The sequence below is a fragment of the Antennarius striatus genome, chromosome 5 (assembly GCF_040054535.1).
Source record: "Antennarius striatus isolate MH-2024 chromosome 5, ASM4005453v1, whole genome shotgun sequence".
NCBI classification, from domain to species: Eukaryota; Metazoa; Chordata; class Actinopteri; order Lophiiformes; family Antennariidae; genus Antennarius; species Antennarius striatus.
In genome coordinates, this window is record NC_090780.1 from 22741791 (window position 1) to 22848669 (window position 106879).

Here is a 106879-nt window from a genome sequence, read left to right on the forward strand (position 1 = left end):
TTCAGTATCAGATGCAACTGCTCCATGAAATAAAATCGGTGCATTCATTAGTCGCAAACAGCTACATTCAGTTCAACATGAGGCTGTTCGATGAATCTAGTCATTACAAACAGCAGTGTTCCAGGTCTGTCGCCCTCAACTGAGAAAGATGTGCTGATCAGAATGTTCAAAACACAATTTCTGTGACTGTCCATTGAAATTTCTTCCATGAAATATTTTGCATGAGTTTTGTTACCCCGTTGACCTACCAGGTAGAGTACGAAGAGATTTATGTTGGAGTGGGTCACCAAGGCAACAGTGGGCAATGAATGGTTTGGGATAGTGGACATACAAGTTGTAAAGTGGGTGCATCATTTATTCTTATTATTGTTATGATGATTATTATTATTATTGTTACTATTATTATTGTTACTATTATTGTTACTATTATTATTATTGTTACTATTATTATTATTATTACTATTGTTATTATTATTACTATTATTATTACTATTATTGTGGTTACACATTAATGCCCCAGCATTATATATTCCTTTCAGTTGATCCCAATTCCTCTCACATTCAAACGTTATGTAAGTCTGTTCAGTCCATAACTCTATAATACCCATAGTTCTGAAGGTGAGCATGAAAGGTTGTTTGTGCCTTTATGTGTTAGCCCTTGATGAACTGTCCAGCATGAACCACCTATCCCAGTATCTCTTGGGATAGGAGCCAGCCTCCTGAAAAACACTGCAAAGGATAAGCCTATACTGAAAATGGATGGATGTCCCTTCGATTAGCGCAAGTCCTGTTTGGCTGTCCGCCCCGTGTCATTGAACATTGGAGGATGGATTTCGTTGGACAAGTGCAGCACATTAACCAAACATGTTATCTTCTGCCAAGCTAATTTAGTTCAAGATGTGATTCTGCACCTCTTGCACAAAGACATCTGTTTCCTCTTGGAGCAAGCTTTTGAAATAAATCTATTCTGGACTGTTTTGTTCCACAACATTTGGACTTTGAACAAAGCCTGAATTAGCAGAGCAACAAAAATAAAGAATTTAACGAAAGTCAAACTTCAAGGCAAAATAAATCAAATTAAATGTGTAATTGTTTCTGCATAAAACTTAGTAGCAACCGACTTGTGATTTTGTGAAAGCATTTCATGTATTTGTATATGTACTGTATTTCTATTCAGGGTGATGGTAGCCTTACCACACTGTGATGTGCAGAATAACCTTGTTTCATAGAAAACGTGAATATTGGTGAAACTTTCTGATTATTATTTTTTAATTTAATTTACGGAGAGAAGCTTCTATTTAGAGGTGGACGCCATTAAGGAATTTGACTCAAGTGAACCTGATAATAATGCTGATGTCTGACACAATGCACCATTATGCAAATAAACCACTTGTGTCTTCAGTGACTGTAACGACCCATAATAGTGCTTTTGACTGAACATGTGACTTAATGACTGTCATTGTGTTCCCGACCTCAGAGGCGTTTAAAGTCTTCCCAGTACCTCCCCCCAAGGAGCAGATGTGTCTAAAATGAAATGTGTTCAAACCTTAAACACAAGTTCAGCTGCTTCAGAGTCAATGATTACCCGGACCAGGAGAAATGAAATGACATTCTTAATTTTATTGTATTTTTTGAAATTATTATTACAATAATTTTATTATTACTATGTTATTATTACTAGTATTAGTAGTATTAGTAGTAGAACTGCTGATGAAAGCATCTTTCTGGTTCTCATACTGTAGCAGTGAGAAGGAATGTATTGAAGATAGCCACTCGCCCTTTCTTCAGCATTGTTTTCTGCACACCAACAGCACTCTGAAATGAATTACATGTGTGTGGAAGTATCTCTGCACTCTTACAGTTACAGTGTCAGCTTGGTTTCATTTCCCTTTTGTCTCACTTGCATCGACTTCTTAAGTGTTTTGAAAGGTGTCATTGCAAATGAATAGGTGAGATGAATATACAGTATGTAATTGTTGCAACATTATAGGCGTTTCAGACAATTCCTTCAAACCTTTAGAAGTGTCCATGTTAACAAAGCTCAGTTGGATATGATTGCACATCCACAACGCTTATCAACCTATCATTTCCCTTGAATCACACGAATAAATATGTAACCTCGGCTATAAGCAAGAGCAAGTTTGTGAAGTTCTCAGTGGTGTGTTATCTTCAGCTGCCAGGGTGCCTTATCTGGTCGAGATGAAGCGGGTGACGGACACCAATGACCGACTTTGACACTGTAAAAACAGCTTTTAACAAAGTGGAAGGATAGAACTTACAAGTGTAACTAAAGTTCTATGAGTGCACGCCTTTAACAGGATGTTTAGCCCTACAAGACTCCTCTGAAGTCGTGGAATACAAGGCGATGTAGCAGACAAAACTGGATTTAGCATACTCTGTTCCAGACCTGGTGCTTTCTTAATTCTCAGAAGCCTTTACAAGACTTTAACATATAAATCTGCTCTCCAGTTGCTAGGTGCAGACTCATACTTTTGACGTACATTGTGAGAGCTCTCCATACGACTCGCGGAGATAAAAGGACTGTTTTCCCTAGGTGGGGAGACAGGAGACAGAGCTGGAAGGCAGAGAATCCTAATTTAATAAGAATATGGCCTGCAGTTTCAAGTGTTGCTTTGTGTTTTTCAGCAGCTTTGTTCCACCATTCCTCTCTGTTTTCAAATGTGCTTCTGCTGAATCATAGCAGGGGCAGAACACAAGTTGTTCTGTACCTATCAGCAATTGCAAAAATTACATAAATAGGCGTGATTTTGGAAAGGACCTTGACGCACATGCCTCAGCTGTTCATATATAGTTTCCCCCAGGTGACATTACATTAATGCTGTTTCCTAGAGATGCACTGCAAGAAACAACAACATAGAAAGATTTCTTTTGTCTCTTTTCTGCGACGTGTTCTATTGTATGTTTCCTCCGACTTGCTGGCAAACTGGATTAATACCTTAGTTGGCACTATAGAAAAATTATTTGAAGTGCACATTTCACTAATGCATCTTTATGAGGATGTATGCATGAGTACACACGTGCAGAATTTTACTTTTGTGATGCACACAGAAAGCCAAGTGTGTATTTGCAGTTCACTCAATTACTTCAGAAAGACAGCAATAGCTAGAAAACATAAAGGAGAAACAAAAGCGCGAGTCTGCAAACCCATCCAAATACAGTCCAAGCTCATTGAGGTCAAAACTCCATTCAAAAACCAACTTAGAACAAACGTTGTGTACGACACCCAATGTCCTCCCATCCTTATTGTCAGAAATCATCAAATGTCGTAAGCATGTGATTGTAGAGCCAGTCTGGCAGTGCTGCAGAGTGACAAGCTGAGTCATTCGTCATGAAGGTTGAGTCAGGCTCCACTGTTGCTGTCAAAAGATATCATCCGGCAAAAAAAAAAACGTCTGTGGATTCATAGCACACACAGTTTATAACACAGTTCATCCTGTTAGCATAGCCAAAGAATGACGGGTAACTTTCTTGAAAAATCCATCCGACTATAGACACATAGGAACAAACCAGTCGGCGATAGCACATGCTAGCACATTTATCAGTGATTTTATGAGCCAATAGGATTTTTAGCCAAATGCATCGGGTAACCAGTGGGTAACAGTACAGATGGTGTTGAATGATCATAGGAATATTATATGAATGCAGAAAGTGGTATCTATGATCATTTTGTGCCTCCTGGACTACGCGTTGCTATTTGCTCCAACATACAATCGAGTATTTATAGAGAATATTGTAGATCCAAGACGAGTCTGACAGAACGGCGGAGCTGAAAGAAAAAGAGCAATTATAAATCTGTCTGCTACTTCACCAGGGACATTTATTAAGCTACTGATATTTCAGAGCCTTACTCGGGGCCATAGATTCCAACTTGAACAGTCGGATAAAGGATCAATGAATCAGGCAGACAAGACTAACTAACTGAACATCCTCTCTTCCCTTGCTATTCCTTTGTTACTCAAGAGTGGAATGGGAGGTGGCAGGATAACAAGAAGCATGTATTAGTAATTTTACTGAAAAGGAGAATGGCATCGCCCCACCCAACCACCCCTGAATTACCCTCTGCTCTCATGTCTTTTTAGTTTTTTTAGCTTTGTCCCCATTTATTTTGTTCCACAGTAGTTAAAATTATACTTAATTGTATCACTGCTTCTATGGTCTCGATTGACGTCTTTTTTTACTTCTTTTTTTCCCCACACATCTAAATGAATATTAAACCAAGAAGCTGAAGGAAAATGAAAACAAAATAGCCCAAGGTTTAAAGTATAAAACAAAATGTTTTAAAGAAAAAAACAACAACGCTTCAAATCCTGCAGTGCACCATATCACGATAATGAATGTGTCAAAATTACCACCATGCATGTGAGAAGTGGAGTGAAAAATAATCTTAATTATTTCCTTCTTACCTGGAAGATTATACCACATCTCCATGAGGACTGACAGATTGTTGTTTTTTTAACTTGGGTTTTGAAAAAAAAAAATTATTCATCACATCTGTAATCACCGTCTTTCAGCTTATTAGGTGTTACTCAATTCTAAAAGGCTGAGAGCTGTTACCTTCCTGCCACTCAACAAACTTTCGATACAAACTCTGGTGAGATAAAGTCTCTGTCGAGTTTTTTTTTTTTTTTTTTTTTTAAAGAAGAAGTATCAAATTGATGTGAAATTCTTCTAGATGTTTCAACATTTTTCATGTTTTGGCTTTGCACTTTTTTGGGGGGGGGCATAAAAGTGAGGCTTGAAGCAAGAAACACGCCACAGTGCAAAAAACTTATAGCGGCGGATTCGCTTTCATACTGACTTAAAAGTCACTGTCCCTAGAGCTGCTGGAGACGAGGAATGAATGTATATGAAATATTTTGTGTTTGTGCGCCCTTCATCCACCCGCCCCTAAAACTTGTACTTCTAACTCGTGGAGCAACACCCTGCACTTTGGATTACATTATGAATATGGGAATTAAAAGACTTTACAGTTGTCACAGGCTTATAATTATCACAATGATGGCTCCAGCTTGTTACTGATACTAACACGTTGCTCTTTGGTGTACCCTGCTGTTTCCTTATGTTACCCGCCTTGTAGATTGAGCATGCTGAGCAAGAAACAACAAAGATTTGATTTTTAAAAGTGCTACTATGGCTGTACTCATTTCACCTGTTTTCTTTTTATACAGGCTGGGAAACCAGAAAAGGTGCAAATTGGATTCTATACATTTGTGATTGGATGTGAGACTACTTCGACCCTACAAAATTGAAGATGGTGTTGCTATGGAAACTGCTGCTGCTGCAGTCACTTATGGGGTGCCTTGCAGGTAAAGCATCTTATTAAGAACTTTTGATGCATGCCAAAGCTGTCTTTGTGAAGTCTGAGTCCTTATTCATATGTATTTGGGGCAGGTGACAGTATGAAAGGCATAGTTTCCAAAGGAACTACATCAAGTTGATTAGCCATAGGAAAAACATTTTTTTCTCTCGCAGATATAAAAAAGTAAGAATGTAGGATCCATTCAACAAAAAAGTCATTGTTAAAGTAAGCTGTTGTCTGCTAAAGACTTACGATCAGAGGCCATATCGCTTTTTGGCTTTCTCAGAGAAGGTTGCTAATATCATCCTGAATGTGAATGAGGATTGTGTAACCTATCAAAGTGAGGATAAAAATATTTCATACCACTTACTTTGACAGATCACAAATATGCCTGGAGTTCATCAGGAGAGGAAACTGCCTTCAGTAGACACATAGTAATGGTTTAAGGCAAACATAGCCTGGGTTGAACCATTGCTAGTTAGACAATAGGAGTGGGTTGGAAGCTCCATTGATCATTAGTCAGTACAAGCTCTTACTATGCACATTCTACAAAGCCTTCCCATTGCTTTTCCTTGTAAAAGGAAGCATAAATAGGGTGGTGCACACTGCAAACCAAGTGTAAGGTATGGTTAAACTTAATCTGAGCTCATTCATTCTATTTTAAGTAACACAAGATTATATAATTTTTTGCTCAAAGAAAATAGCCAGGTACTCTTTGAAATAATAATTGAAATCCAAAGCATATTAAAAAAAAATCAGTAAAAATTACAGCTATAGTAAAAGTTCAATTGCAGGTAATTTCTCAAACTGATGTACAATAGAGGCGACAAATGTACAGGAAATCCTTTTTGGTCATTTCAAATGTCCATCATTCTTTTACTGTGCAGTAAAGTTGAATTATATCTTCATTATTCCTTGGTGCCCATTTCAGCCAGAGGCTCCCTGACATTGATCGCATTTTGATGGAGAACTTTAATTTGTCTCCTTTACAAATAGGAGGGGTCACCGTGGAGCATTGGTTAAATTACTCAGTGTTTAATCAACAAGTATTATACGAATCAAGATGAAGAAAAGACTATTGATGAGGGCTGTCTTGTGGTGAAACCCTCCATCTCATTACTCAACACACATTAAGCCTGCAGTGAACCCCTTGCCTTCCTCTGTCCATTACCTTAGCTTTAGCTTTATTGCCTAATCCTCATGGATACGTTTCTCACTTTGCAATAAAGAACAAGTATGTAGGGCAGAATGGAAAAGTTTTGTAGTTTAATGCTTGCATTAAATTGGCTATTTCTTAAAGACCTTTTGCTATATGTCCTGTTTTCAGTCTTGAATAACTGATACAAAGCAGCCAATTTTGCCATAGCAACAGGTTCTTGACGATGAACCTTCAGTCGTCTTTTGTCCAAAAAGGACCTGCTGATTGTTGCTCGCAATGGAAAAACCAATTATCTCTCTCTTGTTATAAATGCAAGCTATTTTAGTCGTGACTAAGTGTCTTAGTATGATGATTTTTTTTTTTTTAACCTAATAGCAGGAGCAGATGTACAGAATGGGAAATGTGAGTTAAATGACGACATCCTAAAAAGAAATACAATTTAAATATCGATTCATGTCGTACTGTTTAGCCAAGGTGTTTGCTATTTAAAAAGCGATTAACAAATGTAGCAGTTACAGAAATTATATCTATATTATTTATAATAAATGATTCGAAGTGTCAGACTCTTTAATATTTAACATCTAATCGTAACTGCCTTCATATCAGCTTCCTGCTGATATGAATACGTATGCTAATTTAACAGCACCTCTGTGCTATACATCAATTATTTACTTGCATTTTAATTTATTTACTTGAATATTCATGTCAGAGGATCATATGGGGATCACAGGGGGTTGCAAGTCTCTGAACTTTATTCATTTGAGTAATGTTTGCTGAACACACCTTTTTTTCTTTCTGTTGCATGATTTATACCCAAACTCATATTATCTCCTGGGAACAGGCCAGTTTAATCACATTGGTTTGTGCTGTTTTCCATTAAGATGCACCAACACTGAAAAGTAGTTTCCTTGTTAAAAAAAGAGCATGTAAACAAGTCCAGAAATGTGTATTTGTGATATAGAAGCACTCCCTTAGGCATGAATAATAGATATCGTGCACAACATGCTTATATAGTATTCAACCAAACAAGAAAACAAGCAAATGAATGAATATATATATAGTATTGTATGATGAGGTTTTACATCTCAAACAGGCTGTTGAATAAAGTTAATAGTATACATTCTATATTTTTTGTAAATATATTAACAGTATGTCTCTACAAAAAGTGAAACTAAAGATTATTTTGTAAATAACATAACTTTTATTTGATTTCATATATATATATACACATGTGTATACACACATATATATATATATATATATATATATATATACATACAGTACATACACACAATATATGTAATTACATGCAATAATACAGTTAATCTGTTTTACAATTGTCATTAGCATGTCTATACTGTATTTGATATCCATATTTGATGTCTATATTTATTTTTTGGCATAGCTATAAATATATTACCAGTTGAAACCTTTGACATTGGACAGAATTTTGTTTATTGTGACCTGTTTTTCAAGTGTAGACAGAAATCTTTGCGGAAGATACGGTAAAAACCTTGGCAGGCAACGTACAAATCAAAAATGGTCCCTGAAGTTTTATTTTATCAATTCTCGTCTACGTTTGGGAACAGAACTTTGAATTACTGCATATCGTGTTCTCCATTGAGGCTGTTGACAATATTTATTTTCTAAGGAGATGTTCAAACAACAAACAGCTCCTTATATTGTTCAGTTTTATATAAGTTGTCCTTACAGATAAGCAGAGCTATGAGTGCTTTGCACAGTTTTGTGTTGTTTTTCTTTCAACTGCGAGATCATAAATTGATTGAAGTGTTTTCATTTTGTTGCATTTGTTGGAGAAAGCACATTGAAATCATTGCTGGTACTGTGTTGGTGTGCATCTCAATGTCAAGAAAAAAAACACACATCCTACCATAGATTACTGTATATGTTTCTAGGGAAATCGACACATCTATTGTAAGTCTTTTTGCAAAAGATTTGAGGAACAACACAAAGTAAGCTTCTTCCCAATAATAACAATTTACAAATGAATACATATAATGAATTAAATTTAATTAGAAGTGAATGCTTGAGTGTCAGAATAAAAACTGTGAAGTTTAATATGAGGGATTTTATGGTAGCTAATTATTGTGCTGAAAAAGAGTAGGTCAGGGAGACTGAGGGGAAAAAAGTTTAGAAAGATAATTTGTTGTTTAGGCAATGTCTGCTGATGCATAAACTCCACAGTTAGAAAAGTAATGTCTTTATTGAATCAAATTTTGGCATAGATTATAGAGAAAAGGGTAAAAATGACATTGGTTGCCCCTACCAGCTTATCGCTAATTAGGCTTAAAATGGAAAATTTCTCTGGTAACAGAGAGCAAATACTTCTGACTAAAAGCTGACAAAACAACTAATGTATTTGTTTTAAATTATTTAATTTGGAATTTGCTTTCCATTTTTTCTGCTCTTGCAAAACCAGTGAGTGTGAAATAGAGCTTCGCTGTTAAAACAATATTTCACGTCGGCGTCCTTCCTATAGGTAATAATGTATTCCCAGCCCGGTGTCACGCTTATATGCTGTGATACAATTGCTGTATCCATACTAATATTTAAAGAGCCTCAAAGATGTGTGTTGTGATACATTCTGTTATCCGTCTCCACTGATCTTCTTTTCCTGTCCTTGTGGGCTCAGATGTTCAGCATGGAGACAGTATGTTCCCTTATGCTCACGTGACACTTCTGCATCTGTTCCACATTGTGTATTATCTCAAACAATTACATAGGGAAAATGTCTGGTGTGTTACACATGGACGCAAAAAAAAAAAAAAAAAAAGAATATCAACACAATTTTATCTTCGTCCTCTGTGGATCCTCCACGTTGTTTCTGAGGGGCAGTTTATTATATGAGAGTAATGAGAGTATGTCAGAGAGTAAATGAAAACCATATTTCACAAAAAAAACTTACTTAGGTGCTCCTCAAACCATTATTTTTTTTGTATTCTGAACCGTATATGATATCTATTGCAAAACAAGAATTTGTTTTCTTTTTCCAAACTGTCACATCAGGAAAAAATGCTCCTTTACAGACCAAAGCAGCTCCACTGTAAGCGCTAGCTTGAGAGTGGGAGCATAGAGATGAAAAGAAAGCTGATATCCTCTCATTTATAACCCTTTCCTGACAGTTTAAGCATATTTTGGATTACTGTGTACATTTATTTTTGGATGAAAAAAACAGACCTGATTTAACTTTGTACCTCATTGTAAAATGAAATCCAGAAACAACTCTGGATATCTACATATTCATGAATCATGAGCAGCATGGACCTGATATTAATTATCAATGTATTTATTCGATCAAGAGCGTGACTGGTGTCGCTTGTAAACAGTGTAACTCTGACTCTGGTGAAAATGTGCAGCCATAACAAAACGCAAAACGATGAGCATCGTTGTCATTGTGATGATCGTCATTATGATAAAGATTGATGTGGTTATCATTGTTGTTCGCAGATCATCGCTTTCAAAACACACTTATCATTTACACAATCATCAGAAGCATGATTAGGGCTAGGAGATTAACACAAAGACAACCAGCCGGATTTGATGAACATTTGTGAGCACAATGAGCAATTTGATATCACAATAGAATCAGCGTGTGTGTGTGTGTGTGCGTGTGTGTGTGTGTGTGTGTGTGTGTGTGTGTGTGTGTGTGTGTGTGTGTGTGTGTGTGTGTGTGTGTGTGTGTGTGTGTGTGTGTGTGTGTGTTATACAGACTGGCCTTAAATCAAGTTTTCATTGCTAAACAAAGACCCCAAACTTCTTTTAAGTACTTTTTACAGTACGGTCAGCATTTATTGCCCCTCTTAGGTCGAGGCTTACCTAAGTTGGTTTGAATGGACCCAAGATTCAATATTAGACAGGAGAAACATGTCCAAACTTGACATCCAGTTATCATTTTACTCTTCTAGTTATTTGTGTTCCAAATTTGTCAGCTGCATTTTGCTATTTGACAACAATTTCCAAATCCGTGACAGAAATGCAGCCAATGCAAATATTCACCCAAACTGCTCAGTTAGCAGCTTAGCAGCTCTAGTCAGTGGCTGCCAAAGTACTAATGCTGAGACAGACACATAGCTGGGGGTGCTGTTCAGCCATTTAGCCATGTGTCACCCCAAGACTAGATTCACAGAGTGAGTCATAGCCCGCCCAGAGCGGGACGCGGTTTGTGTTTGACCACTGCAAGATTGTTGTCATCACAAATCGGGAAAATAGGACAAAGTGCTGAAGTCAGGGCAAAGAGCTGCAGATGCTGACATTCAAAAAAAACTGCAAGGTTAAATCAATGTTAGGTTATTTCATTGTTGTCATGCAACAGCCTTGCATTATAGAAAGACCAAACAACATCTAGATCCTGGAATTCACATCTCCTCACTAATGTATTTTTATTCATTGTTCCTAACTCAAAGTTCAAATCGTATAAAATTATAGAGCAATATACATGTTACAGGATGCAATTAGTACTACTAGCAAACACTGTGGTCAAACACAGTCATTCATTTATAGATGCATATTCCCTTAAATGCACACACATCTCTCTTCAACCTTGTCCCTTGTGATCATTCACGCAGCCTCAAAATAATTATGCGGCTATATTTAGATTTCATACTTCCCGACAAAAGCACAAGCTGCTTTAGCATAGTGGAAAAATACTTTTCGCATACACGTAGCATTGGATAAAAGCCAGCGGAGTTAAACTGCTTCCTTATCGGACGTGGCTATCAGTGCAGAAATAAAATAAGCTCAAACAGTGTAGTCAAATAAGGCAGTCAGAACTTGAGGGAAATAAACCCCCAAAAATAGAAATAATCATTTGGAACTCCTTCTTTTCACTGCTATATGGTTTAAGGCCCTCAGGTCAGGAGTACACTTATGCATTATGCATTATCCAATTGCAAATTACATCATGCAATAATTTTCATCCACGGATTTCTATTTGTGCTAATGGATAAAAATTACATATTGAATTGGAATAGATTGATTGATGACCTATGTAGGTCTGAAGATTGTATTTCATGAGCGAGAAGACCATGGGGGGGGGGGTGTGAAAACGTTAATTCAGGCGTGAATCAAGACAGCCACTCTGGTGTATTATGGAGCGGACGTACATTTCATAAAAATCCAAGGGGCTGATGCGTCACAGCGTGTTTTCTTGCCTCTTGTTGTGCTCCCTAATAGATGACGGCTATCTCATGTGATATCAAACAGGTGAAAGCAAGAGTTCAGCAGCAGCTTCCTGTTTGTGATGGCGAAGGGTTTATGAGCAAGAGGAGGATCAGTACCTGTGCTTCAAAATATACTTTGAACGTAATGAAATCAGATGCCTGAATCTACTCGGTACATTAAGTTATTGCCGGCAACAGATGGATCTCTTTAGCATATCAAAGAGTTCCTCCCCCCGCCGGTTTGCTCACTTATTACTTGTGTTTGTATGGGCCATGCATGCTATATTTTGCAGAGATGTAATCTAAGTTGAATCTATGTTTCTTCAGTAAAATGTTTTGTCCGATAAACACAAAACTAAAGTAATAAACCGACTAAAAACAAACTTGCCCGTCTCATGATAAACATTCAGACATGGACAAACATAAAAATAATGAATGATGAACACCAATAATGACTGCAATCCGTCCGACTGTGATGCCTAAACTAAACAGAGCTGTTGTTAATGCAACCAGACTTATCAACAAGAAAATAAAATGGGTCTGCATTAATCTTTTTTTAGACATGTTCAGAGGTACAAGTGACTGCTAAGTCAGCCAATACCAAATCTGCTTCATTTAGCCATGTGGCACTATCCCCTTGTTTCCTCAGCCAGTGGTCTAACAGGATAATCCCCTCTTGATGAAAGACTTAGTAACTGTCTTCTTGCTTCTAGCGATGGCCCACACTGAGGGATAAATAAAGCAAAACGAGGTGATGAAGAAAAGTATAGCGACGATAATATCAAAAAATGTCACTGCAGGGTATCCTGTAGAATTTTGGACGATTTAAGTCTCTAAAAACTACATAAACTCGCTACATATACCATCTGACAGAGAGTTAACACTTTCTAAGCATCGATATCTGAGCTAATCCTTTGTTGATGAATAATAGCTAGAAGAATTAGCCGACTTCGTGATCATGTGATGTAAGGAAAGAACTCGCTTTGCATTTACTTTTTATGTTACCGATAGTTTCCTTCTGCTGACTGTAACTAAAAGAAGGTCAAATTTAGTTGGTAGTCAGAATGTCAAATAGTTGATCCGTCAGAATGAATGGCGCCAGCTATTCTTCATATGTGATTGTTGTTTTGCGGTGATGCTCTTTGCAAATCGTCTATATTTATTGCATTACCATAGAGACACAATGAAAGTGTGACAGCAATAGAAAGTGGCAAATTGTTTACTGTGATGGATTATACGTCACGGGAAAGAAAAGATGTTGCAGCTCAAAGATATGTGGTGAAATAACGGAAAAACAATTACATTTTGAAAGACAGGAAGAACATTTCACGACTATTAAACTCTACAATGTCCTTTGTGCACCTTCAATTTTAAGTTGTACATCTTAAAAATTTCAAAAATTTATCCCTCATAATCCAGCAGTTCAAAATAGAATAAATAACCCAAATCCAAATAAACTGTTGCTAAACCCTCTTGTAGCGCCAAACCTCAATTTGCATAAACATGCATTGAGTCCTTTTAAAGACCGCGACTACAGGTTCTCACTGATTACTATATTTCCTTCCATCAATTCTGTGCTTAATTACGGTTGACTAACTAAAGGACATGTAGCATCTGTCATAGCAGCATTAGCACTACTGGATGATGCAATGACTGCCATCTAGCATGATGCACTCCTGATGTGTCTCCATAATCATGCTCATTGCCCATGAAGGGCTATTTTTTTTTACGTTGACATGGATGTCAGATGGCCTTATATGTCAAGGTCTTCCCTCCTAGCACTGCCCCTCATCCCTTCAGGCCGTTTTGCAGTGACAGGATGAGCGCTGACCTCTGTCATTCCACTGGGTGAGCAGTCTGCAACGAGCCTGACGGCGCCAGGACAGCTGAACCACGCTGCTGGGCAGACTCCGTGGCCTTTTGCCCCTGGGTCTGCTTCTGTGCACACCTCCAAACAGGCCCAGCTGTCCCCACTTCATTATGGGCTGATTAGAAGTAAATTACTTGGCGAAGTGGGTTTCATCCAATAATCCGAAAGCCCGCTTAAAGAATACTGGTAATGTGTTGGAAAATATGACCTCAGAACTGACTATCTGAGGTTTTTGTCATTCTCAACAATGTTTCCTCACCCATTGAAGGTTCAATTAGAGCGGACATGTGCTTGATGATAATATTAGTGAGAACGCCACTGTAGCCCATCAAACTGAAGAGCATGTCTAGCTAAACATGGTGCAGATGTCTCTACTTTTACTCACCTGCTCTTCCTCAAGGGGAGTAATAAAGTCAATATGAAGAAAAGGGGCCGTCCCCAGACGTGCCTGTGTGCAAAGCCCTTGCTAATTGCTGTTGTTAGGGCCCAAGAATGGGTTCAAGGGAAACCAGCATCCCTTTTTCTTTTCACAACCCCAACATCTTTGTTGTGCTTTGTCAAGTCTTGCCTTTTTGATATGCATATTGTCAATGTTTTATTCAAGACCTTCTGTGGGCACAAGTAGCGTTCACCTTGTGAATGTGTAGGACCAAGTTGCCGTTTCAAAATCGGGTTTTGAGACACTACCTGACTCTCATGCAACCTGAAAAAAATTAATGATTCATGTGACTGTCACACTGAGGGCGCAGAACAACCAAGACTCTATATCACACACCATTCTTTCATTTTTCCGACAGCTTGTAGGGTTTTTTTTTTTTGAGTGAGACAGAGATGCTAATTGAGGGGCTGGAAGAAAACACTAATGAGATGTTTCTGGCACAGGCGGGGTAGGACAGCAGAGGAGAGGCTCAGCTACAGGGGCTTAATACCCAAATCCCGATGGACACAGATGTGATACCTGTTTCACCGGATCAGAGGCTTCATGATCATCATAATGCTATAAATCTGAAATTTATTTTTTTTTCCATTGTGACCATGTTAGTGTTTATTCAATCTCAGGACATGTCCGCATATCCGTGAAATCAGTGACTTTTGCAGTATAGTACAAAATGCAAACTGGCATTGAATTTGTCCTCTGAGTGGACTTTATGGTTTGCATAATCTGTTAACAGGCTCTTGCCTCAGCTATAAAAAGTTATAGCGCTTCAGCATCAATAATGACTTCACTGCAAAAAAGGAAACAGAAAATTTGTGGTCAATTTTTTCAGAAGTTCAGTTCAGTTTTCGTCCCTTTGGTACAGTGATACGTAATGGTGTTGGAAGGCACGGACAAAGTAATTCCGCTGACAGAAACACGGCTTGCTGTGGAGGGCAGGAACTATTATGATTTTGTGGTTTAATTTGAAGTACTTGTTGTAGAGATGAGAGCTCCTCTTTGTTGTTTCATACCAGGTGTTGCTGCCTGGATGCTTTGCAGGTGTTACATCATATGTGCTCACGCTTGTATACTCATTTGTCATTTCTCGAGGGAATTCAGTCACCCTAGTGAGAGCTGTAACTACGTTCTGTTTGGAAAAAAACATCAGCCCAATTATGATGTTCAATTACATTAGAAATCGAGGATGACGGTATTAGAAAATAGTATTTATTTCAATCTCAGTCTTCTTACGCAGTATGTTGGTGCAGTGTTTACTCCTGCCTGTGCAGAAGGACTTTAAGAAAATCCAGATTGGAGTGCCATACCTTTCACTAACCATGCACAATAAATTTGCACCATACCTAATAGTGTTGGCTAGTGAGAAAACCAAACAAGTCCAAGCACAAACCATAATTATTGGGACTGATTGTATTCCTACAGAAATGAAATACCGCAGTCATCTTTTTCTTGAAATGCTATCAAATTTTATGAAAAAAGTTCTGCTTTGAAGCTGATGCTTTACCTTATGCAAACAATAACCATACATATAAATGATGACCTCATATTGCGCATCATGAAATTAAACACGTCCTGAAATGCCCCCTACTTAAAATAGTTATCACCTCATCTCTGTAGGGGCTCTATTGTGAATCCAGTGGGGGGAAAAAATCTTTCCAAACAGGTCAGGCTGAAAGCATAAATACAGTTCAGGATGGCCAAGTCAGAACCATTTTCAGACCGTTAATCCTCTCCTTTATAGCTAGATTAAGTGGAAGAGAGCACAGTCTGTCCAAAAATATCTCCCATCCAGTTTTTAGAGGATCAATGCTGATACCATCTGAATAGCTGTTTGATTGTAGTATTGTTAGATGACGTTAAAACCCACCAGACCTTGTTGGATTAGTTTCAGAGACCTGGTATACCCAAGGCTTCACAAGACAAAGCAAGTAATCTACTGGTGCTCCGTGAGTAGAGGGCTGGTTGTTTTGCAGGGGCCATATTTGTGACTGCATACAGTAATAGTTAGTATGCTTTTACTGGGCTTTTATAAATTCTTTGAAAACATGAACATTATTCTGTTCAGAACCTCCAACAGTGCAAAACAGTCCTATAAGTCTGTTTAGGTCTTGTGACCTACACCCAATCCCTCCATTTTCTTGGAACTTTATAGGGGGGAAAGGGGTTGTTGCATAATTTGAGAATTTAATGGGGTCTATCCTAGCCCGAGACCCAATCTTACACCAAATTTCAAGGAATTCCATTCAGTACTTGTTGCACAATTGTGCTGACAAACCAACCATCAACCATGAAAAAGCACAACCTCCTAGGCGGAGTTAAATAAAATACTGTATGGCATGTCTGAAGTATAAATTTCTCTGAAAGTATATCTTTATTTATTTTAATTCTTTACAGTTCATTTCCCTTCAGTTATTATGATTTGCAATGTGTTCGCAGCTGATAAACGTTGAAGTATTCACATCAAAAACTAATTAGAGAATTTCATCCCAACGTCAGAGTTTTGTCACTCATTTTGGGTCACAGTTAATAAGGCAATCATTTTTTTAATACGTGTTGTAGAATTCAATCTGATTACTTGATTAAACTTTGTTATGTGACACTAAATATATTAAATTAAAGCATAGACGCCTCAGGATTTGTAATGTTTATCTCCTGATCATTCACATGAATTGAAATACAGCGATGACCACAGGTGACTCATCTATAAATGGAAACCAGGCAGAACCTGTTTTTTTCTTTTGTTCATATTTACTCAAATGATGTCGGGTATTAAAGTGATATTTATTTTTGTATACCTTGGTTGAGATAAACATTTAATGATACCTGAGATGATAGAAACTTAATAGAATAGGCAAATATATACCAAGTATAATAAAAGAATACAGCATGTAAAAAAGTTATGAATAAAAAAGCCTGTGATCTCAAGATCAAGAGCGCCCTGTAAATGTTTAAAGTACCCAAATAAATGCAGGCGTCGACTACAATCCATCCAGATGAGAGACAGAATTGTCAGGTTGTCACAAAGAAAAGTGAGGGGTGTAAAGATCAAAGATGTTTCCTACACCTGTGCATATTTTTCTTCCAATTTAGAATTCAAAAATCCTTGAATGCCACCATAACAGAGATAACCAATTTCCAGAGGACTGGTTGTATTCTCTGTGGCAGTAACCTGGAGCTTTGGGACGACATGTTTCTCCCACAGTTGAATAAAGATGATTCAGTTTGAAATAGTGAGAAGAGAAACATTGCAGGTGTGTGAGGCCTACAGGGAGTCAGGGAAAGGGTATCTGAGCATTAGAGAAACAGAGGATTTTAATGATGACCTACTTTCCCTGTATTCAGCACAACTCCACTGCATGGGGACATGTTATACAGCCTCCTCTGAACTGGGTAAGAGGAAAGTTTACGGCTGATACCTCTCGCAAATCTGAGTTTATCCTCGGTTAAATCAAAAGCCATGAATAAAAGGAAAAGTAAGAATCACATTGTAGAAATAAGATTACAATATTGGGAACATAGCTAATAACTTTTGCGGTTAGAACCTGGCAAGGGGTAGATCACTACTAGGAACCGTCCGACAAATTCAACGCTTCAGGTATGAAGGAGATTTCCCTATACATATCAGTCATGCTAAAATACTTGATACCAGCTGAGTCGAGTCCAACAGAGTCTGTGCCACATATTAGAAATGCAGCTTGGATTGTAATAAATACCATACAAGAGAAATGTAAATACTGATGCTGAGATGAAATACTGGAATACCAGATTACTTGAAATGGATAAAGAGCCATAAAAATGAAAGGGAAAAGGTATAACTGCAAGGATGATGATAAGCGGAGATGCGGCAAAATTAGCACTCACTGAGTGACGGGGAAAATGACAATTTATGCAACGGAAATATGCATGATAGAGCATTAATATCTGGGAAAAGAATATGGGGGAAAATCCATGGGAAGCCATACTTAACAGTCATGAAGGGGATTCGACCATGAATAAGATAAGCGGAACCGACTACATCAATGCAAGGAAAGTAACTATGGCGGAGCTACAATGTTTGACTCAACATATACAGAGGCAGAGGTAAATAATGCAGAAGAAGGTAATGCTGAAGCAGGAATGATGGGAAACTCTGCAGAGAGAATGAGTGAAGAGGTTAAAAAAAAAGTGTTGCAGGATTAAAAGAATGTCTGATTTTTATAACTTTAAGCATGGATTTCAAAGGATGCAATGATTTATAATGGACAGGCACTCGGCTTTCAAGTGTTGATGGGACATAAAGCGGCAAGGGTGGAGATTAAGACCACAAAATGAGATAACTCTAGAAGGATAAATGAATTTTAATGGGGAGCAAATTCACTGATCTGCAGAACCAACAGGAGAGCCTGAAGAGTCAGGGATTGTGGAACTGACCAGAGTGGCCTCTCTGTTGTAGGAGATGACAAAATGAAGGGTGAATCTAAGAGAACCATCAGCTGCTACAATTGGAGGTTGGAGTAATGCCTTGGGCCTTTAACTGAGAAACCAACAGCTCCTTTTCTCTTTGAGCTTAAGTCCATTTGGTGAAAACAATGTGCACACAGTTGAATCATAGGAAACTGTGCTGCCTCTAGAAGAAGCTTACCACTCAGTTTTTAATGATCTGACATTGGTGGGTAGGAAGAGGATGACAGCACTAAACATATAGGTTTTGCAAAGCCCTGCCTTTCTGCAATGACAGCTGAATGACAGCAGAGAGAGAAAGTGTGTGTGTGTGTGTGTGTGTGTGTGTGTGTGTGTGTGTGTGTGTGTGTGTGTGTGTGTGTGTGTGTTTAAAGTTTGACAGCTTACAAATGATTGGCCTAGAAGGCAAATGAGTGAGTGAATCCTAAAGATAGGAAGAAACCGCAACATTTTCCTGACTGTAATTTATAAGCTTCACTGGTTGTGTGCTATAATGTTTGGGTTTTTTTGTTTTGTGTCACTCGATTGACAAAATTCAGATCACTTCTTCTCAACTCAGTCATGCTGAAAACAGCAAAGATGTCATAAGCCAGGATGTTATTCGTGCAGTAAACCCCGAGTTCTGTTTTGCATGTCGTCTGCAGACGGTAGTCTGAGGTGCTGACAGGGTTGTTGGATGGAGCATTGGGGCTACACCCCTTCACTTTTTCAACAATTGTGAAAAAAACATAGGAGGTTTTTCTTGCTCTTGAGAGGCTACTGCATTTATTATCTGACACGCTGTGACCTATACTGTTCATTTACTGCCAAATTGACAACTTACTGCCAACCTTTGCCTATTCCCTGCTCAAATTCCCTGTCAATTTTCTCTCTCTCTACCTTGCTCAAACACTTAACGCAAACTCTCTACACGCACACAATGGAGCCCATTGAATATTTTGTGTTATTTCTTTTGGTGTGGGGTGTTTTGTAGGCCTCCGACAAGGAGAAGAGCTTTCGGAAAATGTTACAGGCAAAAAGAAAAAAAGAGACAGGAGAGTTTGAGCGAAAAATAACAATCATTCTTTTAATATCAGCTTAGTTTGCTTGGAAACTATACAAAAGCAATTGAAAGGAACCAGCACCAAATGGACAAACATCCCATCTCAAACCTTGGAATTGCTATTCCTCCGGATCCACGCCCACCTTTCACAAATTAATGGACTGAAATATTTCAGAATTTCCATGAATTTTTTTTTGCTCATTCAAATGAATCCACATGCTGATCAGGGAACAGATGTTCACATGTAAAACTATCTAATTTCATATGACAACCATCACTTCCCTCAGCTAGCTCTTCACTGCTGGAAAGTATAAATAGTAACACTGAAATGCTGTTAAGGAAAATGTCACATATTGCACGTAGTGCACTTTTAGCCTCACAGGAAAAGATGTGTCAACTGTCAAATTAAGTCCAGTGTTAACTGAAAGGAGTGCAAAACAGAAAAAAGGATTCATTACTTCCATTTTTACATCATGAACAGATTTCACAACAGCACATTCAGCAGTCCGCTCTCTCAGTGTCAAAATTTAGGCCTTAGGCTTTATAATAAAGGTTCAGAGTACAGCACACGTCTGATTAAAATATGTTCATTAGACTGATTGGCTAATGTTTGTAGTGTCCTTCATCCCTTCTTCATTTTTGAAACTCTTAATAATTCAGCTACTTACAACATCCAGCTGTTTCTTTATTTAAAGTTGATTTAAAACCAAAAAAAAAAAGCAATTCAGGATCAGCTTTTCTACATCCAGGGTGCTGATGTAGTTTCTTCACAAACGACACCATGACTGACTTGTAGACATAATGTGGATTCACAATTCAGCCGATTGTTATTTTAGAAAATTCTCTCTTACTAGCGGTAGTTTTCTCCATCATGTAACTTTGAACAAAACTACCAAAACAAAATTGCATTTTTGGACAGGTGGTTTGATAAAACCACAAATGGTGGGTTGATGAAAGATTTCTCCAAAATCACAAAATCACCATAAGCCTGGTATACTTTAACAATCTTGATCACCAGATTCTCAGTATAATTTGGATCTGACTTTGCCGTGTGGAGCAATCAGTTTTCTTTATTTTTTCACATGTTTTGGTCTTTTTTTGTGACTTCATTCACATTGGAAGCATTGGAAGAAAAACTTGTGTTTTTGTCTGTTTCCAGCACGCCTAAAGAATTCTTTATAAAGAAAACATCTTGTACCTGGAGCCATCATAATTCTCTCGAAACCTTTCAATCAATCTGTTCTGAAGTTCTGTCTGTCCTGTTTACAGCTTACTGCCGTTTTCTTCAGTTACTGAAGTGGCAATATAAAGCTCTCTGAAGTAAAAAGCTCGCTCATGTTTATTTCCTGCTTTGGTTTAGATTAAATGTTGAGGTCAGACAACGTCTCTGACAGATGTGTGCCGTCCTTTAAATCATCATTTTATGTGAAGGAAGTTTTCTTACACATATATTTTGACACAGGAGACTGAAGTGCAGTGGATGGTATAAAATACCATTTTTCTGATTGGACTCAAAGGTCAGCACCGTCAAAATATCTTGCTATTTTCACTAAAACGAAACCTATGAAACAAATTTCATTGCCTTCTTTCAATTTGATGAGTGGCTCCACAGACAAATATCCCAGGGTTCTGTGTTTCTAAAACCTTTGCTGTTGCTGTTTAGAACGGATAAACGTTCATAAATCAATTCAAACAAAATTATTTTAACAAAATTAACATTATCTTGAATTGTCACTGTAGTTCAAGGAGAAACCTTGATAAGCCAAACATGGATGACATCCCACAATATAAATGTACCAAAAATGTACAGAAGAGCCACGGAAGTGCAGAACTGTGTAATGAGTGTAATGCTTGATAACTGCTCCCCGGATTTAAACAGATTATGGTTGCAGATTAAAGCATCACTTATTTCGCTGTGATACTTTTTGCCTCCTTCTCCGATGTGGAAGCCTTGAGACATTCCTAATGAGTGAGCCTCTTTTTAAACCAGCACCATTTCATTTGGACCTCTTTCCATAATAGGACTAAATGACTATTTAAAGCTCTTATTGTCCAGTAACAACCTCCTTACCTTAATTTAAGCATTTTCGTTGATCCTATAGTACTTTATGCTGTTTATCTCAAGCTGCTGTAATCCAGAGCAACTCTTGCTATGCATTTATATAGATAAATGTATTATAGACACGTAAACTAGGAGTTCACGCACACAGAGACCATAGCGGATACTCGCCTGCTTTGTATGATGCCTTCAATCCCTCGTTTTGCAAGTGAAGAATTGCACCCCATCAACAGTAAGTGAAAGAGATTATATTTGTGCGGTGACTAGATTAAGATGAATTTGCTTCACGATTGGAAACGTCCACATTTCTATTACATTTGCTAATGGTGATTTAGACCGTGATATATTAAATTCGGCATATGACCAATAAACTGGTCATATCTGGAGATGATATCACAGATATTTACATGCAGTTCCAACAGAATATAGCTCTGATGATTCATGAGGAGTAAAATATTAATCTTCACTGAATACAAAACCGAATGTAGGAGAATTCATGTCAATTTATCAACTGACACAGACCGTTGTGTGTTGTTTTTGGTAGTTTTTTTATGTTTGTTTGTTTTTTGACAGGTGTGAATTAATGGCATCGTTTTAGCCCGCAGGGACCATTTGGGTTGGGGTTTTTTTATTCCACAGCTGCTATTTTTTTTTAATCCTCTTTGGTCATTTCTGAATCATTCTCATGAGGTCATATAATATACAGGCGTATCTTTAACATGTCTACCTTTGGAATAAGGTTAAAATGATTTTTGTCATTGAGGCTGATAGCTGATACATAACAAGGGTTTTAATTGCTATGCTGTTTGGAAGCTATTGACTCACACCACTTTCACAGTCATAAAAGGCCTATAAAAATGCGACCGTGCCATCTCTTGTGGGATGATCAGTATTCCCTCTCTTTTGTTTCAAATGGAGCATCGTTAGTAATAAACACGGCTGGTCTTTTTTTTTTTTTTTTTGCCCAAGAATTTAAGAGGTTGCATTGAGCATAGGACACAGATTGTACACAAAATATTAAAGATATACCGATTTATTGTGACCTTGAACCACACGGAGGATTGGAGGTTGAATCCTAAAAAAAAAACTCCCACATACTGTGAATGAATGGAAGATAAAGGATGAGCAAGCATGTCGCACTGTTGTTTAAAATTCTCTCTGTTGTGTTTGAGAAAGGAATTCTTAAGGACAACTGAGCAGCCCTCTGCTCAAAAACAGCTGTCATCAGTTCCGAATATAAATCTAATCTGTTGAGAAATGAAATCATCTTTTGTGCGATTCATTTATTTTCAGCCGGGCATTTTATTTTAATCCTACAGCATCGATGACAGCTTCAATGTCAAAATGTACTTATAGAGACAATTCATTCATTCTTTCTTTCTTTTTTTTTTTACCATAAACTTTTTTCTTTTCTTTTCTTTTTTTTTATTCTACAGACTTATGCAGATTTGGTGTTTGTCAGAGGTGATACACCGTGTTCAGTTTTGCATAAAAAAAGAATAGCTTACCGCAGGCTAAAATTAGTATGAGGTTTGAATGCGTCTGGGAGATTGGACGCATATACTCTCATGCTGTAAAAATGTGCGGTGTGAGGAAAACATTTTCTTGAATTAGATTGCCTATTGAGGAATTCTTTGAATTATGCATCACCCGCTTCGTGTCAGCAATGCACAGATCGGCCCCTACTTTTTCAATGTAATATTGGCACTCCCTGTTGCTTAAAAGTTCCTGTAATTTGAAAACATAATGAATGATTCTGATCCAACATAGTGAAAGCAATATACCCAAACTGCATTTGTTTCACCACTGATTGTGTTTGACTGTAATTCTGGGTTAAACAGAATCAACCAATTTGTAAAGCTTCTTTGTGACCTGATAGAGGTGATACAGAAGAGAAAACCCTATATTTTATAAAGAATAACATAAAATAAAGGGTCATCAATTTTGTAAATTTAGTATAGAAGTTTTATGTAACAAATGCTTTTAATATTGATATACTCTATTGATTTGCATTTAAAGTACCAGTACATATATACACCGATATAAATGTGTTCTAACCAACTCAGTGTATTTGATATACTACCTTGCTTCTAAACACTTGCTTCTTCTTTTTATTCTTCTGCGGATTTTAGATTTGGCAAAGTAAAATTCATGATCTAATCCAGTTGTTTTAATTGGATAAAAGTTTCATTCCCAAAAGATCCCATTAAGAAAACCGACTGATATTAGATTCTACTTAGTCTATAATTGCTCTTATCCTTTAAAGTTGGGTCGGGCACAATCTGTAAGAATTAATCTTTAAGAATTAAGAGCATTAAAACCAAGTGTGTTTGCTTGTCTTTGGTGCAGTAAGGCTTCCACAGCCTTGCATAAGAAGCATACTGTGTTAATAGAGTAACTAAGACCTCTCCTACGTCATTCACAACAAAGAGCCTTAACTGCAGATAAACACCCGATGTTACCCCGGACACATCATCCTAACATCACTAGGCAGGTAAATATATAAATAAGAAAGTAAAAGCACGTTGACCGAAGTTAATGAAGGCATTTTTCCAGATAATTGCTCAACATAAATCAGGCTCTCTATTCTATTACCACCTAAATGGCTGCTGAAGACACGACTCGCTTCAAATCATTCTTCTCTGTGCCGCGGACTTGTGACAGGTGGTTCAAATTAATATGTTTTGTCTGCTTGTGGTTTTGCCCTTCTGAACACTTTGAGCAGCGTCAACGGGCTTCTGTCGCTGACTAATTGGCTGTTTTACAAACAGGCTGTTGTCTGAGTTTATTCTGTTGTCTTTCCTTGTTGTCTTACAGAAAGCAGTGTCCTGCAGAGTCCTGTTTTTACCAAGCAGCCTGGCAGCATTGTGTATCCTGTGGAGACTCTGGAAAGGAACAGGGAGGTGGTGTTCAGCTGTGAGGCCCAGGGAAGCCCACCTCCTCTGTACCGGTGAGTTTCCTTGCCTCATCCCCATCCAAGTTTCTTACTTTTATACCCACGACATCAACATTCTTTGGTTATAGACAAAGGATTATAAACAAACCTTCATTTTGTCTTGAACAATCCTTTGGACGGTGAGATCAGTTGACTAAAAGTCAGGATAGTGTGATATTAAAATAAAAACACAACACTTTTCTGTTTTTATTGAAAACCTAATGAATGATTCTGATCCAACATAGTGAAAGCAATATACCCTTTTCATTAAATAGGTAGACAACATCACAACTTAAATCACAGAGGATGTCAGGTTTTTTTTTAGTATTTTGAGACTCACATTGGGTACGGTAACCCTCTGGGGTCAAAAATGGTATAAACCATCTACAATTCCCTACGAAGAAAAAGTCCTATAATCAGTTTGCTCTTTTAGTAATTATGTTTTCTTATAATATTATAGCAAAGTAACTAAAGTCATCATGTATACTGAGCTCAATTAGTTTTAAAGCCGTTTTGGGGGGTTTTCAGCACTACATAAACATTCTATAGATTAAAATATTGCCCTAACAGTAAACCAATCCTTAATTTAAAATACATGTTTGGATGATGGTGATGTTTAAAGTTTGTCCCCATCGCTACATTTTGACAGGTACTTACTGGTACCCCCTTTTATCATTCTCACAGAAGCATAGAAATAGATTCAATTTTTGATCATTATAGTACAGTAATGCTTGCAATCGTGCTTAGATTTGTTGGTCCATTGTGTGATTCAGACCGTCATAAACTACAGCTCTGCAGCGATCAAGTCATGTTGTTTTGATCTCAGTTTAAACCAGACGCTCTGTAGGACTCAAAACTAGAATCCAGAAAGTTTCTTATCAGCCGAAGCCTGAAGCTGTCCCCACTGACAGCACTTAAGTCTTTCCCTGGACTTAAAAAAAGAAAAAAGTCTTGGAGCTTGTGTGTTTTCAACGTAACTTCTCCTTCACTTCATTGTAGTCTTGTGGAAAAGAAAAGTCTTCATATATCCTGTTATAATGTGCAGAGTATTGTCCTTGTGTCATCATATTCAGCCTTCCCGTTCACCCTGAATGAAACTGCTCCAGGATTTGTCTCTTGATGCAGCAACAAGAGAGTCCCGCTCTATTGTTCACCCTCGCAAATCAAACCTGAGCGAATCAGGATCATAGGAGACGTATTGAATTCTTGTCCGTGGTGGATTTTCCATTTGAACCTCCTGCTGGAAACTTGTCTTGTCTGCCTGTAGACCATCAATACATTTTAAGCCTCGCAACCTTCTCAAACATCTTCTTTTTTTTTTTACCCTGCTACATCTGAGTTCAAAGAGCAGCATTTTGTCCCCCTCTTTACTTCCTCCTTGCGTCAACCATTAGTCTGCTGAGTTGTTGGATTGTGTCGAGTTGTGTTGTCTGCACAGTAAGAGTTCAAATCAAACATATTTGCTCTCTGAAATTGGGCCGGGGTGGGCGGGGATTGTGTGAACATACTAGGGATTGTGCCAGTTTAGAGGATGACCTAATCAGCAGTTAACAGCGAAGGTCACTGTTCCTGTCAGAGCAGCCGCCACGTTCAAAAGATATGTTGTAGTGAGCAGACAACAAGTTAAATCATGTTCAAAGTCCATTAATTGAGTGTCACACTGTAGTAAACTGTGACAGTTTGAGCTACCGTGTTTACATTAAATGTCACGAGAAAAGATATGTGTTCAGCTCCGTCTGCACTAAACCACAATAAAGGGAAGCAAAAGATATTCTCCTTTTTCAACGCTTTCCTTACGTCCAAAATACGTCCCCAAACAGTTAATAGGAAAGAAATTTTGGCCACTGATATGTCAACAGATTTTTATGATCTTTGTATTTCAAACATTTCAGTAAACTTCAAAATGCGAAAAAACTAACAAACCACAAAACCATCAAAAAATTTGTGATCGAAAAATATTATTCAAGAACTTTTCTGAATATTTAATTGGCACCAAAATCAAACTGCGTGAAGAAAAATTTAAAAAATATATTCGTAAACATAACCTCCTGTTAGAGAGTGAACCGTCAGTTTCACTGCGACTGAGCCGGGTAGCCTTTTGAAATGAGAATGCAGCACAAATATTATACTTTTAATGAGAATCAGTATCAATATCCATAGTTGTAATGATGTAAAAATTCTCAGTTTTGGCCACAGCCTTCTGTGATACTGTTGCCTCCTTACACATACACACACACATATCTTTGTCAAATACAGCGCTTCCCTCTCGTCTCCTCTCTGACATCTTTTTATTCTTACTTGCTTCCTGCCTCAGTTTATAAAATATCTTAGGCCAAGTTACTTGGAGAACTTTGCTTTTACTGCAGCGGTGCATTCGTCGGTTACAACTTGAACTCTTGCTGCCTCTACAAGTTAGATTTCCTTCCAACCCATTGGTTCCTTCAGGCCTCGTTAAAATATCTCAACTCATCCGTGCTTTAATTGTAATGCGATGTTTATTTCCATGTTGGCTCACTGGTATTGTCCTTGTTTATGTCAATAAAACACCCAGTTTCGTAGTTCATCAGTTCATTTAAAACGGAAAATAAAACCACAATAAATATCAAACACACCCTGATCACACACTCTCTCTTATTTACTGAATAGTCAAAGAAAAGTACTTTTTTTTATTTATACAACTGGCCTAATACTTAATTCTCAATAAAATACACAAGTCAATAGTAGCTTACAAAGGTTTAAATTCACATTGATGACAGATACGGATTTATACCAAGCTGCCACATGCAAACACACACAAAGACACACACACACACACACACACACACACACACACACACACACACACACACACACACACACACACACACACACACACACACACACACACACACACACACACACACACAAGAGAGAGACTTATGTAGCTAAAATAGTGTCAAAATTTTGAATAAATAATTGAAATGCCATTGTCGATCACCCTATGCTAATTTCAAAAATAAAAGTAATTTCTTGTTTAAGCATCTCCCTCTTCCAGGGTAAGCTCCACCCCTTCAGATTACTCTCAGAGATAGACTGTACTCAGGTAAATGTACAAATGGAACCAGCTAGCCAACTGCTCGATGGCTGTATCATTATTCACAGCTTACATTAGACTGGAAGCAAAAAAAAATCACAAAGGGGGGGTGGATTTATTCTATTTATTTTTTTGCTATCACATCATAATAAGCTGAACTATTCAAGCTATTCTGTGATCAGGATGAAATGAGGAGACAAATCTAACAAATTTACCTCCTTAGTCACAAATAGTACATTTAACTTTAAAAAAATGAACCATTCCAAAATCATATTAATGCAACACAGCGTACTTCCAATGTGATTGAAGTCTGATTGATTATTTTGTATTTTGCGATCGATGAACCACAATGCATCCTCCCATGTAAAATCACCCTTTGTGGCCTGTGACTGAGGTTGTGGTTGCAGTAAGCCTCTCAGCAGCGAGGTGTTTATGGCTATGCCTCTATAACTCACCAAATGGAGTCACTGCCATGCTGGGCTGCCAGATAGTTACAGGACGTCGGTTAAACAGGGCTCACAGTGCAGATAGCATAGCGGCGCCCAGATATCCCTCCTTCAGTTTGGGCTTCATGTTACCAGAGTCACAGTTCACAAATGAATGGGAGGATTTGGGGGACGTGCTGTAAATGCTATTCCATCATGAGGTAGTTTGAAATCAAAGTGCGCAGCATTTGCAGTAATAATAGTGCAGTGTAGTCTTTGTTTATTTTATTCTGTTCTTAAAAACGTTAAAGCGCCAGACTAAAGAAAAGAAAAAGACCATCTAACGTTCACAGCTGCATGAGCCAGATGGTGTGGTATTATTCCACTGTGTATGTACACGGCCTGTTGTTACATGATTACATAAAAAGCATGTGTCTAACAAATTGAGCTGCCATTGTGGCCTATTTTCCAGGATAAATCATCGTAAATAAAATTATTAGATAATCTGTTTTCAATGTGTTTGATTAAATCTGTGCATCCCGTGGAGGAAGACATGTCGTGACTCATTTCTGACGTTTTGGTCTGTCTCTTTTTTGTGCTTGGGTTGCACAAAAATGAAACTACATGTGTCTCAACCTGCTTTGTAGTTGTTATCTAATTGGTTTGAATCAAGGAACACTCCTGACACTTTGACAAGTCATGGCAGAAAACACAAGTTTATTATCGATTGCTTAATTTAACTTAGGAAACATCCTGATTCTCACCATCTCTGGTACAAGAACGCTACCATAGTTACAGGTACACTTTAAAAAAAAGTCTACCTGTGGTTTTCCTGTAACGTCTGCTGTGCAACCAGTTAGTTATCTTCCACCACCGCGGTGTTTAATGACCATGCACATGCACAACGTCGCACTTTTGGGGATTGAAATTGTCTTTCTCCAACTGAGAAAAACTCGTTTTCGACACGGCAATGCCATTGACCCGACAAAAAAATAAAATAAAATAAAATTCTGAGCTTAATTATTAGCAACTGAGGAAGAGCCATAAAAATGATTTCATCCAGCCTTCACCTGATTCAACCGTTTCACTTCTGTATGGATCCAATATAGAGTCTCTATCTGCGAGTCCAGCTGTGAAAAGTCTCCTCCTCATAATCCATGGATCCCTTTTCCCTCCATTTTTTTTTTCTGTCTAATCCAAGTTACTTGGCTGTAAAATATATGTGGTTTAATTGTTGTTGTTTTGTTGTTGTTGTTATTGTTGTTGTTCCACTTCAGCTGCAAATGAATCGCTGCCGTAGTCCTGCGAGAACCCCACCCCTACACCCCAGGCCTTTTCTATTGTGTGTTGTAATCAGTCTCTGGAGAGCTTGCACTTACTTTTAACTGAAGCGGAGAATGGCCATGAAAGACCATTTTGCTTCACATCTTGTCAATTAAAAGAAGAAAAAAAAAGACTGTAGAGGTGGTTTTGAGTGCTACAGTGGATAGCCCACAAATATTTTGCTATATATGGAACACTTCACTTCAAGACAAGTGGGGTGCCAGTCCACTCAGGTGGACATTGTGTTTTTCATGTAATCAGCATACTTGTTTGTTACTGTATATGATTAAGGGACAATACTGGTCTCTGCCTCAAAAGGAACTGATTATACTTTTCAGGGTTTGTTATACTAGAAAGGTTAAATAAAAAATGCAACAAAGGTAATAGAAGGCTGCTGTTTGTGGTTTGGGTTGGAAAGATTCTTATTCATCAAAGATAATAAAATGGGGATAACTTGGAGATTTAAGACATTGGTACAAAAAAAACCAGCTTTCCACAACTTCTGTCTATTGTACAAAAGTGCTTTAGTGAAGTTCTGTTTTTTACACATCAGAGCTGCTTTCTTTTCCCAAAAAAAAAAAGGAACAATGCAACGTTTTTACCAGCTTGACCTGAAATCGTTTGCAGAAAATCATAAAATCAAAGAAGGTGGAAACAGAGAAATTCTTCACAATTAAATAATCTGCCACCTAGTTCACTTTTGGATTGCGATCAAAATCGCCATCATCCATTTTCCAATAAGGCATAAAACGCTCTTTCATCCTCGCTAATTCGTGCAAAACATTTTATAGATTAGATGGTTATACATCGTTGATAAGAAATCATAATGTCTCTGGGGTTTTTTTTGTTTGTTTGTTTGTTTTTTGCCCTGTCTGAATTAAGGCTGTAAATTCTTTCTAAAATGACTGATCTTCCTCCCACCTGTATTTTTTCTGATAATGTGTATCCTCACTAGCATCTGTTGTCATTTTAGATGATTTTTTGCTCTCCGTTGATCACCCTTAACACCCGTGACTAGTGCGGAATACACAAGCATGAAGCGATGCAGAGGGTATTTGTTTTAATTGTCACAGCATCATGATTAAGCAGCATTTTTATGTAGTTTGACTGTGGTCTGGCAAGATGGATGGGCTGCAAGGCTATCTATTCTCAGGAAGTCAAGTCCTTGGCACCACAATGGCTCACTGCTGTTTAGATTAACTCTGGGCTGGGGGGCTTGATTTCTGGACTCTCTACATCTTTTATTTCAATCCTCTTAAAACACAACCAAACATGGAGGTCACATTCTCTTTGCTGAGGCGTTCATTGGTCGTCTTCCATCTCACCATTCTACACCGAACAAGTTAATCTATTTAGTTCAGAAATTTATTTTCTTGATTGTTTTTTTGTTTTTTTCTCTTTTTCCAGTTGGAAACTAAACGGCACAGAAATCAGTCCCAAATCTGGATCTCACTACAGCTTGTCTGGAGGCAACCTCCGCATCAACCATCTGAACAAAGACCAAGATGCTGGAACGTATCAGTGCCTCGCCTCCAACTCCTTTGGGACCATCGTCAGCCGAGAGGCCAGTCTAACCTTTGCATGTAAGTATTTATTTATATTCCGTCCCTCTCCGGGCTCACTTTTTTTGGTTTGTGAGCTTGCGATAAACAGAGAGATGCAGACACTTTGGGGTAACAAAGAGAGTCTCTGTTTGATAACATGACGAAGATGAAAACACATCTCTGGGGAACTATTAAGTCCCTACGACTGCTGACTAGAGTCTAGTCTGAATCATCACGGCAGATGAAACGCAATCTTGAAAAAAAGTGTAAGGGAACTCAAAACAAGGCTTCTTGGTGGTAAATAATATAACTGCTAGAAGTGCTGTTCTCTATTATTAAAGAGGCGGTGCAAGAAAAATCTCCCGTTAATGGTGATTCTGTAATAATGTTTTCAAGTGACAATGAAAGTAATATGAAAGCGGAGATGATCCTACGAGGATCATCGCCAGAATCTGCAGCTCCGCTTTGCTTCCCAGAGCTGTGCAAAGAATTTTAACACACTCTTCAACCGTTTGACCATAACTTTAATATTTTGGTTCACTTTTGTCACCAACTGGGCATTCTGAGACAGAGAGCAAACAAACATCAGAGTTAATGCTTGTAGTCTTACATTGATAGCTGTAATTTTCCTATCTCCCCATAGATTTTATGGTAATCCTGATCATCAACTGAATCCAGAATTTGTATAAAGGGAATAGTTATAAGATTTTTACAAGATCAATGTGATTTGCAAGTCTTTATTTGGGTCTTCACAATCATATTATCCTCGTTTGTTACACACTATTGCAACAACACCATAAGCTATACCTATAGCTGTCAATAGAATGTGTTGTAATTAAAAATACATACTGTTTTGCTGATATGTTGAGCTGTGGAGTTACGAAAGATTGAAGCAAACATTTTTCCAGTTATATATATTTATCAAGTTGATATATTGATATGAATCCACTATAGCCTCTGGTAACTTATCCTGTTGACTAGTTGAACCGCAATATACCAAGTCAACCCAAAGTTTATCATTTCAGACCACCTTGAAAAGATTTAATAAACAACACAGAACACCTAACTCCGTAATGCCAAGTCAGCACCATCATTCTGGTAGATTAATGGTATGTAATGTACAATGATTCTTTTTTTTTTTTTACTGATTTCTGACCATCGAGATGATAGATGGCTCGACACATCTTGATGAGTCTAAAAGCCTCTGGACTTCATATTCCTGAAGCAGCAGGAAATCAATATTTGCCTACTGTACGTGTCAGTTATCAGACAGGAATAATGATGACATGAACAGCAAGTGAGTGATCACACGCTCAAATTAGATTTTGAGGTTTAGCGTTTGGGGACAAGGCCACCAATATGTCTTCGGCTATTTGTTTGGTCCCCCGGTCTGGTGAAAAGTCAATCTACGGTCTGATCTTGCTGGTGGATTTCCGCTATGATAGGATGACAGTTCCATCAATTGCTGGACTCTGACCTTACCAGCCTTCAGTTATTGTCACAAAGTCAGGATGGACTGTACATGTATGACCGGCTGCCATCTATCTTCTTTATTACTCATGGTGTAGCTTAATTAACTCCAGAGCATGATTGATGCGTGGGGATTCAAGTGGATTTAAAGGTCAACTTGTGTTACTTGAAGGTGTCATGTGAGTCTCATAGAAATGTAAGGCAAACAGAGTATGTAGAGGTTTTCTCATACACAAAAGTCAGCCACAGATACACAAAGTTCAAACTATGCGTTCTTTAGATGCAAGCGGCCTTGCAGGTGATCCTTATTTCCTTCCATTTAAGACTAAATGTTTCGTATGCTTCTCTTGACAAATCAAATGCTAAAGTTTGTCTGATATTTGATCTACTTTTGCACAGTCTTGTGATTCTTACTTCCTGCAATCGGTGTGTCCCCCATTTAATGAGACTATCGACAGAACAATGCAGGGAGGCAACGTCTAAAAGTGAGCAATTGTGAAATATGTGGAGGTCCCGCTCAGTCGAGGCTTGGATTTTGATTTATACCATCCCGTGGGTTTTTTTTCTTCATAATGAACAAGCCCATTGTGGGTTATTATAAGTCGATCCAACCACTGCTGCGAGCATCCTTTAGATGTTGGATGTGTTGGCTTGCTCGAGCGGTCAAGACGGCGTTCGAAAAGGAGTAGAGTTGAGTTCTTGGCATGTTTTCAGCAAGATGAAGCTTTCTTTTTATTTTATCAAGCACAGTGAATGCAGGTCAATACTAGCAGCAACGTCAACAGTCAAGACTGACTGCTTTATAAAGTCTGCTCAGCGACCGACGGGCATGTGCTTCTTATACAGGTTATAACTGCACACACCAGTATTCACATGATTCCATTATCAAATAATATTATATATTATGGTATGTGGAAAAAATCATCTATATTAATGATGTATAATCAGAATTATTAATCCAAAAGAAAGTAAAAGCTTTTCGTTACGGTTGTTTTATTGCAGAACATACGTAAAAAGTAAGATTGAGAATAGAATATAGAATTAAGAAAGAAAAAAACAAGATTACAGATAAATAAGAAAGAATAGATTGAATAATGTGTGAAAATATATACAGATACACACATTTGCTGCCACTTCATTCCTACTCATCACTACATGTCAAACTGAGGAGTTATATCGAATTCCAAATCAATACGTGTTTGTTTACAGGTGTGAAGTCCAGGGTTTCAGTCCAAAACACACAACTATAAATAATCACAAAAAAATCTATTAAGAAACAACAGGAAGTTCATCAGTAGCTGAGAGGTTTTCTGCTCCTGGAGAGCCTCTTAATGCTTCCCTGCTCCAGTTTCAAGTGTTGATGCCAGTCTGCGTTCCTGAAAAGCATTTTGGTCACACTCCACCTCCCCTGACGTACACAACACACCGTTCTCCTGTCATGCTCACTGCGTGTTCTGTGGTCACAGTGGAAAAGACCAAACAAAGTGTTGATATTTAAAATGTCTGACATTTAAAATTAACAAATGTCCAAGATATCATTCTGCACCGTCAATATAATGAACGATGCATTTCTTGCCTCATTAGGCAAGTGGATAAACTTGTTTATTTATCGAGGTTACATGTGATATTCAAGCGGTCGGCCTCTGATTTTACATGCCAGAACAACATATCAAAGGTCTTGCAGCCGTGCATACATTAATGTTTCATTAGCTCATCCATTAATTTGAACCTGATAGATGCTGTTATCATTTGTTGCCCTAATTATTTCTGTACCATCTGACCATTACATGTGCATTCAGAAGACGAATGTGGTTGAAATGCTGTTTGCAAGAAGTTAATAAGAATTTCAACGAGTCTCTCACACATCATCGTGAGCTGGTGATTAAGAACTGAAACAAACTTTTTTTAAGTTTTAAGTTTTTGGTGTTTTAAGTTGATTGAAATCCAGATAGTCAGTCACAGGGAGCGCAAGCCCTTTTTCAGTGAGCATGCTCTGCCTCCTAATTTATCCATTTAGCCCTGATTGTGAATGATTTCTGCCTTTTGTTTGATTAAAGAGGCATCGGTGTCTTGATCGTGCTCCTGAGGAGTAATCTATCCCTGTATTATTTGTCTCATTGAAGCTACAATGAATAATCGCAGCAGAATAATGGAGTTCAGTTTAGACCTGCAAGGAAGTCAAAATTAAACTGAATAATTACATTTTAATTAAACTTTGTGGGACAGTAATCCTTCGTTACTTGCGATTAATGAGTTCCAGTACCACCCGCAAAAAACAAACTTCCGCAATATAGCGACAAACTATTTATTTTATTATTTACAGTGATTTAAACGTCAATGAAACCTACCCATACTGATATTAAACCAACCTTCTAATATTTGTTGACTGATTACTTAAAGATCCAGTTTGTTGGATTTTTGTAGCATCCACAGGTTTGAAAATCGTCAGGTTTGAGGTATGTCCTTTACGGGCCGCCGTAGAAACCGGTGTAGGTGTGATTTCTGTGAATATTATCTGTAAACCTTCACACTGGACCTTTCCTCTAAATGCGCAGCATGTGCCATTAATATTTGTGTGGTCAAAAAATACTTTGAATTCACTGTGAATTCACTGTATCGTTTAAAGAGCTTTTAAGTAAGTCTTGGAATGCAGCACACTTCCGGATGCCGTCAGCCAATAGAATGCGCGTACGGTATCACGTGACTACCTACTAAAAATCTGCAATGAAGTGAAGCCGGACATCTTGAGGCGCAAATACGCGAGGGATTACGGTATTCCTTTTTGTCTTACTAGGCCTAACTATAGATAAGTTGTGCACAAGTATCCTGACTCTTCATCTTCTACTTATACATTGTGCAAACAAACACTTAAGACTCAGTTCGACTGCAAAACGATATTGCTGGCTGAGCACTTATTTGTCTATATGCTCCAAGTTGCCTCCAAGGTTATTCTTTGGAGTTGGCGTGACTCCAAATCCTTCAGCGTTCCTGTCCATGTCACAAACTTTTGATGGATGATGCTACTCCTTACAAGGGTTGTGGCTGTCTACCCCCCCCCACCCCTGAGGCAAGGATAACTGATGGGCAGTGGGCGCTCCCACTCAATACTCACTGCCCTTGATTAGTATGTCTATTGATTCTATATCAGTGATTATATAAAAGATGTAGAGTCGTAATTCATACTGATGAATAGGTTTAATAGTCGATATGTGGAATACAACGAGGGGGCCTCCGACGTGGGTGCTGCTTAGAATGCAGTGACAAATTTATTCAGTGTTAAAGTTTCCACGGTGTCATTTCATGACCTGCGATGTCTAAAAAGGACCATTTCTCAAGACTTTTTTTTTTTTTTTTTTTTTAATATATACGCTCGCCTGGAAGCATTTCCTGCATTGTGTAGGAGTTGATAAGAAGTTACAGCTCCTCATCGATGTGAGACAAGCTCATGGTTTGTCAAGCATGGAGTTGGAATCATTTGAGATGTCATTGTAGGCTTCAGAGCCTTGAAGGGAAACATGAATACTTCATTTAAATGCAAATAAATCTTCCCTTGGTTGTGATACCAGGGAGTGAGTATATTGACTTAGTTAATGAGCTGTAAACAGCTAATGGGTGTATCCAGGCTTTACTATTTATCTGCAATACACCATCGAGATGTAATTCTCTGCAATATGGTTGCAGAGAATCCTTGAAGCTTCCAGAAGTAAGGAACGGTTCGGAACTATCTTAAATGAAAGAGATTTTGAGATTTGTAATGTCTACACATGCAAAACTTTAGTTTAGACAGTCTGTTAAAGCTTTTATGGAGGTTATTTCAGTCTTTATGGAGTACAAAGTAAACATGAGCAAAACAAATGTGAGGTATCCGTTTCCTAGATGAGAAGAGTATTTGTACATCTTTGTTTGCTTGAATGATCCAGAGAAGATTGTCTGATGTGATGCTCCCAGTGCACAGACAGCATCATTTTATTGATGTGTCAGGATTGGTCGAAGGAGAGATGATGGTGTAGTTTTCAAAAACAAGTCTTGTTAAGTGAAGTAACTCAACTCTCCCCAGGCGATGTCCTTCCTTAGCACGGACAATTCAGATCCAGCAGAACAAGCAAACTCCATGCAGTCCCAGTTGGATTTGGACTCAGGACTGTCTTCCTGGGAATCAACAAGGCCCAATCAAAGTACAGTAATTCTTACTTTCAGGTGTTTATTCTCCTGAAATGTAATTATGAAATTTATCATGCATTTATTGGCTTAAATCTTACGCAGTGGGCTTTAAAATTAGCACAGTTAGTTAAGTTTGTTAAGACACCAAATAAAAGTAAATGGAGCCGTGCTCCCTGTCTGCCGTTTTAATAGCCCCAAGTTACACAGCAAAAGTAGGACACTAGCACCGACTGAGTTCTCCCAATCCAACACTACTGGTCAACTATGGCTTTACCAATCTCATTTTAACACTGCTTGTGTTTTGGGAAAATGTCTGCCAATATTTTCAGTTATTATATGACACCTCTGTGTCGTAACATACTCCTGGAGACATGAATAAAACAATTTGAATTGAAGTGAATAAAATAATCTATGCACACGTCCTGGATAAATTCATGTTTTGTTTTTGTTTTTTAAACTGCATTTAAATTTTACTCTCTAAACTAGGAACCCTTAGTTTCCCTGGTTTATCTATGCCAAGCCAAAGATAATGCAGCTCAATAAAACAGGGAAAGAAATGCACCCTTCATTATGGCTTTAATAGAAAATGAATATAAAGTTTGGATTTAAACTGATTGGGATTGCTTAGGATCATTTTAGGCTGTCATTTAGTCTGTGTTGCTGTTGTTGAATTGCATCGTGTTGGAGAGTTTATTTCAGGGGAGTTAAACCAAATCCTGACCCTAGTTGAACCGACACCTCTCTGAAGTAATAAATACATATAAAACAAGGTCTCACATATATGTATTCTCTAACACAATGCAAAAACAGACACACACACACACACACGGATGAATCACACGGTCATGGTTGGACGGGCTTGTTGAAGTATGATAAGTCACGCTGGCATTTGGAAAGCTCCAATGTCTGGGATGTGATCATCAGCCTAATCTGGATCATTGTTTGTAATGCCAGCTCAAGTTTGCAATAATTTATGCTAATGGATCTAGATGGGATGTCACGTTTGCTTCTTCTGAGGCGATTAATCATTGTTAGCCGCTTCCCTTTTGATTTTGATTGCAACCACGCTTTTTTATGAGGGACAATTACTTGCGCCACGGCTTCCCCAGTCGTTCCTTTATGTGACAAATTTAATGGATACGTGATTTGACGTGAACTTCGCGGTGCTTTTTCATGCTTTTTTTTTTCTTTCACCTCAAAGTGAACATGTGCACAGCTGCGCGCACTCTGGAAAGCGTGCCTTTGGTCAACACCCCCCACCCACCCACCGGGATGTCCGCCCCTGCATCTAAAGCAAACGTTCATATCACGTTGTGAGTTATGTTTGCGCCGTTGTCCGGGGTCTCTTTTGACAACAATGCTTCTTTTGGTCTCTCTTTTTTTTTTTTTTTTGTACTGTTGAGAGGGATTTTGGACAGGGAGGTGTTTGGGTTGTTGGATTTTTTTTTTCCCTACTATCCCTGCACGCTTTCAGCACGGGTGAGGCCACGTCTGTGCAGCATTGCACCAACCAGCAGCATTGCCACTTCACAAATCACACCAGCTTTGATCTCAGGTAAAACAAAAATAGAGCCCCCCTCCAAAATGAAAAAAAAAAAATCTTTTGGAATGAATTCAGTACCTTAGATGTCTCTTGCTCCCTTCCTCTTTGTTCTACAGGCTCAAATTTTGGGGAGGTTTGGGTGCTTTAATCTAACCTTCTATCAGCCCCTTTAGATGAAAGTAAGTGGCAGGCCTGCTCATGAAAAGCTTCTGTCACCAAGGCTGAAAAAAAACCACAACCATTTGTCCACCAAATCAAGCTGTTTTATTTGCTTTTATTGCACATCCAAAAATGGAAACGTCACTGATGTACAGCCAAAAGAACTCATGTAACTTAATGGCACAGCGGTGAATAAATCGCTAGACAGGTATTTCAGCTTCAAGCTCCCATCAGTGATCTCTCATGTGCAACACAGACCGTAGATAAAGTGACACCAGAGCGAGTCAATTAGCCGTGGTGCAACACTAATCACCTCTGATGGACGGTTAATAGATAACCACACAGACAGATTTACTTAAAATGCCACTGAAAAGTAACTAACTGTAGAAAAAATGTCCGAATTCAAGCACAAGGGGGAGGATTGAATTCTACACATCATAAACCTGTTAAAAAAAACAAAAAAACATCTTAAATCTTTTTACATTCGTGCCATGTTTGTCCTTTTTTGTTGCCATCATGAGTCAATCTCCAAAACTGTTTTATTTATTGATATCTAGAATTTTTGCTGACCTCAATATTGCAATAAGAAAATGAAAAAAGAAATTTTTCTTAGCCGTCATGATGTTGTATATCATCATCGTCATCGTCATCGTCATCGTCATCGTCATCGTCATCATCATCATCAGTTATTGAGTCCAGCAAAAATTAACGTGACATATCTGCCCACAGGTGGAATTACTTAGTTCAGATGATGCAATAAAGTTTTATGGTAGCGTATATTTTAATTCTTCAGGTTGTAGCCTTTGAATAAAACATTATGGATCCTTTCAAATACTTAATGTGTACAACAGTGTAGCTCATGGTTTATTCTAGGACGCTGGATTTGTGGTCTAGATGAATTATATGAGGTCATTTTAATTGTACTCTAGCAGTTGTTCCTTTTCACTGACTAATGTTCTTTTAAATAATTTATATTTAGAATAATTGCATGTTCTGAATCCAAACTGGACCTTCTTTTCAGTCCAGGGGTAAAGACCAAGAGGGCTATCAATATTCCCCATAATAAAGGAGGAAATGGAACCTATATAGTGACTGTGAGTCCATTCGCTAAGCTAATGAGCGTTAACCAACACCGTCCACTGGCTAATAATCCAGTATATGCATGTGAAACTAATACTCAATGTATTTGTTTTAATTGAATATTCTATTTATTCTGCATTTGATCTCGAAATACATTTTGTAACCATAGCCTAGCTTCACCTTAAAATGTCATCCCAGTGTGTGATTTTTTTTTTCTAACGTGGTTCCATCTTTTGTTTCAGGCGTGCTTGAGCCGCCCCAAAAAGGATCTAAGACCAGCTCACAAACTCTGTCCTACTTTTATTGAGTCTGCTGCTACAGATAATAATTTCCTCACCAGGTGGGGGGGGATTACACTCTTCCTCATAGAGTTTGCTGCCCTTCACTGTCACACACCCCCGCTCCCTCTTGCACAAACACAGAAAATCATTTGATGAAACCCTCTGCAGTTTCGGCGACACATCCTCTCTTGCAGCCGTCGGGTAACTGGACAATAAGGAGAGGCCGTCAGAATCAGATACAGGTTGGGATCGCCTCCCTTTCTCTGTCAGTGAATCATCAAATATGGTTTTATTCTTTCAGAAAAATATCCCAAGCTGCTGTTTTAATAGAACATAAGAATCTCAGACGGCTATTAGTTAAACTCTGCTCGTGGGTTAGAAAAAGATTTATGTTTAAAGAAATAATAATAGGCAGGTATTTAATTGATTGGCCTGGAGCCAATATGACCTGCATTAACTGACCTTATAGTCTTATTCATAAATCAGTGAGCCCAATAATTTTACATTTAGATCACTCGGAGCTGAACTAATCAGTAATCTCATGTGAAAGTGAATTGGTTGCACTTTTGCAGCAAGCAGGTCTACAAACCGAGCGTTCGCGTCGCACCGCTGCTCAAGAACTGAACAGGGTTACACTAAAGGGTAATTAAACCAATTTGGAGAATATGTCTGAATAATTTGAGTCCCTGTATATCACACAATCTGAATGTAATATCTAGATACTAATAGATGAAATCAATATACTGATGGATTCAAATATTGACTGTGTCGCGTTGTCGAGACAAATGGAATAACTGAATGTTTGTGATTGTTTGCCAAGATTAGTAGTAACAGAAAGCCTGCAGTGATTGATTTATGATTTCCTGCTGCTTTTCGTGCGGATGTTCCAATATTATTTACAATATGTATTTATAATCAGTCCAATCCTTCATTTGGATGTGAGTCTTGGAAGTTCTAACGCTCAACCAAACCACCTCCTCTGTGTTTTTCAGCCGTTAAAGAAAACTGTGGTGACCAGCATGAAAACAAAAGAAAGGTTTTTGCTTCTGTGCGGAGAGAGGACTGATTATCAAGCCTGTTTAATGCACTGCCTTGGCACTATTTTGGGATGTAGGCCTTCTTTATTAGACACTCTGGAACTTGTGACAACCTGCTATTGTTTGAATCAATTTTCAAATGAACATGGGTTTAGTTAAACATTGTTTTTGCTGTTTAAACCACACCAGGAATAGCTTTGTGATGTTCGGCAGTGGTGGGTGTGATGAATGAAGGGTAACCTGATTACCACCAGAGCTATTAAATTCCCTCATGTGTGACCAGACACAGGAACCCTCTCTGCTTAGCAGCAAGGCTGCGGATTGTTGTTTGGCTTTTATTAGTGGGTGTGTGTCACTATTGATTTCAACTCTTTTTTTTTCCATTATGCACTTATCTCAAGCAAGACTTCCATTCATTATCTCCAAATATAAAAACTACAGCGGGGTTACAGTTAAGTCGGGGTTCTTTTCATTTTCTCGCTCTCTTGCTTAAAGGTGAAGCTATCGTTTGACAACGTGCACTAAATTTGACTTTTAAAACCAGGAGAAATATTAAAGCACGCAAGAGATATTTCAAAAGAAGAAGTAGGCACCGCTCCGTTTCAACAGCAAAGCAAACAAAGGAGGTGATCCCGCTGCACGGAGAGGAAACTGGGAAGAGGGAATCTATGCACGGTTTTGAATGTGCACTTATGATGAAATCCTGAGTGAGAACGCTGGAGCTTGAGATTGAAAGAAAAAAACAAAAAACAACTATTATTCCAAAAAGTTTTCGTGCTTTTCTGAGATGGAAAATTAGTGCATCAATAAAACCTAAATTTGACAAAATGCAGTGGAAACAGACGTAGTGAATAAATCATGATGCACATGAAGAACGTGACCCATTTGTCAGTGGAGGTTCCATGGAAACCCGTCGCGGTTATAAAGACTCTGAGCTGGTGGAGCAGCAAAGAGGTGACATAGAACAAAATGTACAGAATGTTTTTGCATCACATTTTACATGTTGTTTTGGTCACGTGAGATGTGGTTGGACAACAAAAACAACAATAACATTAAAAATCGTCTTTTTTTTTATTGCATCTTGCAAAAAGCAGCTCACATGTTTTATTCAAACAGATGGAAAGAATATTAAAACAGGAACTGGAGACAATTCCAATGAAGTTTGAGTAATATTTTTTTTATTATTTCCTATTATGAGTTATCCCATGAAAGAAGTGGGGAGGGGGTACATAGGAATGGGTTGCATCCCATCTGCCGGTTGGTCATGTTTCATGTCTGAAGAAAAGCTGAAATCTGTTTAATTTTTTCTGAGCAGTGAATTGGTTCATTTTACTATTTCGGAACATTTAACGTTTGTGTTTTTGAAATTCTGTGCTTACAAGTTGATTTTTGTCGCAGTCTGTTTTTTTAATGAAAATTTATGTGCACAAATCCCCGTGTTTTGATGTTTTCATATTTTGTTTTTATCTATTTAATTTCATTTGTAACTTTGAAATCTGAACCTTTTTTTCTCAGATATGCAATTAAACAGGATCCCACATGTTTGGATGAAAAGCACCTGTGGCAGGAAAATTCCAACCCACGTTTCTACTGTAGGATTGATGCAGCATAGAGAGATATTTTCAAGGTGTTGTTTTGATTCAGCAGCAAAAAAACAAGCATAAGCCTTCAATATTTATTTAGGGATGAAGATAAGAGAGGTTCGTAATTTTCATCATAGGTACACATCAAGTGTGAGAGACAAAATGTAAAAAAATAAAAAATAAAAAAATAAAAATCCAGGAAATCACGATGTGTGATTTTTTTAACAATTGTGAAAATGGGTGGCCAATAAGTCTTGGGCAGCCAACAAAAGTTACTTTTAAAACTCCGTAATGTAGCCTTGGTTGGCAAAGACAGAGGTCAAAGAGTTCCTGAAGTTCCTGACCAGTTCTACACACATAATAAAAAAAAATTTCATGATGTTTTGCCTTGTTTCCTTCTATAAAACTAAACTTTTTAAGCAAACATTGCTGTCTTCATTCAAAAGAAGTTCCCATCGGGACCCTTTAGTCACTCGTCTCTGATATTTGTGGCACCGTTACAGTGATGCTTGGATATCCACATACTGAGGTGCACACAGGGAGGGGGTGATTTGGCCAGAGGCAAAGCCAAAGGCTGTTTACTACCCAAAGAATTTTCCCTCTTGAAAGTGTTCTTAAACTAGGATGGATACACACAGGTTGAAATTGCTGCGTTTGTATGTAATTTGTTTTTGCTGGTTACTCTGTTGCGCGGTGTGGGTTTGAACCTTGGCCTGTGGAGTTTACAGGAGCTGAATTTGTCAGGGTTAAACTTCAGATTCCTCCAGCAGTCTGATGAAATATAGGCCAAGGAGTGTCTGGAGCTGTGTGTTGGAGTGTGTGTTGTGTTTATCTGTGTGAGCCCTATAATAAACCACCAGCCTGTTGTGTTTCACCACCTGCTGCTTGTTGCTTCCTTTAGGCTCCATAGGATGTGACCTTGAATAAAAGTAAGAAAAGATATTGAGGCAAACATTTTTTTTCTCCATGACAATGCTTTCAGGTGTTCAAAGATCAGATGCACCAGATGTATTTTCTGTCTAATTTTTATTTATTTTTTTTTACATGTGTTTGCTTTTAGACTTGGAAAACTTCAAGACTCATAGAAGAAGCTCCGTTTCAGTCCGTGAAGGCCAAGGAGTCGTTCTGCTGTGCGGCCCGCCCCCACATTCTGGAGGTAAAGCGATATGTTGGAATTTTTAATTACTGTTTGGTTCAAACAGAATGAGATTGTTAGATTCGAAACATTTTTTTCAGATAAACTTTTGCAGTTTGGAAGATTTTCATGTTCATTTGAGCTAGTACCGGCATGGTTTCTTGGTAATCAATACCTTCCACCTGACGCTATGGGAGACTGCAAAAAAAAAAAAAAAATTCAAAGTGGTTCTAGCAATACTTGAGTGAAGAGGTGTGATCAGTCTTGATTGGAGCTTTTTTTTTTTCCATTATGATTTCAAAGTCGTGATTATTTGTTTTCCATGCTGAAGGCAAAGTATGCCTTAGATTTATTAGAATAATAATTTACAAAGGATATGCAAATGCATTTTCTTGCCTACAGTCAGATGACTAACCTCCAAGCTGCACAGTAATAACACACACCAAGGATTAACCTGATGTAACACAGACAGTAAAGTGGACAGCTGGCCCGGCTCTGTCTGCAGTTAGAGGTCACTAACAGATGTTAATATGAGATAAAGTCATGCAATGTGAGATAATCTTGAATCAAACGAAATACATGTATGTAGGAGTAAATTCCAGTTTGCAGCACAGAGAGAGGTTTCTTTTTTTTAACCTGACAGTGGGATAGTCCAAACCATAATAAAGTTCTTCTCGATTTTTGATTTCTATCCAAATCTTTCCCAGAACTGCTTTAAGTATCATTCAAATTCAAATGGAGGTATTATTTTTTTTACGACTCTACGGAGGTAGATGTGTGCAAACATTTTTTCTCCATCAGCTGCTGCACATAACACTTAATTGATGAAGTGGATGGGACGACCATGCTGCTTGGATGGAGTTAAATTTATTCAAAAAGATTTATGCTTCCACAGCCTCTCTCCTCCTCTAACTTGAACTTCTTAAATCAGCAGCTGCTGGGATGGCAATCACCCAACTGTCAGCCCATTAACAAATATCACCAGTCCATGCGCTGGGCTGCTGTGGTAAGAAATGTTACTTACTTAGAATTGATTGGAATCATTTAATCCATTTGGGAGTTTTTTGTTGTTTTTTCCCACTGAAATTTTAGAAGCCTTTTCAGTCCTTTTGATGAGCCTGTATTTGTTTCTCAAACAGTCGCTTCGCTGACTCTTTCTATATCTTCCAATTTATGCAGAAGTAATACAATTAAGGGTTTTGGCTTTGAGAGTCATTGGGGAAATAATTCCAATATGTCAGGAATCTTTCCGCACATGAAAAGACCCCTAAAGACACTTGTCTCCTTGCTAATATAAAGAACCAATACAGCCTGTCAATTAGAAGTCCATTTTAGTGATTTGTACCTCTCAGCTGTAATAGATGCTCCTATCACTGTGCCATTCAGATAAATTAAATAAGTTGTCACTCGGTCCTTCTTGCATATAACAGATTCTATAAACACAGCATTGGGTGTGTCTTTGGTTTTTTCTGGTTCGCCATATCTCCGCTGTGTCCTAAATAAAACATATATAAATGACTTCTGTGGTCCAGAAAGTTCTGTCATCATTCAATGGTTTATGAAGTTACATTTGAATTAATTTCAGCAGCTTTTGCTTTTTATTTTTCATGCATTTATCTCCTGAAAACACTTTAATAAATGAAAATATCCATTCTGTGAGACACCAGATGTGCATTAATTTGACTTATAGTCGACAATAAATGTAATATTTCAGCCTGTTTGAATTAAGCTCTATTAAAAAAACCAACCCCAGCTGTTTTAAGTCATTACTGAACTGAGAAAAACCGAATCAGTGCTGATTTGTTCTTTTCGTGGGGATTCGTTGAGAAACGTGTAACAGAAATTTTCTACATTTGGTTATGTATTTTTTTTGATATATGTCTCTTGCTTAGTCATTTTTTCCACTTCATTACCATAGAATATGAACATTAACTATCTGGTATTTCAAATGTTTTTTTAAACCATGGCTGCCTTTGCATTCACATGGTTTTTCTGCAGATTCAGGTCCCTAACAATATTTTTATTGGCAGATTCTGCTAATACCCTAGGCCTTCCCTGGCATGACATGACGTATACATGACTCTAATATATGATTAGAACTTGCAGAATGACTGATTCAGTACAGTACTTTGAAACGCTCTTTTTCCAAATGTGCGTTGTTGTTGAATTTCTCTGGTTTTATGATGAGAAGCAGTTTAATGCCATTTGACAGTAGGATTTGTTGCCTTGGAGAATTGTTTTTTTCATGCTGCACCAGAGGCAAGAATTCAGAAAGCAGCACAGTCATGAATCTTAGCTGTGCTTTTATTTTTTTGTTTGGCTTTCGAGAAAAAAAAATATGCAGTGTTGTATATTTTCACACAAATACAAGCATAACACTGTGACATGGGAGGATGTAACACAGATTTTGATGAATAATGAAAATGGAGCCGCCTAAAAGAGAGCGATGAAGGTAAATCCTGAAACGTGTTGTTCTGTTTGACCTGCTGAGACCACTTTCCTGCGATGACAATTTCCAGCTCATCAAAGTACGTTGTACAGGTTGTGCTGTTGCGCTGTGTTTGTGTAGGTGACACCATCACAATATGGCCTGACAGCCATTACAAGATTCTATTCATGAGCCGGTTGCCCTTGCTTTCTGAATAAAAGGGAAACTTTCAGCAGATATAATGAAGCCTTGTAACACTGCCCCAAACTCTGAATACTTAACAATGAACAAGAAAGTAGGCCATGAAAAAAACATGAGGATACATATTCAGCACTTATAGCACAGGAAGTTGTTGGAAGTGAACAACCTTTCCCGTACTCATTCATCTGTGGTTGGTATTTTATGACGTCCCGTAGACACGGAGATGGATCTCAATCTGTCATCAGCAGCCTGACATCCAATAACAAGACAATAATGACTATCAGACCACCTCAACAGGACCTCATTCCGTTTTAATCAAATTCTGCATGTGGGTGGCACATCTCTATTCAAGACCATATGTCTCCACTCCGCTCCACAGTGGATGGACTCTTGTTTGTCGTATGCTGGAAGCTCCGATGGATTTCCACCTGCTGGTGGGGGAGATGGTTACGGGAATAGCAATCTCATGGGGATATGGAAGTATGGGAGTGTGTTAGTGTGCTGCTGTAACCAGGATTCACTTATCGTATGGCGTGGGTCAATTATCTGTCCATACACCTGGTAATAATAATAATAATAATAATAATTGTATTGTTATTATTATTATTATTATTTTAATTGTTATTGTTGGTGTTGGTGTGATTGTTATAATAAACCCCGTAGGGGAAATTATTTTTCCAGTCAAGTTAGTGCATCACACAAGTATGTACACACACACACAGGGGGTCTGTTGACATTATTAGAGGTAAAGCAGTGGGCATCTCCCTCGTGAGACACCCCAATGAGCAACTTGTAAGTGGACGGTGCCTTGCTCAAGGGTACCTCGCTGGTGCTCAGGAGGTGAACTAGCACCTTTCACTGCCAGTTCACACTCCAAACGTATGTAGAAATGAATTTAAATTTAGGAAAATAACAAACCAACCATTTGGTGGTCATACCTGTATTCAAGATGCGTTTGAGCAGTCAGCTGCATTGATAGGAAATGAAACAGGAACTTTTCCGTTACGCGGTCAGCGCATATGCTTCTGCTTTCATAAGCATAGTCATGATAATCATCGTCAGGATAACACTTCATAAAATAGGATATCCTTATTTCACGATTACATGGCGAGTGTTTGTCCTCTGATTTCTGTCAGCAGCTGTAGATAAATATTTGTTTCTCATGAATACAGCATATGGTTGGCAGCATTTACCCTCTAGTTACATCCCTCTGAGGGAATGTCAAGTTTTCTCTTTTCGCGTCATTTTGTAGGTGCACGCTAAAAATTGTAATCGAGTTAATCACAATAACAGACTGTGATTGATTGTGGTTAATCACAAGTTTAGAAAGAATGATTACATGGATCAGAAAGTTTTTATTTAATAACGCCTCAGCTTAAATTTCATTATTTCTTTATTATACTCCGAACATTTTCATTAAAAAGTGACAAAGTGACTTATATTAATTGCATTTGTCAGGCATTATGGATATAAATGTACCTGCGTGGCTCCAGCAGTGTCTCTAGAACTTTGTCAGTTTGTCGTATTCAGCTGACATTAGCACGGCTATGTTGTGCTTCTTTGGTTGGCTGAGCCACGAATTACAACACTTGGGTTCATCCTGAGTGATTGACTCGTCTTCTTGACGACGATTTGGCTTATATACATGTAAAACTCTCTTGGCAGATTTAAAAAGTCAGCAAATTGCAAGCTTGCTTTCATTTATTGACTCAAACGAGACCGGCCGTCCAACGCACACCGCAGCACTTCAACTAAAACCAACTCTTATGGTGAGGAAAACAGCTCACAATATGTCCATGACAGGATTTGAGACGTATATAGCCTGCAGTATTAAGCAGAAACAGAAGGTTTGTCTCGACTGTCTGAGCCATTAACGCACAAGGCACAGCAGCTACCTTAATTGGTTAAATGCAATTGATGTGTAAGCACTTACATTTGTCATGCTTTGCACTTGATGTAAGAAAGAGGCCTATTCATTTGCTTACAAACATAATTTTGATCAAAAAAACCCCAATCGTTATTGGGAAATATTTTTTTGGCTTACATTAGCACTACTTTCCAAATTAAATCACTTCCTGTTCACTTTGAAGTCAAATGTAAAATATTAGAATAAAAAAAGAGATGATAGTAACATCACAGCTTCCTTTTTACACCATGATGGACATGTTTATGATACAATTTTTTTTTTTCCACCCGGGATTATCTTTCTCTTAATCTGATTAGTAGACAACACATTTTCAGAATCTCCATTAGTAATCTGCTTTCACAATCCCACATTCGGTCATAGCTCCCCTCTTTATCTGTCTGGGAACTTCAGCTCTCTGATATAATATCACGTCTCACCATCCATGCATATCTCGCAGCACCTTCGTTTAAAAAAAACAAAAAAACGTATGGCTTTGACATGACGCATCTCAGTTACCTGACAAATATGAGAGCAGCGTGAAATGGGATAGAGTCGTGACACTCAGAGTTGTTTGGAGTTTCTAATCACGTTTGAAAAGGTCAAAGAGGAGTCTGAGCAGCGTGCTCGCATTTCCCATAAGACACATGTGACTGACTTGTTTCTGAAATCTCCATCTAAGCTTCTTAGAGTTTACAGACACACATCGCTGTTTTTGTTTCCTCTGATGTTTGTGCGATGGTGAGAGCCGAGGAAGAAGGACAGCACAGGACGCGTCTCGCATGTATCCCACTCACCTGACTGCGTGTATGCGCTCAATACGTGCGCACAACTAAATTCAGACATCGTCCTTCATTTTCCTTTATGTTTGTGTTCCAGTAGCTCAATCCGTGCTGCCGGGCTGCAGTCACAAGTCATGTCCTCAGACTCCCCCAACGCTGCTGTACAAACACAAATCTCTCTCCGCCCCTGAGGATTTCATCCCTGAAGAAATACGCTGTCACCTGCTGTGCAAGGGGAAAATAACAATTGTCGAAAACATGACAGCACCGTCCAACAGCACCACGCTTGCTTAGCAGAGCACTGGACCAGAGTTTTCAGTTGAAACCTTGAACAGGTAGCAGGTTAGGATTTACAGCTTGTTTGCTATTTTCAGATTGTGTGGACTGAACAAGGTTGGTTTAATCTCACATGATAGCAGCTTAGATCACACATGTGTCGGTTACTGACTGCTTATTTCCCACCTGTATACAGTAGCTACGACAATGTGAATAAATGTTAGTTTTAATGCATCGCATCAAACCATAAATATTAGACCACTACATATTGTTACATAACTCTTCTGATAATAGCATTTTGAGAAATGCCAAAAATTGCAGCTGATAAGTGGATATAATATTAAATATAATTGATTTCACTGGTTTAACAACACAGTATCTATGCACTTCCAAACAGGAAGAGGTGCATGCTTGGTTTGAAGTTGGTTGTGATCTGTAAGGAAAGAAGAAGAAGACAAAAAGATTCCAAATTTTTTTTCGTAAATTTGTTAGGTAAAAACGAGTGTGAGGTTCACAGAGTTTTTGGCACCTTTTTGCTCGACAGGGTGAATAGCTGGTGTGGCGGTGTCGCCCAGAATGTTCTTGGCTTTAGGGATGCGGTGCGTGTAGTAAATGTCTGTGTGATGGATGGAAGAGAGTACCAGAGGATTGCCTCAGCTGTCTCCACCAGAATGGGGGTCCTTCGATCCACGACGGGATGGGTCCCAAACCGGACGGACAGTAATTTGCCTTTAAGAAGCTGAGACTGATCTTCTGACAACATCGTGACATCATATTCTCTTACCATCCCTACTGTTTATACCTAGTAATGCTGGAGATTGCTTTTTGTATTGCGGTTATTATTTCCTCCTCGATAAAGCAGTATTTTTTGGGTTGACCTGCGGCAGAGAGGTGGCTGTATTCCTGTCTATTCCTGCATCCTGTCTCACGAGTGCAGGACCACTGAGAGCCGACGCCGTCCCACGACGCTCAGTTTTACCTGTCGAAAGAATGATGCAACCCGGAGCCTGTGCCAAAGCTGCATCAGGTATAGCATGTTGCAATCTCGCCTCACTTCTTCTGGGAAATCATAGTCATAACAATTTCTGAGAGGTGCATGTCTCTATTGTGTCATATTTCACCGTAAGTTAAAGTTGGACTTTGAAGGTTAAAATGTCTCTGGCGGTTTGCAGCGGGCTGGAACTTGTTTATTTCAAACATTTGGATTACGTTATTTGAATACGTTAAATATACTTTATCATGATTTTTTTTGAATGGAATTATTAATTTTTGTTAACTAATATTAATTTTAGTGCATTTCAGGGCATTTTGATTCAGTTACAGCCAGTTACACTCGTGCACCAAAATGCATCCTCTATGAATGAATGAATAACCGTGCTCTTCCGTGCATCAGCGTAACTGGCTGTGACTAAATCAAAATGACCTAAATTGCTCCAAATAATATATTTAATTTTCACATTTCATACTGATCACCAAAAAGATTTTTCTTTTCTGAATATACTATTTTCCATTTATTTTCAGTAATTTATCTTCATAGCCACTTCTTCCTCTTTTCGCAGATCGTGGGGCTTTCTGAAGCCTATCCCAGCGCACTTACAGGCGAGAGTCGGGGGACACTTCAGGCGTGTCACCGGTGCACCACTGTCCACGTATTTTTATTTTCTGTTATTCAAACAGAAGGCTCTTTAGTAGATTTATCCCTTACTTGTCAATTTGGTGATTGTTTTGGAGAGATATTAATTTCTCTTTGGACTTCTGGTTTAATTTAACACACAATACTTGTCGCTGTTTTAGCAGCAGCATCCTCCCATACGTCTGCTCAAGCTATCTGCGTCTTCAGAGGTTTTTACCTGCGAATATAGTTGATGGCAGCGGTACGATCACAGTCATGATGCAACCGCAGCCAATCTGTATCCGAACGTAAGTGCGGAGTGGGATCTTCCTCCATTCTGGATCCACACGCTCACGCCATCACACAGGCCGGTGTCGGAACACGCCGTAAATACAGGGTAACAGCTATCCGCTGAGTCCAAGAAAAGGAGACTGTTTTAACGGTGATGTAAAATATGTTCCTCCCAAAAGTGCGACCCGGTTGACCCCCTGTGTTTCACTGTGGAGGCATCAGGGGGCCACTTGCTGTCTTCTTCAAAACAAAACATTAATCGCCTGCCAGTATGTCCGAGCAGCTCTCTTTGTGCTAAGTGATTACTGTGTTTAGTCATGGACTTAATGCCCATGACCTCTATTTTCTAGTGGGGAGAGTTCTTTAAGATGCACTCAAGAATAAAATCACTTTTGTGAGCATCTGTGTGTAGGTGTGTGTTCGTTTTGCATCTGTTGTTGCTCCCACCCGAGGCTTTTGAAAACACAGAGCATGTGCATCCTGTCTGGTCCTGTAAAGGAAACAGTGGAGCAGAGGATTCCTGAAGCCGGGAGCAGATATTGGAGCGCTTGCATTCAGGAACACAATGTGACGAGACAGTAGTTTAAGTGAGGATTTTTTTTTTTTTTTCAAGCATTCTTTATTTATTTGTTTACTTTTGTGGAAAGAGGCTGACAACAAAGAATTTGTGGATTCTAATAGGATCAAATTGCAAATTTGTTTCCCTTGCTCACTTCGGGACTGTGTCGTTTGGCTGCTTCACGACTTTGCATGATTCTGGAAGCGTTTAAGAAACAGAAGCACATGTACCAGATGGGCAGAAAACCCCATGCCTGTAAATCTCAGGGTTTTGTTGGGGTTGTTTTTTTTAACCTGGGATGAATGGATGTGCATCAGTTTGTAATTGGGTAATTAAAAATGCATATTGTTGTCATATTGTGCTTACATGTATTATAAATACCAAATAATGGAGCAGCTGATGCTAATTTATTATGATGCCAACGCATCCTGGTGCAGCAGTAAAAACCAAAAGTATATATACATAGATGATTGTCCTGGGTATTGCCTTTGGCATTAGGGACAGACCCCGTTTGGGATTGTGTTGTCAGTGCTGGCTTAGTTTTTAACGCTGCAGCAGGAGGAAGAGGAAGCAGGCCAGCTTTGTACTGTGGAGAAATTAATCACATTATGGGGGGAAAAACCGTGGCTGCTTTTTCAACTGCCTTCTGATATCGCTGACGTAACGGATACAGTGGAAAGCAGCCACAGTTACTGATGGTTGCTCCATTTTACTGTCGTCATCTGCTGCATCATTTTCATCTACCTGGAGGAAGATACGCTTCTCATACGCTCCGTTTATAGAGCAGGAGGATGAAATAGAGAAATAGCAAGAAATTCTAGCGGATGATGTCTTCATATTATTTTTGCCCAAGTTAAATCCATCTACACAGTAACACACAGTGTGTACAAAAATCAGTGTTGCAAAAATTGATATTTGATGGTTTTTGGTTCAATAATTTTGTTTTATGTTGCCAAAAATTGCAAAACTAAACTCCAAAAACCAAGTAATCACATGTGATTTTTGTTTTGTTTTTTTTTTACTGGAGGGATTTTAGTGCATAGGAGCTGTGAGGAGAAGAAGGATGAGGAAGAGGAGGTGATGCAATATATGTACCTGTGATCAGGCTATTAGTAGTAATGCAAGACCGTGAGAATAGAAGTCTTTTATACCAAGGAGTGCCTGCATGGATCGACTACTTCAGGGTAGTAGATTCACCTCTCTTTCTCTCTCTCCCTCATACGTGAGTGAGGAGCAATGTTTGAATGAGCAAACTGCACTAATGCATATCTCAAATAACTTTATGCTCAATCCAGTTGCTAAGAATAATTCGATTAGCTCGCCATCATGATGTAACCCCAACCTCGGAATGCGATGTTATTGTTGCTCGATGGAAAAAAAAAGCCCTGTTGTCCACATTTTCTCATCACACACATGCCTGATTTCAGTGTTCATTGTTACTCACATCTTTCATTTTCATGATGTCAGAGATTGTTTCTATTTCATGAATAACAATTTCAAGTGTTTCCCTGAATAGCACCCTCTCCCTTGGCTGCATCATTTCCATCCTGTTTTTTTTCTAATGTTCCTTCAAATATAAGCCGATGCTCAATTTTGAAAGATGCATTAATGCATTTAGACCTCACTAAATCACCTGCTCACATTGTACATATAGACACATGTACATTCAAGTAGACGGAGTGTTTTCCCTCTCTAGGTTATCATAAAAGATGATTGATCTACTTGTGGATAACAGCCCATCCAGCTTTGTCTTCCTGCTCCATCTTCACACCATCACACATCAGCCTGGCCATGATCTTAAAAGTGTAAGGAGACGACACCACATGTTGCACTTGCTGTCTTTGAATGTTCACTCTTTGGGTGTTCAGAGAGGCCTGTTCTTTGATGCTGCTCTTTGTGAGTGAAAGAGCTTTTTTTTTCTTTTTCATTAAGCCCTATGCAAAATTATCTTTAACCTCGAGAGAAACCATAAAATACACTTTCTAGACATTGAAATCCATCTTCCAGTGGCTCGTGTTTTGGAATATTTTTGAAGAAACCAAAGGAAGCCATGGCGTTTTCATTCTGGCAGTTGAGTCCAATGTAAAATTGATATTAGTGTGATTATTAACAAAAATGTCATTCCACAAGTCTTGTGACCAATTCAAATATGTAGTGGTGATGGTGGCTGATGACTTTGCTGAGGCTCTGCAGGGAAATAGATGGTTGGACATCGCAGTGGTTTTAATTTCACTAGAGGTATGGGGAAAATCATGCTTTAAAAAATTAAACGGCAAGATGTGAACTTAACAACGAGGGTGTGTCAGTGTGCCGCTGGATTGATGCCATCAGCTGATGAGAACAGCTGACATGTTAATTAACAGCCCCAGGTAATGACAATAGGGAATTAAGCAGGTGTGTGTGAGTGATGTGAGTGACACGATGGATGGAGAAATAAATACTGCAGGTTCCATTGGGGGAAATTGCTGCTTAGATCCAAACAGGTCTTCCAAACCTTTAGAACTGTCTCTACAGTTCTGTCCTTGTCCTCTATGTCCAGATGTGTGAGATATTTCATTATATTTTTTGGCCATTGGCGGCATTCTGCAGCCCATGTAGCGCCATGTAGTTTTAAATGTAGAAAAAGAGCAGGTGCAGCCGCGGCCCAAAACCATCAGAGAGGAAACAAACGCAAACAACATGCCTTATTCTGCCTTGGAGTACCTTTTGTCCCCCCGTGGGTGTCTGCTGTGCCATCGCTCCACGTGCTCAGCAGCTAAGACCCTGAGCTCCAAACGGGGCTGGGACCTCTGCTGCCTCCCGTACAATGGAAACGCCTTCCGCCTTTAGCGCCAGGAGTTGAGGGATCATGCTGAGATAAATGGCTCAGCAGCAGAGACAAAAAGGGAGGCTTCCTCCAAGACTGTTTTGTTTATTTGCTCTTCCGCTAACAAGCAGTAGAGTTTGATTAAAAGCAGCAGGGAAAATAGCGCGTGGCTGTCAGTTAAAGCTCCAGAGGAACCACGTCATTCACATCAATAATGCGAAGAACTCATCCAGGGGGTGTGATGGAGGACTGTCACTGACATATTGTAAGGATTCATTCACTGCAGGTGTGAGTTGTAAAAAATATGATGTAATAAACCGATAGTATTTCTCTTACTTCAGGTATGTGCTGTATTATTCATTCATATTGTGAGAGAGTAGGTCGTAAAATGTGTTTGGGTTTTTTATTTCTAGGAAACCAGAGATGCAGCAATTTTCAAAGTGGGCTCCAAACATTTCATATTAATTGTGTTTTGTCATTAAAAGCTTAATTGTTCCATTTGTTTCTGATGGGGATTTTGCTTCAATCTGACCAGATTTAATTAAATCACTGATCAAGTAAAGCCTTGGTAAATACCCATTGATTTTTTTTTTCCCTCTTTAAAGCATGATGTCACACTGGAATTCAAATGAATCAGACAGACAGAAAGCATCTCTAGATGCTCTCAGAATGAGTTTTGTTCATTTTGAATTTCTCCAAAACAATTACGTGGCATTGCGTTTGACAAATTCAAGTTTATTGATCCTAGCAGCCCCACGAGGTTCCTTGGTAGCATAACAGTCAATTCTCTGGTAGCGATCGGTCATTACCTTTGACTAGTTCCTCTGAATATCTTGGCTATTCTGTAGTTGCACTATAACTACAGATCTGAACACCTGAAAGTTGTTGTTTTTTTATGCTTCTGTGCTGGCAAAAGATAAGAAAAGAGGCATTTTCAGTTCAGGTTCAAGGATGACCTGATTAGAATTCATTGCTCAAATGTCAGGGTCACTGTGACTTTACAAAAAGAAGAATTGGATGAATGCATTTAAGATGAATTAAAACCAGACATAAGAATCTGGGCTCCTTCATCTCATTTCTTTTCTGAAATTTCCATGCTCATCTGTTGTGTTTCTATAAAAGATAAACCTAGTGTGTTGGTCTTTTTTTCTTTTTTTTCATAAAATAAAAATCTGGTATTTTCAAGCCATCGCCAAGAAAAGTTTGTGGCTTGTGAAATTATCGCTGCCACATCAACCTGTCAGTGATTTGTAGCATAAATATCAATGCATTTCAAGTCATAACCTAAGGGGCAGCAAACATATGGTTGGGGTATGTTATACTAAATAGTATGGAGGAGACTGATTAGATCACAGCTGGACACTGCAGGTTCAAACTCAACCAACTACGAAGGAACAAATTAGAAACGGGAATCTGAAAAAAAAAAATGAAAAAAAAGAAGGAGGGTCATAAATCAAACAAGGATAATTTAGTTGAAATCTTGCTTCTGGATATCATCTTTTTTTTACGATCATGTTTCTGATGATTAATTGCTCATTGAGTTTTATATAACAACTAACATAACTAATTATTTCTAAGTCTTCTGCTAAATGGCACATAACCAATAAAAGTGTCATAGTGGATATATTTCCTTGCTTTTAGTAAAGTGGTTCATCATACCGAGGTGTGAGGAGGGGGCACATTGTTCCATGTTGACTCCCTTTGCAATCCTATACTTAATAGAAGAAAAAAAAAAGTTTTTACATGTGGGTAATTTTTATTCAAAGGACACCATGTCTCTACAAAAGTCTATCACTGTTTCTGATTATAAGTCTCTGTGTTTGGAACTGTAATTAGTAGCAACAAGCAGCTCGGTATGTCACCAACCCCTTTGAGTATGCCGAACACATCCACATGAAAAATGGCCATTTGAAGTGCGTCCAGATAATTACATTTGTTTTTGACCTCTCAGATCCTGTCATCAATTTTCACCTCCACCGTGATTATTTATTTTGTCACCCTCGGGAGGTCTGAAACAGAATCCAAAAAATGTCATCTATGTTTTATGGTGCCCTCCAAAAAAATATAATGAAAACAACAAAGTTATTTATTTCTCATTTGAAGTGAGAATTCTTCTCTTTTCTCCCTCTTTTTCTTCTCAGATCTGGTATTCTCCTGGATTTTTAACGAGTACCCGACGTTTGTGAAGCAGGACACGCGCCGCTTCATCTCACAGGAGACGGGGAATCTCTATATCGCCAAAGTGGAGCCGTCGGATGTCGGCAACTACACCTGTGTGGTGACCAACACCGTCACAAAGACCCGAGTGCAAGGTCCACCCACTCCACTCGTGCTCCGTAGTGATGGTGAGCCCTTCTAAGATGTTATATTTGTGTAGAACATACGTTAACTTAAATAGAGGTCAGTCTTCTATAAGCGATATAACCTTGTATGAAGAAGAAATACATAAAGAAAGGCCATTTATACGTAATAAAATGGGAGGAGAGGGCATCCCGTGTCAGCGGTTTGAGGATCACACGGTTCACCATTCCTGTCATAAGAAAATGAAAAGCCAACCACGCTTTGTTGGTGCCTGAAAGGAGAGCAAGCGCTTATATATGAAGTACAGGATATTCAAAGGTTAATTATCTCTTTCTTTGCTAATTTCAGCGTGTCCTTTAATATCTGGATCTCATGCTTTAGGCTGGCCTTATCAAGGCACTCCAGCATAAAGGTCATTGTCAAATAATCTTATTGTAGGCTTCTTTTCCACTCCTTACCATATCTAATGTAATTCAGTAATGCAGTACAGGAAATATTAAAATAAATACATGTCTCCAGTGACATTATTTGGATCTATAACTTCCAGTTAAGTACAGATGATGGGATGCAATGGAATAAAACACTCTCGTCAAATTCAGGTTAAATCTGATAGATTTCCGTTTACGTGTAACAGTAGTTAAACATCATTAGCATCGGCAGTACCTTAACGCTTTATATAACTTTGTTGCTTAGTTGTAATTAGAATTAAAAATGATATTCAACTTTTTATTTATTTAAGTCATAAATAGAGGACTAAATAATGTGCTTATTATGAAAGTTTTACCCTAATTCATAATAATTACTTTTCATTTGCTACTTTAGGAGTCAGAAGTTAAGTTTGAAATATTTTCGCATATTTGTAACATATAATGGCATTTTTGTGGTATGAAAGACTCTTAAATCTCCTCCTATTTTCTTTTTTGGCAAAAAATGGCTTGAGTTTGAGTGATTGCTTTATCACGCTTCCCTCACTTCTTTTCCATTATACGTTTATTTCTCCCAGATAGCGGATCTGGCAGTAAAATGTTAGTCCTGCCTGCCTATCGCACGGGGCCTGGGTATAGGGAAGCGCAGGCGTGCACATTTAAACACGTGTCCCCCTACAAAAGGTTATGGTATGAGACAATTACCCGTCCACTTCCACCTGTCTGCTTAAAATGGGTGATAGCGCTGTGGTTACGTTCCAGTATGAGACAGTTGTGATAAGGATCTGAATTAGCTTTCACAGTCACTCAGGGAGCCATCCTGATAACACAGCCTCACCAAATCAACCAGATGAAATTGGTCTGTTTCCTCCATCTCTAGAGCTATTTGTGCAACACGGCTGTGAATTACAGCAATGTGGAATTGTTTTGCAGTGCGGGGGGAGGGGGTTTAAGAAGGACTTAAAATATCATGTTGTGCATTCAGAATCTGAGACAGCTAGAAGTGAAGGTTCATCCATTTGCTAATTCATTAATATAATTTACCTTGGCATCATTTAAGGTGGAGAAAACAACTCATATGAGGTTTTCAGCTATGTTAAACGCTTAGAATAAGTCTCTCCAAAAATACCCCAAAAACCTCACATTCCCATCTGTTTCTTTATTTGGTCATTTTTAGCATGCACGACAGCAGCGTTATAATCTACATGAGCCGCTGCAGCAACAGTGAATGGGATGCTTTGTAGACGCAGTAGCGGTACCCAGGGGGATTTTACGGACCTTTTTTTTTTTTTTCTGTTTTTTTTTGGGGGGGAGTTCATAGCGGTTAGCGCCACAACAAAATGAAACTCATCAGGCTACAAAAGCACAAACCCTCTATGAATCCTAAAAGTTGTTTTCGTTCCATCCCATTCAAATATCAGTGTGTTTGCATGTCCAGTTGAAAGCTGTGGTTTATTTTTCTCGTTTTATGTACAACGCTGAGAGCAGAACGTGTTCCCGCGGCTCGGATGGGGCGATGTCGAGAGTCAAACCCAAAAAAAAAAGTATTTCATCTCAAAAAAAAAAAAAGAGGCCTTTGCTTGAAAAGTGTTTTCATTGACTGTGCTGCGACAGCAGACATTGCCATGCCATTTGGGTTTTTATTTTGTTTTTTTGCGAGGTTTTTTTGACTGAGATGCATCAACTTTCCATTCCTTTTTTTTTTTTTTTTTTGCTGCACTTCAGCTTATTTCCATTTCTGTTTAAGGTGTCATGGGCGAATACGAGCCAAAGATTGAAGTTCAGTTTCCGGAGGTCGTTCAAGTCGCCAAGGGATCCACCGTGAAGCTGGAATGCTTCGCTCTTGGAAAGTAAGCCATGCTCACCAACAGAGAAGCAAAATAATATTAGCAAAAGACTGCTGGGATGGTTTGTTTTTCCTTTTATTTTACCTCTTTGTTGTGATTTCCATGTGTTTCAAGCTAGGCTGCCCATCAAGTCACAAATGAGAGGACGCATTTCGTGTTAATAATCATCAGTTACAGTATCAGGCTCTGCACACAAAGTACCGAAGCCCAGTGTGGGAGAGACGGCATGAAATTGATTGATTGGGAGTGTAAAACAGCTCAATGAGATTCTGAAAGGACCAAAGTAAATTCCTGAATATTGCACTCCTCTGCCCAGTCTTTCTACTGTAATTAATCAGGGTTGTAAGAAGAGTTTTAAATACATTAATTAAAATTCCTTTGCACATACTGTTACCGATTTGGCAAAGGGCCACTGTCCTTTGAGATGATAAGATCAAATTCGTGCTAGTTAATAAGATTTTAGGTGAAAATAGATAGGTAGGTAGGTAGGTAGAGCGATAGAGAGATAAAGATATAGACAGCAATATGGAGAGATATAGAAGAGAGAGAGAGAGAGAGAGAGAGAGAGAGAGAGAGAGAGAGAGAGAGAGAGATAGATAGATAGATAGATAGATAGATAGGTAGAGATGGATATATAGATAGAGATGGATATATATATAGAGATGGATATATATATACAGTATTAGATAAATATGGATATATAGATACAGATGTTTCAACAAGACATGCCACTAAATTTAAAAAAAAGGGTTGAGTGGTTTTCACTGCACCAAAAAGAAAAATAACATCCTTTCTTGTCTGTGTCATGGCTTTAAGTAAACTTTTAAAAGCCCAGGATCTGTACAGGAGCAATAGGTCATTCTCTGAAATCGAAAGTTGCGGTCAAACCCTGTCTCCTCTCGCAGCCCGGCACCATCCATAAACTGGAGGAGAGTGGATGGCGTACCTTTCCCCAGGAAAGTGGACATGAGGAAAGCCAGCGGCGTCTTGGAAATCCCATATTTCCAGCAGGAGGATGCCGGAACGTACGAATGTGTTGCCGAGAACTCCAGGGGAATGAACACAGTGAAAGGAAAGCTCTCTTTCTACGGTAGGTGATCCCTCTGAGCATGAATATTTGACCAGCATGCATCACATCTGTCAGACCCGCTCAGGCTAAGAGGCAGCCAAAGCAGACACAACCAGTCTCATCGAGCAGACGGGCGACGATAAGCAGAGGCTCACGCCGCGTACACGAGGAGGGAGGCTCGTTTTAACAGCACATCAGAATGATTAAAGCCTGTCAGCCATGATGCCTTTAATATTTTGATCCAGATTAAAGGAATGATGCGGATGAAGCTGAGCCCTTGGATGCGACCTTGCTGGTGAGCCTTGTATTGGGTTCCACCAGATGGCATCGTGATTGACATCCAACTTGACTGGAGATCAAAAGCCGTTAAAAGTGCTATACATAGACCAACGGCACATATGTCAGGGACAAAATCTGCACAGAGGCATCTGGAAACATGGGATCGGCGTTAGTGGATTCACTCATTGTCGCTAATTCACACCTTTAGAGTGCAGACACTGGAAATACTGGTGACTTCAGTCACTTCCTCCCAGTACCCTCCATCAGAAAAATAATCTGCTTTTAGAATATGATAGATCGTGCACACATGGTTTCAAAGGAATATTCTGTTTAAAAATCTTTATCTGAAACGATTATCCATCTTAATTGCTTGTTTTCTGTTAGATTCCATCATATTTTTTATCCTTTATACTGTCGCAACATTTTATAAATAAAATATCTTCATTTTGAGAGGAATATTTGAAAGAAATTTGTTTTCCTTGAGCCAAGAAATGAAAGCATGTTGGTTTTTTGAGCATACCGGCTGATGTTCTTACAGTCAAGACTGTAATGTTGATATTTTTGTGGCTCTAAATTTATCACAGATATGACTGGTGTTAACATTTAAGTTGATTTTATTGTTTCTTTGTATGATGTTACTAAGGTTACACAAGTCCTGTTTTCTTCTGTTCCCTGATCGCTTGACTCACTCCACCCACTCTAATAATATATTACTTCCAGTCGTCTCTGTATTTACATGTTATTTCTTTATTTTGTGTTTGATGTAGAATTGTTTACAATCATACAGAAGCTAAATGGGTCTTTAATATCTATAATACGGAGTAGAAGACACCGTTTACTGACGTTTGAATGGAGCTTTATCTTTTGAGATCTAATATATCTGGAAAATAATCCACAAAAAAAAACTAAATCAAAGATAAACTTGTGACATTAAAATAAAACAAGTGAAGGAAATGACAATTTAGATTTTTGTTATTATTGTGTAACTTAAATACTAGGAAGGTAATCACTAAATTCCTTCTAGCTAACCAAGAAAACAATATATTGATATACAATATATAGAAAACAATATATATCGCTTTGTTTATCTATACTTTATAAAACAAAAATACAAAATTAAGTTTTGAAGCCTCTCATGATTGAATGCACAAAACTATTCCATTCCACTAACATTTTAATTTCATTTTGAAGAGGACCTTTCCTTTCAGGTTCCAGGCAGTTAAGTTGCTCTTTAAACACCGGATGGATTTTCCTCTCGTCTCGGCTGCTCCCCTATTTTTCCTCCCTCTGACTGTCTTCCCCTTCAAGTCGGGCTGTGTCAGCCGTCAAAAAATAACTCATTTTGGGTTTTAAACAATTCACCATTATTTACAACAGCCCTGGAAGCTCTCAGCCTCGGTATAACAACCCAGCAGCGCAGTGTGAAACACCCGGGCTTAATTTGTCCTTTTGAGCTGCGGCTCCTTTCTCATTTTTTGATGTGTTTTTGTCAATCCCTCTCTCTATTTATCTCCCCTGCCGTTCTGCAGGCAGGTAATAAAAATCAGTAATCTTATTTTGAACTCCCTTTGAATTAAACCTTTGAGACATTCGTCAGCGGTGTAAGCCGATTGGGGAATCGATCAGGCCATCTTTTGTGCTTCCAACCGGGCCACGCTGAAACGAAGAGCAGAAATAAGGCGTTTAATTTTGGTGTCACTATGATGATATGGCATTAAAACGTTTGTAATGTCAATGTCAGCGTGCAGAGATGCAAAAAGGTATTCTTATATCGCAAAAGATTAAATAAGAATAAAGAGAAGGGGTTTTAATTTTTTGTTTTTCCACTAATTTCATTTTGTCTTGATGAACATGAAATTCATTAAACTGCACCGAAGCTTTAGAGGCTCTCTTTTGATTTTAAGCTTGAGGTGATTTTTAAATTAATTACTTCTCTTTAGTTTAGGTGCAGTTGCTCCCGGTCTTTCTTTTGAAATACTTTCAAACTGTAGTTTGGGCTAAAGTGGGGGGTCAGTCATGTTGTTTAATCTTCCTCGCCGAATGAAAAGCTCGGAAGAAAAAAAAAGGCATTCTGGATATTACCTGGAAGGGGAAGCGAATGCAAAGCTCTGACAGGTTAGTTTACTCCCTTTGTATTCACATTTGTGTTCCTGTAGACTCACCATTACAGAGTGATTTTCGTTTCTGTGGTAAATTCCCATCTCTTCTCCGGCTGCGGACGCTTGGCGTTTGCTCTGATTGTGTGCTCGTTTTGGCCCCGTCGTGGGCCAGAGATGGGCTGCCGGCTTTCATTTGGAAGGCGTTGACTGAGAGTCGATACGTTCTCTACGGGTGTGGCGCAGAGAAAAGGACCCTGACGGAGAAGACAACAGCGACGCGGGCCTGAAAAGATGCAGTGGGTGCGGCTCGGCAGGAATCTGATGGAGGATGGCGATAATCTGAACGGATGTGACGGCGGAGTCTTGCGAAAAAGCATTTTTTTATAACGTAGTGACGTAAATATTTGTTGTCCAGAGTTGAGCTAATGATAAAAAAGTGCTTCTCAAGAAAGGTCAAATGCACCAAAAGTGAAAAAAAAGACACGTTCTCTGACATATTATGGGTTAGAACACAGCTTCTATGTGAAGGTTTCACAAAATTGATGCTTAAATATATTGGAATTGTGTTGTATTGATTATAAATCAGTATTTCTCTCCTCTAAAGGGATAAACAGCATCTTCAAGTCGACGTTCAAGTAGCGCAGCCCCCACAAGTTAAACGCTATTGACCTCAGTTAACCCCCCAATGCCGCCATTTCACCTGAGACCATGTTGTGATGTATGATCCACACATACGTAGATTTTTTTTCTTTGATTACCGGGTAGTTTGTTTTAATGTATGGAGCTCTACTGGATTGGTCTCTGAACGCCCACGTAGAAAACACCCATTGCTGCATTCAGAAGTTGTAATTCACGCGGTTACATATACATGTATTGAGTTTCTGTTTGTGCTATCCTGTTTTATTCGGCGGTAAATGCTATCTGGCAGAGGCCAATTAGAGCAGGATTTGAACTGGCACTGGAAAAGCCTCCTCAAAGGTCAGGTCCTTGAAAGTGGCGTCGGGGTCGGGTCTACGCGATGGAAAAAGAGTGCAGTCAGCCATTACTCTTGTCCCGCCGCTGGCCTTGTGTGATATAGGATGATAGCGGCTCAACCTACACGTCATCCAGAATGTGCAGAGCATTATACCAGGAGTTCTGCAGCTCTGGTTTTAAAGTACAATTTTATTTTATTTTTTGGCTCGATCATTAAACTGGACGTGAATTACTTGGCATGTCAATCCCCCCCAAACGCCCCACCCTGTGTAATTAAACCATCATTTACCTAGATTGTATCAAATGGGTTTCCTTTTTTTCTGGCACCAGCAGCCACCCCTAATATGTATGGATTTGATTTCATTACTTTAGTTCTACTAAACGCTCACCAGGAACCTGAAAGAAGTCTTGAAAAGGAGGACATCAGCCATGATTCACCGTTAAATAAAAGAAATTAAGTGCAGGGTTCGACGCCCCCGTCGTTAAATTTCAAGGTAGAGACGTTGCAGGCTGCTCTCGCTCCTGACTGACTGGTCTTTTTAGTCAAGAGGCACTTAGAAACTGTCCCTCAAATCACAACCAGCGAAAGTGACAGCAGTATGAGATCATGAGAGGTATTGCGTTTAATGTTAATAAAATATACGGAGGTTTTCTCGATAACACATCTTATACTTCACAATAAATAATTTATAATTTGATATAAAATTGTCCCGCATCTTTATCTGCATTTCTTTGATTGATTTTAACTGAAGATGTAAAAACTAAATATATTTCACCCCTCAGTTGTACCAGTCGTCTTATTCATGGCCGTGCACAGTCACACATACCGTTTTTTTATAGAATTTAATTGCTCTGAACTCGTGGTGATAATTCAAGCCAACTTAGGTGAATACATAAATGGATTTAAACCTGAATTGTAGCTGATAGACATTCAAAGTTGGGCAGTCAATTTAGAGTCAGTAAATTAGACTGAAACTGGGAACTCTAAATTGGTTTTAGCAGATTGGACAATCGAAGAGTGGAAATGGCTTTGCTAATTTGTCAATCCCTTACATCCCTTGGTTTAACAACTCTCCCGTTTTCAATATTCCCAGCCCCTCCTCACCTCATCGAGAAACCTCAAGATGCCCAGAAGCTCATCGATGACTCTTTGGTGTGGGAATGCAAAGCCACGGGGAAGCCGAAGCCTTCTTACAGGTGGATGAAAAATGGAGACAACCTGGAGTCTGCAGAGGTGAGACGATCGGAGAGCCATCGCTCTCCTCAGAACGGAAGATTAATCTTTGATTTCCAAGGTTACAAACTTTGACAAAGGTGTTTCTTGCATAGCGCCGCATTGAAAAACGAGAACAATGATTTGCTGTACTTTCAGTCTTATTGTGTTGTTTGTTCCAACTTAAGTGACTAATTACTTTGCAATACTTCTTCATTACAAGTGCAGAGCCTCCTTTTATTATTCATTTCTGCAAAACAGCATTTAGTTTGAGAAAATTACGGTTTCTGCAGTTTTTCGTGTGAGACCGAGTATTTCATGCTCGTCTAGAAAGTACAGCGATGTCAAAGCTACTCTAATCTCCTGTTAAATCGCTCCCCGCCGAGTGCCGTTATTAATCCTGTGCCACCAAAGACGAAAAAAAGGGAGATTGCTCTATATAAACACTGTATATCCTACTTTCATTTTAGCTCTCTGCCCTTTCTCGAGTCCCATTAGGGACACAATGATGGAGAGATGAGCCAATGGCGTCGTCCAAACGGGCTTCACTTCATCATATCTGATTATTATACCTGATCCTTTAGTCGTGTTGTTTGGAAAAGATTGATTGGCTGCTGGAGCACAGCTTGCACCTGATAAATAAATAGACATTATGCTAATTTGCTTCATTATGCGGAAAAAAAAAGGCGATTAACACACCAGAGGATATCGATCAGTCGTTGAACGTTACACGTTTTTTTTTGGAGTGAACGCAGTCTGCTGTTATTTTACTTCAGGCGACTCTCTGAACGGCTTAGCCTTTTCCTCACATGCACAGATTTGGCTCGCTATCGGGGTAGAATAATCAACAATCTGTTTAGCCAATGGCTAACATTTTTATCAAATTCCTCTACGAGGTAACAGCAATGTGTGTGTTTGTGTTAGAAAAAAACAAGACAACCCCATCTGTTTTTATGTCGGGAAACAAAAAAACATATTTGTTTATTTATAAGGTAGTTTCTTAAAAATAGGTTTGGGGGCAATTTCTGCATTATCTTTTTTTTTCTCCCCATTTCAGTATTTGGATCTTTCTCCCTCTCCTGAACCTAAAACATTTCACTGAAAACACAGCTGTTTTTGTTTTGTTTTGTTTTTTTTCAGAAGAACCCCTTAAATTGGGGGGAGGAAACTACACAAAGCAATGACTGCATAATTCAAGATTACAGTTATTGTGTGTGGCTTTGTATTTTCCCCCACACAGACGTAATAAATGAATATATTCCTTATGCGTGGGTGAATGGATTAATCAGCAAAGGTGTTGCATTGTTTGAAATGCCACCATTAACCACAGTAGCTTAATGAGTGGAAGAAGGAAAGGTCAATGATGTAAGGAGCGCCGGAGAGAGGATGCACCATTTGTTGTTATTTATTGTAGAGAATCAATTGAGACCTTTCTGATCCTATAGTTCACCGCAACTTATTTTCCGCTGACGGTTGTCTCACGCGGAGCAAACGAAGTGGAACACTAATTCGGAATGTAAACACAAAGAACGTGTACGTCGTGGGTCGTATCTGTAAAGGAATACTGACTGTACGACGCACCGGATTGCTAAGGGATCATGATTTATTTAGTTGAGTATACACGCTTTCAATTATTCAGTGTCAGAATAGTCAAGGAATCCAACTGTTTCTAGTGTTTTGCTCTAATAATAGTCCCACTCCAACCGGCTCCACAAGTATTGGGCTTTTTGTTTGGCAGACAGTTTCTCTGTTGCTTCAGTTTCAGATCAGACTCGTGGTAGTTTTGTTACTTGTTGGGTTCTTATACCTCTTGATCATTGTTTACTGGAATTTCTCTTTTCCTTGTTTTCGTCTGAACAACTAAGAGAATGTGTTATTTGAAAGAAAAATCCAATTTGAACCTAGACTTAGTCCCACTTGCAGCCGTTTGGAGTGTGTCACCACCATACAAATGGCTTAGGGTGGCGTATTTGAGTTGAGGTTATTCCTTTCACTTCTACGGCGTCAACTCAGCCCCCCACCCCCCCACCCTTGCACCTGTTTCGGATGGGAAAATCATTGTTTTTCCTCCTTTTGCTGTTCTCTCAAGGCTGAATTGGAAACTACAAGCTGTGCTCAGAGCTTTTGTTCTCGCTTTTGCAAAGACACCGTTGAGCTTAGTTCACGTCTAATCTTAGTTCTTTCTCACTCAGGCATGTAGAGTCGATTAATCCAATATTTGTGAATGGAATGAGCAGGAGTTCTTTGTTCTACACTGGCGAACAATAATAATTTTCTTGTTGTTATGACCTGTGGTGGAACTGCCCCTTCCTTTCCCACCCCCCACCCCACCCCCAAAACTTGTCAGATCTAAATTTGTTTCATGCAACTGAAGGGGAAAAAAATAAGGAATATTTTTAATTTTCTCCTGATGACATTGACTTGATGAGACGTAGCGTGTTTAAAATTTACAGCTGCGATGTCATTGTAAATTTACATTGGTGCCCCAAAAGGCTTCCCATAGATAATAATTTTGATTAATCATACCCAGCTCACTATTTTTAATCTATAATAATAATTTCTTTATACCATGCTTTTTTTTTTTTATACCTATCTGGGGCTTTACATCACCTGAACCCCATGTTGTTGGCAAATGACATTGCCAATCACTTTCCTCCACCATAAGGCATACAGATGGTCCTCCCAGGTCCCCCGCATGAAAAACTGCTGATTTCATAGGAACATCACGCTTAATTAATAGCAGGCCATAAACAGGAGCGCTTCCCATGCACAGACTGATATACGCCACCATTGGCTTCCAGGGATATTCGCCCCTTATGCGTCCAGAGTCACGGAACATTATGGAAATTAAGGCACAACCTGCCTCAAACGTTGGATTAGTTTGTGATCTTGCAATAAGGACAGTCTCTCGTTTCATGTGGCAGTACCTTAATCTTCCTGCAACCGGAGTTCAGGCTTGCTCAGGCAACCCCTATGGAAATGGGTTCTAATGACATTAAGGATGAGCCTAAGGAAAACACAAGGAGATGAAGGGCACGAGGAAAGAGGAAGAGCCTGACACGACGGCGTAGAGATGTACAAAAAAGAAAAACTGCTTGGGGGATTTATCGTGGTGAGAACGGAGCAGAGTGAGAACCCGTGTTCACAGAGATAAAGCTATATTGAGAATTAAATGTCCAAACCGACGCACTCGTCCAGTTTGGGAGTTTGTGAGTTCATCGGACCCAGCCGTCCCGAAGGTTGATCTTCATTTGATGGCTCAGTGAAGAGCAAAGGTTTCTCCTTCAGGAATGTGTGAAAAAATGATGAAGACGAAGCGTAGCTTGACCGTGTAAACAGCACTTAGTATGTATGCGGCATTTTGCTATCAGAAAAGCCATTTTCACAATGCATCCATACCTCAGATGTTCTGATATTCCTTTCCCTTCCTATCCCCCACCCTTCCCACCCCTTCCACCTGCTGAAGGGGAAACAGGCCCTGTGGTGCAGTCAAGAGATATAAATAGGGCATGGTTTTATTTCACTCTCATAAACATGCAGATTGATTAGGGTCATTTTCTGCTAGCCTGCCTCCATCCACCCAAGCCTTTCCCTCCATTAGTGATGAAAACCTAGATTTATTGCCACGTCTGTCACTTCCAGACTATAATTCACTGCCCCACTGGCTGGCTGGCTGTTTTATGTAGATGAGCTCTGGGACTAAGTCATATTAAAGGCATGTGTCTCTATGTCCATAGGAGCGCATTCAGGTGGCCAATGGGGCGCTGTCAATCAGTCGTCTGACCTTGTCCGACACGGGAATGTACCAATGTGTGGCCGGGAATAAGCACGGCGAAGTCTACTCCAATGCGGAGCTCAGAGTTATAGGTAAGGTGTGTGTGTGTGTGTGTGTGTGTGTGTGTGTGTGTGTGTGTGTGTGTGTGTGTGTGTGTGTGTGTGTGTGTGTGTGTGTGTGTGTGTGTGTGTGTGTGTGTGTGTGTTTGTGTGTGTGGCGGGTCACTAAATTCAGCGACGTAAGTGTCGGCATCAAATTGGTTCTCAAATTTTGCCTCATCGTCTTCCTCTACCCGTTGCCGCCAAATCGACCCATGACCCCTCTCTTATTGGCCGCTAATTGAAAGGCATTAATTATCAGATGAATGCATCTGGCTGACAGTGATGTATGCCAGAGCCGCTCTGTTCGCTAGCCTCGCCCACCTTGCCCTGTCAAGACTGTCACTCTCCACTTCCCCCGGCTGGCGGGCCAGCGCTCATTCACTATTCATTCCCCCAACGCGTCTCATCCCCGATCGTGTTCCCGATAAGAATCAGGGCTCAACAGGAGTCGAGTGTGCTGGTCAAACTCAAGGTGGAGATTTCAGAAAGAGACGAGGAGTGTTCCAGACAGTTTCTGAAAAAGGCACATATTTTTTTTTAAGTGGTTTACAGTCAGGGGAGGGTTATTCCGTCGAATGGAATGAGACACTTCTGTCTGTACTGGTGAGCCGTGATCAAGTTGTACCAAGAATAATAATAAAGTTAACACTAACCTCCTCGACGACATCAACTGTGGTCGGTTTCTTTTTTATCCTATTCATAAGTAGCGTAATCTGGAATTATCTATGGTAATGATGCAATGTATTTATTAGAAGTCATTCAGCAAAAGTATCAGATAAACATTAAGAGGTCATTTGGAGGAAAATGTATGCGATGTGTTATGAAGTCTTGATTTTTCATATTCTACTCATGTCCCAGCTGTTGCCCCAGATTTCTCTCACAACCAACTGAGGAGCCAGACGCTGGTGAAGGTAGGGGGAGACGCCCTCATCGAGTGCAAACCCAAGATGTCTCCCTGGGGCGTGGTCTCTTGGAGGAAGGGCAGCGAACCGCTCCATGAAAGTAACAGGTGACATTTTTATTCAGATTTTTTTTCTCTCCCCCCCCCCCCCATTGTTAGGGGCCGGTGAAAAAATCTTATTGCATGTGTTCTCATTATTTTCAGCCTGCTACGGTTCCCTGGAGGCCTTGTTAATACTCAAACCATTTAATGCTCAACAGCACGCGCTGCTTCTCAGTTCTAACGCCTTTTGTGCAAAATTTTAGATGAAGTCATCACCCATGCGATGTGGTCCATGTGGTCCCGGTTTGCAGATATGATGTGAAAAATGTTATTAATTAGTGTCTTTCATATTCAGCGTTTCAGTTTCGAATCAATCTATGTCAGATCTCGCTGTCATCGGATAGCTAAAATTCTCCTAAGAGCCATTTACGCAAAAAAAAAAAAAAAAAGGCATTCACCGAAATGGCAAATTTGCATTTTGGCCAATCATTTTACACGACAAATGTGTTTTTTTTGGGGGGGGGTCTATCAAGGTTACAGCATAATTTGCATTTGCAGACAAAAAGTATAGACAAAAAAAGAACAAAAAAAATTTCTTTTCTTTATACTGCTGTCTATGTTGAGTTTATGAACTATCCTCTAATGTAAATTTGCTGATCCACTACAACACTGTGTTGTTGATTTTTGAAAAGCTGTTCTGTTTTAACTGCACAATTTTTTTGCAAATCCATTTGGACAAGGATCATTTCCAAAAACCTTGTCGTGTAGACATGGAGCTTTATTGTAAAATGCAAATAGAAAAAAAAAACATCTTTTTTGCATTTTCAACAAAACCATTGTGTTAACAAGACACAGCACAAGACAGCACATCTTAAGTACTGATGCATCAAATACGGGCAGTTTTAATCAGCGCGTCTTGGATTTGTGCCTCAAGAATTAGTCAGAGTAACACTAGAAAGAGTGAGATTACATTTGGATTACGTATTGGATGGATGGATGGATGGATGGATGGATGCATTGATGCACATGTGCATCAACTCTTGCTGAACTCTCATCTCTGCTGCGTTTGCAGGGCCGCGTTTGAAATGTCGGACTGTTTTATTGCACTCGGCTGAAGCACCAACAAAGCTGCTGTCATGGAGAGTCACTGTGATTACCCTCTGCATGATGTGTGCTGCACAGGGCATCTGCTCCAGCGGTAGACTCCTCACTGCTGCGGTGATATTGCACTATCGTAGATAATATTTCAGACTTGTTGTGCTGCAGGAGAAAGACAGCTCATTACTGCAATATGCACTCACAACTTTGCTTTTATCTAAACTTGTGTCTGGAAGCTTTCTTAAAGTGAAAGTTAAACTCGCCGTTCGACACAGGGAGGCTATGACCCTTCGTATTCCTCCTCTGATTGACAAGTACCTCTTGCCTCAATGGATTTGGGGCAGGTTTAGCCTGATAACTCGTCCGCGCCGGAGTTATGAGAGGAAATTAGGGTCAAACTTTAGAGGTAATCTTTAAAGGTAGTGAAACAGCCTCTGAATAAATTCACTTCTAATCAAATTCCTTTTTTGACTCATCAGGAATAATAAAGGCTTGAGAAATCAAATCGTGCAACTTCTTGACTTGTTTCCAAACGTCTGAGGAATGGAAGGCCGATCTGGATCGTGATAAATTCCGCCAGCGTTTGTGTGTCTGAATGAAGTTTTGAAATGTATCCCCCATAGCAGACAGGGGTCATCCATTGGGTGTCACCGCTCTAGCATGACTCCGCTCTGACAGCCCGGCTGTGTGCACAGTGTCTTGCCAGCCTTTTGCATATACACAAAGCAGTGTTGTTACTTGTCAAACAAAGTGGCGGGGACTTTGCATAGTGGTTCTGCTCCTGGTGCCCTTCAACTCGGCCCTGCGCCGCCTCCGTCAAACACCTCAACCCCCCCCCCCCCCCCCCTACGGCTCGAGCATTTTTTGATTTGAATTCATAGTTTGGGTTGATTTGCCTTCAACAGTGTGGAGTGATTCAATGTCGCTTGATGACGCATACTGCATCGCGCTGCATTACGGAAATGCGTGCAAAAGTTCTTCTTTGTTCACTTCATTTTGGTGTTTCTGTAAATATTTAGCATATATAATGAATTTCATTCGCATGCATGATAAAAAAAAACAACAACTGTGTAACGCCTGCATGTCTGAGCAGGTCTGCTTAGTTACGCACCTGAACAGAAAAAGGTGCAAATTCATAAGAGGAAGCTGTGAAGCCCTTTTTTTTTTTTGGTGAAGATTAATTGCCTTAATTGCGTTAGCACTCCACCGTGGCTTTGGTGGAAAAGGGAAGCAGTGTCCCCAGCTGGGTAATCCATCTTCATAGCAGCAGCAGACCCCGTTTATTTCTGCAGAGGACTATCTGAGGCAGAAGGGGTGGGGGGGAAATGGAGGGGCCTTATCTACCCTAGACAACCCTGCAGGGACGAGGTTTAGATGACATCAGCTGGAACAAAGCAGCTGAGAGCGCAGAGCAGAGCAGGTCTTGCTGATGAGCATGTAAGTGGGCCTTGTCAGCCATGGAGAGGAACCTAAAAAGAAACAGCATTTCAATATGTCACTAACAGAGAGAAATCAAGTTTGTTAGGCCTCTCCTGGTGGACGCGCTCAATCAAACGTCTTCTCATCAAGCCGTCACAGAATGTGCTGACGTCCTGGCATCGCCTCCACCCCCCCACCACCACCACCCCCCCTTGCATTAAACGCCATCTTTTTAAAGACCTTGAGTATTTATCAGCTTTGGCAGTCATCCAAATATTTGCGGCGGATCTTGCAGTCTTTTTGAAGAAGCTATTTACCCCTGGGAGGAGGTATTAAAATGCTCTGGGTGTGGCAGGGGGCGGGGGGGGGGACAAATCCCTCCCCCACTTTTGTTCTCAGATGCTTTAATGCAGCGGCGTGTTTCCTCAGCCACACAGCGGATAGCCATTGCCTCGCGTGTGTACACATCAGAAGGTGGGGTGCATGATAATGGGGATATTTTAATTTTCATTTAAGACATTAAGACACTTCTTTTATCCTCTTTAGAATTCAAATTCCGTCCGTCCCCCACCCCTGCTTTCTTGGCAGTTGAGTGATGCTCCAAAGTTCACCACAGATCAAGTAAGCCCGGTCCTAAAGGTCACACATCTAAAGAGGTTTAAGAGGTCAACATGGTTTGAATATATATATTTTTCGGACTGCATGATTATTTTTTTTGGTACATTTCAAAAAGATATTTAGAAGGGGAAGAAATATGAATGCTGCCAGTGGCTCGATTTCCTCAGGAAGCAGAATGTGGTCCTTTATGTGTTGTATTATTATTGCTGTAGGGAAATGGTGCTCCAAGAACAAAACATACCTGATAAACTACTGCCAAGAACAAATGACAGTCGGGCTCCTGTTCTGTCTACAAGTGCAAAAAATTACTGGCAAAATGTTTTAATTATCAATTTATTTATTGAAAAATCTCAATTAATTCAAGTAATTGAAGAGAGAAAAAAAAAGGTCCTGCATTGGAATGATTTCTAATACAGGTTTTCAGTTTCAATCATTGGCACTTAGCACTCTGTGAGCTCCGAACAGAGCTGGCTAATAATAATCGCATTTCAGACATCTATAAACGCGATTTTGGAATCCAAAAATTCCTCAAACATTTCACATTTGCAGCAAAGGGTTGTGAATCATTAATAGAGCGTGTTTGTCTAAAGCCTTTACAAACTGTCTGCTCTGATTGTCTGTGACTTGAATGTGAGAAGAAATGTTTATTTGATCACCCTGTAGGGCCCGAAACTGGGCAAATGCTTCCTTAAGGTGCTATAATGGTTTATTTGGAACCTTATATTTCCCGCAGAAATGAGCTGCAGTGTTTTTTTATGTCCTTTAACAGGAGGTATTAAAGAGCAGAGAGTACTTTTATGATTCTGACACTTTCAGTTTCTCCAGTGATTTTATGACACAAACTTCCATTAGGTGTCATTTTTACATCTACTGAAAACACAAACTGTATAAATTGTTGCACTGGTGTTAGCTATGGCAAAACATTTGTTTCACACATTTTAACATGACTTTGTTGCCATGGTGACACCTGTGCATAAATCTGTCATTTCTATATTAGTGGTTTTAGATACCTATGGAGACGAATACAGGAAAGGTGGAACTGAGCATGGGGCGCCCTGGAGAACGTGCCTGCCACCCAAATATTGAGAATTTTAAATTGACGTTTTTAAAACACACAACTTTAAGTTTAAATTCCCCGACTGAAGCCCTGTGGAAACATAAATTGCATGTTGTTGCTACTGCTTTTGCGGTCTTACTGGCCCACTTGGCCGCTGATCAAAAATAGCCTTCATCGGTCGGTTCGGTTGTAATATGATAAGACAGAAACACTAATCTTGCTAGAAAACGTTCCCTCCTCAGTGGTTTAAAGCATCTAAATCAACACTGCTTTATTCTGTAAGTGCATTCATGGGGCATTGGTATAAACAAGCCGGGTCTTTATCACACATTGTGAGTGAATCACTGCTTGTTCAGACAATCAATCAGGACAGACACGGGTTACAGAAAAAACACTAAAAATGTCTAATCAGTTTACATGAATGTCCGGCATTACCAGAAACAATGACGACTATGTTAAGCACATGATGTCATGAGAAATTGTGGGCTGAATAAGTTTAAAAAACAAACTTATCTAGTTTTCCACATTTATGCATCTCCATTGCAAGACAACAGCTTTAAAATAGTAATTAATTGTGAGTCTGAAAATCTTATTTGAGATGGTGTGTGTGTGTGTGTGTGTGTGTGTGTGTGTGTGTGTGTGTGTGTGTGTGTGTGTAGGAGGGATGCACTGCAGTCTGTCAAGTATGGCAGCAGGTACGTCTGCACTGCATGTCAGACAGCGGTGGGGTCACCAGACGATGGCAGGAGTGACTGCTGCTTTAATACCCTCAGGTCTTCACCTCATGTCACCAATATCACCGATGCTTGGTGAATGGGTATCAATAATAGCCCGGCCAGTTTTAATCAACACGCTGCAAAGACCTTCTGTCCTCTGGGCGGTGCACAACCCCCCCCCCCCCCCCCCCATGCCGAGTCTTAATGTTTAATGCAGTCAGGTTGCTCTTCTGTGAAAGATAAGAATTTGACCCTTTCTTTTTTTTTTTAAATGAAAGTTGAGAAATATAATTCCGTCTGTGCTGTCTTAACCAGATGTGATGACATGGACAGGGTTTGGGTTGATGAAATCTTCAAGGAAATAAAGAGAGGATCAGACTGTATTATATTCTGGTATATGTATCATACTCTCCAAATATTTAGTTATATTCATATTTATTTTAGAATAGCACATAAAGTTAAACAAGTATAATATTTAGTTTTCTAAATCTCCCAGTTTGGGATAAATAAAGTTTATCTATGAGTATATCTATCTATTTAGCATTTAAAAAACAAACCAGTTAATTTGTTTGGATTGAAAGTCAATTGGATTGCTGTCCACGCACTGTTGTTGATTTAAAGACTGATGAGAATAACTGTTGTTCTTTGAGATATATCTCACAATCATTTCATGTTTATCACTCCCAAATGAAACTCCGCCATAAAGAAAACACCATCAAAATATCAAAGTGGTCACATCAAGCATCTTGACACAGTAATGTGCTAATGGTTTTCAAAGAATGCCCAATTTACTGCACAAAATCAAAATGCCGGTATGAAATTGGCCCGAGCGTCTCTCCCTTCTTCCTCCTATATATCGTTTTTCATCTCGTGTCAAAAATAGAGCTGTGATGCACACTTTTAATGCTGCTTTTTTTTTTTTTGTGCCAAGCTATTGATACACACATTAAAGAGCAAGGGGTGGTACTGAAATCTGTAAGCATGAGAGATGACTGTTGCAGGATGTTCTCTGACTCATTTTTGCGCCCCGGAGCAATTTTAAAATTATTTTGCTGGGTGTGTTTATGGCTTTAAGTGGTGGCTGTTAGTCTGAGCTGTAGGTGCAGGCTCAACAAGATAACTTTTTGAGTGGCTCACTGAGTTAATGTGAGAAGACACAGGAGGATATCTGTATGTGGCCTGGATGTTGATTAGCCCATTAGTCTGGAAAAGGGAGCAACACATCCCCAGATTGGCTGCTTTCCAGCTGCAGTCATGACCCACTGTTACTCCGTCCCTCTTGCATATTATATATCCCTGATACAGTGGAAGAAGAATTTTTTTTTTAAAAACACATCTCTGTCACCTAAATGAAGCGATGTCTCTGTGAGTGATCTCCATTTATGCATCCATCTGCTCCGTCAAACACACTCCAGAAAGGATCGGCCTTGGGGTGGGGGGGGTGGAGAACGGTAACACTGTGGGCGAACTTTGCAATAATTCACTTATCGTATATCTCCTCATCTTTCTATGATGGCTTTGTTCTGTTTCAATAAAGTTTTTAATAAGAGTCTCATCAAAATGTCCCAGGGCTTGATTTTATGAAGACTTGGAATTAATAATCCCTGCACAGGGAAACAGGTGTATTAATAAATGTCTTGATTAAATGATCTGCAAAAAAACGGACATCCCGACTCTCCTACTTCATCCTCCTCACTTTCAGTCTGCATGCTGTTATACTTATTAAAACATTGTTTATCATGTTTAAATGTCACTTCACATTTATTCTCATCAGATCTCTAATTTCCTCATTTGCTTCTAATTGAACATCTGCTTGTTGTGACTCTCTATGGAGGAAGTGCCAAGCTTGAATACTGAAACGCCTATGTGCCCGGAAAGACTTATTTCATTACCTCGCCCTAAGGAAAGGTTTACTACCTGACAAGGCTGCTGTGGACAGCTGACTGGCGCTTTTCATTTTTTTTTGCATCTTTGCCTGCACCTCTCCACCCAGGCTGTTGGTGAAAAAGAAAGATCCACGTGAAAGAGCGCGGTGCTTCTCGCCTGAGAATGGGGAGCGAAACTGAGGATTAGTGCTTTTGCTGAGCCTGGCAGCTGCAGACAGCATCCGACTACTGTTCAGAGGTGCACGCTAGCAAAACACGTCCGCATATAGAGGATTAAATGTTTTATTTATCCAAACATGTCTCAGAGCTGGAGCTCTGTGCAGGACGGTAGAAATCATGTCATTGGTCGATCTGAGCCCCCCCTGTCCGGTCGATTTCATCTGAAAGGAAGGTCAGGTTTTGGGGTTAATGCGAGCATAATCAAAGTCGTAAATGTATTATGACTATTACTATTTTATTTTTTTACAGCCTAATAGACTTTATTATTAGACTCGCTTCAATGCTTTTCCTTTATTTACTGCGTGTCCAATCAATGTAGGACGGTTGCATGAATCAGTTGTTTGGACAGAAAAGATGAACCCTAATGACCAGGCATTATTTACTGAGGCCTTGGAGTTGCAGAATAATCACTTTATATGGAATCACAGTACAAGCAAACCTCGGTTTTCGAACGTTTTAGACATGGAACAAATCGGAATTCGACCAAAAAAAATTCGGAATATTTTTTGTCTTAGAAGTCGAAAAAAATTTGGAAGTCGAACACGAAACAAACGCCTTTTTCTGTCCAAAAGACGACGGTAACTCCTACCTTAGGCTAACCTGATTACGTCCATGTTAGTTTTTCTTTCTTTGTCGTGTTTGCTTCTTTCTTTTACGTTTCTTTGATATGTTTCATTACTATATAAATGACATTATGAAATAACATATTATGTTGAAAAAAGGTAGTTTTCTAGCGTCCTGGAACGGATTAAGACCATTTACATTATTTGTAATGGGAAAAATATATTTGGAATTCAAACAAATCGCTATTCGAACAGCCTTCAGGAACGAATTGTGGTCGGAAACTGAGGTTTGCCTGTATCTGAATTTAGGCTGTGTCGACAGTACAACAGACCCATCCCATAAAGACCAATTGCCCAATATTCATTGACATGGCAGTCAAGACGAACTTTGAATTTCTCCACAATATTGTGACCAAGCTACACATACAAAGGTTTCAACGCATGAGTTTTATGCTGCATTTCTTTGCAGCTTCAGCTGATTATCTTCTAGTCTGTTCTCACCAAACACAAAACGCTTTCTTTAGCAAATAGCTGCAACATTATCAGTTGTGCTGCTAAGACAAAGATCTAATGTTTCTCAAACTCTGCAATCGCGCTCGATTATTGACAGTCGAGTCTGTCAGGTAACGTTTGACATCACCTATAGACTGCCTCCACAAGGCCAGTATGATGATGACGATGATGATGTACCTTTGTGCTTTCTGGTTTAGATGATGTCTTCTATTGTCAAGGACGCTTCCCCAACGGACAATATGCAATATTATTGGATCAGTTTACCATCCGGCATTACAGGCTTGCACCTTGCACATCTCACTGCACGGCTCACAAACAAGAGTATATCCATTAAATCACAAGGGCTTCATATTATTTATTCATGCGTCCAGCTGTGTCTGCACTGTATTTACAGTTTCTCGGAGAAGGACGGGGGTCTTGTAAAAAATGCTGCTGGTGCTGACTGTCTAAACTCAAATAAATCTCAGACCAGAGATAAAGTGAATTCTGAGATGTTTGCTGAGATTAGGTCAGAACCCTCTTTACCCGTCTGCATCCCATGTACTACTACTCGCCGGGATTATTTTTATCTTGAAGACTGTGGCTGATATCATTTTTCAAAGTGAGAATCAGCCAGCGCAGCATGAGTAATCCATCTTGGTTCCTCTGACAATTTCCTGTGGAACATGTGTGTGCTCTTTATTCCTGAAGGGATACCTCAGCACATAAGAAGAGATGAATATCTCTGGAAGGGGGAATAGTCCAAGAGAGCAATTTGTGATCAAAAGAATCCTCTGGAAGTACATCTACAAACCTGTCTGCGGCCCCAGCAGATATACACCCACCCCCTCACAACACAATTACAAACACAAACATGATGTTCCACAGGCGGGAGTTGAGGTGTTCTCGCTCTGTCTGCTTCATTAAGACACCTTCCTATTAAAAATGCACACTTTGACATTTTTTTGAAGGAGTTCATTTGCACAGAAGTCTTGTGCAATGCATTATACGTGTGTGTGTGCGTGTGCATATACGTGTGTGTAGGAAAGAGACAGAATTAGCAATTTAGTTGATCAGAAGTTAATATTTGCATGTGCTTTTGAGAACTTTAATCCAGCACACGGATTCCTGCTGTATCTAAAAAAATAGAGAAAAAATTATTTTAAAAAATATATAAAATGTTGAGGCAATGGGTAATACACACCGGAGCAGTAGCGGCAGTGTGTGTTTCACAGAGTAGTTTAATTCTTGCGTCACATAGCAGTACTCTTGTCCCCTGGCCAGTGTTTTCATAAAAACCAACAATATCGCCCAATGTTCACCGGCGCCCCGGAGAAAAGTGTCAATGCGCAATGAACCAAACAGGAGACCATTTCAAGTTTGGCCTGAAATTTATTCCACTTTAAGTGTAGCTAAATAGGAAAAAAAAAACCACCAGTAACACATAACCCCGGTTGCAGCACCAATGCTTATTTCATGTCAGTCATTCTTAATAAGAGTTCCCTGCAACAGCGGCCACATGGGAACTTGTTTCATTGTCGTTCAGCTTTTGATTGACAGCTCCAAAAGGTTCCTGTCACAAGGACATTTCCCTTATTATGGTAATTGTGGTAATTGCTTTGCAAGGTACAGTGCATTTGTGTAAATCAGACACTGGTAAATAAAGTTTTCTTGAAGCGCCATAGTAACGTCTGGCACTGGGGGGAGGGATTTGCTATACCTTCTTTGTAATCATATATCTTTCATTATGTGATCAGGCTTAGCATTGACTTGTTGACACTGACTTATATAAAGCATAACTATTATTTCTCTTGGCTACCATCTGTCATCTTCTCCACAGCTGTCCAGTAGGACCACAGATACCATAATGATCACAAAAGCATCCACAGCGTCTTAGATTTGATTCACTGATCGCTCCTGATTTAAGATGAGATGGAAGAGAAAAATGTGTGTTTACACAAATTTATGGTACCGGTTTCTATAGTTTCACTTTTGGAAATTTGCCTACAGCTTGTATTTTCTGGGATGTATATATATATACAGTATATATATGAGAATAGGTAAAAGGTTAAGAACTAAATTGAGGCCAGAGGAGACATGTAGCTCTCAAGTGATTTCTGAGTCTATCTTGGGGGTTCTTCCCAGTCGGGGAGGTGTCCTGTAGAGTTCCTAACAAGATGCCCAAACTGTCTTGAGAGGCTCCTTTTGTGTTCCTTTCTGGTTGGCTGGACTGGAGGTTCTATGGTTCATTCTGTGGACTACATCCATTTTGGCGATCAACTTCATTCACATTCAGGCAGTATTTTTAAGAAAATACTTCGCTCAGCTATCGCAGCCGTCATCAAACATCATGTCCCAAAGAAATACGATGTTCCCGTAAAGCTAATATGTCTTTGAAGCTGCAGAATTGTCTCCATCATAGATACATCGATATACCCGTTGTTCCGTAAACTTTGTCCTTGCTTTTTAAACTTTATCGGGCATGGCTTTTATGTTTAAAATCACCTGGGCGTTCATCGTATCCAAGAATGGAGCCATCTGGTGAATGCTCAGAACATTTACTGCAACAACTCACCAACAACGTGACAAGGTGAAAGTCATTGAGACAAGACTGGGTAAAGCAAAAAATCAATATCAGTTACATCCGCATTGGAGAATTGCTTAGATTAAACACCCAGATGTCCCTTTTTGTTTTCACCAACGTGAACCAATCGCTTTCTGGACCGAATGAAGCACAAAAAGAAAATCCATTTGTTAGGCGTTAACACAGACAGCTTCACGAGAAAAGACGATGTTTAGTCTTGTTTCTGCAAAATAAATAAATAAATGCATACTTAAGCCGCAGTTGCGTGGCGCTTGGCGGGTTTGAGCTGGTCTACGCTGCCCAGCTGAGCATGAATTATACGCTTTCGATTCCATTTCTCTTCTGCAACAGCACACAGCGGAGAAACCTGAGGAGAGACCGCCCTTCGATTTATCTCACACCGCCCCCACCGTTCCTCGTGCACTTCAGGGTTTTTAAAGCAGTCAAGAGCATAGATCAACATCTCAAGCTAGGTCCCGCCCCTTCGTCCCAGCTGAGAGGATATGATGACCTCGGCTTTTTTTTTTTCGCTGAACAATGGACGCATTACTGCCCCCCCCCCCTTTTTTTTTTGCCTCCAAGCGCTGTGAGCAACACTGACGTCTTTTGATACAATTATGATTAGAGACATCCCCAGCAGGTAGGTCGATGGTGGTCGGCGCGGGTCGGGAAAAAAAATAGTATGGTATCTCACCTTAATCCCTCAGCCCATCTCGAATGGCGAACAGCATATCACACACACAAGCCCCCGCAGTACTTATACACACTTGTTTATTCTATTTAGCCGAGTGGTGTTTGGGAGTCAATAGCTGCCGCCATTGGTGAGCTGAAGATGCCTCGTGTGCACCGAGGCAATAATGTCGGCGTCAAAGAAGGAAGCTGAGACTAATTATACATTGAATTCACAGTAAGCTCGAGACGATCTCTCTTCCTGTGGTCTCATGGCTGAGCAATTCCACTGATAGAATCTTAACCCCTATTTTCACAAGCCTTTTTTATTTACCCTGTTAATTAAGTAGAGAACGGATACCGGCCTCCCACACCCCTGTAGCTACGCTACCCAATCAGCCACGTGCATCTCAGAGTCGGTATTCATCAACGGTCTTCGTTTGAAGCTCTTCAAAATCAGAAATCTAATCTGCGGTTAGGCTTATTGTTGGGCGTGCTGAATATTTATAAGCGCGCTCCTTTTTGCTTTTCGGCAAATTTATTGTAAAAGGTAGCATGATTTTTGCGGTTCCAGGCCGCAGCCGTCGGAGACTCGCTCCACCTTTGACTGCTAATTACCCGTGATTTTTTTTTTTTTTCCCACGCAACCCGTGACAGTTTCTTCCTCTACCGTGTAGAATTCATCGAAAGGATCAAAGATGAAATGAATGAAAAACATCAAAACAAGGCTTTTTTTTGGTGGGTGGGGGGGGTGGGGTGGAGGAGGCGCTGTCTGATTCTATGAGCAACATCTCAGAAGAGACAGTAAGGAAGTAACAAAAACAGGTTTTTGCTCCGCTCTCTTTCCTGCAATTTCCACTTGACAGTCCTCATGATGGCTGCTCCCACTGATGTTATGTGTCTCTTTCATCTTGTCACAGAGCAGTAAGATCAACACCGCAAACACACACACACACACACATGTTATCCTCTGAGGCTTGATCACCACCCCACCCCTCCCACAAAAAACAAAACAAAACCACACCTGTGTTTTTTGGGTGGGGATTACACACATGGATTTCCCCATATCGCCCTTGTTCAAAATAATCGCCTCCTTTTTCGACGAATGACTTGTGTGTCCACTAAACCTTTGTGAGGCTAGGGATGAAAGGAGCGGCACTTATGTTCATCTCACATGTGAATTATTGATACCTGCACCCCCCCCCCCACCTCCGCCGGCTTCTCTGGAGACGGAGGTGGGAAATGTCTCCTTAGATAATGGGTTACATCGTGCAGACATGTTGTCTGGGCCACGGCAGAGACGAGGGGGGTGGGGGGGGGGAAGCAGGAGCAAAGCTGAAACGTGTTAATAGTAAGCCTCCATCTGCTCCATTCACCGCCCGCTGCAGCTTGGTTGGCTTCCGTTGAATGTTTGACCTCATCTACCTGATTTTTCCATTAGCCGTGAACGAAAATGCCAAACGCTCGCAGACAGGAGGGGGCACTCCTTTTTGCAATATCTTTAAAAGAAAAGTGCCTCGTCGGGTTTCTCATAGACCACGTGGTAAACGGCCAAGAACCGTCTTTGTACCCTGGGAGTCCTGCTGAAAATTTTACTCTCAATAAGAGCCTTTATCCTCGCATGTGGAGCCATTTCTTCTGCCTTTTCTTACAACATGCATACACACATTTCACACGGAAGTTATTTTGTCCCAGAGGATGAAGGAATTGTGGGGGATTTTGCACATTTTGCAGATTTTCTAGCTACGTCCAGGTGTAACCGTGATCCTGTTGCTGGTTACATTGAATTTTTGTCAAAAGTCTCCCCTTTAAAATAATCTAATTTGGATATTTTAAATTCTATTCTTTGTAAAAAAAAATTTTAAAAAGTCACTGCAAAGTAGAACTTTCACCCTCCGCTAGCGTTTTCCTTCAAATAACATGACTCATCAGACAAACTTGAGCAAACTGCGCAGAGCGCCGTAATTCCGATGTAATTGATGTATAGAAGTTGTCTTGATTGTGCTTACGCTGCTCAGGGTTATGGTCAACTGTAGGACTGTAGTGCCATTTAATGGGCCATTTTCTTCAAATTTATCTGCCTCGGGCTTTGATGTCATTAAACTGTGGGACATCCCACACAGCGATATGCCCCGCATGTAACTGATGGCAATTGCTGGCTACTTTGCATTCAGCACTTTTCCCTCAGCCTGATATAAACCGAGAAGCCTCCACTCAGCAGTCCCATGTGGTTTTAAAAAGTAGATTCTCTTACACTAAATGTCTCTGCACTTTCTTATCACACCCACCACTTGGAAGAGAGCCAATGCAGACGGTGGGGGAGAATATATCACACTTTTTTTTTTTTTCTCCACCCTTTCACGTATTTCAGAAGTGCATCGCATTTCAGTGCAAAGAAGTACATGAACTGTTTCGTGACATGTATGGTTTAGACATCTGTTACTGTGAACATCTTTATTCTGACTTAGACTGTATCACAAACTATTTTTAACTGATATACTTGAGTTTGCCAATAGCAGGAATACGTTTTCAAGCGGTGTTACTTTAAATGGATGGATTTTGCCTCCCCCTAAAGTGTTACAGCAGTCATGTAGTGTTTCAGTAAAAATGCGTGCATATTGTTTTAATTAGTGTTTAGTTGGAGGAGTGAGTTGAAAGGTTCTAAATCTCATAAATTTTACTTTGTAGGATGGAGATTCTAACAATCTGACACGCGCCTTTGTGAAACATTAAAGCGTCTGTCATTAATAGTTTTCATATTAATAGAGGATCCCAGGACGCCTTGAATCATCTTGTGACTCCGCGCCTCTTTGAAGCTTCATTGTGCCTTTCACTTCAATGTGTTCCACACAGAAACTGTACTCTGTGGGTTCAATGACATTTGATGCTGATGATGCTGATTTGAGTCTGTTAATAGACAGACAGACGGATAAAGAAGAGAGAAAAAACAAGATATAAAGATGTGAACTGTAAGACCAAAATAATGGGCTGAAAGGTGATAAAACTCAGACTAGATATGAGGTTAACGGGAATAATTGAAAAACTTTTCTGTGGTTTTTGTCACTTTAAAGATCCCTTTTTTGTTTCCACATGATCTGCAGTCATTTCCTTCTTTGTTCATATCTAAATATGTACCGGTGCATATTTTGGTGCATAGTCATGCATGTTCAGTGACATCAAGCAGTAAAATAATCTTTTATCCTTTTTATCATGGTATATATTTACAGTTCTCAGATTCAGCACAACAATTCAGATCATTAAAATGCAGCACGGTTTGATGAGTCGTTCCACCTTTGATTTCCCACAGTACCTTGCTTTCAAGGGCGCAATTTCCATTTTTGCTTGTTATTTAGAAAATGTCAAGATTTGCTAAGGACTTCTGACCTTTTTTGAAGCACTTGTGGCCATTGCATAAAGGGCACGGAGCCACTGTTGTCCTAGATATGGTGAAGTCACGTGCTGAATTAATCACCACGTGAAATACAATGCGATTTCTCATTGTTGTTAAGCAGAACTTCATTAGAGCATGTTCATCACTTATGTTTACTAGCATGGGAATCCAATGTAATAAAGTTGAAGTTAAGTTTATTTACTGTCTGTTTTTGTGTTATTTTGTTAAACTACAGGGTCACCATTCTGAACAACGGTAATCTTCGGATATGGAACGCGACCAAAGCTGACGCCGGTGTCTACACCTGTGTGGCTAGAAATCAGTTTGGTGTGGCCAGCAGCACGGGGAGCATCACAGTAAAAGGTATGATGGGATGTTTTACCCTGTCTATTTTGCAGTTTATTCCACAAGTTGCACATTGGGCACCTTTTTTTATTTTTTTTAAAAAAAACATGCTTTTCATCCTGACAGGCATACAGACACTTTGTGTTTCTTGAAAAGCAAACATAAGGCTTTCAGGGTCACAAATAAAACCATAACTTGTACAGAGAAGGAGGACAGGTCTGTACAACCTTTGACCACAAGCCATGAGAAGCTGGGCCTTTTCTCTGTCACCACTACAGACAAACACACACCTGAATCGCTGCAGCCATTGTTTAATAGCGCAGAAAAGAAGACCCGTCGTTATGATGTGTGATTTTAGATAGCATGCTGGGATAAACGGCGTTAATCCATCCCTGTTGGCGTCATTTCTTTCATAAACGTCGGTTGTTTTCTGGTTCTACCTCTGCTTCCAGCTTTTGTGGTGGAACAACAATGCCCACCCGTTCCACGTTTGCATCCCTTATGCAAGAACGGGAAGACAGAATGATGTCTTGAACAGTCTTCGCAAAGGAGCTTACGTCTGTTTGCGGAGGTGTTGATAACATTCAGCTCACCGCCTCAGCACCTCCCCTAAGAAGACGCTCGGTGTGAATGTTGTCAGATCATCTGGGCCAGGTGAAGCCTTTCAGCTCTGGCGCCCAAACCTTCTCAGTCCCAGTCAGGTGATGAGTTTTTAATATGGAGCGTTTTCCTCTCGGGTCACAGGAATATTCAGTCCTCCTATTAGGGCAGAGGTGAATGGGATGGGAGCGAAAAAGTCAATCACGCCACATTATCGTGCAAGTCAACCCTAATGGAGCACCCATTACTAATGGATTTTATGCATCTTAAAGGCCTTTATAGAAATATAATGGGTCTCTCTGTGGGAAATACACTTATCCTGTCAAATGAATGAAATGACACGTTGTTTTCAAACTCTTTTTACGTTATGTAAGTCCAGTCTTTAAAACTCCCACGCAGATGAAATGCATCACTTCATTTTTTTATTCAACATCTTAAGGACTTTTGCTACTTTTAATTCTAACTTTTCCACCTGTTACACTTAATTTCATGGGTTTTTGTTGCACAACTACAGCACTTTAAAGGCCGCCTTGTGAGTGAATGGAACGAATGACTTATTAGATGTACCTGATCATTTTTGAAATGAGCTAAATGTCAGGTGCAAAAAGAAGAAAGGCTGGAAGTTAGACACATTAACAAGCTAGACATTAATTACAGAGCGAAACCTTGGATGACAGGTCAGTCGAATCCGAAAGTCGAGCATCTAAAGACACATCAAGAATTAAAAGGTTCACGCTCAGTCAAGACGTAAAGTTACTGCGCTTTAACTTTCAGCAGTTTAGATGTTTTTACTCTTTCCCTCTGGATGCAGATTTATTCACGTTGTTGGATTCTTAGCCAGTAAAAAAAACACAAAAAAACCCACCAAAAATCACACCAGTAGTCAGATCTCTGCACCATTTTCCAGGGTGTCAAGGAAAAGAGATCAAGTGCTGCTTTTTGCTGTTAATCTCTAAAGGGGGTTTGGACCGAAACACGTCTCAGACTGTCTTTTATCGCATGAATTCAATCAGCCTTTTATGTTGTCAGGTAGACGGCCGCTAACCGCTCCCAGAACATGGGAAAGGCCACGTTCTAGTCTCACTGAGAAATTCCCCAACTCTTAAAATCGTGCTCTCAACTTGAGCGTATCGACCCCCCTTTCTCATTCTACCTGTCTGGTATTCACGAGCGCTCTCAATGTTTCCTTTTTCTGTGTCTTTTCTCGTGTTTTTTAAAGCTTCTTAGGAGGCGTTTTGGATCACCTTTGTGTATGAAGAGTGCCTCCCCATCATCGAAAACAAATGTGACGTGCGTCGAACAAATTCATTCTGTGCACGCTGCTGTTTTTGAGTCCGCAGGGAACCGTGTACCCACCTCCTCTCGTTTCTGGGGGGGAATTGCTGACACGTTCGGTGAACTATACCCTCGACGTGACCCCCCTATTGCACAGAAGTTGTTCAATTCATTTGTGGTATTGTTATTTGCTCATGCCTTCACTTGTGCAGATTCATGGAATTACTGATCTTCGGTATATTGGCCTAAGGGAGAAAGGTTTGCGCCTCATATTTCAAAAGGAGAATATTCTGGGACATTAAAGAAAAACTGGGAGAGAGAGAGAAATCGCTCAGGTAATTTATTCACCTCGGACAGAGTTCAGTGTTGCCACATCAACACAAACAGCTTGTGGGATTGTTTGCAGGTGAAAGTATTTATATATAGTTATGCAGCTAAAAAGAAAAGAGAGGAATAATTCCCCAGAATATATGATCAGAAGTGTCGTACGTCCTCCAAGCGCTCTTCTGTCGATGAGACAAAGCTTCTTTTTCTTCTGCGGTTTATCATTTCTGCTGGAAGGTGCAATCTTTTTTTTTTTCCATTTTGTCTTTCATCTACATTAATTTTCTTTAAATTCCTTTTTAAATGCAGTGTGAAAACATGAATTCATTTACGGCTCCACTTTTACTTTGAAAAGCATCAACTGTCAATATAAGAGGAATGTCCTGTAGCGTCTCTCTGCGCTGTAAAAGCCCCTTTTTACTCAAAGACACATCGTATTATATCATAATGGTTTCTTTTAAAAACTCCAAACCAGCTTTCTTCTGTAAATCACTAACAAGGCATGCTTCCTTTTTTTTTCTCTGTTGAATTATAAAAGACAGATTTCATATATTATGAATACTTGAAAGTCAGCAGCAGTCAAGGATGTAGAAGGAGAGCTTAGAGTGCACCTTGCTGCTGATTTATGCTGATGCCTCATTCCGCATCCCATTTACCACCGCCTTTCTTCAAAAATAATCAGCGAGCGAAGAGTGGAGAATTTAACGGCGTTGAATGTCAGTGTATTTGCACTTGGTTTTTTGGGGGGGGGGGTTTACCTGATCATGTTAATCGCAGTGAAATGTTAAGCGTTGGGTTCAGCTTTGAGACGTAACAAAAAGCGTAGCCTCGATGCACTCTTCCAGTCACACTCTGCTCTCCCCATTTATCACATATTGTGAAAAGAAAACGGTACAGAAGCCCCCAGCCAATCAATGATCCACAAGGGCAGGGTGGGGGGGGGGGGCTCACTGTAGGTTCGGGTTGATGGCTTATGTGTGATTTTCCAATCAAGCTGCAAGGAACCACACCGGCAAATGTCTTCTTTGCATAAATAGACAGCACCTGTATCCACTTATTATTATTCCTGTGAAAGGGAGTGTGGGTTTATTTGACACCCTCTTTCACTCACTTCCTCTCCATCTTCATATATTAAAGCTGTTTTCTAAAGCTGATGTACAAATGTTTCCATATATGATCTTTTCTGCCTTTCTGTCACAATCAATACTGTTTGGAAAATGGGACGGGGTAATTTACGTGCACTTTTTTTTATTTTATTTTTTTTTATTGACGACTGTAAACCTGTTAAGTGTGAGGTGAGGTAAGGTGAGGGGGAGGGGATGGGGGGGAGGTAATTTGCTCTGAAGGAGCAGTCCTTATGGGAGATGACAGTAGTTTATTCAAATTGACTTTGCTGATGTGAGTGCTGAAAAATACCTGTCAAAAAGCATTTGGCGTCTCCTGCTGTGAATGAGCCACCTAGCAAACAGCGGAGGAGCACTCACAACAGATGAGCCATGTTAATGTCCCCATTATTCCAACACTGGGGGGATATTAAAAGATTAATTGTGCTTGATTATAGGTGTGTGCTATGAATTTTGATTATTCTAGAGAAGAGCAATTAGGGTTGTCTCCAATCACTACAGATGGTCATCGAAGTCAGAACTTCTGATATCATACTTGTCTTTGGACGTGTTTTTTTTTTTTTTTCTATTGTGTTTTTTGTTTGGACCTTTTTAGCCATGATGACAACACAGGCACCCCCCAAAAGGATTAACTTTATGACTTCAGTGCCACAGTTTTGCATATGCATTGGATTTTGTTTTGTTCCTCATTATTAAATGAAAAATAAAATTCATTACACAAAACTAAATCAGCAGCTATTAAACGTTCTCCATGAAATCGTTACAGCGTAGAAATCAGGATGCATTATCAATTTGGTGACACCTTCTGTTTTACTTTATTACAACATCAAAATTAGTATCAAATTACAAACGTACTTCGGTTTATGGCCAAATCGCTGCAGAACTGATGCGATTCCCATCAGCCTCAGCTGCACTCCGTGTTACATGCAAAATTAGCAAGTAGCAAATGTAAGAAAAGATGAAGAGGTGAGAATTGCAAATCCGCATGTTGTCAATGTCATTGTGAGCGTTTCCATTTAAATTCCGACCGGGTAAAGCATGGCTGCAGAAACTGTCGCATTAGCCAATCACTACTTAGCACAATATCTTTTTATTTATATATATATATATATATATATATATATATATATATATATATATATATATATATATATATATATATATATATATATATATATTATTGCATTTGGAATTAGCAATACATCGAGGTGGATTGGACAATAAGAAAACAAAAAATAAAAGATGCCATTACAGTTTCTGCAAGACATTACATACAAAAGAATGGGTTTGGAAAGCGTAGAAGAAAGGTTTAGGGACAATTTCTTTCTTGCTTTTAAATGCCTGGCCAATCAGAGCAAAGTGGGCGTGTCAGATTGTTGTGGTTCTGAAAAAACTGCATTGATTCAAGTTTCTTTTGCCAGTTTTTACTTTTTGGAAATGAGTCTTCTTCTTTTTTCAGTTATTGCTTTAAAGCCCCACTTATTAGCACCTTATGTAAACCATCACAACAGTAGGATATTGTGAGCTGCAGCTAAATGCAGTCAAATGGATCAGTTTACTGTTCTTGTGCCCCAGCTGAATATTGAAGACAAATCCTGTTTTTACACCGATTTTTTTTGGAGGCGCATCCCAAAGCAAAGCTTTTGATTCATGTTGACTGCCAGCAACAAGGTGAAATAAATGTGATGTGTGCCTCCTGACAGCCATATAGAAAAATAATAAGCAGCCATCTGTCAGTGATCACCAGCAGGATGCTACAGATGTGTCGCTGCACCGCCTACATAATGGATTCAGCGAATCTAACATGCATCTTTTGAGAGATGTGCACAAGATTTTCTTTGCAATTGAAGTTCGTCCTTGAGAGACCTTTGAGGGGTCCTTTGTGAATGAGTGGCGTTCAAAGAAGCGTGAGTCGATGCTGTCCCGATAAAGGCGTTTTTTCTTATGTTTTGTTTGTTGATTACTGGAAGCGAGGAAAGGTCAATATATTTTTTGTTGCAAAAATGACCTGAGAGAAAAAAATGCGATGTTCAGAGTTGCAGTGATTCTCAATTGCGTCAATATAATAATCCAGCATGCATATGTCAGATTTTGTGCAGCCTGCTTAGAAAAGGCTTTTAACCTGCCTGTGAAAAAACCCTTTCTTCTCCAGCATGTGTGTGTCTTTAACCTGCGTGCCTCCAGGACTATTTGAGTGAATCTCAGTTTGAAGGACTTCTTTCAGGGCTTTGGGGGAGGGGGGGGGTGAGGCTTTGCTCCGGCAAATTTGCTTTCAAAATCCTCTCCATCACGTGGCCCGTGGTCTCTTTGCACACCCTGCTTTTTTTGCATTATTCAAGTGCACATCGCTCACGCTGTGTGGAAAAAAATATACATATATATATATAGTGTGTGTGTGTGTGTGTGTGTGTGTATGTGTAGCTTCAGACCATCAAAGCTGGGAGGGATTCTCCATGGAGGGTGGAGAGGCGTGGTAGTAGTAGTATTCATAATGGCTGCTTGTTGTTGGAAGACTGATGAAATTGGCCGTGTGAGGCATGTCAAAGCGGAGCGTGGACTCATTTGGTAAGCGTTAGGTCTCTCTGTTTGCTGCTCGACCATATGTTATTGTTGCCCAGCTTCTCTGGGTGTACCCACTGTGAGCCGGTGTCAGTAAGTCATCTACTTAGTCTCTGCCTTCACTTCCTTTGCCTTAAAAAAAAAAAAAAATCCAGCGCTGTGAATGTCACCTCCACTCTCCTCCATTGTTTGTTTGGTTGCTCAACCAGTAAGGACTGCAGCTCATACAGCAGATGAATGACTTGTTTTTAACAGTTATCTTCAGTCGGATACTGTGTGAACCTAGCGGGTATAGGTTGGTAGCTTTATAGTGGATTTCCAGCAACTTAAAATAAAAAAAATAAAAAAAACGTTTTTGAGCTCTGATGGATCCATTCATAAGAGCTTTTTTAACGCATCAATAACCCCACATAAACCTGGAGTCTGTGTGAAACAGCTGACCTGCGTAGGCGTGGAGCAGCACGCCGAAACAAAATATCACCGTAGGATCCGTGACCAACGCCGGTCATGAGGCTAAACGAGAATGCAACCCTTTCAATTTTTAAGACAGACTTGTCTTTTCAGCCGCTTTTTCGATACCGCAGGAGTTAAATAGACTCAAAGACAAGAATATGTTTCACAGCCAGACGTGGATAACAAACAGAAGATCTATCCTGGTTTTATTTTTTGAAATCCCTGATGCATTCACTGTCATCTTTTGGAACATTCAGACCTTTGTGAGTCACCAGTAATGTCCAAAATGTGATATGAAAATAAGAATTCTGCGCTTTCTGCAGTTTCATCATCTTTCGTTTTAGGCCCCGTCCACACGGTGACGGATTTGTTTGAAAACGCAACTTTTTAAAAACGCATCGAAAACGATTCGCGTCCACACGACAGCGTTTTCAAAAACACAGGCCCATAAATATGACGTCACAGAGGTTTTCGTCACAGGTAAGACGTCAGCGTTTTTAAGAAGTTGCGGCTAGACCGTCCACACGACAACGCAGGACCCAGCGGTTTTTTTTAAAAATCCACCTAGGTCAGCGTTTTCAAAAAGTTGCGTTTTCATTCCGGATATCTGCGTTGTCGTGTGGACGGAAGGCGTAAACGCAACAAAAAGGTTGCATTTTCAAAAAGTTCCGGCATTGTGTGGGAGGGGCTTCAGAGGTTTTTTTTGTAAAAAAAAAAAAAAAAAAAAAAAGTCATAAAACTGTCAAAAACCACCCCATTGACACCCTTTTAGAAAAAGCCCCTAAAAAAGAAAAGTTTAGTTAGTCAGAAAACACAAAGTTAAACCTGTTGACCCACCTCGGCAGCTTTTTTTTAAATTCCCACCCAGTGTGTCTGAAGGAGTTAATACCCTGCCCGTCTTGCTTCTGATTGACCCCACTAAGTGAGTGGGTTACTATCCTCTCAGTGGCAGTAGGTAACAAGGCATTATACAAGATAGAAATCAATCAAATTATACTCAAGAGCCCAGTGTGTGGTTGTGTAACCAACCTTGGTTGTCCATAATCTGTCACAAATGATGACAGAGGAGGGTAATAAGGGAGCATATTCCCACCATCAGTGTCCCGCCGTACTGCTGGAGGCATTAGGTGACCGGGCGGCGTGCGAATGTTCAGGAAATAAATTAGAAAGGAAATAATGTTTATAGTATGTTCAACGTGTCGCGGCGATAAAAGGAGGGGATAATTCTCAGCGTCTTTTTTTTTGTTTTGTTTTTTTTCTCATGTAGACCCCGTCCTTGAGTCTTTTGTTCGCTTCCCATTTCCTCCTTGGTGCAAACCATGAAACGCTGGTAAAACAGTCCTGACGTGTGTGTTGTTGTTCTTTTTTTGTGTGTGTGTGTGTGTGTGTGTGTGTGTGTGTGTGTGTGTGTGTGTGTGTGTGTGTGTGTGTGTGTGTGTGTGTGTGTGTGTGTGTGTGTGTGTGTGTGTGTGTGTGTGTGTGTTTCTTACACTTTCTGTTTCCTTCCTGAGTTTGATCCAAAAGGTAGCTGACTTCCAAAAAAAACAAAAAAAAAACACAAGATGAAACAAACCTTTGAATACCTTCTGTCTTTAGTTGTTTTTTTGGGGTTTTTTAGCGCCGTCGTTTCTCACACTGGCGATAGAAGAAGAAGAAGAAGAAGAAGAAGAAGAAGAAGAAGAAGACAGAGGCTCGCAGACTTCTCTTTCATTGTCCAACTGACAAAAAACCCACCAGTGATATCATTCTAGCCTGATCAGAAAATCACTAGATAAATTATAATGGAAGCGTGTGTTGGGGGTGGGGTATGGGGGGTGTTGAGAGGCAAATACAATAAAGGTATCGAATTCACTTTGGATGAAGACTGCACTGCCGGCACTTCTACATGAATCTATGCCTGTCCGGGGATCATTTGCCACGGTTAATTTAGTCTGTGTGCTCAGAGAGGCAATTTCAAGCGAGTAATCACAGCACCACCAAGAGGGAGACAGGTGTTGTACACTCCGAGGAAGCCTCTCCTTCTCATCTCTTCTCTCTCAAGTCCTTCCGTCTTCCTCCTCCTCCTCCTCCATCGCCACCACCGCCGCCTTATTCCCCGGTGACGCCATGGTAATGCAGTGCCGGGCTTGGAAACGAAAGCAGTGAGAGACTGGAAGAAGTGCTGTTTACTGTTGAGCAGTGGGTTTTGGGGAATTTTCTGACTCGCCGTGGGGGGGGGGGGACTTCCAAGCTGGAGGCTTGGCTGGCAGTGACATATGGAGGTTTTCTCAAGATGCAGTAGAGACACGTTTCAGAGCGTCCATGGAGACGAGCTCAGGCCAAAACTAATACCGTTTGTTGTAGCTGTGTGTGCCCCATTTTTTAATGTGTGCTCTGTCCCCATATGTCCTTCCATTAACCGAGTTTGACGTATCCATATGGGTGATGGAGGGGGGCACGGCTCCATTCCGATGCCCCTTAGAAAGGTAGACCGGACAATTCTGATCGATTGCGCGTCGATGCGATTGTGTGTTTCAGAGCCCACCATCATCACCACCCTGCCCTCCACATTGGACGTCACCGTGGGGGAGAGCGTGGTCCTGCCTTGTCAAGTGAGCCACGACCCCTCCCTGGAGCTCAAATTCACCTGGTTCTTCAACGAACAGCTCATCCACTTCGGGAGCCACGGTGGATTTTTTGAGAAAGTTGGAGGCGTAAGTCCACAATCCCCTCGAGATTTATTTAAAATCTGTCGCGTCGTCAAAGGGATGTGAATTTTATACAGGTCATGTTTGTCGGGGGAGCTGCGAAGAAAAGAGGTCCCATTAGCAAACAATGAAGGATGTGTAGGTCGAACTCTGCTTGGTGTTATGTAGAAGTCTGTTTACAAGCTATTTATTTACCAGCCAGTGGCAACAGAAAATGCCTTTTTATTTTAAAGAACTGAACATTTTCAGGGTTGCTCTTGCAGATATACCCCTAATGTCAGCCTTGATCCCCCAGCAGAAGGTCATAATAGATCTAGTTGAGATTCTCTCCCTGTATGGAACATATTTCTAAGACGGAATCGATGAAACATCGATAGACATCCGTCAGATGACTTTTAAATGAAGATATCTTTTTAGAGCTACCTTTTCTGGAATTAAACCATTCCAGGAAGAAAAACAGCAACCTGGAGTCGCCATAAGGATTAAAAGAGGACACGGGTCCCTCCAGACCAGTAACCATAGAGAGAAGGAATAAAAGTAAGATTAGCATGCATAAAATTGAGAAGACGCTCTCTCGGTGGTAATATCGAGTGTACTTACTGCTCATCCTACTGCTAATGCTGCTCTACATATAACTTACATGTGTAGTTTCTAGCTCTAGAATAACAGTTAGAACTTTTACCGCCCCGGATTTTGACACTGTTATTCTAATGACACAAATATGAACGCTAATCGTGTTAAAAACGTCAAAACCTTCTCACCTTTTTAGCAGGGTCATGATGAATTCAGCCGCAGTGCAGAGGGAATGTTTGTACCAAGTGTATTATTTATGGCCATAAAATTGCTTTATTTTAAAATGAAATTTACATACACACCCTACAACCAGCGTCAGCCAGCAGCATTTAAAAGGTTGTTTTTTTTTTGCAGCTTACGTCTCTACATGTGATATGCAGACATAGTTTTTCCCAAAGATGAAAAAAAAAAAAAAAAATCAAGGTTATTTTATAAAATGGAGGCATTAAAAAAAAAAAAGCAGAGGTGTCTTTCCTGGATCTTTTATGATTTTTTTTTTTTTTTTTTGGTGCTTCTTGCTCCATTTTTACAGCCCTGATATATTACTGTACGTTCTACATTCAAATTGATTAAGCTACCAGCCGTTGCGTAGAACCCCGACTGCCTCACTATTACAGGAGCTTCCGCTGCTCTGCTCTGATGAAATTATAATGTAGGCATGGGACACACTGCAAGCGGAGATGGAATAAAAACGCTCCCTTTAAGAACAGAGTAACCATTAGGCTTCTCCTCAAAACCCATAGCGCTCTGAACCGCAATTAAAAGCCAGCTATTTAAGCAAGTACATTTCTGCACTTAAATAAATGCATGCCTGCTCAACAGGCTGAGACATTTTTTTGCACTGAAGGGATGAGGAGTTATGGATTTATGATTCTCTGCTGAGCTGACTTTGTTCCCCAATTCAGTATTATTCCGGAATTACAATAGCTAAAGGCTTACTATGTTGCTTATAGAACTGTGTGTGTGTCTGTGTGTGTATGTGTGTGATTGTGCACCGGCTGAATGACAGCAGCATTCAGCAGGAGACATCATGATTCGAAATATCCAGCTGAGGCATGCTGGGAAGTACACGTGTGCGGTGCAAACGAAAGTGGACAGCATTTCCATCGCCGTTGACTTGGTGGTCAGAGGTGAGTCACGATGTCGAAAACCCTCTTCGCTTCACGTGTTTTCAAATTCAGAACCGTTTGAGAACATTTAATATAAACGCATCATTCGTTCTGAATAAAGAAGGAGTTTTGCCCGGTGATTAATGTTTACTGTGACCGGTTGCTGATGAAGAAATAAAAAGGGATGGAATGAAAACGCTGGCAGATTGAAATTTCTTTCCTTGAAGGTTTAAAGGAAATTTACTGTCTAATTAGACCAAATAGCTCCCAAAGGTTTCACAGTGAACCGACTTCGCTGCAGTAGCCGCAGGTACTAAAACCACCGCAACTCTCTCTGCCGTCTTTCCATCTCCTCCTGATTTACATTTCTCTCCCCACCCCACCCCCCATCCTAACCCCAACCCCCTACTACCGTCTGTCTCTCCATCTTCCTTTTCCTACGCCATCTATCAGGTCCCCCGGGGCCTCCCACCAGCATCCACGTAGAAGAAATCACGGATACCACAGCCTCGCTGTCCTGGAGGCCCGGTCCCGATAATCACAGTCCAATTACGGCGTATACCATCCAGGCCAGGACGCCGTTCTCCCTCGGGTGGCAGGCTGTCACCACAGGTAAGCTCCGACCAACCAGCCGTGACCCACCCCCCCACCACCACCACCACCACCACTTCTCCTCCAATCACACAGAGGAGGAGATGCTCTTCATTCTGCCTCACCGATGATATTATTGAAGATGTAATTTTTTACCCTGGGAGGGGGGGAGGGGGGTGGCTCTCACGAATGCTATACACGCAACAGCATGACCATTGACCGCCATTTTATCTGACCCCTGGGAGTCCTGAAACATGAATCCCCATCCTTGATGATGAAGCTTGTTGCCGTGGCAGTAATTTGATAGTGTAGTTAAAGCGATAGCGCCAGGCTAATTTTTCCCCACATCCTCCTAAATGGGGCCTTTAGCATTCACGCACGACAGGTATAATGTACATTTATCCCATAATGTATTCTTTGTTCTATTGATATTTTTTGTAAATTAAGGACAATTTGATCCGAGATAGTTTTACTAGCCTCATTGATTTACCACACCAGCGTCATATATTTGAAACTGAAGTGCATTATAACCTTGTAGGTTAGACGGGATCCTCCATCAACACAGGAAATTGATTTTATGTCATTTCCGTAAACAATTTCTGTATTTATTCCATATTCTGCTCATTGCTGTTTTTTTGATGCCACTTTCTGATTCCAGAAACACACAAGAACAGTGTCTTATTGCATATGTTACATAAAACGAAATAAATACATACAGATTGGTAAGTCGATGGTCAGCGTAGCTCTTTATATGTTATTCTGCTGTTTTTTTGCATGTGTGTGTGTGTGTGTGTGTGTGTGTGTTATGTGTCCTTGTGAGGGATTTCATCTGTCCTATGTGCCTGTGGTGAAGTCCAACCAGGCCTGTCAGCCGAGAGGACAGCTGCTGATGCTAAGCTGCTACACACAGAAAACACACACACACACACACACATAAATACACACATACTGAAGGGGGCATTGTGTTTTATGCCAGTTCCTGAGGTGGTGGAGGGCCACCAGCTGACAGCTACAGTAATAGACCTGAGCCCGTGGGTGGAGTATGAGTTTCGAGTTCTGGCAAGCAACACCGTCGGGACCGGCGAGCCCAGCAAGCCGTCTAAACAAGCAAGGACGAAAGGGACCTGTACGTACGGCAGAAAAAAATGTCTTTATCAGACTTTTGTAATTCCATGTAGCCAATCTTTGACATCCTTAGTAGAAATAATTACATTTTATAATTTCTATTTCCAATATTTTATCTCCCTAGAAGAGGAAAAACTTGTTATTTCGGAGCCACGTTCACCAAAGTTCTGCCCATCTTTCATCTTGTTAACATTTAAAAAGCGAGTTTTTGCCTGCAAACGTTTGACAGACGTGAGATGTTTGCTGATGTCTTATAGGATTTCCAGAATGTTTAAAAAAGCCGCCGCCCCGCCCTGTTTGGGTGTACTTAAAAAGGAAACTGATTGCGTGTGTGAAGTCGACGGGGGTAAACTGATCCGTCTTCTTCTTCCTTCCTCCAGCTCCGAAGGTCACGCCGGCTAATGTGAGTGGAGGGGGTGGCAGCCGCTCCGAATTAGTCATCACATGGGAGGTAAGCGAGCTCGCTCAGGACCCCCTCACCCATGGAGGAGGGAGCCAAGATGTCATTATTCTCTGTGTATCTGGGGCTCTGTTTCATTAATAACAACCGAATGGCTTAATGTATGGCATTTCATTTTCAAGAACAGAGGGCCAATAACTGCAGCTGTCATCCAAGGGGGGGTGGGAGAAAAATGCTTTGAGGTTTCAATAAGATAATTAAAGCCAATATTTCCTTCGAAGCCTAACTTTGTTTCAGATTTCCTTTCTTTCTTTCCTCTATTCTCCCTTTCCCCTTTCTTTCTCTCGTCTGCACAAAAGCCTCTGCATCTCAATCCAGCCATAAAAGCTGCAGACTGTTCAAAACGATCAGCCCCTGCAGTGAAACGTTTGAAAAGAACCACTGTTGATGTTTCAATATGCAAGAGCTCAATTAAAGTCCAACTTCTGCTGAGAAAAGCGGCCATTTTTCCTCGACGCTGGAAACTCCTCAGGCGTTTTTGTTTTTTTTCTTGTGGATGATATGTTGTTGTTTTTTTTTTGTAGTTTTCCATGTTGCTTACAAGTTCAGCATGTTACGTGCCCTGAGGAGAGGGGAAGTAATGTAAACGCCCTTGTGTGGTGTGTAGACCTTCGCTTGATGCGTACAATAAAGGAAAAGTTCTGTTAAGTTCACGCTGGATTCAGAACAGAGAAGTTTTTGGGCAAATTTAATCCCGATTCTCTTCTCGTGAGAATCAAGAGGATGCTCGACACGGATCATCTGGTATTTACTTATCCTCCACTGGTTGCTGAAAACACCATCACAGAAAGTCAGAGTTTCAGAAAATGTTCCATCACCAGCCCATAGTTGAGATACCTTGACCTCCGTCTGATCACCCACCAGCTCTTCAACACTTTCATATATGTGTCTGTATATGTATATGTATATGTGTATATATATATATATATATATATATATATATATATATATTTATTTATTTATTTATTTATATATAAAAAAAATATATATCCATGGATCCAATGGTGGTTTTATGCACCAAAATGAAGTTGACAGCTATGAACTTATGATGCATCTTTTCGGTCTGGACAGCAGATGCTGGTGTGGTGTCATGCTGAGAGCCCTGTTCTGTGTAATGGATGTGTCCAGTAATAGCTGTTCTTTCCACAGTGTGAAAACGTTTTGGTTTAAAATATAGAGGCTTGTTCTACAGCCTTCTGTGTTTCGTTCTTTTAAAAAGTAGCTGCGAAAAGTATTTCCTGTACTACAGAAAAATGCTTAGTAAATTCATTTAAAAATGATAGTTTATTAGCTGATAAATTCGTGTATAATCTATCTATAAATGTACAGAAAAGTATATATTGTAAAAACGTTGTCAGTTCATGATGTATTTTACCTTTTCCCTGCAGCCGGTTCCAGAGGAGCTTCAAAATGGACCGGGTTTCGGCTACGTTGTGGGGTTTCGACCCCTCGGGGCAACGGGATGGATGCAGGCCGCCGTGCCGTCCGCCGAAGCGTCCAGATACGTCTTCAAAAACGAGAGCATCCAACCCTTCTCGCCTTTCCACGTGAAGGTCGGCGTCTACAACAACGAGGGAGAAGGCCCGTTCGGACCCGTCACCACCATCTACTCTGCCGAGGAAGGTGTGTGGTGCATGTGTGTATGTGTGTGTGTGTGTGTGTGATCACTAGCGTATGGTGGGAAGTAGCTCTGCGACTATCCGTGAAAGAACACATGACTAGATCGAGTCTAAACGGCGGTATCCGGTATTCTTTTATCAGCATTCGCAGACGACTTTCCCGTATTTCTCTCCGCTTAGTTGTCGGCATGAAAGAGAGAGCTTTTCAACATTTTTGAAGATCTCACTTTGAGTGGGTCATCAAAGCTCAGTGCTACTTCTAAAATAATTCTGAGTATTTATTTTACGCATTAATTCCAGAGCCTGGCCGAGCGCCCACCAGGGTCCGCGCCAAAAGTCTCTCTGCATCTGAGATTGAAGTTTCGTGGAAGGCTCTGCCCTGGAATGCCAGCAAGAAAAGAGTGCTGGGATACGAGGTGAGCAACGAAAAATCCCCAAGAAATATCTTGTTTGGACGATACACGCTTTATTCCTGTGTGTGCTTTCACAAGTAAGTGGCAGCTATTGTTTGTGAGTCTTGTAATATTGATGAGTGTTTGAGGCTCACGCACCTTGGGCGTAGCGGATAATAGTTTCCCGCATGCATAATGGTGCGGCGTCGGTCCCCATGCTTGTGGCTTTAGTTGTGTTCCTCTTGTTGTTCATCTAAGTACTGTAACCACCCTGATTAGCGTGCTGATGCAACACTCTGGAGGATAGAACGTTTAGCCTCTAATCCACACAACAAAGCAGCTTCAGACACTGGCTCTGCACTCTGTTAGTTTCTTGTCATTTTAATTCCACTCATTATTGAAATCCAAGATGTGGAGGAAAAAAAAAAAAAAAGGCGCCGTTTTTTCACCCGTCGATTGTATAAAAAGTGCCAGAATTATAAAATTGTTGACCACTCAAAGTCAACAGAGGAGCAGGGGCCTGAGCAAACCATTCTGGTGAGGAAAAGACAAATTATATTTGTGCTGTCAAGCGTGCTAGCTATTTCAGCCCCAGCAAACAGGGTGACAAAGAAAATCTGTTATCAGTGGAAGTGATGGCGAGGGATTTTTTTTTTAAGGAATCTTCTTCTTTGTTTTCCTTTTTTTTTTATTATTCATGTATTAAACACAGACCTCACTCTTTTTTTACACGCGGCACAGAGCACGTCTGATAAGCGCGGCTTACAGCGAGCAAATGGCACGAGAGGTCGCGTGTTGCCACAAAGCTTGTTTTCAGCCCTGGTTCACATCTCGCATTGAGTTCACTTCGCCCCTGTTTGCAGTTTGCACTTCAATGACATGGTGTAACAGAAAGCTTTTAAGGTGTCTGTCATGTCGCCGGCGGTTCACGCATGTGGTTCTACTCTGTTTTTTGTCAGCTGAGGTACTGGATTAAAAGTGAGAAAGAAGACACGTTCAATGTGCAGAGGACTGTAGGAAATCGAACGTCTACCATTATCCAGGGAGTGAAAGGCAGCACCACGTACTACATCTCAATAAGGGCGTATAACACTGCTGGAACGGGGCCGGCTAGCACCGTCGTCAACGTGACCACCAAAAAACCACGCAAGTATCCGATCTGACGTAAAAGAACAAAAACCATCAGGTCAGCTTTTGTTTGAGGTGAATAATGTTTTTGCTTTTTCCATCCTCTCAGCGCCCAGTCAGCCGCCAGGTAAAGTGATGTGGAACACATCAGATTCCAAAATTATATTGAACTGGGAGCAGGTTAAAGCCCTGGAGAATGAGTCAGAGGTCACCGGTTACAAAGTAAGCACCCGTACGCTTGGTTTTATCAGAAAATTGTGTTGCCAGCGCGCGACTCCTGACTCGACGGCTCGCATCGTTCGTCATCAGGTGCTCTACAAGAATAATCGACACAGCCGCCCCAATGTCATGGAAACCAACACCACCTCGGTGGAGCTGGCCCTGCCTACCGATGAGGATTATATCATCCAGATAAAGCCGTTCGGAGAAGGAGGGGAGGGCAGCAGTAGCAGGCAGATCACCATCCCGAGGATACCAGGTCAGCGGAGGGCTAGTTAGCGCCTCGCTAGTGGTTGAGCTAAATAATCCCTTTTCCCTTGCTGCCATCTTGCTGGAAAGAGATGAAGTATTGTTATGTCTACAGAAACAGAGACAGATGATGTGCTACTGTATGCAGAGTTAAATTTACCTCAAGAAAGTAGTGCATCCCTGGGATGCACTTCAAAATAATGTGTGCATCCCAAAATGTTTATGCATCCCAAAAGCAGAAACAGAATATGTGGTAGAAGCCTTATGCAAGGATTGACTTTGCCAATAATATAATATAAAAACTAAACAAAACTGGTAATTTTAATGATTTTATTAATAACAACATGATTACTGTTTAATAAAAAAAGAGTAGAATTACATATTATTTTTATCAAATTGTTGAATCCTAGTGGTATTTTTTTAACGAAGCAGGCGGGATAACTGAACGATTGTGGAATTGGAATGACAACAAGTGTACTAACAGATTCTTCAACAACTTTTCAGGACCCAACGCCGTCGGCTCGGCCTCCAAGGTCTCCACTCTGTCAGCCCTCAGTACAATAGCACTGTCTTTCACAGCGCGGACATCTTTATGACAAACAGCTCCCAGCAGATGTGACATCCGACGTGCAGATGGAACCCAAACACAGCCCGCTCCGGTGTAACTAAATCCATTCATTTAGATTTTAGAGGCAGAAGAGGGGAAAAAATGCTGTGGGGAGGAAAAAAATCGGGGGAAAAAAATATAGCATGGAAAGGAAGGAAGGACCCTTCAGCCGGCCTGGATGAGTACAGGAGGTTGACCGATGTCGTGACTATGTTGTTACCAAAGCAGCTTTCATAAGAAAAAAAAAAAATAAGAGGAAAAATGTCTTATATGCATCTTTTTGTATGACATGTTGAGCTTTTATAGATTTTCTTTTTTTCTTTTTTTTCTTAATCAATATGAAATCGATCTGGGCTTACTGGGGCAAGAACAATTAAGAGCATGGCAAATATCATAATCAAATTTTCCAGTCTAGAGGTCAAGAATGTCTTTTGGCGGCGCACCTTTTTTTTTTTTCTTTCTAAACTCTGGTTTAAAACCACCAGAGTGTTTTCTGTTGGTTTATTTTTTATCTTCAAGTGAACAAGATACTTACCGTCATCTGCTCCATCTCTACATTTGTGTTTCAGCAATATCTCAAGAAACATTTCACTTAAAGGACTGGATGTTGACACATCGGCTGTATTTCATTATAATGAAGAGAGGAATAGCTTTTATGATTGCGTGACTCCATTTATGGTAATGCAGCGGTCCCCAACCACCGGGTCGCAACCCGGTACCGGGTCGTGGGCCATTAGGTACCGGGCAGCACAGATTGTTTCAACTTTTCTTTTTATATATATATATATATATATATATATATATATATATATATATATATATATATATATATAGTTTTTTTTTTCTTTTTAAAAGATTATCAGTCTAAAGATGTTTTATTTTGAAAAGTGACTTCTGTGCGGAATGACGTAGAGATGAACGTGTGCGTCTGTGCCTTTTGACGGGTCTCGGTCATGTGACACAGGTTATCAGGTGTTACCCCTAAATTAAGCATTCACAACTGCGCCAGTAATCTGGATTAAAATCAAGGCGGAATATTTTGAGACCTCCTATCTTGGTGATGCGGGATTTTCTACAGTGACCGAAAACAAAATCAAACAACGGAGTAGACCGGATGTCCCGAACGCACTTCCGGTGTCATTGTCTCCCGTTACGCCTAGATGGGACCGGCGCGTTGCAGAGAAACAAACTCAGAGCTGCCACTAGTTCTCATTATTATTATTATTATTATTATTATTAATATTATTATTATTATTATTATTATTATTATTATTATTATTATTATTATTATTATTATTTGATTGACTTGTTCACCCTATTATATAGAAATGATCGATATTTCTCCTACGTTGAATCCACTGATTGTAAGTCGCTAAATTTCAAAATAAACCTCATCAGCGAAGTCACTTGAATCGAGCTTTTTTTTTAATTAGAATTATTTCTTAGAATTATTTCATTTACAGAGATGTTGATTATCAATTTATGAACAAAAGGTTATTTATTTTCTGTTGATTTCTGCATTTGACATAAAACCACTGCGGTGATTTATTATTAGACTACAGCCATCCTGACGTCATTAACGATTATCGAGCAAATGAAGATCGGTCCGTGAAAATATTGTCGGTGGCACAAAAAAGGTTGGGGACCACTCTGGTAGTCTGTTACCAGTATAGTGAAAAAATAATTAAATAAAATGAAATTGACTCCAAAAACGGTGGATATCTTTCAATAAGAACTAATAACTTTTCTAACTTCTTACATCAAATCATGCCATAGTAGAATCAATGTTTGACGAGGATGATGATTTGCTGTTGTCTTAAATATAATGCATATAAGCCGGTATGGACAGACTGAATTGGTAACCGTGATTCAAATCTATCTCTGATGATAATTGGCAAAAAAAAAAAAGGCAAGAAAAGAAAAATAATCCAACCATCCAATCCATGGCTTTCTGGATGCCGTTGTACTATGATTTAATTTTCTCTGAGAAAGGCGACCGAGAACTCCTGAAAAGCCGATGCGATCAATAAAGCCATCCTTCGTGATAGTTTCTGAGCTTGCTGAGAGAGATGGCACTGAGGTGTCGTGGAGAGCACCTCCCTTGGGTTTCCCACCTGGGCCATCGACCTGTACCGGTGACCGGACCACCCCTTGTGGCTGTCTCATGCTCCTCATCCCTTTCTTTCAGCCCTGTGTCTAGAGCTATTCTTTGCCTTCTGTGTGCCTCATCATATGTTTCAAATCCTCAGGTCCTTAAAGAGCCTTAACTTATCATATGTATATCAAAAAAAAAACAACAAACATTGGAAACATAGACGTATGGAGCAGCTGCAGTGATGTTTACATGCTGCTGTGTTGATAGTGTATGTGGTCAGGAGTTTTGGGGTGGAGGGGGGTTGGGGTCGCAGCATCCTTTTTGCATATGCGTTTACTAAGGTTAGTTTAAATGGCATTCTGCTGTATCGCTTTGGATATTGGCAATATAACGAGGGGCCTGGTGCATTTTTATAGGTGTGTATCTTAATAAAAATCAATGCTGCTGATCTTTTCCTTTTACCATAGTCTCCTGATGCCATGTGGGGAGGGGGGAGGGGGGAGGGGGCGCTGGGCCACAAAGGTGCAGCACGGTCTGTTATGTAGCTTGTAATCCAGTTAAGTAGTTTGTACTTTGGAGAGGAGTGTGCTGTAGGCTCAGAATCACGCATCGAGAAATGTGTAATATACTGTTTTGTACACTAAAAAATCATTTCTATATATAATATATATATATAAAAAAAACTTTCTTAAGAGATGATTCACTTGGTTTTTATGTAATGACGCTGTTTCATAATGTAACTAACTGTCGCTTAGCATGACTGTGCTTTGTCCTCTCTCTTCTGTCCATCTGCAAACCGACTGAATGGCTTTAGGAACATGCAAAGGTCCGTGCATCCCAGATTTGTGTATACTGTGTGTGTACCATTAAATCTAACCACGGTTAGCCCCGTGTCTCAGCATCTGTCTCAGTCGGGCCCCTCTGAGATCCACTGGGTACGCTGTCCATATATGCTCTAAAGGAGGGGCTCCTCTGTTGTCGTTTGTTGTTTATACTGTGTTAATAAAGTTTATTGATTTATAGAACAATGTCGAGCTCTGTCAGTTCTTCCGTCAATGCGTCTCAAATACTAGAGTATTTTTCCTCAGGCGTTGGCATTTGCTGATTGATTTCAAATAGGAAAATAGCTGGATTATTAAAAATGAAAGTGAGCGGTGTTTTCTCCAGCTCTCCCCAGAGGCTTGGGAGAAATGATGTAACTATTTCAAAATGTTTGGTAGTAAAATTTTATTTTTTTTAAAAACTGCTCAATTTACATATTGCCATGTTTGTTAATTGGAGAAAATACACTAGATGTCACTGAAAGCATGTTGATAACTTTGGCCTGTACAGTAGTTGCTGATGTTGGCCACAAGATGGAGACAAACATCAATGTGAGATCTTTTGCTTCATACAATAAAAACGCCATCCGGCCACCCACCCATACTTTACATAAACATCTATTTATTACGTGTAATAAGTTATGAATGTATAAGAAAAAATGTAAATCAATAAATAAAAATGTAATTTAATTATATGGGGCGTAATGCCCAGTCCAGGGGTGTCTGAGTCATAACATGAAAAGGCCCCAGCTTCCCAAGGTTCCTAGAAGTCACGAGGAATGGTTAAAGGAAATAAGAAATTAGAAGTTTTTATTAGAAAAAAAAAAAAAAGAATTAAAAGATGTCAAATAATATGTTGAGTTAAGGCTTCAGGTCGGACTAATGCCAAAATAAACAAAACGATCCTATCTGCAAAGTAACTAACCTCACAGAAAAAAAAAAATGTCAGGACTGCCATCTTGGCTCATCATATATCCGGTGAACCTTGGCGCAACCAATCAGAAGAGAGAACAGGTACGCTCCTCCAATCGTCGTCGGGCGATGGCACAGGCAATTTGCATGTGACAAAAAGAGGAAATACATAGAACAAGCATCCCCAACACATACGACTCTAGTCGTTACACCCCTGTACCTAAGAATTAAACATTCCCCTGTGTTTAATTCCAACTGAACAAAATATCAGCTTGATAGAGCGTCAGCAATGAACTTATCAGTTCCCTTCTTGTGGGAAATCTACACATTAAAATCCTGTAAACGAAGGGAGCATGAGCCGCTTGTTAGAGTTGCGCACATGTAACAGAAACAGTAAGGGGTTACAACTTGTTGCTTTTCTCTGAACATCCCAGACAAACCTTGCTTCTCTTCCAAGGCATCGATATGGAGGGCCACAGACCCATTAAGCAGCACGCATGCCAGTTTAATCCGACTGAATGGGCTATGACGCAGCAGGAGGTAAAATATCTTGTCGAACATGGTTTAGCTGTTCCCAGTACCTTGCCAAATGCGAGATTGACAATGTACTGCGTCCTCTCGCAGGTCTTATTAGTCCTTTTTTTAAAAAAAACAAACTGTTTTGGTCCCCGGCTGCTTTCGAGTCTGCAAAAGCGTTACTTTGAAGCGCGGCCGTCGCTGCTGCGCCTAATTTTACGCATGCCTTTAAATTAAAATTAAATGCCAGTGCGTGTGGCGCAGGTGCTGTACTTTTGCAGGAAGATGATCATTCTATCGACCATCCTTTCTGCTACTTCTCGGAAAAATTCAATAAACATCAACTAAAGTACAGTACTATCGAGAAGGGAGCTCTAGCCTTCTTGCTTGCGTTACTGTATTTTGAAGCTTACCTCAGCTCCAGTTCACAACCGGCACAAGTTTTTACAAACCTTATTTTTCATCAAGGCAATAATACCTGCAAGGGCCAAATCAGACATAATAATAATAATAATAATAATAATAATAATGATAATAATGATAATCAAATAATAATAATCAAATCACTTTTCTCTGCCAACCAATCATCACAGAGTGCGTACTGAGGAGGAGCAGCAACGCACACAGGAGACTCTGAGGCCCCTTCCACACGATGCCGGAATTTTTTTAAAAAGTAACTTTTTCGCGTCCACACGACAGCGTTTTCAAAAAAAAAAAAAAAATCTCCGTCCACACGTAAACGCATCAGTGCGTTTATCAACCCGGTCTGACCCAGAAGTGGTGTCGGCGACTTGGCGAGGAACGTGAATGAATGAATGAATAAATAAATACACATATAAACTTTATGACACATAAATAAAGAAACAGACGAACAAATATTTAAAAGTGCAAAGCATGTTTATCAACGCGTCTTCGACGTGGAGCTGTTATACATCAGAAAATAGCCGGTTTTAGCTCCGTTTGTACATTTAGATTTGCGTAACATGCATGACGTCACAGCGGATTTGGTCCCCAGGGATACACCCCCCCCGCCCCCCGGATAAAAGAGTTGCACACAACAACGCAGACCCAGCGTTTTCAACAACAAAAAAATCCACCTAGGCCAGCATTTTCAAAAAGTTGCATTTTGGTTCCGGATATCTGCGTTGTCGTGTGGACGGAAGGCGGAAACGCAACAAAAAAGTTGCCCAATCCAAAAAGTTCCGTCATCGTGTGGATGGGGCCTGAAAATGTAAAGTTTCATC

At 39.9% G+C, this 106879-nt stretch overlaps 1 protein-coding gene across 1 annotated transcript; it reads left to right on the plus strand.

Annotated features, from left to right (window-relative positions):
• The first annotated feature begins 17953 nt into the window (after positions 1–17953).
• Positions 17954–101985, plus strand: cntn4 (contactin 4). The gene is made up of 22 exons (XM_068315823.1): positions 17954–18017; positions 24291–24456; positions 30670–30845; positions 43181–43276; positions 56255–56458; positions 58587–58689; positions 59592–59776; positions 64203–64342; positions 68059–68188; positions 69056–69206; positions 84088–84215; positions 93050–93225; positions 94802–94922; positions 95355–95513; positions 96469–96618; positions 96998–97068; positions 98466–98700; positions 98997–99112; positions 100048–100234; positions 100326–100438; positions 100526–100694; positions 101189–101985. Exons 1-22 carry the CDS (start codon positions 17954–17956, stop codon positions 101278–101280), a joined length of 3132 nt encoding a protein of 1043 aa, XP_068171924.1. The 3' UTR covers positions 101281–101985.
• The last annotated feature ends 4894 nt before the right edge of the window (positions 101986–106879 follow it).

What these genes read in the sequence shown, in the direction of transcription:
- cntn4 (XM_068315823.1), top strand. Translation starts at nt 17,954, where the DNA reads ATGAATAAGATAAGCGGAACCGACTACATCAATGCAAGGAAAGTAACT. An exon ending in GGGGAGCATCACAGTAAAAG is followed by an intron (nt 84,216 to 93,049) that starts GTATGATGGGAT and finishes TGTGTGTTTCAG; the next exon opens with AGCCCACCATCATCACCACC. An exon ending in CGTGACCACCAAAAAACCAC is followed by an intron (nt 100,235 to 100,325) that starts GCAAGTATCCGA and finishes CCATCCTCTCAG; the next exon opens with CGCCCAGTCAGCCGCCAGGT.